Source organism: Aythya fuligula, chromosome 2 (assembly GCF_009819795.1).
Source record: "Aythya fuligula isolate bAytFul2 chromosome 2, bAytFul2.pri, whole genome shotgun sequence".
In the NCBI taxonomy this organism is placed as follows: Eukaryota; Metazoa; Chordata; class Aves; order Anseriformes; family Anatidae; genus Aythya; species Aythya fuligula.
Genome location: NC_045560.1, coordinates 8843038 through 8987216, shown reverse-complemented (window position 1 = coordinate 8987216; position 144179 = coordinate 8843038). Strand labels below are relative to the sequence as shown.

General features: G+C 40.7%; 2 protein-coding genes across 6 annotated transcripts in view; one reads left to right on the top strand and one right to left on the bottom strand.

Annotated features, from left to right (window-relative positions):
- The window catches only part of SHH (sonic hedgehog signaling molecule), a 9594-nt gene extending 1866 nt beyond the window's left edge, over positions 1–7728 (top strand). Inside the window, exons 2-3 of the mRNA XM_032182668.1 lie at positions 3285–3546; positions 6980–7728. Coding sequence (XP_032038559.1) covers positions 3285–3546; positions 6980–7686 — 969 coding nt within the window. The 3' untranslated portion in view covers positions 7687–7728. The remainder of the gene's footprint in view (positions 1–3284; positions 3547–6979) is intronic.
- A 26901-nt stretch (positions 7729–34629) lies between these two features.
- On the bottom strand, positions 34630–134176 carry RBM33 (RNA binding motif protein 33). 5 transcript variants are annotated; one of them, XM_032181036.1, is made up of 19 exons: positions 133980–134176; positions 124476–124554; positions 119287–119335; positions 117167–117243; positions 114806–115097; positions 113576–113683; positions 107068–107239; positions 99980–100188; positions 97982–98288; positions 92748–92806; positions 76545–76704; positions 75345–75676; positions 74157–74405; positions 73066–73353; positions 65116–65754; positions 51548–51757; positions 49956–50144; positions 38351–38439; positions 34630–38164 (listed from the first exon to the last, which is right to left on the bottom strand). In XM_032181036.1, the coding sequence occupies exons 1-19, from the start codon at positions 134005–134007 to the stop codon at positions 38116–38118; spliced, it is 3585 nt and encodes a 1194-aa protein (XP_032036927.1). In that variant the 5' UTR covers positions 134008–134176; the 3' UTR covers positions 34630–38115. The 5 variants fall into 5 exon arrangements, with proteins under 5 accessions (XP_032036927.1, XP_032036928.1, XP_032036930.1 ...); XM_032181037.1 differs by having other exon boundaries at positions 97982–98138; XM_032181039.1 differs by having other exon boundaries at positions 51548–51754; positions 97982–98138.
- Positions 134177–144179: the final 10003 nt, after the last annotated feature.

The following is a 144179-nucleotide window of genomic DNA, read 5'->3' as shown; positions in this document are numbered from 1 at the left end:
CGGCTGCGGAGGAGCGCGGAGCCGGGTGCGCGGTGCTGGGGGCTCGGGGTGCGCGGTGCTGAGGGCTCGGGGTGCTCTGCTGGGAACTGGGAGCACGGCTCTCGGTGCTCGCTGCTCGGCTCTCGGTGCTCTCCGCGCGGATCCCGGTGCTCGCTGCGCGCATGGCGCTGCGCGGAGCATCCCCTCCCCGGCGCTGCGCGCCCCGCTGCGCGCTCCTCCGCCCCCCTGTGCGAGCCGTGCGGGCGCATCTCCCGCATTTTCAGCTCCACTGAACTCCTCTCGCCCATCGATCGCGCCGCCTCGGCTTTTCCCCCTTCCCTCCGCAGGGAGGCTCCGCGGGAGTCGGGCGCCCGCCGGGGCACGGCGCATCCCTGCGCGGCCGCGCCGGTTCGTGTGTGCGGGTGGCGGAGCCGGGTAGGGGCTGTAGGGCCGGGAAAGTGGGCTATAGGGCCGCGAAGGTGGGCTATAGGGCCGGGAAGGTGGGTTATAGGGCCGGGGGGGGGGGGGTGGGCAGCAGGGCTGACCCCGGCCCCGCGGCTCTCCCCGGCTCCGCGGCTGGCCGCTCTCGGCTGCATTAGCTGGCAGCGGCTGAACTCCTGACCTTCTGTCAACTTCCCTCAGACGAACGAAACGAAAACAAATACTTTTTTTTTTTTTTTTTTTTTCCTTCAGTGCCCGTGCCTTAGACACAAAGGGGGAGGCGGGCTGGGGAGGTGAGGCTGGAGGGGGGGAGAAGGGATGGGGGTACCCCGGAAGGGTCGGAGGCGCAGCCGGGCCCCGGGTCCCCAAGACGGTGCTGGCAGGGACGGGGGAGGGGTCTGGGGACAGCCCCCGAGGTGCCGTGTCCCCTTTCCCTCTCGTTAAACCCCAGCCCTGCACCGCCCGCTTGGCCAGCCCTTCAAGCATGGAGAGATCTTCCCCGAATAGAATCGTTAAACTTGGAGAATAGCTGCCGAATGCATTAGCCGCTGGTTAATATTAACTCCGGAGGAGGGGGGGTGGTGGGGAGGGAAGGAAAAAAAAAAAAACGCAAACAGAGCTTGGGAAGTCAGGTTCTCAACTTTGCAGGTGACAACAGCAGTTTGCTGAAGGCTCCCCCTTCCTCCCCCCCACCCCAGCCATTGGCTGGATCCGGCCAAGAGATAAGGAGGCCGGGGCAGTATGATAAAGCTGGAATTTGTATGAAATAAACTCGCAATCTCGCGTAATGCAGGCACACAACCGGTGCGTGATGTGAGGAATTTAGAGATCAACTTGGCATTTAGGAAGCCCACCAGGTTGTTTACACTGACAGGTACCTGTTAAGTGTTTCCTTCAAGCAATTCATTTGTGAAGAGATTAGGAGCTGGCAGGAGAGGGCTTGTTGAACAACTTTGCCTCCACACAAAGCGTTAGTGGAGGCAGCCCTGCTGAGCTTCACGGTGGCTGAACAGAATTGGGCTTGATTTGTGGCACACGACCCAATGAATTAATAAATAGTCTGGGCTTCACGGCTTTTGACTCCGACAATCCAGCTCAGGCTGTATGAAAGGGAGGAAAAGTCCTTTAGGAGCTCCTTTCTGCCTCTTTATCCCTCCCGGCTCCGGGTCCTTCGCCCCTAAATAAACCAGCGGAGGAGCCCAGCCATCCTCCAGGTGTGCGAGGGTGGGGGGTAAAAAAAAAAATAAGGGGGGTAAAAAAAGAAAGTCCAACTCAACTTCCTCGTCCTGTTGGGCTTTGCTGCCGGGAATTGGGTTGAAAATCCCCAAACGCCCGGCTCTTTGCGTCAAGAGCCAGGCCAGAGAGTCCAAAGTGAAGCAGCGATTGCGCTCGGTATCTCGGCGGGAGACGCGTATTGCTGGCATGGCTTTTTTTTTTTTTTTTTTCTTTTTTTTTTTATGGCCGTGATATATACACACGGCAACTTTCTTGTTGAGCAACCTTGTCACGTCCCTAAAAGCAGTGTCGCCGGAATAATGGCCGGGCCCGGCCTCCTTTGTGGTGCTCGGCGGGCCGGGGGGGCTGCGGGAGCCCGGGGGGAGCTGCTGGGGCCAGGCCGGGGACACCCGTGGGTTGTTTTCCTCTCAAATAAAAAGGAGAAGGAGCTGGGGGGAGTTGGCCACGCGTGATATATATTTTTTTCTGATGTTGTACCTGTAGCCGAGCGCTTTTCAGAGCTTTGGGTGCTGATTTCCCGTGTCTTGGGGCTGCCAGCCCCTTCCCCTGCAGAGAGCTGCCCTGTCCCCCCTCTTGGCCAAGACACGAATCCCCCTAACTTTTAGGGTCCCATTTAGAGCTCACCCCCTCCACCTCTGCATCACCTCCCTCCCTTCCCCCTCCCCATCTTCCCCCACCCTTTTCCACCCCCAAACCTCCCGGCCCCCGAGGGTCCCCCACGCACGGTGCAGCCCCGGAAAGGCTCCGGCTCAGAAGGGGCGAAGGAAAAACCCTGCGGTGCTTCCCCACGGGGCCCGAAATCTTTCCCTTCCACACAAAGGCTCTCGCAGCCCTCGTAGCATCCCTGCCTCGCCTAACTTCGCTGCTTGGCCCTCCCTTGCTTTCCATCTTCCCTCTATGAGCTGGTTTCTTTCTGCCGTGGGTTTGCTCGTATTTCGAGGTGAGCTCGGATGTGTGTTAAAGTGGGGTGAAGGCTCCCAGCCCATGCTGCTTTGGGGGCTCTACCAAGTGATGGCAGAAGGGAGAGAAAGAAAAAAATAAAAATAATATATATATATAAATAAAAGCACGTCTCCCTTCAACGCATAATGACTGTTAACGTGTACTGAGACCCCTTTCCACACAGAATTAAGCTGAAAAGACCCGGGGAGACGTTCCGGGGGGACTTCGAGATGGCGAGAGTTTGCTCTCGGCAGAAACTTTGCTCTCGGGAAGGGGACAGGGCACTAGGCGGCAGGAATCTGCTCCCTGCGGGTGGCTCTGAATCCACGCACCCACGGCCCGGAGCCAGCCGTGGGGCGGGGGGAGCCCCCGGCAGGTGCCGGGGAGGGGTCGGCTCCATCCCGGCCCCCGCTCCTGGCTTTTCACCCCCTCTTCCTCCCGTGCCCACAAGTCTCACCCTCCTCTTCCTCACCTGTCTCCCTGGTAGCGGGGGAGGAGATGCTCAGCCCGCCCTGCGGTGTTTTTCTTTTTTGGGGGGGGCTGCAGCCGATTTTGGCTAGGGAGGGAGGGCAGGATGTGGCCTTGGGGTGCAAAGAGGGTTTTTTTTTTGAGGTGGGGTGGGGGGGTTCGGGCTTGGCTGCAGCAGTGCCCCCGCAACCTTTCCCTGTGTGCCCGTGTCCCCGCAGCGCTGCAAGGACAAGCTGAACGCCCTGGCGATCTCGGTGATGAACCAGTGGCCCGGGGTGAAGCTGCGGGTGACCGAGGGCTGGGACGAGGACGGCCACCACTCCGAGGAGTCGCTGCACTACGAGGGGCGCGCCGTGGACATCACCACGTCGGATCGGGACCGCAGCAAGTACGGCATGCTGGCCCGCCTCGCCGTCGAGGCCGGCTTCGACTGGGTGTACTACGAGTCCAAGGCGCACATCCACTGCTCCGTCAAAGCAGGTAAGAGGTGGGGGGGACACCCTCGGACCTTTCTCTGTGCCTCCAGGCCCCCCATTTCCCCGTCCCCATCAGTGCTGCCCTCCCCGTCGAGGTCCTCCGGGGGTGCGGAGCGGAGGCTGAGCGCCGGCACCTGCCTGCTCCCGCCTTCGAGCCCCCCTGGTATAAAAGAAAGGGAAAAAAAAAAAAAAAAAAAAAAAAGCCCAGCCAGCTGCAGCACTTTTTGACAGCGTTTTCTTTCGCTTGTTTGTTTGGCCAGCCTTCCCACGAGCAGCCACACACCCTTCTCCTCCCACCGTGGGATTTTGTGCTTTCCCCATCCAAAGAGCGCGTTCGGCGCAAACACCCGGTGGCCGTCTCCAGCTGCCCCGCTGGCTGCACGCCTTCCTCGCGATCGCTAATCTCGGAGCGAGAGCCGGCCAGGAAAATAAATACATAACGTGGTCCCCTGCCTTCGCCGGTAGCCGCTAGGAAATTCCCAGATGCAGATACAAACACATCTCTTTTTTTTTTTTTTTTTTTTTTTTTTTTTCCTCCCCTGTGCTTACAACGCCACACGCTGTCTCAACCCGGGAACAGCTCGCAAGAAATCCCCAGCTCGCCGAGTTGCATTTTCTCTGCGCAGTTTGGCACCTTTTTATTTATCTATTTATTTACTTTTATTTATTTGGGCGAACCGGTTGGTGAGTGCCAGCCACCGTCGCCACCTCCTGCAGCTGGAGCGCATTGTGACAGCATCCTCTGGCCCAACAGAGTGCTGCGAGTGCCAAGAAACACTTGGGCGCAAATGAATATAATGGGCTTTCTCTAAATATATCCATTTACCTTAAAACCTGCAGCCCCCATGTCAGGGAAACCTGGCTGGCCTCACCATACCTGTCTGTAAGTGGGGCTCATCCTCTCGGTGCAGCCTGAAGCTGCCCAAACCAAAGCGGGACCTTTCCAGGCCCATAAGGGCTTTGTCCCCAGAGCCTGACACTGCTTTTGTTCATCTCCCCACTCCTTTCTAGCCCAAAGGGGTCCCCTCAAAGCTGTCAGGGTTGTGGTGGTATGAAACGTCCCTTTCAATAGCGAGGATGGGCTTTATAGCTCAAGGTGTCTGATTGTGGCGCACAAAATCCTTCTTGCAGGCGGCCACCCTAATCCACCTCCATGTATATTTCATAGGAGAGGAGCAACCCCGAGCTGCTCATTGAGATTCCGCACACGCGGACTTTGGGGTAACATTTAGTGCGTGTCAGGCAGGGTCGTGTGACTGTACCACGCGGGTTGCGAGGGAGCAGGCTTGAATTCCACCCGCTTGGTCTGGTTTCACACTGTGGAAACCTCGTTTCATGACAGAGCATCTTATGAGAAGATTAAACCCCCATAATGGCAGGCAGGAAGATTCTTTATCTAGATCTCTGTTTGCAAAAAGTATGATCCCGGAGACTGGAATGCAAAGAAGAGTTCCCCCAAGGCCTGAATTATTGTCACCAGGACAGAGGAGGGAGAGGCAGGGGTGGTAAAAAGGACATTGATAATGCGCTACAGCAAGTATTTAGAGCAAGCTTCTACATTTAAAATTCAAATACACATCTTGAGTGCCTTGGAAAAGTGGCTCTGCTGTGCAAATAGTGCTTGGAAGGTCCTGGGTTTTTTGGAGAGTATGTGTGTGAATTGGCACATAGGGTTTCTGCACCTGAACAAATAGGGAGGGGGAGAAAAGGGGGGGAAGAAGCTGGGAAAAAAATGGAAGTGTCCTCTCTTCCAAGAGTGTCTGCATTTATTACATGAATCAGAATGACAATGCTGATCCTTTATTGGATTTTAATTAGAGAACCCAAACAAGCGCTGCTCAAAGAAGCAGATTTTCACACCTCTGCCAATTCACTGGCATGTTTGTAGAGCTGCTACACTACTAGATCTATTCATCAAGTCCCTGAATATGCAAACAAAGCTCAAGCCAGACCTTTGCTGCGGGCTTGTACGAAGGTGTAGTTTGCTAGTGGAGGACTCAGCATAAAGCACATAGCTTGTTTGTTGCCATGTCCTCCCTGAAGAGGCCTTGGAGATCTCGCTGCTTCATTTCTGAAGGAGAAGTGATAAAGTCGTTAGCAAATCAATAACATTCTAATTTTCGCCCTTCCTGTCCTTCCTGAGAAAGTCATTAGGAGACACTCCAAGTGTTTATTTAAATCATAATAGCTTCAGCACCAGCCACAGAGGCAAAATATAAAATCTGACTGCCTTTAGGAGATAAATTACCAGGACTCTGAACTGGCGTAGTGAGTAACTGGGAGAAACCAAGGGAAGGCAAGGGAAGGATCAGGAATGTTGATGACTGTAGCAAAGGCACTTGCTGCAGTGACATACCATGGACTACAGCCCAATGTAGAGAAAATGAGACCCCTCAGTCCCTAGGCTAAGTCCGGAAAATGGGAATGGTCCTTTCCAACCATACCACACAAAGCTAAACTTTCATAAGGGAATTTGCGGGAGACACTTTAAACCCTTGTCACTATTTCTGATTTGTTTAAACCTACAGTTATATCTCCTGCTAACGCTCAAAATCAGCAGTGGTGGCTATGACATTTAGTGTCAAAACTAAAACTAGTAGTGTCAAAATTCTACCTCTGAGCAGTTCCAGCAACAACTGAGTACGTGAAGGAGGTGCTTGTGTTGGGCGTAGGCATGGGGATGCCCTGGAACCAATGCTCCAGGACAGGACCTTGCTTTTGGTGGGGTGGGAAGGTGAGGGAGAGGCTTCTGTTTGGGGAGAGGAGTGAACTGAAGTCTTGGGGACTGCAGGGCAGGGGTGTTACCAGGGATGGAGTGTGGACCCCAAAAACTGCTGTGCTGAGGGGGAAGGCAGAGAGAGCTGGGGCAGTGTGGTCTAGTGGCAGAACGATGAGGTGTGCCGGCCATAGGAGGAGGGTTCAGCAAATCTGGGGGGTCTCTCCCTGCTGCTTTCCATGGGAATAAAGCACAAACCAGTCCAAGCCACCTTCCTGCCCCGTGGTGTTCTCTGCCTAGGAGATGGGCTGTTTAGTATGAGCTCCCTGAGGGCACTGAGCATGGGGAACAGCCCCCTGGAGGAGGAGCGACCTCCTTCCAGCAGAGCCGCTCCGCTTTGCAGGCCCATGTGTTACCTGGCAGCAGCTGTCAGGTGCAGGGCAAACAGCACCCACGTGAAAAGCTCCTCCTGGAACAATATTTATTCCGGAACAGCTTTTTCAGCCAAGGTGTTTGGGCCAGTTTGCCCAAGGAGGCGAACGCGACTGACGGGCTCCAAAGGGAGGCCCACCCGGACAGCCATAGCATTGTGCTGGTGGAAGGGGACTTCTGGGGCTGGCTGAGGTTCTGGAGATGTTTGGGGTGGGTGGAACCCATGGGTGGGACCCATGGGTGGGACCCGTGCCCACTCTAACCCCGCTGTGCCTCTCTCCTTGTGCAGAAAACTCGGTGGCGGCCAAATCCGGGGGCTGCTTCCCTGGCTCGGCCACGGTGCACCTGGAGCACGGCGGCACCAAGCTGGTGAAGGACCTGAGCCCCGGGGACCGTGTGCTGGCGGCCGACGCTGATGGCCGGCTGCTCTACAGCGACTTCCTCGCCTTCCTCGACCGCGAGGATGGCTCCCGCAAGATCTTCTACGTCATCGAGACGCGGCAGCCACGGGCCCGGCTGCTGCTGACGGCAGCCCATCTGCTCTTCGTGGCCCCCCAGCACAACCAGTCGCAGATTTTGGGGCCTGCCAGAGGCCATGCCCTCTATGCCAGCCGTGTGAGGCCGGGCCAGCGCGTCTACGTGCTGGGCGAGGGCGGGCGGCAGCTGCTGCCGGCGGCTGTGCACCGCGTCACGCTGAAGGAGGAGGCGTCGGGGGCTTACGCCCCGCTCACCGCCCAGGGCACCATCCTCATCAACCGGGTGCTGGCATCCTGCTACGCCGTCATCGAGGAGCACGGCTGGGCCCACTGGGCCTTCGCGCCTTTCCGCTTGCTCCAGGGGCTGCTGGCCGCCATCTGCCCCGGCGGCGACACCCCCGTCACCGCCACCACCACCACCGGCGTGCACTGGTACTCGCGGCTCCTCTACCGCATCGGCAGCTGGGTGCTGGATGGCGACGCACTGCACCCGCTGGGCATGGTGGCGCCGGCCAGCTGAGAGCGGCCGGAGAGGGACAGAGACGGAGCGGGAGGAAGGAAGAGAGAGAAAATGGGGTGGGGTGTTTTGGTTGGGGGAGGGCGGGAGGGGAAGGAGGAAAAAAAAAAAAAAAAAAAAAAAGAAGAAAAAAAAAGGAAGAAGAAGAAAAAAAAAAAGGAAATAACCCAAACGAAATGGAAAAAAAAAAAAAAAAAAAAGGAAAAAAATGCATATTTTTAAAAAAGAGCACGGATTAAGACTTAAAAATAATAATAATAAAATAATAATAATAAAGTAGGACAGTCCAAAGTAGACTTTAAGGGAAACAAAGACCCCGGGAAGTTCTGTTCCGTTTAGTTTATAAATATATATATATTTTTATTTGTGTTTTTTTGTTGTTGTTTTTGTTTTGTTCATTGTTTTGTTGTTGTTGTTGTTGTTTTTTTCTTCCTCTCCTGGATATTTATTTCTTTGGTATGTTGAATAGATGTTTTAAATGATATGAACCGGACCTTCAAGAGCCTTAAATAGTTTCTTTGATAATTTATTATCATGTGAACTGTACTCACAGGGGAAAAAAATTATTTTGTGAGGCCGAGCAAAACTGCGCAGAGTCTATTTTTCTACATGTCATGTGTGTCCTGACTTTCAGAAAGCAAAATTCTGTACTTTCCCATCTCTCCATTACATTGCTCCTTCATTTCAGTGAGTCTAGAGTAACAAGCAAGCAAAAACAAAAAGAAAAAAAAAAAAAGAAAAAAAAAAAAGAGAAAAACTTCATGGGGGTCCGTAAATTATATTTTTATACACAGAATTGTAAATTAGATTTTTTTGAGAGATCAATACTTAACTGAATCACATTTCATTTTTTTGAAATAGTGTAAAATATGAGAATATATTATTTTAATTTAAATAGTTTCAAATGTAACGTCATTTCCTGTATTGTTTTCCATGTCTCTTAAATATTTTGCTTTGTAAAAAAAACACCATTTGGCCACGTTCATGGAAGTCAAGACTGTTACACAAACTTTTTATTTGCAAAAACCGTAAGAAACTTTGTTATTTTTAACTTCAAGAAAAGTTTATTAGAAAATAATATTTTTTAAAAGCGCACATGGCGGCAATTCTGTGACGATGGAGACGGTAGTTTGTACAGAGGGGAGAAAAGGATGTTTTGCATTAATAAATTGAGAAATAACTGCTGTAAATTTACTAAAATGTATTTTTGAATATTTTGTAATAGTTTTAATAGTTTTATAGAAATAAAATGTGCCATGCACAGTCTGGTTAGTATATAATAACTAAGAGTTCCTGGTGCATCCCATTTTTTTATTTTTTTTAAATTTTTTCTTTCCTTTTTTTTTTTTCTTTTCTTTTCTTTCCTTTTTTTTTTTTTTTTTTTTGGCTTATTGGTTTTGGAAACATAATGCCTACAGGAGTGCCCATTATTTTGTTTAGATATATTGCTTATAACTTTTAATTTTGGTACATTGAATAAGGAAAGAGATCCATCACATCGGCTCGTAACCTGGAACCTGTTGTACTAACAGTAGAACCTCACTCATTCGCACTAACAACTGGGCAGATTTTTCCCTTTTCCCTCACCAGCACCCAGTCTCCCCGTCCTTGCTCAGGCAATGCTGCCCCTCTTCCAGTTTCAGTGCTGGGTCCTCATCCTCCTCCCGGTCTGATCTGGATGCTGTGGGCATCTCTTGATGGATTTCCAAGGGCGCTAAACCCTTTGAAGCAAACTAACCTGAAGGCAGGCAGCTGTATTCACATTGCAGCACCTCCGTGGGTTTGATTAGCTTTAATTTGCATCCCCTGAAGATGCCTACCTGGGGAGCTGGCACTGGTTTTGGTGAATTAACTGGAATTCGTGTTGCTGAAGCTGAAAGAAGGATCTGGCCACCGGATTTCAGTGGCCACCTTGCCTGAGTAAAGATGCAGGGCTTGGGGCCACCAGGAGAAGATCAAAATATCCTTGGTCAAATAAAATTAAAAAAAAAAAAAAAAAGGAATAAAAATTGCTCTTTTATACTGAGAGCCATGCCTTAGCCGTAATGCACCCCTGTCGACCCTCAGCCATGGATTAGCGAATGCATTGGAGACATATTTTAGAAGGAGGGCGAGGAGGCCACCCCTGTGCCCTCCCACTGGAGCACAGCTCCAAGCCCCCCAGGAGCTCAGTTTGGGGGTGCTGATCAGTGAGGTTCTGCTGCACTGTGTGTGACCCTCTCTCCTCCATGGAGGCTTTTCAGGATCCCTTGAAAAATTTTGCAAAACATTTTGTGTGTGCATCTGAGACAAGACCATGCTGGAAGGGAGCTTTCCTTGAATGTCTTCTCACCATTTCTTCAGTTTCCATTACTTGACCGGTTTAGGATGTTCACCCTTCAGGCAGCACTGTGCTCCAGAGACGTGGCCGTGTCCTCCAAAAGGATGGAAGGCAGCTCCGTGGTGTCCAGATGTCCTCCTGGGATGATGCGTGGAGGAGCAGTGTGCTCTTCTGTGCTCAAAGCCTGGGAGTTTCTGGAGCAGTGAAGGGAGGTGGTAGCCAAGCCTGGACGTGCATGCAGCCTCCAACAGATGGATGAAAAGAGGTGGTCTCTCTTGTTCCTGGCAGCCTCCAGCTGAGGGCCACATCCTCCATTGGAGCATCTGGGATGGTTCTTGGTGGTGGCCAGACGTCGGTGTGCATGCTGGTGATGCTCACAGCACAGCAGTGCTGTGCCAGGATGTGGACTGCTGGGATGAGAGCAGAGCTGTGGCCTCAGGCAGGGTACAGAAGCTCTGCACTGGGACGCAGCTCCTGCTGAAGGTCAGAGGAACCTCTTCTCCAACTTTAGAGGGAGCTGGATTTGTCCCTTGGGCAGGAGTGCTTGCAAGTGAGAAGTGATTTGGGAGCCTGAAGACTCTCTGACTGCAGACTGCAGCTGCAATCAGCTACTCCGTCTCAGTAAATGCCATCTTCTGCAGTGCTCCAGCCGTCCCTGGGTCACCACCACAGTGGTGGCAGTGGTGTCACCTCTCACTGGCATGGGGACTGTGCACTGCAGGTACCAGGGCTGGGACTCTGCCACTTCTGGGTCTTCAGGGGCTGCTGGTGTGTTGGGGGCTGCAAGCACAGATGTAAAAATACGGACATGGAACAAATAAGTCTCTGCTTTTTTAAGAGTTTGTCCTTCCTATGGCAGTGTCAGGGCTTCTCAGCTCTCTGACCCCTATCTCTGAACAGCGGCCATCATTTTGTAAGGCCTTTGCTCTCAGAAAATGGCAATGTGGAAGCCTACCTCCTCCAGGGGTTGTGCAGTGGAAGCATTCAGGGATTGAATGTCAGTGGCAGAATGCAGTCCAACCGAGGTGAAAAAGACCTGCCAGAGCAGAGCCCATGTCAGGGTAGGGTACATGCCCCAGTAGAGAAGATATCAGATCCCACCACATTTAATCTCCACCGAAAGGCAGAGCTTTGCAGTGTGAGAGCAGCTTGGATGCCGCCGTATGCCAGGATCAACCCGTTGCAACAAGTAACGAAACGCAGCGCTGTGCTCCATCGCACGCATTTCTGGTGACTGTACGCCTCCCTCTCACCATATATTTATTACATCTCTCCCCAAAACCTTCGGCGTGTCACGTCTGGATCACATCTCCGTGGCACGCGTTAGAAGTGCTTTGTTAGATGGACCAATGCAACCTCTAGCTACAGCTCTCGTATGAAGGATGTACTGTCGTAACCTTGTGCAAAACATCTAGGAGATGTCACCGTCCATTTTCAGGGTCTGAGTATGGCAATAGTTTGTATAAAATGTACACATAGTGGTGGCTACAGAATAGTTTATGACTAAATACATATCTATTACTGTTAAAAATAATGTATCAGAATGTACTTGAAGCTATTATCCTTGTGCTCTGTTGTCTGAATAATTAAAGAAATTACAGAGACTTCCTGAAACGTCTGTTATGTGACATTCAGCTCTCCAGCTCTTCCCCTGGTGACACTGAGATGGGAGCTGGGGCACAGGGTGCCAGTCCCATGGGGCTGCAGGGCTTGGCACGGGAGGAGCTTCCACGGCAGGAATTCTGCTTGGGCCGGTCTGTGTGAAGGTCTGGTTGGTATTCACCTGCCAAATACCGTGTGGGTGTGCAAAGACAGCTCATTTGGCAGGGAGTTTTGGGGAGAAAGGGAATCTCTGAGTGCTAGCCCCAGGAGGATGTGTGAGATTCCCAGCCTCCCCTGTGAAACCAGCATGAGAAGTGACCCTAAAGAGACTGGGGCTATTTTATATTATTTTAATGTGGTCGGTCTTTCACATAGTGCCACACGCTCATATGCCAGGCAAACCAACTGAGGGGAAGCAGGGATGTGGCAGTAAAGGAGGATCATGGCAACTCTGCAATTAAAATCCAAGCTGTGCAAAAAAATAAGCCAGCTCCTGCACATCCAGGTAGCTCTCTGTGTTGTCACACACAAGAGTTTGCTTAGCTGTATCTTTATATATACATATATGCACACACACGCACATATATATAACATTATTACCCACATATTAAGAGCTCAGCATATCCTACTGGGCTATAAATATGTTTACAGTGGCCCTCCTGAGCATTTTGCATCAAGCTGAAGTTGGACGGAAGATTTAAATCAGCTGAGTTTGGTGATAATTGGGCAGCAGCTTTGCAGCTCCAGTATCACATATATTTCAATTACAGGGGGAAGGAAATCAGAATTAGCATTCAGTTTTACTCATTACTGCAAGCCATCAGGGACTACTAGATTTCCTAAGCTTTTGAAATTCTCTCTTCAGCAGTTTCTGCTTTAAAACTAGTGCAAACTTCACCTAAAAAAAAAAAAAAAAAAAAAAAAAAAAAAAAAAAAAAAAAAGGTCTATTTTCCATATACAGAACACTTCATAGCTTTCAATAGAGCTGTGTTAATGTGATCCTTGGCCCATGCAGGTTGAAATGGAAAAAAAAATATAAAAAAATAAATCGTTTTTAAAAAGTGAACCTTTACAGAAGACAGGATTTTCTTATATTTTGGTGGGAGCAGGCACTGTTTGAGCCAAGAACGTTTAATGTCATTTTTAATGCTTTGCCTTTGAGGTGTTTAGTCTTTGCATTTAAATAATTTTGGTTTTCAGGACTGATTGATGAAAAAAGTGAGCAAACGTAGGAAATATGGGTTTAATAATCCTGTCCTGGTTGCAGAAGAATCAAGCGTGACATTCAGAGAAGGTCTGGGAGCACAGGGAGCTGTGCTGTCACCCTAAAGCCCAGTGCAGGGCCCTGTGTAACTTTTTTGTTCCCATTTTTTGCAAGCCAACTCTCTGGCCAAATATTGTTGCAAATCAGGAGTGAAACCACAAGGTCAAGAAATATGTTTGGGGGAAAAAAAAGAAAAAAAAAAAAAAAACATTTGTTTTGATGGACCGTGACCTAAATGTGAAATAAATATTAGATTTGCTCAGTTTGGTGTAAAGAAATGTCTGTTCCTATTACCGAGGAGAAGAGGTGACAAGGGATGCTCCGTGTGGCGTGACCGCGGAGGGTTCCCCGGACGCCAAACTCATGCCTGGCTTTCAGGGAAGATATCACTGTGCTGTTCCAAGTCTGGAGTCTTTTGATGACATTCGCTGCAAGGGAGCGGATGATAAATCTGTATGCAATTACAGCAACATCCTTTTGGTATCATCCACACACAGTCACTGTCACAGACCTGTCACAGGGCTTCGCTGCGTGCAGGAAGCTCATTTTACAAGCAAGGTACAGCTCAAGCTTTGGCCAGTTCGGAACATTAAAATATTTCATGAGTTTTTTTGGAACCGTTTAGGCTGGAAGGGGCCTGTGGTGGTCCCATGTCCAACCCCATCCTGTATGGGGCCAGCTTAGGACAAGCTGCTGGGGGCCATCTCCTGGTGGATCTCCAAGGATGGAGAGCCACCACCCCTCTGGGTAGCAGATATTGTTCTTTATGATAACATTTTGCCTGAATACTCTGTGCCATGTTCTATCTACCAAGAATCTCCCTTTATATTCTCTTCTGGGGGTAAGAAACCCAAGAGTTAAAATGATATCATGTTTAAGAAATGCCAGGTTTAAAATCTGGGACATTCAGAGGTCTGCTGGACTGTACTGTTCCCACAACCCGCACCTAGCAAAGACAGCAGAAGCATTTGCTGGGGAGAGCACAGCATGCCCAGCCAGCCTCCTCTCTGTAAGCCAGTCCTGCTTTCTACAGCAGTAAGCACTGCTTTTAATTATTAGGCTGTGATGAATGCAAATAAATATTAGTCTCAGGATTGCTAATGAACAGTTCTCTTGGAATAGTCACCGGTTTGGTGCAAGCTTTGGTAGCTCTGCCAAATGATGCCCTTTCTACCCTGTAAAGCTTCAAGAAACAGGAGTGTAATAAATGTGCAGTATCAAACAAGTCTGTTCTGGCATAGTATTTGTATGAATAACTATTTTGTGCGAACACCAGTGGAAGCTACGGGGTTCACAGGCATCAGAAAGTCCAACTGACATTCAAATATTTGCAAATAATGAATCATGTGATCCCACAAATAACAACAAACCAGCCTGCTTGCTTTCATTGAGGAAAATGATTATGAATCACTGTGTACCGTGGGACCAATCCAACAACCACCAGCGTCAAAGGGAGTCTTTCCATAACTTCAAACAGGCAGGGAGCTGAGCTGTGTTTGCTCAGCTTTGCTCAGTGTATCCCTTGCTTTCATATCACACAATTAAATAATAGAATTTATCAGGCAAGTCGGAATTTCCTAGAGCAGCCAAGAGTGGGCAAATGTCATCTCCTGACTGCATATATGCAGCTCCCACTGATGTCAGTAGGGTTATGTATGGGCAAAATGAGGTCAGGCTGTGTTGTCCTACTTTACGTGCCCTGTGGTATTACACTCAATTAAGTTTGTCTCCCAGGACGCAGCCTCCCTCCCACTTAAGTCACCAGGAACTTTGTCACTACACAGCAGCTCAGGAGAAGGCATGAAATGCTGGTCTTTCATCCTGAGTGCAATGAGGTTTAACTCGTGGAGCTGCTCTTTGAAAAAGGGGGGTTACATTCTGTAGAAAAAAAGTAGAAAGATCCATGAAATCACAGTGTGGGTCATCTTCTAGAGAACGTAGCAGCATTTAAGGTCTCCCACAGCCTTGCAGAGCATGGTGGCCTCAACAAGACCTTCTTCCCAAGGCATCTTCCCTGCCCAACAGCTGCCCACAGTCCCTTGCAGAAAGAGTCTGAATATCATGGCCAACACCTCTTAGGCAGCGCTGGAGAGTCAGCCACATCTTCTGTGTGGGTGACCACATGCTAGGCTACTTTGGGAATATTAACCACTGGTTATGAAGTGAAACTATAAATAGCCATAGGAATGCCAGCTGAAGGAGAAAGCAGGAAAAATCCCCTGGTGCAGACAAAAGTGTTGCCAAAATGCTGCTGTGCTTTGAGTGAGCTGGGCTTAGTCCTTGACTCCTTGATGGGGTTCCTCCTGATGTTGAGCAAGTGTCTTTTTCTCTCTCTGCCTTCAGCAGAGATGTGCAGAAAAAACACCACTGAGGATAATTTTCTATGGTCTGTATGATGAGAAACACGGTCATTCAGATATCATCTGCTGACTTTGTGTCACTATGAGGGAAGTTCATAGGTACCATGAAACCCAAGGAGATTCAGGTCTGTCCTACACAGACACATACCTTTGTGTAACAGCCTAGTTGAAAGACCACCTATCTATATATTGGTTAGAAAATAGTGTTTGATTTTTAAATCTCTCACAACTGCTGTTTTAAGTCCCTTCTAAATACTTTTGGAAAAAAGGATAGCTGACTTTTTTAAAGATGTTTAACTTTGCACAGTATACTTAATCATGAGGGGGCCACAGAAGGCAGCAGTCGGCTCGAGGCTAAGACAAAATTTTGGCTTCTGGTTGTGTCATTGGGGTACAGAGAGAGCAATTCAGCTCCTCCTGAAGCAGATACTCTCTGGCTGACAGGAGGGTTTTAGGTTATGTCTAAACCCAGTTGTCCTAACTCAGAGCTGGACCCTGCTCTCCCTTTTCCACGAAGGCTCTCCTGTGGGGTGCTGGATTGCATTTAGGGCCTTCTTGCCTCCAGTAGTCCTGGCTGGGTGTTGACAAAGCCACCCCTCCAGCTGCACCCACAGCCGGTGTAGGCCCAAAACCGAGCTTTCTCAGGGGCTGGCCCTGCACTGCGGGACGGGATCAGGACTTCAGAGCGGCCACAAACCTCAGCACCTCTCTTTCCAAGAGCGCGGCACGCTTGTTCAGCCTTGCCTGCGTTGGTATAAACACCGCGCACGTACTGTGTAGTTAATTAAAACTATTCCCACTCAGTTTTCCCCGGGGGGGAAGGAAGGGAGAGGAGATGGAACCACTTGGGAGAGGTGCTCGTCGCACTGCTTAATGCGATCTTCGGGGGGAGGCAGGCAGTGCCGCAGAGAAATAAAGCCGCTGAGGCCTGAGAGCACCGTGGAGAGCAAGGAGGGCTGTCTGCTGGGAGAGATGTCCCTCAGGCCCTATGCTGCCCAAGGGAAGAGGTGGTGTGAGCCTGGCAGAGAAAACAGAGACCATCCTCTCTGCAAGGCTGGGTAGCACGCATGGAGGCCTACCCTGACACCACCTAACTTCATGCTCAGGACCTTCTGGGATCTTTGGAGGCTCCCATCCTCCAGAAGCCCATCTTTTGGGCAACTGATGGAAATGGCAGAAGTCACAAGCGGCTGGGCATGTCCATGACATAACCGGCGCTCGGCCTGGGTGACTCAGCCCCATACCTGGAGTTTTCCCAGGCTTCAGACGGAGAACAAAAGCAGCCTGCAGCTCCCCACAGAGCCAGGTTACTCACCCAGACACCAGGAAGTCATTCAGGCTTTTGTTCTGTGGTGTGTGGATGTGCAAGGGCTCATTCGGGGAAAGTGGCTGCCCTGATCAGTGTTCCCAGAGCTGTGATTTTTTTCCAATGCTGGGCATCCTGGCACTGAGGCAGCGGTGCTGCCATGGGACAGACACAGCTGGTGCCACCCCACTGCCCCACCAGGTCCCCCGCTGCCCTCCAGCAGATGCTGAACAAGATCAGGTGCAGGATAAAAGGTGAAGCCTCATGGGCAAAGCAAAACACGCATAAACCAACTGCACCTAGCAGTGGGCAGGGTGCTGCTGCAGGTGATGATGTCTTGGTCCCTGCTGGTGACTGAGCAACCCATGGTGTGGGTTGCTCACATGGGATTCAGGTGTTTCCACTGTGCACACCAACAAGAGAGCTTGTACGATAGGGCCCAAGGCAGCCCAGATGTCCAACATGAAATAAACGTCACATTTCATGCTATAAGTTCATCCATTTCCAACAAGGAAAGTTGTTGCTTCACAAAATTAAAAGAAGCCAAGCCTGGGCTCCCATTGGACTTGTTCACAGAAATGTGTCACAGGGAAATGTTCTGCATGATCAGAAATTTGGTTTTAGCATTTTTTTCTTTCACAAAGGAAATGACTTTACTTCAGTTATCAATTGTGTCTAGGAAAGAAACACAGAAATGCTATCACACCTTTGAGTGCAACAGAATAGGCAGCAAAATTAGAATATTTTCTTGCAGATTTATACATCAGAGCTATTCTTTTCCTATTTATAGGGATCCTGACAGGACAGAACTATTTACTGAGAGTTAAATAATGACATCTGTTGTGATGAATATCAAATCCAGTGGAAGCTGTTTCATATTAAAAAAGAAACTCGGGGCCAATTTTCCTCTTGATGAATATAGGCACAGCTTTATAAACTTCTTTAAAGTTTCACCCTTTACACCAGAATAAAACCCAGCCCAAGTAGCTTATATAAACAAGCACCGTACACATGTGCAAAGAGAGTTCCCTTTTAAGCAATGTCTCACTGAAAAACAGAAGAAAGCAGAAACCAAGCCCCAAACCTTTTAGGATTCCCTCGTTTAGATGGAATCAAAGTGACCTCTAGTGATTCGCTGCTAACCGTGCAGCCGTGAAGCACCGAGCAGGAGCAGTGTGATGCTGCGGTGGCACTCCTCTGGTATAAACACCATCAAGACCTGATTAAAGATAAATTATAGCAGTTAGTGGCTGTTACAATGACCATCACAAGTATTCAAGTATAAAGTATTTTCCAAAGCCCTACTGGTTCTTTCCATGCAAGTCTCACACTGTTAAAAGAAGAGGATTGTTTTTATTAGGCCATTAAAAATAAGCAACACAATGAATTTATTAGTAACTTATCATCCATGTGTCTTCTGGCACTGCTGACGTGCTGTTCTTTGGGAATAGGCAGGATAGGAAGTGAGCTAGATTTGTGATTTAACTCGTTTGTTCCTACTTTTTGGAACAGTCACAGGCTGATGGCAAAATTATAACCAGTTGTTGTGCAGCGAGTGTGGGGTGCAAGGCTGGGCAACAGAAGGCAGATTTGTACCTTGGCAAGGTCATCCTTCTTCTCCCAAACAATGTTTTTATTTTTATTAATATTTTTAATTAAATAAAAATCATAGAGAAAGAATGTTTCTGTTAATCAGCTGTGCGAGAAACTACATGAGCCACATTGTGTTGGTTTACCGTGAAAATCAATAGAAAAAGGGGTAGAAATGGGATATCGCTGGGGTCACTCCCTGGCAGGAAATCTTCCAGGGACAATTGCAGGGAACTCAGCCAGCAGCGAGATGATGGAGTGCTCTAATATCCCCCAGGGGTGTGTCAGGGCTGGAGTGGGCAGCAGATACAATCGATTCCTTTGGCATGGGAGGCAGGGATGGGCACGAAGGAGATGCTATTACTCAGAATGCAGATTTTTGATAAAATATATCCTCCGCAGGCTGGATGCATCAATCTCAGCACCAGAAACGGGCAAAAACCAGGACACTATTTTTGCTAGGAAATGTTGCCTGACTGCTTTAGTTTCATATGTGTTTGGAAGTTCATCTCCAGCCTCCTCTTCGATTCCTTCTCTCCTCATCCCCATGTTACATTACCATTAAAGACTACATCACTGTACATCTGCAGGAAGATGCACAAGAACAATTCTTCCCCTGTTGGCAGCTCTCCGTGACGGTCATGCATGGAGCAAATTGCATTTTGACTCCTTTCCAGGGCTGCTCTAGCACTCCCTGTAATTTTTGTGGAGGATCCGCCGCAGCCATCATAATGAAACTTGCTCCCTTGTTGTGGTCAGCACTGCTTTCATCACACATTTGCAATGAAGCGCCTTCTTCTTCTTCCTTTTTTTTTTTTTTTTTTTTTTTGGCCTGGATTTGTCAGTGCCTTTCTCTCCTACCAGAAAGCATTAGTTAAGACATTCCTAGGATAGGATGCAGAAGGACTTCTCATGGGAATGAGGCATTTCACAAGGGGTGCTGTTGGACCTGCCAACACCACGAGGGATGCTGGGGACCCTCCTGCCATTCTGGGGTGCCCACGGTGTAAAACTTTCCATGTTTTGGATAACAGCTGCCTGGATAAATGTCCAGACCTAGATGTTAGGCTGCTATTAATGGTCAACCTACAGCTTCTCTTGCTCAGGAACATCTGAGCAAAGCCTCCTCCATCTGGGGACAAGAAGCAACTTGAATGAGTAAAATTACATGTGTGTTTGTCCAGGCCTTGGAAACTAGCCAGAGAGCAAGGATTTGTCATCAAATAATGAATCCAGCTACCGGAGAGACCTAGCCCAGGCTCTGCTCTGCCCCAGAAACCTCTCCTCAGAGCCATGGTGGCAAGTGCCAGGTCTACTCACAGGTCTGTGTTAAATAAAATGTGGCTTGACATGTGTTTGTTTTTAGGGCTTACAGATGGAAATATTATTATTGCTATTATCATTATTTCTATTATTATTATTGTCAGGAGGAGCAAATCCAATAAAAACAGATAGGTAAAAAGAAGCAAGGTGCTCATTGCAGGATGATCTGGTACTAACTCTGGATTGTCTAGATTTCTTTATTGGTGTTATAATCAAAAATTCATGTTTCTGTATTTTGTTTCATTTCTTTCACAAAGAAAGACACTTGCACACTTCATTAAGCTCCTTCTACATTTTACATTCATTGTGTATAAAATGATATCATTTTAACGAAAGGCAATAGCTAGAAAACCACATTTTGTCTCGAAACAGCCCCTTTCTGGTAAAGAAACATTTCCTTATTTTTAGAGCCAGAACTGTGCTAATCTGAAGTACTTGCACAGCCTTTGAGTCCCAAACCTGAAAGCTGTAAAAATATAATTTATTTTATACATGCATGCTGCGGGTTTATTTTTCCAGCTAAGGAATGAGAATACAGAAGCTGGTTTCACTTTTGTGGTCTAATAGGTCAGTGCAGATTTACCATTTTAAACATGTGCAGCCATAAATACACAACAAAACAAATTGCTGCTGTTGCTGTGATCCAAACCCCAAATTAAAAACAAATACAAATTAGAAATCCCCTTTAGAAATCTCATCTGTCTCAAGCTGCTAGAATATCATCTTGATGACAGAACTTCTCAGATAACAATGGCATAATATTTGGACTTTTCAGAGTATTTTAACTAAATCTCTTTGTTGTTTGTTTTGAGTATCCAAATACTTAAAGGCATTTGTACATTTCTGACTCTGTGAACCATGTGATTGCATGAGAATTTCAGATTAAACTGTTGTGTTTTTTTTTTTTCAAGTTAGCTTCCAGCTTTCAGCATTTGCAGAAATAGTATTAAGAAGAACCTGAAATCTAGAAGACCAGGAGGCAAAAATAAAAAAATCCTTGAGCTTGGTCCTGTATTTATTTCCTGGTAAAGTTTGCACAGTTGAAGTTGGCATCGGGAGACAAATGAGAAGTAGCACAGTGGAACATTTACATTCTGCGATGCTGGGAGCTATGGAGAAGTATGAAGCAGTCACCTGGAAACCAGCCAGCCCAGTTTAGTCTATCTACAGGATGGTAGGTCACTCTGGTCCTCTTTTGAAGGAAGTGCAATCCGATGATGTTTCATATTTAAAAAAAATATTCACAGTTGACTGAAAGAAAGTTTTCCTAAGGAAAGTAGGCTTGGTGACCTGTTCCTTAAAAAAAGTCCCACTAGATTTATTGGGAATGAAAGCAACCATGGAATACAGGAAAAGAAACGACTCAAACAGCCTGGAGAAATGAGCAGAGAGCAATATGCTCCTGCAAGCCTGCTGCAATGCTCTGCAGGGCTTCATTTTCCCTGCTCTGAGAGGAGATTTTAAAATGTGGGAACAGGGAGGCTGGGTGCCAGAGGAAGGGCTGATGAAGGTCCCCTGCTTGCTGGGCAGGGGATTCCACATGGATCAAGTCATAATCCAGTACCAGTACATGGCCCCCTAGCTCCAGTGGGCCCATGCAAGCTCAAAACAGATCTGGGGGGACAAAACCAAAAAAAGAGTCTGCAAACAACCCCTTCTACTCTTTGGGATGATGATATCCTCATGTGTTGCCTGAACACATCCTGAAGCCTGGTCAAGGTGTTGAAACTATGGGTTATACCTTTCTGGGATGTGTCTGCATTTTAGCCAATTTTGTGATATTAATTGAATGTTGAAAATATGTTTTTCACCCTTTTCAGGCACACTTGCAAAATTAAAACCAGACACTAAGGTAAGCTGCAGATTGCACTCCCAGAAATAAAATGGCAAGAACTGAGCAGCAAAGAACCCAGTCTTTATGGAGTTTGTGAAAATCTAAAGGACAGTTGCCACAAATCAGGTTTTGTGGCTTTGTTTTGTGTAGGAAAAAAGCTAAAGATTCTCAAAACTTCCTGATAAAGGTGAAGCTGTGCAAGAATAATTTCACTTGTTCTGCAGAGAGGAGGCATATGGCTTCAAAGTAACTACGGCATAGCTTAAAAAGTGCCTTGCTATGGTTTTCAGTAGGATGCTGATGCTGAATGAACAAGAAAAATGGTTAATGATAATAGGGGTATGGGCTGGAAATGACTGCATCCACCATGGAAATGAAGTCTGTTCTTTAAGGCAGTGAAAACATGAAGCATTTCTGTTCTCTATGCAAGAGCAGGAGGGAAACAGCAAGTGAGATGGCACGTCCAGGAAGGAGGAATTTAAACACATCCATCAAATTGGCTGCATTAGCATCTGACTGGCCAACTGCAAAGGCAGAAGCTCAAGTTTTCAATGTGGAGAAAGGGGCCTGAGCTATCACAGAGGTCTCGATCCCAGTATTGCACAAGAAAATAAAACAAGTTTTAGATAAAAGAATGATCAAAGATTAAGAGCCAAAGAGAAAATGAGATATATAGTACCCGATTGATTGGGTCAGGTTAATGCAGAATAGTTCTTTGATACTGTAAGCAATTTTATTTTATTTTTAGACAGAACAATTGATCTAAGAAGTATTTCCAATGATGTCTCATTAGTGTATGCTACCTAAGCCAGAGACGATGGAAACAAGTGCGAGAGCTGCAGGCTGGTTGATGGGGGCTCACAGTGACAATGGGAGGAGGAGGCAAATGGTTTTCCTCAAGCATTGATCCTTTCATGGGTCTATTTTAATACCCCTGAAAGAAATTGAGGTGTGCCCTGTGCTGGGTGACAAGATGAGAGTTGCCATCAGCAATAAAGATGACCAAAATATTGATCAGGAGCAAAGAGGTGACCTTGACTGAAAGAATAGAATTGGTATCAAAATGAATAGCAAGAAGTGTTCTTCGTGCACTTAATGAGTAAAAACAGTTACTCATATTAATTACTGGAGGCAAAAGAGGAGAAAGGAGTCCTGCCTGCCTTAGCCACCCCCGTGTAACAGTCAGGAATGTGACACGACCATGCAAAAAGCTAACACCATGCTGGTTGTAACAGGGGATGTATTTCCAACAGGGTTTGAGGGAACGCTTTGGGCAGCAGGACTTACACATAGGAAGGGAGAGGTTATAAGTTTCTTGGTGCTCTCGCTCAGGATTAGGATGATGTGATGATGACAGGAGGTCGGAAGGGATGCTGCGTGTTGTGAGCTCTGGAAGATGAAGGTTTTCATACACTTTAGCAGGAGTCAGCCACACCAGTAGTGCAAAAATAAGCACTCGGCAATAAATAATATCCCCACAGGAAATCCACCAGGTGTACAGCTATCTCTATAGCTAATTACTTGTTTATTTAAAGCAGAGTTAACTTACACTAATGTGACTGGACAGATTGTCTGACAAGCCGACCCTATGGGTGTAGAAGCAGAGGCATGAGATGGACAGACACCCAGCCCCTGGTGTGGCAGTACCCAGGCAGGTTCCAGCACTGCCAAACTGGGAACCTCAAAACTATTAAAATGCCATGGGGAGGGCTGGGGGGGCTCAGCTCCATCTGCTGGGCCTTGCTACCACCCTCTCTGGTGCAAAACCTGGGACTGGAGCCCCAAAACTCAGCCCCAACCCATGCTCCGCTTATCTGGATGGGCTTCTTTCATGTTAGGAATCTGCTTTTCTTTAATATGCATACAATTATTGAATCAAAAACTTCCCCTTTCAGCTTCACTCCGGGTAAAGAAAATGACAATTAACCTGATTCAGCTGTGAGTTAATTCATTTAATCTCCAGGTGCCCTTAGCCTTGAAATTAATACCCCCTAAAACACTGCTAAATAGCGCTCGAATCTCTTCCTTTAATTAAGTGCGTAATGAAGCTAATTTAAACAGCAGCCAGCCTACTGGAGCCCACGCTGCGGGCTCCGTGCCCCTTTCCACTGACACCAGAGAACTTTTTCCAGGTTAGGCCGGCACCGCACGGGCTGTGGGGCCGCTTGCCCGGCCCCTGAGCACCACCTGCCGACATATCGCCTGCAGACAGCACAGAGGCAGGGCCCTGGAGTCTTCAGTTCTGACAAACAGGAGGAAAAAGTGGTCTCAGTGGGCTTGTTGGGGTCTGGGGTTATTATCTGGGGTTTGTTGTCTGTGTCTGCTGCTTTGCTTCCCACCTGGAGGAGGGCTGGGAGGCGGGTGATGGGTTTTCTCCCACCTCTGCACCTCCAGCAGGCTGAGTTAAGGGGAGATGTTTCTCCTCCCCTCAACTGGTGCCTCTCGGGGCTCATGCAGCCTGGCTCTACCTGTGCCACCACTGAAAACAGTTGGAGTCCTTCCTTTCCCTCTGCTGAAATGTCAGGGCTGACGCTTGACACTGATAAAAACTTGAGATAATATAAAAACAGGAGGGGAGGAGGGCTTTGTTTATAACAGGACTGGGTTCACACTCCCTCCGTCTTCAGAAAACAAGGATGGGGACAGAGAGGGCGACCTGGTGGCCATGCAGCAGGATGGGGAGAGCTGAAGCACCCTGTGAAGGGCCCGAGCTGCCCTGGTCCCCACAGGGAGCTTCATTTGGCCCTGAGGGGCCACCCCGCTGCAGAGACCTGGCTGCACAGAGGTCTTGTCTCAGCTCTGTTTGCTTCCTTGCATGTTCCTTACGCTTCTATCTAAAGGCTTTTTGCTGTGTTGCCTATGCCAGGCTGAAAAAATATATATATATATATTTATATATGTATATACATCTATATACACACGCGCAACCCCCTTGCAATTGGTTCCTGTAATGGATTTCAAGCCCAGCTACACCTCTGGCTCAGGCAGCCCGACCTAAGGATTTTATTGTGCCCTTTCCAAAGCTGCATGTTAAAACCAGTTCCCAGAGAATATTCTGGGCTGCTTGGTATAAACAGCAGCAGCCTAAAGCCTCTGGCAGGGCCGTGCCTGGCTGGCAGCCTCTCCATCCCCTGTCCTCGCCCTGCTCCTGGTGTCTTTTGGTCTGGTGCACAAAGGGGGCAGAAGGCTCAGCAAGGGTGGGTCGGGGCTGTCCCCGGGGCAGAATTTCTCCCCATGGCGGTGGGAATTGCATCATTAGTGGCTGGCCTGGGGATGGGCAAAGGTGTGGCTGAAGGACGTACACTAGACTTAATTATTTAACTTTATGAGGTTCAGGAAGGAGAAAAGCCCTTGTACCATCATGCCCGGCATGAGTCCTTGCAGCCAGGGCCAAAAAATCACCTTTCTGAGTATCTTTCAGAGAGCTGGCAGCATTTATGAGCTCTGCCTCTCACGCAAGCATGTCATCCTTTAAGATACACTCACCAACATAATGTAGTCTACAAAAAAATGAAGACTTCTGTGAAGTTTGGCTTTCATGTTTTGTTTTTTTTTTTTTTTTTATGTCATGGGTAACTTCACGTCTTTGCTCAGAAAGCCAAACCTAAATCTCCTAACGAAACACCACCTTCACAGGGAGCCCACTGGGTCAGGCTGCTGTGCCTCTTGTTGGCAGCTTCATGCTTTGGAAAACCCGTGAGATCTGAATATTGGTGTGTTGGGATGTTATTTTTTTTTTTTTTCATTTGCTTTCAGATCGTTGACATTTCAAAATCCTCGCTTCCAAGGCTTTGGCCCCATGGGCAGGAGCCTGTGGAAGGCTGGGGTCCATGTTGGCTCCTCGAGGGGGGGTTTAGGGATGCTCTGGAGCACAGCAACAACTGGAGCCTGTGGTTCCCCCCAGCTCTGTCTTTTGGGCGCATCATGGTCCAAACCCTGACCATGTGCTCACATGGCACTGGGGATGGATAGAAGGACAGAAGTCCTTCTTTTGTGTGTGTGTGTGTTTTTTTTTTGTTGTTTTGTTTTGTTTTGTTTTGTTTTTTGCTTGCTTTTGTGAGGTTGGGTGTTTTTTTTTGATTGGGGGGGAAGGTTGGTGGTTTTTTTGTGTGTGTTTTTTGGGGGGGGGAGGGGAGTTTTTTGTTTGTTTGTTTTTGTTCTTTTGGGGGTATTTTGGGGGTGTGCTCTTTGGATAAAACAAATATTTCTCTGCCCAAATTACCCCACTTTGCTGAGGCGGAGGACAGGTAAAAGTGAGTGTGTGACAGCTCCCAGCTCTTCCTTAACTCTTCCTTTTCCCAGCAAATAAAAACGAGCAGATCCTTTCTAGTGAAGCCCAGAGATTTGTGGCTGCTCTGAGGATGTGACCAGGCTCTGTGTGGATGTGCCCTGTGCTGAAGCCCTGGAACCTGCCAGTTGCTGGCTGTTGGGTTGCACTTTGGAACAAGTAACGTGCTGTTAGTGTCATCCTATTTTGCTTTTCTGCTCTATTTTCTACTTCAGTTTCACTTCACTTCAGTATAGAGATGGGCTTGGAGAGCCTGGAGGCAGGAGCAGGAGGTCTCAGCTGCTCTTCTCCATGGATAACGGAGGACAGGGGTGTTTGCAGCAGTTCCCTGCTAGAGGTGTAACAGCATTCAAACCCCCATCCTGTTTATTTTTGTGTCACATTTCAGATTTACTGTATGCTCAGAATATGTACGGTTAGTTTTATTTTTTTTTTAATCTTTATTATTTTATTTTTTTAAAGGTATCTGGTTTCTGAGTTGTCTGCAAGAATGGAGGTTTTGCATAAGAACACTGCAAGTCCTTTCCCCCCAGATCCAAGGCGTGTTATTCACCATCTCCAGCCCACAAACACACAAAACTGGTATTTGTTCCTCACAACTGATCAGAAAAGAAGATCTCAGATCCTAAAGCACCTCTTTGCAGCAAGAAAGATGAGGGTTCATGCTTTGAAATAAAAGGGGCTGAGAGACACTCACCAGTTTTAATCAATAAAGCCAGAAATACGCTGGCTCTGAGCTCACCCCTACAAGACCAGGGTTTGAACTCCCTGGGACCAGGCTGAAGATGTGCTGAGTCACCGAAGGACATCACCACGAACAAGAAAAGCCTCAGCACAAGATGCTTGTTAGACCTTTAAGCATTAAAAAAAAAAAAAAAAAAAAAAAACCTGCTGGAAATGATCCTGCCTTCCCCCCGGACAGCCCCCTCATCAGCAGCATTCACAGTGTGAGAACCCATTTCACCTCTCAGAGAGGAGGTAATTATTTCTTGTCAGTTAGGCTCAATCACTGAACTCTAAACAGCTGGTGGTATATCACCATTTAGCCTCATTTACCACCATGATAGCCTTTTAGCTGTTCTACATTTCACGCGTTCTCTGCCATTTTGCCCATAAATTCTCCTCAAAAAAAATCATAAAAATTTATGAGGGGGGAAAAAAAAAGAAAAAGCATAAAATGGAGGTGGCTAAGAGAAAAGGTACTAAAATTTTCAAATGAAGATGAGGTTGCATACCCCCAGCTGTGTGAAGTGCAGTGATTGAGGGTCTGGCTGATGAGGGTTGATTGCCTTCCTCCTGCTCCTTGCCCCCATTAAAGGAGAAGTGCATCCTCCCTCTGGGTGCGGCTGATTAACGGCAGCGCAGGGAAGACCTGGGAACAACTGTGTCTTCCACGTTTCGATGTGATCCATGGATTTTCCTGACCCCCTTCCAATAAACTAGCACCCTTAAACAGCCTGAAAGGTTTATAGGAACAGAAACTGGGAGGCATCACTTTGCAGAGGGACCAGCTTGTGGCAGCGTTTAAGATGGAGAATGTACCAATACATTATCACCTTATTCAGTTAAATGGGATTTGGCTTCCAGGATGGCTTTTGTGACACAAAAGTCCAGGCTGAAGTTGCATTTGGTAGTCACTGTGAAATAGCAAAATCCTGTTTTTATGGTCCAGGAGTTCCTGGGCTCCCCTGACCAAGTCCCAGTTACTTCCCTGGGGCTAAGGTTTTGAATCTAGCCACTGTTTGCAGAAGCCCCAGTTCCAATGTTAATAGTAATAATAAAGACAAGCAAATGATAGGAAGTGACAAAGAATAGGCTGACTTAAGGGCCACTGAATACCTGTGAGGGAACATTAAAACCATCCTAGAGCAAATCCAAAGCAGACCTTCTGTTTTATTGAAGATCCACCCAAGCACAAAGTGGTAAGGATCCAGATGATGCAGGAGTGTTATTTCTGATCTCATTTTCTATCAACTTTTCTTAAGAAATGAGATTTCAGAAAGATGTAAAAACAAACAAAACAAAACAACAACAAAAAATTAGATCATGCAATAAGTAAAATTAATTTTGCCTGTGTGGAGAATACTTGATGCCAGCCACCACTAATATATGTATTACCCAAAGAGCACCATCATATGCTCATAAGTACCTGAGCTGGGACCACTTTTCTCTGTGCAGTGCTAAACAGACACCGCATATTTGAGAGAGTGCCCACACTCCCTGTAACCTATCTTCCATTAGAAAAACAAACAACAAAAAGCCCCCAGCCTCCTCTGGGATGAGGGCTGTAAGGGCAGACAGGAATCCCAACCCCCTGAATACCTTTTGGCCACTATTAAAATACATGGAAGAGCTTTTTTTACATCTTGCTTTTAAACTCTTGGCCATTTCCACAAACCCTCAATCCCTGCAGGGTGGAATCCAGGTTAAGGAGGGATGTGCGAGGCACTGAGCGTGGTGTTGTGCACCTGATTCACCATATAGGTGCATGTAGGAGGGAAAAAAAAATGCAAAAACGCTATCCCTCCTTTCTCGTTAACTTTCCTCCAAGTAAAGATTGTGCGATGCTGTAAGGGAATACCAAAGTTTCCCTTTTTGGAAGACAGACGAATTTGTTTGCAACCCAAGGAAACAGGATTGGAAAGGGCTGATGGGCAGCTCTCGCTCTGTTGTCATAAAATCCTTCTCATGGGAGTACAGTCTTTTTATCAGCAATTTCATGAAAACTGGTTGTTAATTAGCAACTAACGATTACTGGAATAGAGCACTAGAATAAGAAGAATTGGAAACGTTCACTTCGTGTGTCCTCTCCAGAGCCTCCACAATGCAGAGCACATCTCCAGAGAATGACTTTCCCAGGTCAGCACCTCTATTTTTTTTTTTTTTTTTTTTTTTTCTTTTTTTTTTTTTTTTTTTTCAGCTGAAGGCATACCTTTCCTCAGTGATCGTTGCAAAACAGTGAACATGGGTGGATGAAAATACGTAATATACATCCCGCAGTTACCAGAACTGGCATTTGAAACCAAGGAGCAGTGGTGCTGTGTGACCAGTCAATTCTCATTGAAGCAATGTGCGGATGTTTTCTGTAGTTTAAGCCCTGGTATCTGAAAGGCAGAACATGCAGAGCAAAAGCAGAGAAAATCTTTGACAGCTGAACCATTCAAAATAAATAAATAAATAACCAAACAAATAAACACCCCCTGAAATCAATATTCAAAATAAACATCCTCTAAAATCATTATTCACAGGGGGATTCCACTTAGGGAGTTGCTTTGTATTTTGAAGTCCAGCACTAATTCCTCGTACTATACATACACATACTAATACTTCAGTTCTGGAAGTGCCTGACACATTGATCCTGAAAAGGCTTTTTTTTTTTTTTTCCCCCCTCTATGGCTCACCACATCTGTAGATCAGCTATCTGCAATTAATTCACTGCTCTTTCTCTTCCTTTTTCTTGGCAACACTCAGCTTACAGCAAAAATCCTTACTTATTAATACCAGAGTGCATGCTCTTGCACTTTGCAAGATTTAATTTAATCTCATCTTTATTATTCTAATTCTCTAGCTCATCCAATTCCTGTAAGATGCTCCAGTTCTCCTCCTCCTCCTCACTCAAGCCCTCCCTCACGCGTCTCCCAGCACGCTTGGTGAGCGCGCTCCCAACTCTTCATGCCCAAATCGTTACAAATTAATTAAGGTCAATCAAGACCAATTTTTGAAGCACTCCACTCAGCATCTCAAAATTTAATTTTAAAGGCTTACTTATTCCTCCCTTGGTCACTCCTTTTCTATCCCTTCAATAGCTAGTTTTTAGTCCCATTGATTTCCTCTTCAGCTCTGCATTTGCCAGCCTCCAGCTGAAGGTTTAGTTTTCCAGCCTTCAAAACACACTACTGCATGAATACTGCATTCAGGTTCCTAAAAAATAACACGTTCGTTGGTGGGAGATTTTAAATTTGTACTGGGTTTACGTGGTAAGGTTTTGGTAGCAGGGAGCTGCAGGGGTGGCCTCTGTGAGCAGAGCCCAGCAGCTGCCGCATAGCAGATCAGAGCCCACTCCAGCTGGCCCCAAAAGGACCTGCTGCTGGACAGAGCTGAGCCTTGAGTAATACTGGTTGGGCCTCTGGGAGACCAGAGTTAAGGGATAAAAAGGCTGTGCTACAGTAGCTGGGAGAGAGGAATCAGAAATGTAAGAGACCCAGCCCTACAGCCCCAAGGTGAGTGCAGCAGGAGGGCAGGAGGTGCTCCAGGCACACAGCACAAGTTCCCCTGCAGCCTGTGGAGAGGCTCCTGGTGGAGCAGGCTGTCCCCCTGCACCCATGGGTCCCACATGGAGCAGATCTCCACGCTGCAGCCCCCCCATGGGTGGAGGAGCCCCTGGTGGAGCAGGTGGATGTGGCCTGGAGGAGGCTGCAGCCCATGGAGAGCTCCCGCAGGAGCAGGCCCCAGGCCAGAGCTGCAGCCCGTGGACAGGAGCCCACGCAGGAGCAGGGGGTCTGGGGGGAGCTGCTGCCCATGGGGGACCCGTGCTGGAGCAGTTTGCTCCTGGGGGATGGACCCCGTGGGATGGAGCCGTGTGGGAGCAGTACTTGAAGAGCTGCTGCCCATGGAGAGGAGCCCCCGTGGGCTCAGTTCGCGAAGGACGGCATCCATGGGAGGGACCCCGCATGGAGCAGGGGTAGATGGGGGCCGTGAGGGAATGGCGGGGACAAAGCCTCAGGGGCTCACTGCAGCCCCCAGTCCCCAAATCCCCTGTGCTGCTTGGGGGGAGAATGTAGAAAAGGGTAGATGGGGGAAGGTGTTTTTTGTTTTTAGTTTCTCACAGCTCTATCTTGTTGATAATAGTCAATAAATTATATTAAAGTCCCTACATTGGCTGCTTTGCCCATGACAGTAATTGTTGAGGGATCTCCCTCTCCTTATCTCAACCCTTGAGCCCTTTCTATCATATTTTCTCCCCCTCCTCCTTTGAGGAGGGGAGTGAGAGAATGGCTGTGGTGGAGTTCAGCTGCCCAGCTGGGTGAAACCACCACAAACTTTCAGAAATCACATGGACTGCTATGCCTGATCCTAAATGTGATCTTAGAAAGGAAGATTGTTTTTCAGGTCATGATGCTGTCTTGAGATCTACCCCCAGTAACGATGTGACATGCTAGTAATGCTCCAGTGAAAACGTAGATATTGGATCACTGGTAGCCACTTCAAGTGATAGCAGGGTGATAGTGTGATTTATTACATTTTCCTCTGTGAATAATATTAACAGATTGTAAAGCTTCTCCTAAGTGCAAAAAGGCAGATTTTCTGACCTCTTATCTAAATATATAGTACTCCAGTGAAATTAACCTTTACTGATGGTGATAGAATTGTGTTCAGAATATAACTGATGGTGAACAGATTGAGTTTGTTCAGAGCTCCTTTATGTCATAACTATAAGCAGTATTTGAATGCAGAGATCTTTTATTGGACATGTCAGTACAGCTGAAAAAAACAGAAAAGCTTTAAACCCACATGTGTTTCTCCTATACTCATGTTATGAGCTACTTGTTAGCCTCAAGATCTTTTCAGCTGTTCACGCAAGCACAAGCCTCATGTACCATCACCTGTCCTCAGTCATTTGTTTTTCTGTTCAGGATGCCTTTGTACAGCTCTGCAAGAACCCTACACTACAGCACTGATGTAAAAGCAGGGGCCCAGGGATGCTACCACAGTAAAACAATATGGTATGTATGGCTCTTTTCCTGGCAAGTTTGAAGTTCAAGTTGTACATCAAAAGACAACAAAGCAATCATGAGGAAAATAAAATTTTATTCACATATTTTAGGTACAATAAATATATTTGCATGTTGACATTGTAAACATGGAATTACATGTAAAAAAACTTGCATGAGATTATTTTTGTGTTGCCATTTTTACATTCACTTAAAGAGGTATGACAAAGATCTCTTGTGCAAGTGGAGGATTTGGAATAGTTCAGTGTTACATTCACGAAATGAAGTAAACAGCTTGTGCAGATGATGCTGTAGTAAACATGAGGCAGATGAACCCCCAGTGGAGTCAGAATGATACAGTCGGCTGTTGAATTTATATTCTGAACTGCTAATAAACAAACTCTGTCATCCAGATTAGAGCAATACATTTTAAGTGATTCTCAAAACACCTAAATATATATACAGCATTTAAGACTTTATAGGTTAGGAAGGATCACATTCAGTAATAGTAATAGGAGGTAGAATTGTGTCGACAGTGCTTGTATTTCTAAGTGACAATAAAAAAGCGCTATTACTATCACTGAATTCAAGAACAGAACTCCTGAAAAAGTAAAAAGGATAAAAGAGGTGTTAATCCTGTTCCTCCTGGCTTGCCACAAATGCTAGAGCATCTATAAAAATGCTGTAATTCTCCAACACAGGTAAAACTGCAAAGCAAAACTGTTAAGTGGTATTTCTCCAGTGCTCTGGTATGGGCAGCATCTCCTAAGGTGTGACACCTGTAAACGCAACTTCAAATTCAGGTACTATGAAGTCTGCAAAGAAAAATATAGTATGCTAATGCTTCCAGCATGGAAGATTTAGTCTTCAGGTATCAAAAGGGCTGTAAGTGAGAACAGAACAGAAAATACAGCAAAAGATTGCATGCTATGCACTAAGATAGGATGAAGTCTGGAGGGATGAACGTAGAGTCAAAAGATCAAGAACATAACAAGGATACAAATATCCTTGTGGGAATGGAAAAATAGGGGCAAATGAGATGGAAATGAGGTAATGCACAGGGTAGAGGAAAAGGGCACCACAAGAGAAAAGAAAGTTGACTCATTCTAAGGGCAATTTGTGTCAATAAAAACTATACACAGTGGCATAGAAGATCAGCTGCGAATAAATTAGAGTTAGCATCTCATCTTTGGTGTGTCTGTAAGTGAAAATGTGTATAAATTAGAAATTAAACAGTTGAAGAATTTCGCTGCCTGCAAAAGAAATCCTGCAAAAGAAAATATTATTTAAATGGAAATAAAACTATTCAGAAGTCGGCCTGAGGAACACTAGGAAAAAATACAGCGGATATTAAAAACCGTTAGATGTACATAGAGATAATTTTGACCCAGTGAACGAATGCAACATTAACACAGCAGTGCTCTGTTTAAACAGTGATCTTCCAAGTAACTACACATAACATCGCAATACAGCTCCATTTAACCATACGCCTTTACAAAAACATTCTTAATGATTAAAATTATTCAGATGGTAAAAAATGGCTTAACCTGAGCGCTGTTACATGAAACAAGGAGTGCAACGCGTTGAAAAGCTGTATGTATACAAGGCCCATTTCCTGTTAGTTAGAAAAACGTGTATCCAACCAAGAAGTGAGAAAGCAACACAGGCACCTAAAAGACCCAGTGAGATTAACTTTCCCCTTGAGGTTTTGTCTAGTGCAATAGGGACCACACTTTCCACCAAAATAAGCATAGAAATAGAAAAAGAAAAATAAAAAAAATATATAAAATATAAATTAAAAAAAGAAAAAGCAAAAAAACAACCCTGCAAAAAGTAGTGTTATAAAGAACAAAATGATCCTTCCCAACCATATTATACCAGAAGATGGTATACGTAAGGATCCAATATGAATCAGGTTTTGTACACAAGGCCCTGTGCTCATGTAGACAATAAGTCATCTTCGTGATTAAAAATTAGGTTACAAAAAAACCTTACATAAAATCCTTAGGATTTAACACTAATTGAAGATAAAATACTTCCACAATTATGTTTATGAATTAATGGTTAAGGCATGATTTAAGGTAACATTGAAACAAAAGCCCTATGTTACCCTAAATGACCCATACATACCCTTTATAACATAGCTAACTTTATGCAACCTGTTCATTTTCCTTCAAATTTATTTCTCATCCAACATGCTGCTAAAAATTAAAAAGCACAAAAAATAATTTAAAAAAGGTTCATGTCTCAACAAACAAAAATGCCTTTTTAACAGGGAGCACGTGAAAGCCAGATTTCTACCTTCGAGCATCACAACCCACGTAACAAACATGGTACCAGGCGAAGGACAGAACAACACAATGCTATGCCAGAGAACAAATCCAGGAAATCTCCCCAGTACGACAAACAGGCAAAAAAAAAGCCAGCAAATGAAAACCCACACCCTCCCTCCCGCCCTCTCACCCGTAGTATAAGGGCAGCACACCCACACACACATACATACACACAGTTACTTTCTGTAACCATAGAAAGTGCATACAACAATTTCTCAGGTAACTGCACAATATAAAGCTAAACAGAAGATACTATATATAAATATAAAAAATACTATTTAAAAAATATTTAAAAATAAATAAAAAATTGTTTCTGATTCCAAGTAGCTAGATTATGTCGAGAAAAAAAACTATGAAGACCCTCAAGGCACATGTTCTCAAATAACCTACAGTTTTATAAAAAAAAAAAAAAAAAAAATCTCATCTAAACACTTGCAGTGGAAACCTAACATCAAACGAAAATGCTCAGTCTACTTGGCATTTTAGTGGCTGGAAGGCCGTATTTTTTTAAAACAGAAATTTGGAAATCTCAAGTTATTTTTCAGAATTAAACTGGGGAATAAGCTATGTATCCTGAAGATACTTTACAGATGGGATGCCAATATTCTTCTTGAAGTCATACTGGTGATATATAGGTGGACCAAGAACAATTACCCCGTCTAAATTTACTCTTACCACTACTTAGAGGGAAAACATTTGCATGGCAGCTCCTTCAGCTGTGAAAATGCTATGGACCCATCCTCCTCCTACCTAGCAACAATTGTACTGAGCTTTTCAAACACTCCAAATTGTTTCATCGTACATTATGTGCCACATCAATTGCTAACATTGTGATGAGAGCAAGTTTTACAAGACCAACTTGAATTATGTGTAAAACGAAAATAGCCCAAACTTTTGAGAACAGTATTACAAAGCAGACCTATCTGTGCTTGTACAGCAGAACCAAACAGACCTAGAAAACCATGCCTTAGTCTGACAGTGTACTCTGTTTTCCCTTTAACGTTGAGCTTTTTAAAAACCTTTCCTTTTTTTTTTTTTAATGTAGAACATTTTGCTAAAATACCACAGATCATATGGCCAATCCAATCTTTCAGTCAAAGCAAAATATGATTAGTTATGAAGTGAATTCTCCAGAGCTACAGATGAAAACAAAATAATTCCAAAAAAAAAAGATGGCTCAATATAATCACCTACTGGAGTTGCCTATTAAAATCATTATAAAATTATGCTAATAAAAATTGTGAACAAATAATACACAGATCAGGATGTATGTATTGACTTACTAGCATCTTTATAAAAATTTGAAGATATACACAAAAACACATCAACATTTATGGAACTGTATCCATTAAACTTAGATAAGACAACACAAAAAACTAACAGGTAGCTAAGATGTGTTTGACTGTAAGCACTTTGAGTAACATTTTAATTTTAAAAGTTCAATATTTACATACTACATTAAATGTTCCTTTTTTTTTTTTTTTGCATTGTATTTTGAATGCATGATCAAGAAAGAACAAGATAATGGTTGCAACAGATCTTCCAAGAAAGTTAACTTAAGATGTTCAGATTTAACTACGTGCTGAAAGAGAACATGGATGTAACACGTTCATCTAGCTTTACCTCTACTTCCTTTTGTGGTTTTTTGTTGTTTTTTTTGGGGGGGGGAAGGGAGGGAGGAGACAACAAATAGAACTAGAAGAGATGTACCACTCAAACTGATCATTGCCAACAGATCCAGTTTTAAGTTAGAATTTGAGAACTAACAAAACACAAACATTTTCACAAGTGACTCACCTAATTGCTACTTTTGCTACTGAGTTTAAGGTATTAGTAAGATATGGCGACAATACAGGGTGTGCGTATGTATGTATGTGTATACTAAAAGGCATATAGACATACATACATATAGTGAGTACGTTTACACGTGGTTCTGATACCCAGCTACTGCAATAAGCAGCTAAAATAACCAGCAATGCGCTGTACATTGTCTATGCACAAGCAACAATCTACTGCAACCACCTTTAAAGAGGATCCATCTAGTCATTAAACAGGCATTGTTTACGTTGCCTCCTACATTTAAATAGATCTGAGGCAATTTCACGTCTTTGTTCCAAAGCCACCCATTTTTGTCTTTTTTTTTTTTTTTAAACCCCAACTGAATAAAAATTCTTAAAACTTGTTTAAGTTGGCTGAACCTCAGCCTCTTTGGGATAGATTCAAAACCCAAAGCAGGAGCGTTTCTACAAACTTCTTTGACTTTTGAATCAAACCCATATTCTCAGGCTCCAAGAAACCCTCTAACCCCAATAACACATGCTTACGACAGGACAGCTGATCAACTGCAGATGTTCCTACTGCTGAACTCAGCTGCTGGCCTGTCTGGCATTCGCATCTAGCCCAGATTTCCAGACACACACTATTAGTGCTCCATTCCTAGATGTCTTCCCATCCTTCTCGGCACAGAGAAGCTGCTTCCTAACAGTGGGGTGAATAACTGTTTAATGACTCATTTTAAAGATAAGAATTTATTTTTAAAAATAAAAATGACATAACCTGAGGAGGTAGCACAGCAGTCCTAGCACTCATGGAAGTGAGGAACTACACCGCCCTTGGCAGAGCCAGTCACCGCCATCACCTGGCATTGGTCTTCAGAGTCAGCTTCCACCGGGCACTTCCTACCTGAGACTTGTTCTTTGTCCTGGGCTTAGGCCTATCTGAAGCACTAACAGCACTGTATGTGCTGAATGTAATTAAGAAATATGCTTAAATGGGGAACTGTACAGACAGATATAAAACTCACTTCCACATTAATATTCTCTTGATGTTATAGCATCTTGTTACTATGTTGGAAATGGGCTTAGAGCACTCTTTATAATTTTTACCAGTGCAGTTATTTCCAAAGTACCACGTTACTCTGTATCATTTCAGTGAATAAAAGCAGTTTTACCTAGAAGACTCAACAGTATTTATTAATCGTTATAATTTTTTTAAGCAACTTTTACTTAATTGAAAGCCTGGACCAGTCTTTCCGTAAAAAAGCCAAATGGGTCTCTGTTACTTAGTTACCATTAAACCTTTAAAAAAAAATCTATGCTACTATAAACTTGCTTAGTTCATCCTTCTGTTTTGGCCCCCATTCACAGCTGTTCCATTGGTGTTCTTCTGTGATTGCTCAGGTAACAAACCTACAAAGTTTCTTTAAGTCCCCCCATTCAATAGTAGGTGGAAGGCTTAATAGTATTCCTAAAATAAAGGATGAAGCAAAAGCTCACAGTCTAAAAACTAAGGAAATGTTCATAAAAACTTCAATCCAATATAAAGATGACATTTTAATAAGTTTATTCAGAAGTAACTGAAAAAAGTTGTTCCTTTGGCAATACCATCTAAATGGTTCTAACCAAAAGGAAATATTATGAATTTTACTTTGAATAAAATATAAGCTCCTTTATGTTTGCACATAATTTTTGCGAACTGCCACGTTCACCAGCAGATTCACAACGTCCTTATAGTCTTGTTGTATGTATTGGGAACAACACATCAAACTAAATCCTTTCAGTTATGGGTTTCTTATGGTTCAGTCAAAGTAAATCTCAAAGGAAGAAAAAAAATAATCAAAATAAAGCATAAGGCGATTATGAAACACTAGCCCAAAAGAACTATTAGGAATGCACCGCTCTTCCTGTGTAACTTTTTTTAAAGTGAGCCACTAAATATTTCTTTTTCCTTGTATCTGGCAACATCATTTAAAACAACTTAGTTACAACTTGGAGTTAACTACCCCAGGATGCTACTGAAGGGCAAAGATCCTTGTTTTTAAAAACCAAGGGAAAATACAGCAATGTTTTTCCTACACAGTGTTTTATGGAACAAGTGGAGTTGGAAGGAGAAGGTGGAAGTCTGTGTTGGAATAGAAAATGCAAAGACAGACTTAACATATTTACAAAGATAGAAACTACAGTTTTCCAGTGTCACCTCCAAAGCTTCTCAGCTTACTGCTATTCAGTGAAGTAGACCACGTTTAAATCTATGCAAGAATACTTTCTATGCTCTCAGATATACAACGTAACTAACGTGTTTTGTTTAGAAAAGTGAGTTCTCATTCAAATACCTCGCACTGAAGATAAGAGCAACCATTATCAAATATTCTTTGCTATGAAGAAAGTTTTTAGATCTTTCGGTGTAAACGTTCTCTCTCAAGTCACTGTGGTCACACAGTAGTATCTTGAAGAACAGTGTCTGCATGCACTGTAAGCATTTTGAAAAAAATCTGTAGTTCCATGTGGTTACAACAGAACGTGAACAAACTGAACAGAAATTCCACCTTTGCAGATCCCTCTCAAGTTCTGCTCTTCTTGAGGACATCTCGCTGCTTTCTGTAGTTCAACATGGCAATTAAAGACTGTAAGCTGAAAGGTTTCAGAACCTGATGGTTGTGCCACCGTGTCTCGTGTCGCTCCACAATAGGCTTCTGTTAGTGTATGTATTTCTCAGCAGACATCACTCAACTATCAGTGCCACATTTATGTGGGACAGATCTATCATGTGCCTGTTAAAAGAAACGTAAAACTCGTACTCAAGCTTATTCTAGGGATAGAGATCAGACAAGAAGGTTCTATGAAGGTCACCAATAAATAGATGCTTGAATAGATTAAGAGAAACATTGATCAGAGGAGACTAATTTCATCTTTTGAAGGGAGGGAGTGAACCAAAGGTTGCAGCAGTGCTTACTTACCTGTGGAATTTCTGTTGAAATGCTAAAGCATGTGCTGGCTCCTTAAATTTTGCTATGGCTTTCCGTTGTTGAGGAAGCATCTGTAAACTCTGTAGAGACAAAAAAGTCAAAATATATTTTTATTATTCAACTAAAATTACACTTAAAGAAAACTCATTTTGCATCAAACCTATCAAAATTTTGTTTTATTTCTTTTCTCAGAAACACTTACTGGTGTTTATGGAATGGAAAGAGACTTCTGATTGCAGTCAGGGGCCTAGCTGAAAGCTGGTATGTTAAGCAACTGTGCCAAAGGGAAAACCTAGACTATCGCCGGTTAAGCAAAGACCACAATTCTTCAATCTGATCCATACAGATGAAACAAACCCTGCAGCCCGACTTCCACCAACTGACTGCGAAGCATTCAGATGGGCACAGTCTCACTTCACACACAAGCACCTGGATTCGCTCACCTGACCTACATTAATGGATCACAGCATTTCACAGGTCAAACCAGAGCAGAAACGGGGAAAAAGTGGCAAACGGGCAAAAAGTTATAAGTTTTGATCTCTGGACTGTGTATCCTCGTGCTATTTCAATACAAATGGTTAGCTTTTGACAGACACTAATGATCCTGTGACCTTGATGAGATGATTTAGGACACAAATTTAAATATCCAAGTCCCAGTAATGGGAAACGATACAACACATTTGCCTGCAGAAGTCCATGAGATATATGTTTCTCTTACTAAGAAAGCAGTATTTCACAATGCTGTAAGAATCAACAAAAGGTATGTAGTATTGAGGCCTCTAGAACTAGAAAACGCCTCAGCTACGGAGCTGGAGCACTCATGTCCCTGTTCCCCGTTGACCGGTGGCCCTGTGGTCTTTGTAGTCATAGAATCAAAGAATATCCTGAGTTGGAAGGAGCCACCAGGGTCACAGAGACCAACTCTTGCCTCTACAAAGAACCACCAAAAATCAGCCCGTGTCTGAGAGTGGTGTCCAGATCTTCCTTGAACTCCTGCAGCTCGGTGCCGTGCCCACTGCCCTGGGCAGGCTGTCCCAGTGCCCGACCACCTCTGGGTGCAGACCCTTTCCCAAATGCCCAGCCTGACCCTCCCCTGTCCCAGCTCCATGCCGTCCCCTCGGGTCCTGTCGCTGTCCCCAGAGAGCAGAGCTCAGCGCCTGCCCCTCCGCTCCCCTTGTGAGGGAGCTGCAGGCCGCCATGAGGCCTCCCGTCACTCTCACAAACCAAGTGATGAGAAGTTAACAGCCTTACTAAGGTTGAAATTGATACTTCGGGTTAGAACAGTCTAACCACCCCCCCTAAAAAAAAGACACTTCAGAAATACGAGAAAATTAAGTTTTACAAATTAAATATGTGCACTCCCAACAATCCCTGAGAACATGCGAGAGGCATTCATCATGACAGAACATCCAGGATGGAAATATCCTGCTACACCGATGTCTGAACACAGGCCACAGGGATTTTACAGTAACTAGGTTAAAACATCTTCTGAAAGTTTCAATCACAATTTTGAAGCTCAATGTCACAGCGATTCCAGTATCTCACGATAAGTTTCTGAAGTTTAATTGCCTAGGCTGCAGAACACTGAAGACAATTGTTGTCATTCAGCTTCCAGCTCCCCACCATTCTCATGGCTTTGCATACAGAATTATATACCTACCATTCCTGCTTTCCATGCCTAAGTTTCCACATAAAGTCAGTCCAATTTTGCACTGAGCCTAATATGTATTAAGTCACCTCAAAACTTTTCTAGGTTTCCTTGTAATTTCCTGGTTGTCACATATAAATTTAATTCTCTGTTCCTGTGTATCGCCTGCACTTAGCAGCATCCCCACACTTGTCAGTGACTCTAGCCTTCTCTAGGTCAGTCTCCAAAATTTTAAATTCCATCTGCAAAAACTTCATATCATCTATTGAAGAAATACCAAATATCTTCAGACAAGCAACTGTTCCTTGGGAAACCACAAACAACCACACTCAATACATTTTTCAAGGGTAACATGCTTTGAGACGTCTCAGTGAAAGGATTTTTATCCAACTACTGTGTGCAGTGCTTGCTCAATCTCATGCAGCATTTTAAGCAAGATGTCAAACGTCAGGATGAAATTTGCTATTAAAATTGCCTACTTATATCTTTTTTGGAGCAGGCTGAGAACACGTTTATTTAACAAGAGCTGTGGTACCTGACAGTCGCATTTCTTTATTTTTAAGCCTGACAATTCAGCTGTAGGCTCTTTCTGTAGTTTATCCATCTGTGGATTTTGAAGTCATTAATTTTAGCACTGGCTACCTTGCACTACCTTGTAATTGACAGGAAACTTCCCTTTCACTACGAAAATCACAGAAGTTTAATATTTCCATTACTCTGACAATTTTAAAGTGAAAGCAGAGGAAACGATGAGGAAATTATCAGCTTCAAATTTGAAATAACTGAGAAAAAAGTGAGCAAAGTAACCAGCAGAAAAGTTCCAGTTGGTTAATTTGCACTGTACAGTTTTCGGAAGTCTTGCAATAAGGGAAAGATTTAGCTAAGTAACTAGAATTTGTTCTTTTCTGAGCTAGTAGCAATAGGATTTATCTAAAAAAAAAAACAAAAAACAAAAAACAAAAAAACAAGCAAATAGGAATATGTCTATTTTTTAACCAGAAAGATCTTTACAAGGTTAAGCACATTTTACCAACATGAATACTATCTAATTGCACAAAGCACCAAAGAATGAACTTGGAAAAAAGCTCAGTTCTCCTGTATGTATAGAAATCTGCTGGACTGGATGAGGGAGGTACTGAAGTTTGTGTTCTCCTTTACAGATGTCCCTTTATTATAACTTACAGAACTGTATTCTCTTGCCACCACCTTTTCAGTCTAGACTAAAGAATAAGTTTTAAAGACTAAAAACTAATTACAGCCATTAAGTAAAACATTTTTTAAAGAAGACACTTTTAAGAGTTAAAAGGAAGAAATGTAATTTTAAAAAAAAACAAACAAACAAACAAGAGAAGTAAATCTGTTTCCTTGATTACGACCCAAAGAACCTGAAACGATTAATATAAGAAAAACCTGTCTGAATCACTGAAAGGACAAATAGTTCAGAGAGCAGTTGGACAACAGCGAGTACCCTGCAAGTCCTACTGTCACCTCGTTCTCTCCCCTTTCCTGAGCTGCCTTTAGTTCTGCTAACAACTGATACTCACAGGATGTGATCATTTTCAGAAGAGATAAAATGTGCTCTTTTTCCAATAGTTGATCAATTATGACTTTAGTATGCTTGAAACGCAGAAAAGCAAAATTTGATTTTGCAGCTCATACACCCGTAATGATAAATTATTAAGAAGCTGCTCAGTAATTAGCATACAAGATTGACTAAAGAAAGACATTCCGGCGTAGTAGAGGCTTATTAGTGAAATTAGAAAGGCAAAGTATCTAAATCTTACTGTAGACAACATATTTGTGCTTTCACATGAATTAATAAAGCTTACTGGCTGACTAGTTTGGATATGTCACTGCCTGCTCATCTTTGTGTTGTATTATTGTCATATTTTCCAAAGCAAAAAAAATGTAACCAAAACAATTCTGATTTAAGTTTTAATTTTAATACTCAGTTGTTTTGGCAACAAAGCATCTGTTCTTGGATAAGTCTATTGAAAAGCATCTTAATAACATTCAGTTTCACTTGTCAATATGGTGAAACAAAGTAAAAGGTTTTCAGCTGATTTTCAGTGGAAGCAGCAACCATTTATACTCAGCCTGAACTTACTTGAAAGTTCTCAGTTTATTCAATTCCCCCAACAGTATTTTATATTTCAAAGCCTCAACATCAATTCTAACAATCAAAATTTTCCCACAGTCATCTGGCTAATGAATCCAGATGGGAGCCACCGTAGCAGCATGGATCGGTGTGCCACGCTGGATCTCCACTGGCTGCAGTAAGCCAATCCATCTGATCCTTTGCTGAACAGGCTCCATGTAATGCACTCACAGAGCCCAGCAGTAGGACAATCACTTCCAGCATCAATCTTCTCAACTACTGCAGTTACATGCTCTTGTGCTTTTTCAGCAAGAGAGAATTTAGGACTGCACAACAAAAGGATAAACGAACGCTACACAAATGATACTCCTCTAATTGAAAACTGTTCAAAAGCTCCAATTAAACAGCTTTAATACAATTTCTCAACCTTCACTACACTCAAACCATGGTTGTGAAAACGGTGCAGATTTGTGTTTGCCTCATTTAGATATAAAAAAATGTTTTTGGTCTTGTTTTAACACGAAATAATTTATTAATTTACTTTCACTATATGAATACCATAGCCTGAAATGCCATCACAAATACCTTTGCTGACAAAGACTTATAATATCACAACATGAGACATGATCTACATTGTGTTTTCAAACAAATCATTATTGATAACGTGCAAATATGAGCATTTAGCTTGCTATCAGAAGTCTCTTGAAAATGTCTACTGTTATTTTGAGACAACATACATTTACTTGTACTACTATATAAACTCCGAACTTCATGCTTACACTGTTAAGAGAACAACGAGGCTGACTGTCAGGCACCGAACAAGTCAGTACAATTTTGCTGGAGTGTGTAGGTCCTGACCTGCTGCTATCCTGAGCCTGAACAGATGGGCTATCGGCTGGGAATACAAACAAGTGTTCCACTTCAGTGGAAACCTGAAATAAAATAACTGCATATTCATCTTACTGGATTATTTCTGTCTCCTTGAATTCTGGGTGAGATGTAGTTTAGAGTTGATCCTGCACTTAGGTGATGTTAACAGCTTCAGTTAACAGGTGATGTTGTCTGAAGAAACAGATTGGGCATGCAACCTGTGGAATTTTATCACCTCAACATTTTTTTTCAAGGCATTATCTTATGGACTTTACCAGCTTTTCCTACGTGCTAGGAAATTACACACAAAATTAATTCTGCATAACTTAATCACACTACCTCGTTATTTTAAGACCCCTATTTTTGTCACCTTTTAGAATAACTGGGCAGTCATTATTTTCAGTGATAAAATTCAGTATTTTTAGCACCCATAACATTCTTAGGACAGGCCAAGTGCTTGCACATTCACAGGGTCATTTCAAAATAACCTCCTAGAAAGCTGTTACATTTAATCAGCTGGACCAACTGCAAGTCTCTGCAAAAATACCAGTCCTTTGTAAGAAGTGCTAGCCCTCCAGGAACACCACATTTCCAGAAACATCACAGTGATCACAACTATGCCGGTGACTTGCTCCAGGTTCAAGTCTGTAACAGCTATGGCTGAAACCAGACTGCCATAAGATAAATGTGTTGCATGCTATTAGAGATAAGACTTTTTCTTCTTACAAACTCTACATGAGTTTTGGTTTGTTTATACTCTAAATTGTGAGTAACATGATAATAAATGCATAACTGTATGTTGCTTAGACACATTCAAATCTATATTAAATGCTTCCTTCAATAATGTTCAGATACCACACAAGTACCACAGATGAATGACATTTATGGAAGAAAAATGGTTTTAGAGCTGAGGTAGTATCAAAAAGAAGCTAAAACCATCAGACAGGCAGGTCTTCATATACTACTAATGATCTGTTCTCTCATTTTCAAAGAATACATAGCACAAAACAATCCTTAGCTTTATGATCTCCATTACAACAATAAAAATGAGTTTATCTTTGACAAAATATCATGCCGCCCTATGAATTTGATCTGAATTTAGCATTATTCCAGTAGCTACTGATTTTGCAGGATGCCAAAGGAGAGTCAGGAGAGGCTGGGTAAGGACCAGCTACACAGCCTTGCTTTTGGACATGCACTGGTTCTACCAAGAGTTACTTGACTTCTCATATAATGCAGGGACACTGAAGTTTCCTCAACAGGAGATTTCTGCCACACTGCACTTCACAAGAATCTCCTTCTATCAGCAATTCCTAAACTGAAATATCACAATCCTTCCAACCGTCACAGCTCTGAAAAAACAACTTCATTCACATTTCCTCTTTAAGTTGACCTAGTCAGACGTTCACCAGAGGATGAAAACCCCTTCCTGGATCCGCTCAGGTGTAAAGGATTGACAATGCAATAACTTCCAGGGGATTTCATTGACTTGTTACTTTACAGATTAGGGCGTACAGATCTACCTGGAGATCAGCCTGAGATCAGAGGTATTCTATGCATTTCCCCAATCGACTCCGGAGTAACAGAAGAGATTAGATCCTGACACAGTTTTAGCATTAAAAAAAAAAAAAAAAAAGAAAAAAAGAAAAAAAGAACTGTTTTATGCTGGGGAGGAGTTGTTTTTTTTTTTTTATACAGAGGTGATTTTGGAAGCGTAGAGCTCATACTGATCTTCATTATTTCCCTTTTCTGCTTCTTTAGGTGCTGCCATGGGAAGATGTGTACCTTTTGTAGAATGGAAAATGCAACAGTTTCAAACAACCAGGATTTCATGAACACTCATGCTTTGGTTGAGAGCTAGCCTACAACTGTTTTAAATCACTACTTAATTCAACATCTTTAAAAAAAATCAGGTCTGACATTTTCTGCAACTGAACTATTACCAGTGACTAAAGAACGAACATCGTAAAAAGACCATTCCCTCTGCAGAGGCTGAGACCTACACTGGGCTCAAATTTATCCTTTACACATGCTTTGTCCTTACATCTACACTTTTCCAGTATCAATAAAAAATAATTTTGAAATAACCTGCATATCAGCAGCACAATGATCTCTAGTTAAGCTTCACTGAAAAACACTACCTTGACACACGCAACTGGACAACCAAGAGTAGAAAGCAAGAGATCTCTTGTAGAAACCAAGTGTCTTTGACACTAAAGCTCTCAGAAGTTACACAGAGAGAAGGAAGTTAAAAGGGAGGTAGTAAGAGTACTGAGAGATGGAAACTAAGCAGGCAGGGATTGAGACTGGAGCAAGAGCTCGTTTCAATTACAATAGACACATGGGAAATAAAAGTTTCCTCCTCTAAATAATAGACTGTACATTCAGTTCATTGCTGAATTTAGGATTAGGGGGTGACAGTCCATACACGGCTGCTAAAAAGGGTCTGTGCAATAACAAACTGTAAATGGTCATAAATAATAACATTACTAGTGTGTGATTCAATCTGTTCTCCAACAGTATGAACAGCAGCACGGCAGGTACTTTCTGAAAAGGAAAATCAGATTCTATTTGTTCTTCCATCCCTTCAATACATGGGGATACATTTTTATTGTTCTCACAGTTCCCTGACAGCTGAAGCATCTTTCTGTAGGTGACACTTCATAGCCATTGCCAACAGGCACAGAGGCTGGAACAGAATGTATTTATTTTACCCTCAGCTTTTGCATATGACTGCGCCCCTCCTGCCCTTCCTTCCGGCTTTTATGCTTTAAAAGTGCTCAACTTTCAGCTTCTGTATGCAAGATGAGATAAGAAAAAAGGGATAATCACCTATGGTTGAGATGAGCTTCTCTAGCTCAGGCACTGCTCTGTAGTGCAGCTGAACAGGACAGGCTCATTGTAGAGTTGCTCTCCTCTCCCCCAGCCCAAGGACAGGGCAGGACTGACCATGCTTTCTTCCACAGTCTGTGGAGAGACTCTCAGCTGCAAGAGCTGAAAATGTTTTTACAGGCAGGAAGAACAAACAGGTCACCAAAGCGGCGCTGCGCACCCCGTGTGCCATGTCACACGGAGAAGAACCCTGCTGATCCTGGAAGAGCGCTCATGTTCTGGGCGCGCTCATCTACATGTGCTTGTCATTTCCACTGATAAGCCTTTACGCTAAAAATAAAATCATCAACTTTAGGTGTAGTGTTAGTGCAGACACTGTCTTTACCCTAAGTGGGCACTAGGTAGCACTATCACTCTAAGAAAGCAAAGAGAAGCACATCGACAAGGCAATTGTTTTACCTTTCTGAGACTGGAAAATAAATGACTCTTATCAGAGTATAACTTATATTCATAAATGCACTTCAAATACAGTTGCAGCATTCTAATCATCTCTGATATATAACGGTGGCTTGCTCCCCCCCCTCCTTTTTTAACATCAGAATTCATGATCTTAAATCTTTTAAAAGCAACACTGGGAATTTGCACTAATATTTTATGGTTGGAAACATCTAAATATATGGTTTAAGACAATTATGGAACAACTCCACAGGATGATCACGCAGTACTCGCATCACCTGAAGACCTAGAAAATGATTCTCTGTACCTGCCACCAACCGTAAAAAAATATATAAAGGTGGTGGTAACGGCTGAATACAAACCTCTGCAAACAGTACAAGACAGCATGAACATTAAACCTGGATTCAATAGCATACAAAAAAGAGCTAAGTTTTTAATTACTTTTGTAACTTCTTACAAAAGACGTAAAATTATTAGAGTGTCCAAAGGAGGGCTATAAAGATGGCAAAGGGTCTGGAGGGGAAGATGTGTGAGGAGCAGCTGAGGCCCCTTGGTTTGTTCAGCCCCGAGCAGAGCAGGCTGAGGGGAGGCCTCATGGCGGCCTGCAGCTCCCTCACAAGGGGAGCGGAGGGGCAGGCGCTGAGCTCTGCTCTCTGGGGACAGTGACAGGACCCGAGGGGACGGCATGGAGCTGGGACAGGGGAGGGTCAGGATGGGGGTTAGGGAAAGGGTCTGCACCCAGAGGTGGTCGGGCACTGGGACAGGCTGCCCAGGGCAGTGGGCACGGCACCGAGCTCAAGGAGTGTTTGGTCAGCACTCTCAGACACAGAGTCTGGTTTTGGGCTGGTTATGCGTGGAGCCAGGAGTTGGATACAATGATCCCTGTGGGTCCCTCCCAGCTTGGGATACTCTATAATTATTAGTAATCTCCTTCAGGAAGTGGTTCTGGACAGATGTGTACTGAATGTCACTGCTGCAGTGCAGTCCCCAGGAGGCTGTATTTCAGTGGCGTGCTCAGAAAGCTTCTATACTTTCAAATGTATTTTGGACTGCATGATTTTATTTATAGTATATAATTATTTTAGATTCATCACTCAGATTCTACTTCAGGGACATTATTTGTATCTGTATCTTCTCCAGAAGGAGGAGGACAGCAAGCCATATGCTGAAAGGAAGTGGTTTTCCTGGTAATTTAATCATGTTTGAGTTGGAAGGTGCAGCTATGACTAATGGACTGTTCCTGAAGCCTGGAAAATTTTCTTCAGTATCTGAGAATCTTAATAGTGTTTTTTCTCCTGTTCTAGTAACAAAGCAGCTTTAATGAATCAAGGATTAGAAATAAGGAGTCTACAGTGATAGTCAACAGAGCATAATTTTCAAAGTTCATATACAGGAAAAGACAATTTTCTCCATTTTTAGGGGATGGAAAGGAAAAATTGTAAATTTCCCACCTCTGAACTGTAAAAAATCACCATCTTTTGAGTGCCCAGCTGTTCCCACATTACAACTTACAGAACCATCATCTCAATGCAAACTGATTGCAAAGCTAGGAGCACTGAACATCATAAACTGAGGGGATTTTTGAACTTCCCTTCTTAAGACAGTTTTGTGCAAGGTAATGATACCTCAAAGATACGAGAAAAAGGCAAAAGTAAAAATCCAAGCCTTCTGCATCCAGAAAAAGTGTAACCTCCTTTATGCCCAATGCATCTTTCTGTTCTCCTACTGCTTCTGGACTTCCACCTGGCTGAGCTAAAAACCTGAGCTTTCTTGAATTCATTTCTGAAAAAGCAGCTAGAATTTCTGTCTCCGCCCTTTTCTTGGAGGTAATTTTTTCTTTCTGCATTCCTCCTTTTCCAGTTCACCAAGTTTCAACACTTCGATTTCATCTCAAAAGATCAGAACTGCACTACCTAAAGGTGCTCTTCTGCTCAAGTCATTCCCATACCCGATGCATGAAATATGCCAACCCCACATGGCCAGGAGCCCTTCCATTCACTACTCAGATCTCTTCCAGTGGCTCACTTCTGTACTCCTCATTGCAAATTACATACATGAAGTGCATTTTAAAGAATGAAAACATGATGTATAAAAGACCGTTATAAGCAGACTACTTCTCCCCTGGACATGTCACTATCCACACTTCCAAAACATCGCTTAGTTGCAAGCAAGCCAAGAAATGTCTAGCCTTCTATAAGCCTGATTTGAAATTCAAGGGTAGAATTAGCACAAAATGCCTTCTGCATCATTAGCTAAATTCAACTCTCTTTTTCAAGTACTAATTCTAGATATCTGGTGAGGTGAAAGCAGATGATTTACAACTTTCCAAGGGTACAGCTGACACTGTTGAGCTGCAAGAACACAAGGGACATGCATATATCAAATCCCACTGGAAAATTAGTCACAGGTTTCTTCCTATAAGCATACTTTCGAAACTGGTCTGTGACGCTACATTAAGATACTACCGTTTGGAGTCTGCTAAGAAACAGCAAGTACTGAATAAATTTTTTAGCACATTCTCAATATCTTCTCTCAATCATGAATATTTCCTAGCAGGATTTCTGTTAATCTCCTCCTAATATTCTCATGCAAGATTTAACAAGTAAACACTGACTAAATGTGCTCTGGAACTGTATGAATAATTTCCTCGAGTACTACAGAACACGAAGGGAGAAAGTATTTTGTGAGAGTATTTTTGCCTTCACAAACAAATTAAACCTCTCTGAATTGACGACATAAATAATTCAGCGTTATTCCATTTACTAAATTGGGAAAAAGTGAGGCAGAGAGCACATCTTTAGGAAAGCACTGTGTTCTACAACAGAGATAATCCTATTCATAAACAAGTCTCCAAGCCACAAAATAGCTCCAGTTAATGCATTGCATTTGTCTGAAAATGTTGATCCTGTCAAAATCAGCGCCCAAAACTGAAAAATTAAAGGAGAAAAATAATCATAATCTGCATGTTTCATTATCTGCTGACTGATATTTTCAAATATACTAAAAATTCAGACATGGGCTCCTAAGCCCTTGGGTGCTTTGAAAGCCTCCTGTTTTGCTTAAAGCCAGTTTAACTGATACACCAATTCCAGGAGGCAGTTTTAGAACAGAAGCTTTGCAGCAGATATACCAGCACATATGTCATAACCTTGCTCACAGGCCCCTCCTGAAGAGAACCTCCTAAAAAGTAAATTAAAAATCCTTCAAAGCAGAATATGTTTTCATTTGAAAAAGCAGGCAGTGCTACATGGTATAAAACCTCAAATGAATACTGTTCATTAAATAACCCAGGACTGCAATGACAGGAATCAAAAAAGAGTGTAGGTGCAAGCCAACAATAAAAACAGCAAGAAAAATGTATTTGCTTTGATATGATAATTTGGCTTTAACAAAACCTCACAGAACGGACGTGCTTGTATTCTATATGGAAATAATAGAGATCGTACAAGAACACCAAAATGAAGGAGACTCTTTTGCAGCAAGAATGTGACAGTTAGCAAAATTCTCCTGCATTTCCCGTGCCGCAATGTAATCGCGCCTGTCTTTGCTATCAGGTGTGGCGTGTGTGGGTGGGGGTACCTTCAAACATAAATTACCAATAAACACACATTGTATTTAGTGTCAGGGAATTAATTGAGCTTTCCGGAATGAAAGACTTTTGGCACAAAAATTATAAACCAAGGTTGACCTACCTGAATGGGTCCCACTGACATCAGCAGGTTTTTCAGTTGGACATCAGTAGTTGATGAAGAAAGCCCTTCAACTGACACAATACAGGGCTGAGGTTTGCACTCCACCACTCGCAGGTTCTGTTTATTTGGCATCAAGCGTCCTCGGCCCATCTGGCCTGCTACTCCTCTGCCTCTCCCATGCATAATGACCTGCCAACAACAAAAGTAACAGTATTTTGATTTACTTACCTAGTGTTTCTGCTAACTGCATTTGACAGATGATACAAAAGTTAGCAATTTACTTAAAGATTTGATTAAAGCACGTGTTGATTTAAAACAGCTTGTTGCTGTTAGCTTATTTGAAAGGCCACACATTAACATATCTCTCTATTGCTTATATAAACCTATTTTAAAGGGACAGTGAGTTAGAGATCATATTGAGACTAAAGCCTCAGCCTTAGCACAGATCAAGCAGTGGAAGGTCCCAGACGAAAGTGTATAACCTAGTTTTCAACACTGATCACATTATCAAGCATATATTTAGCTCCCATATTTTGAGTCTGGTCAAAAAAATCCAAAGTGATCCCTCTCATTTTTCTTAACCCACAGATATATTTAACGTATGCATAAGATGGGCAAACTGCTCCAAGTGTCTCCAGTCTCTGCTGCTTGCAACCACCAGTCCATTATCTGGATGGAGTGTTTATGCATAGAGAAAAAAAAAAAATAATAATTGTTTTACAGTTCCTTTCCCCCAGATCCTGTAGGATCTGGAACCACAATATTTATTCATATCCCACAATATGTATTCATTCTTGTAAATTAAAGGTCGAACAGTTGGGGAGAGAAAAATCAACAATGAAACAGTAACAAACATCAAACAGTTAACACTTAACATTGAGATAACACTCAACACTTTCTCTTCTTCAGTAGGATTCCTACTTGAGAAGCCTAGGTAATGACTTTTCCTCTCCGCATCAGCAAGGAAATCTTAGCTTGCCATGAAGCTGGAAGGTTACTGCTAACAGTTCGAAACCAACCATTAACTTAAAAGCCAAAATCCCAGTTATTTTCAGGGAGCATCTCGGTTTGAGGATGAACAGAAAGCACACACCAGTGCAACCTGAACGCTCTCCCTGCCTCCTCCCAGTGAATGATCAGTGCGAAAGCCTCATCCTGAGCTCACCGACTGTTCTGAGCAACACCAGCTTTGAGAACCACCCGAGGAGCATCCTGAAACAGCTGCTGCGTGCTCCTACGCGTGCAGCCAACAGCCTGAACACAAGCAGAAGCACAACTTCAAAATAACTCTTGGGTTTTAAGCCAGAAAGCACGTTGGATGCCGTTCCTCTAGTAGCTATCTTGAGACGCACGCATTTCCCATGGGGAATACTGTGCTGGCCAGAAAGTCATCGGATGAAACAACTTGCAGGCATCACCACTCTGTGCTGGATACAAACAGGCCTCTATAGATTAAATGCTTTATATGCAATTATGCATCTCCTGGGTCATGCAGCCCTGTGCTAGTAATTGACAAACAGAATGCTAGTTATTAATATAGCAACACAGCTAGACAGTAAAACTTCTAGCAGCGATATGCATCTAAAAATCACCTTTTTAGGTTGATGGATTCCCTGGATGTTTTTGACTCCTTGAGGAGCTGGTGAATGGATCTGTGCCTGCTGCTGCTGTTGGTGCTGCTGCTGTTGCATTCCCTTTGTCAATGTGACCTTCCGCACTGGCTGCTGTTTCGGCTCCAGAGGTTGTTGAGGCCGCTGGGGCTGGCCCTCTGGGTGAAAAAAGCCAGCATCCTCTCCCCCCTGCTGAAATCAACAACACAACACGCGGCTCAATGTCTACGCAGTGCAAACACTCGCTCTGAGAAACCTCCTGTGACATCCAGCTCGGTTAGAGCACAGCAAACACTCATCGATTTGCCTATTAAAACAAACCAGCGCCTGTTACAGAAGTGTGTAAGGGCTCAGCCTGGAAATTACGCTTTAGTCTAAAACAAACCCACAGTAGCTAAGCACAGCTTATTTCGTTTGAACTTTATTATCGATTGCTGTGTTCAGTGACATCTTTTCAAACCCAAATCAGCGAGGTATTTTCACTTCTCTTTCCAAATTATTCTTCCTTCCAGGTTTACATATGAACTATGCTTATTGCTTTTTGGTGGTGGTGGATTTTTTTCCCCCCATAGAGACGTACACGTTACAGAGAACTGTGAAGGCTGGAAGAACCACACAAGTACTCTGCTCATCTTTCAAAGTTGAATCTCTCTTTAATTAGAAATTAGTATTTATTTTGAAGTGCATATTTACGCTGCCTGCTTCCATACCAACAACCTTTTAAGCTATCTTCATCCCCAAGCACTGTCCACGTTTGGAACAGTTAGAACAGTTCTTCCCCAAGGTTTTTCTTGTTTGGTTTGGTTTATAATGCTCTTACTGTAAATATTTATACTCACAAGCACAAATAAACAATGCCCTTTCCGATCCAATGACCCCTAACTCTTTCTACTACCTCTCACTGAGCACACAGCACAGATGTGAGGTGAAGGCACTAGGAGATGAGTGATTCACTTCCACTGCCTCTACCCAAGCAGTTTGGCTTTGTACAAACAGAGGGGAGATTCTTGAATTTGTGTCTAGCTTTCCAGACTTGATACCGAAAACCAGCATCTATAAAGGGCTTCAAATCATCGCATGCTTTCTGCATGGTTTTTACAGCAAAATTTATATATTAGCTGCACTCCAACGTTCTCCAATCTGCTAATATTAGTCAACATTGTTCGTATTATCTTACATGCTCAAAGAATACTGATGCTTGCTGCCTGAGCACCCAGCACTGACCTGAGCATGCAGCTGCAGGACCAGCAGGAAGCCCCCCATCACCTACTGCCACTGGGGAGCCAGGCCGGGGAAGTTCATTAATCTCCAATCCCACTGGTGCAACACCTGAGAGTCAGGCTGAATAAACACAGGCAGGACTGCAGGCTTTATTTAAGCCCATGACAAACCTCAGGCAACCTTGCAAAAGCCCTATAATAGAAGGTGTGTCTGAATAAAAAGTAGTAATTGTGAAAGCATCTCTATTTACGCAGTTTCTTTCTTTTTGCTTAAATATCGACGAGTCAAAAGTCCTTCTGCATCCGTACCAGAGGTCACTAACCAGAGAGGTTCACATTAACTGGCACATTTCTTGGGGACAAGCAGACAAAACAAGGCTGCAGAAGGAGCAGGTTTATGGTCCAAGAGTGAGATTACCTCGACTGAGAAAGCAAATCATTACGCCTCTACCAGGATTACACAAAAGCAAAAGAAACACCTACTGAAGACCACTTGCTACTAAACCTTTTCACTATTATTCGAAGAGAAGTAGTCCAGAACAGGCAGTATCTACGATATTCTCATATTTTCAAGACCACTAGTGCACAATTCAAATCCCTAAACCACATTCTGTTTTATCCAGTAGATGCAGGCAACGAGTTCTCAAGAACTCGACTACGTAAATCCCAGACAAGTTAAACCCCCCAAAATTGGCTTCATCACTGCCTTGCACCATCTACATTTCAAAAGCACAATCTGTCATAGGGAAAATCTTGAAGCTCTTCCTACTTAAGGGCTTTCTGCCACGGTACCCACAGTGAGAAAGCAAGAGAAAACTGCATCTGTTTTTCCTACTTCTAAACAAATTTGTTTTTTTTCTGTGCTAAACTGAATGGCTCCATGCTGAATGAGGCTTCACAGAAAATTTTGTACATAAACCTTTGAGATCAGTAACTAGAAAGATATTATAAAGTTTTCTCTTCAACTGCTGCTCAAAAAAAAAAAAAAAAAAGGAAAAAAAGCAGCAGCTCTCCTCTTCTGAAAAAACAAACATACACACACAAACAAGTATCTTAGCAAGAACCCAGTATTAAATCCTCTTCATTTTAGTATTAATTCCACTATGAGCATCAGCATAAGCCTTATGCTCTGGTCAGATAATTTCCTTTATTCAACCTTCCAGCAGCTGGAAGATTATGAAACAAAAACGAATAAAAACTCCTAGGAGGAATTTAAATGGAAGAACGGGGAGTTAAAATCTAAACTATGCAACCTGCCTGCTGTGAAAAACAGCCATAAGTATTTGCAACCATTTGTTTCTAAACCAAAAATGATTCCATCCCATACAAAGAGCATGAGAGCAGGGCCCTCATGTACACAATGTGCTCATTACTGAAAGTTCAGAAGCAAACAACCATTTGCCATAAGAGGCAGGGACAGTCAACAACCTAATATTTAACTTGCAAGCCCAATTATCACCAAATAAAACTGTAAAGATTAATGCAGGAAACAAACAATCACACAAAACTCGAACAGAGCCAAATGCAAACACACAGTATTGGTTCAAATTCATGGAAGATCTAATGGGACTTTTTCTCTGCTGGGGTCTATAGCAGGTTGAGACCCAGTCTTAGGTTGAGACTCAGTCTGTGGGTTTCAAGCACTAGCACGATGTTCCTGACAATTCCCTGGGATGCTGATCCAGTCTGAAAAGGTGGAAGCATCCCTGGACTTTTTGTGAGTTAATACATTTTGGAAATACGAAAACCTGTAGGTAACAACAAAGGTAGTCCACGGGGTAAGAAATGGAGGGAACAAAGCCTGCTGGCTCCTGTTAACAAGAAAGGAAAACAGGACAACCTGGATCAAAACTTTATAACACCTCTCTGAATACCTCCTGCCACTGGAGATGACTGGAGCTGGCAAGGGCAGAGGGCTCCCTGCTCACTGACCTTCAGCAGCACGTTGCAGCACTGTACAGCCAGTCCTGCCTTCCCCTTTAGACAATGTTGGTGTTTTTCTTAAGGAAATGAAGAACAAACACAGCTCCTAGGTCAATATGCACTTAACAAGCAAAACAAAGTCTCAGGTAACAAATTTTAACCAGCTGAAAAAAGAATCGGTGCCAAAGTCATGTCAGTGCAAGGACCAGCACTGCTAGAGCCAAAGGGAACTAAATCTGCATAGTGCTATTTAGTGGCAAATTAAAACATGGCACTCACCATCATACCATCTTTTAAACTTCTTACATGCAAGGTAATTGCTGGCTTCTTCAGGAATGCAAATAAAGAACTAAGTCTCAAGCAAAAATAAAGCATGAAGAGCTTTAATGCCTGGCCTTAAAGCTACAAAACCTCACACATTGCTCACGGGCCACACATTCATATGAGAATATTAACACCTCAGAGGAAGAGATGCATGCCTGTAAATAACACTGTTGTATGTTCACTCCTGGCTTTCGCTCCAGAGGCAAACACCCAGCCAGAACCCATTAGGCTAATTAAACACATGGCAAAGCTACAGGTAAGGAGGCAGGCAGAGCACACTGGTAGTGCAGAAGCTACCAATACAACATCTAAGTGATGGAAACTGAACTGCTAGCATCTCCTCTACTTCAAACATCCCACTTCTACCTCATTTGAAATCCACTTTTTCTTAAGGACTTGATTTCTCTAATGGTAAGTTTTCATTAGCTTACATCCTCTCTTCCCCTCAGATTTAAATGTGTAGAAATAGAATGAGATATTGTAATTCTTGATAAAGCATGTTTGTTTTTTTTTGTTTTGTTTTGTTTTTTTAGTACCCTTTTGGGATATACTGGGCAACCCTAAATCCTTCTGCAAGGAATCTATCCATCATCATGGCCTGCTTCATACAGCCTGATGCACTGGAAGTGCTGAAACAAGGTAGAACAATTCTCAGCCCACCACAGTCCTATGCTAAGACCTGAAACCGATTGTTACAATTTCTGATTTTATAATACAAATTTCCTCTAAAGTCCCCTACAGATAGGTGAATTTCATCTTGTGTCTGCAAACCAATAAAGGGAAAATGCTTTTCAGTTATTGCCTACTGCTTAATTCCTGCATTACAAACCATTTTGACCTTCAAGCAATGAATTCCCAACTTTTATACAAGGGCTACCTTCCTAAATTAACATGAAGCTAGGAAAGAGTTCTCTTGAATGAAACTTTATAGTTACTTGCCTAATTCAGGAGTAATAAAAACACCTTTAGTAAGGGACAGGAGTTCTGTTCAGGGGGAATCTCAAAAACTGTCTTTCAAATTGAAAATACTATGAGATTGCTAGCAGTGCCAAAACTAAATTAATTTATAATACTGCATACAATTAAACACTAGTCAAAAGATCTAGATGAAAGGATTTATCTATACGGTGAACATTTTTCAAACGTTACTGTGTAAGAAACTGCAGACTAACAAAAAAGAGAAGTTATGCCATTTGAGGGCCATGAATTTCAGAATCAGTTCCCCGATAGTAATCGGGGCTGGTTTCCAATATTGACACTCGTTCTCTCACTTGTCAGTGCTGTGCATTCAGAAACACAAAGACCATCCTGCCAAATAGGAGATCACGAATCCTAACCCCAGAATTTTCTGATCCTGCCCGAATTTCGCAAGCTGAAGCTCTGCGCTCCATCATAATCATTGTGACAGTTTTGTAATGAAGACGAAGTTTATTTGCCACCAACATTAGCAGGACAAATTTATTTATAACAAACGCCTTAAAATGTACTGATAAAACTGCCTATTGATAGTGTCAGAGCTTCCTGCAATTTGACAGATCAAATCTTATTTTCATTCTTAAACCCCATGAAGGAATGGTATCACCAACCTGCATTCTGTAGTGAGCAAATTGATTAATCCCCCTCTATAGAAATCTCAACTCTTGATTACACCTATCAGACGTTAAGCAGCATTATTCTAGAGTGACAACACTTGACAAATTCCCAAACCATTTTTCTCAGCCTTTGTGGCCCTGCTAGCTTGTATTAACCCTGATGAAAAATTAATTTTCCTTATCTTCTGCTAAACCCCAAAATCCAAATCCGCCAAACTGGCAACTCTTTCTGTAAAGGTATTATGAAAACCTCGAAAAGATTAATTGCATGTCTTCAGGTGACATTAAATTAATTTCTGCACTCGTGACAGACATTTGATACTCCGTACTGAGAGGACAGATAACATTGTCAGGATACACAGAAGGACAGTGGTGCGGTGTCCCAGGGCAGCCTCTTATGAATTCTCCTCTCGATAAGGCCATACTTCACTGTCACCGGCACTGTTAGGGATCTTGCAGCCCATAGACCTCACTGCACAGGTTTCTATTAACTACGACAATGCCGTGTCTATCCGTGTAATCTTTATAAAGCTAATTCAAAAAATCACCCAATAGGAAAGGGATGTGCATGCCGGATAAAGCACTTAAAGGAAATAAACTCCGGGTGATTTGTGTAAAAATAACCCGGAGAAGGAAAATATTTTCATCTTTTCCCAGACGTACTATAAATCAAATTCTCTGTAACACGATGAAGGCTTGAATCTTACAGGAAAATCTCAATCCAGAAATGTCTTGTAATTGATTTCCTCTACGAAAAACTCCTCATCTGCTACCAGTTTGAGTCAATATTTCTAGAAATGAGTACTTCTACAGTATCACAGTCGTTCAGAGGAAAAAGCACCTACCAGGTTACTAAACTCATCTTCACTTCAAGGACAAGAACAAATTACTGTTCTCTTTCATCAGTTATGTGGATTTTCATATGTAAACTTTTTCTTTGTACTGATACTTCAATTGATTGTCAAATAGACAACTACGCAGACAGCTGTGATCACCATGTAACAGAGTTCAAATAAAAATTATAGAAAGAAAGAAAGACCATCATGAAATGTATGTGAATAATCTCTCATTACAATAACCAGAAACCAAAATTAAAGGCAAATTGCTATTAATTAGCTGTGTCTCTTCAATTGGTGTTCCAAATATTTTACCACTGTGATACTGCCAGGGACCTGGGAACAGAAAGCCCAACCATTTGTGAAATACCCCACAAACCAGTACCATGAACAAGCACTCTTTGTGAACAGCTGAAAATCTATTTTCAGTCTGTCAAATGCCAATAAGACACACCTGGAAACCCTTTACTGAAAGGTCTTAGAAGGCTTTTAAAGTCTTTCTTTTTTTATATTCAAGAACAGCAGTAGTAAAAAAACAAAACAAAACAAAAAAAAAACCCTCCTGCTCTCCAGCCAGGCTGCTATACACTCCTCAATTAATAGACTCATTATTAATGACACATTTAAGACACACTAATGGTATGGTTTTGACTTATGAGAACCTGCAGAAATACGCTGCATCAGCCTACAGAGCATGCAGAACTACCAAAGCTTCCCCATTCACACCAGAAAAATGCCACTTTTGGTGCTGTGGTTTATTTTTCCTGGTCAAAAACTTTGGCATGAGGCAAACTTACCTCAAACAAGAGCACTCAGACTAAGTAATAAATAAAATCCAGAAGTGGTTCCCTCCCCATAAAAAAAAAAAAAAAAAGAACAAGACACTGTTAAGCTGCTTCAGTGAAGCATGATTTGATGACAAACTTCTCTTCTAATAGTGCCTAATGGTGTATGGAGAGTCAGAACAGCAGAAGCAAACACCTCATAAAAAAGCAGCTAATTCCATTTAATCCCACGTACTAACAGACTCCTTACCTTTAAGGTATTTCCTCCTATGTCTGAGAGAACTAAGGCATGGAAAAGGACTGGCCAAAAGGCAGAGAAACCTAGCTGTGCTACACTGGTTTCACCAGCAGCAACAGAAACACAGCTGATCAGATGCTGAACCATGGTGTGTTCTTCTAGTACAAACATCCACCCGCCCATTACAAAAATACAAATGCTGTTTCAAAGCTGCAGCAAAGACAACAGAGGTCGTGGATGCCCCATCGCTAAAGGTGTTCAAGGTCAGGTTGGATGAGGCCCTGGGCAACCTGATCTAGCAGGTGGCATCCCTGCCCATGGCAGGGGGTTGGAGCTGGCTGGGCTTTAAGGTCCCTTCCAACCCAAGCTATTCTGTGATTCTAAGATTCTGGACTGGGCCTGTATTCTACTCTAAGTACCACCTTTGTTTTTACATTTCTGTCCACAAATATACATCACCGGAACGTAGATATCAAAAATATGTTTTTGAGCTAAGTTTCCTGTGTCCCTATTCATTTGTCAGTATTCATGTCCAGGGTATTTTTGTACAGAATATTACAATGAAAACTGGACAGGCAGAGAAATTACCAAGAGAAACCACTTCTGTTTGAAAATACCAGCGATTCCAAAGCTCCTCAAAGAGCACTTTTGAGCTGGACACCAGGTATGTTAGAAAACACGAGGACTGGCTATCAGAAATCAGTACAGTGGGAGCTTCCTCATTTCTAGGTTCCTTTCTAGGTTCCCTAGTTCACATTCCCTGTGATCCTCCCAACTCACAGCCACCTCTGTATTAAAGATCTATTCCAAACTGTCAAACCTGAAATGCCATTTAAAAGACATTTGTGACACCTTGAACTATTAAATTTAAACTGGACAAATCTGCGTTTCTCCCCACCAAATTCATTGATTGCATTCAAGTAATTTTAATTTGAAAACTAGCTCTTTGTTACATACTTCAGTGGTGTTAGAGCTGCCTTTAGTCATTTCCCATCAGGAAACGAGATGCTCCATAACACCAACATGGCATCAATACAAATTTCACACTGTAACACAATGGCAGAAAAACTCTCCTTTGAGACTTAACAACAGTGACAAGCAATACCAAGTGCCTTGCTTTCAGGGTATTCAGGAGGACGCTGCTCTTCTTCAACATACAATTTAAAAGTCTCCTGAGGAAAAGGAGAAACTTGTTCTCCAGCCTTCAATAGGAAATACTTTATTGCACTTTGCTTCCAAGTTAAACCACAGCAAAGCTAAATTCAATTTAGTTAGGTATCTCCTTCTCTTTTTTGAGGATTTTATTACGAATCCATAAAAAGTACTGCTTGCATCTGGTTTGGCTGTCACCTCAAATCCCTCTAGTTGCTGAGTGTGTCCACACGTGCCCTTACACTGCCCCCGAGCCACCAGGTATTCTGTCTCTGTAGGGCCCATCCTCGTTGGAGGCCTGGGAGGACAGTTCATTTGTTTTGAAATACTCCATAAAATAGTATGCCTTTTTCGTAACAGGAATAGTACCTGACTTCCTTTTTTTTCACCCTGATATTTGTGGGGAAGAAATCCACGTTCATTTGTGAAATATTTCTACAGCACTGTCTCACGGGCTGCAGCAGGCAGAGTCCTTTTTCAATGACACTTGAATTAGTACTGCTGCAGAGGTCTTGCCCATTCTGACACAATTATCACTCTAAGTGATATCTGGACATTCAGATATGATGGCTTCAGCCTGTTCCGTCTGCTTCCAATATGGACATTATCCACAGCTCCTTCAAATAGTGGGATTGAATGAACTACAATGCCATTCCCTAGTTTCTTAAAAAATTAATCGCCCTGTGTGTGGTGCCGGCTCCTGTGTTCTGTTTCTCACAGCTGGTAGAAGAGCAGAGACCTCTCCAGAACTTGTCATGCAAACATAAAGAAATCTTGGTGTTTGTAATTCCTGACATATTTAGAGGAAAGGCGCTATAGAGCTTTCAAGTCAAATACTTTTAATTGAACTTGAAACATACACATGCATGCAAACACAGGTACAAACAAAGTGAAGTTGGTTGATAAGGTTACATTATTAAACAAGAATCATCTAAATCAGTGTCTTTGTCCATATTTAGAACTCCACATTCCACTATTTCACTTCTCAGTTACTTGAAATAAGAATGAAGTCGTCTATCTTCCATTCCCATTTTCTTTTTACAATCCAAGGACAATTTTGTAACAGACTTTTCAAACAAGACTTGCCAATACTTTCTTCAAGCTTTTCAGATGAAGCATCTCAGGTTTTCATGATTAAGATCACTAATAAGATAATGTTGCTTTTAATCCAATAGGGAACACTGAGATTTTTGTGTAGTTTACAGATATATGAAACAAGCTCATTGTGCGGCTTTCCACAGAGACAAAGATTGGTGTGTTCTTGTTGCAGCGTAAGAAATCAGCATTTTCAGGCCTTTGGGACAGACATATATCACTTTAACCATGGCAGACCATTTTCTGGCTAGAGAAAAATCATCCAACAACAACATAAGGTGACTGAAAGATACAGAGATTTTAAGACTTTATTACCGTTTCCCAAAGAACCTCAAACAAAACGAAAACTAAATTCAGCACCCACTCCATAAAACCTTCAGATATTTAAGGATGTATTTGGTACAAACCTGTTCTTCTAGGACTAAAGACACTCCTAATATACTGACTATGGGAATTCAGCTGAGCTTCGTACTGAACTATTTGCCGACAGACTGGTTGCAAAGCCCAAAGGAGAGCGCCACAACAGCCAAGGTGTCACAAAACCTGACCTGTCCAGAGTTAGTGATGGGAATGACTGATCAAAAACGGTTAAGAGATCTTCAAAATGAGAGACAGCCACAAAGAGGGACATATTTTTTCCCCATGTCTCTTGAGGTAAAATACAAATAGTGGAATTCAAATTGCAGCAAAAAATATGGTTTGGTCACTAAGAAAAAATCTCCTAAATGTACACATTAACCATTGAAGTAGATGGCCCAAGAAGTCTCCATAAATGAGATCTCAGAAAAAAAAGCTGGACAGATCCATCAGGAGTGCTATAAAGTTCACCTCTCTTCAAGGTGGAACAAATGGTCCTTTCACCCATTTTCTGTAAGAGATTTATTAGGGTATCTCTGCCTGACAAATAACGCCCTACAACCTCTCTGAGTTTATTCTTATGCAGATCCTTAGGACTGAGTTCAGGCTCCTTTCCAAGGAATCAAGTGTATCTCAAGACTTCTTCTTAGCAGAACACGTTAGTATGAATACCCAACATGTACGCTGAGCGATTTCTGGAAAAGCTGAATTGGAAGACACAGCAACCATAAAGCAGATTGGATCTGTCAAAAGACTTTTGGTCCTCCATGAAAAAAAAAATAAAGTCAGAATTCATTTGCTAAACTCTTAGTACTATCTCATTTTTCCAAGAGTATAACATTTAAAGGAGTAATTAATATGGAAAACTATTCACTGTACTGCCATTCCTGCATAAATTAAAGAAGTATTAGAAAGGGATGGGCATATCTGGTGGTGGGTTTTTGTTTTTCCTGGAGAAAAAAGGCAATCTGTTAAAAAAAAAAAAACAAAAAAAAAAACACATTACGTATGGTACCTAACACGTATCACCTTTGTATGAGGACTTTGTTTGACATAAAGAAAAGGGAAGTAGAAAATGACCTTAATTTCCTTTAAGAAGCCATAAATAAAGGCATCTTACGCATCAGATAAACTGGAGTAACTAACATATTTCTTAGGATTTAATTAGTAACTCTTACAATTAGGTAAAAATACTTAAAAAGTAAAAACCTCTCAAGAGAGAATATCATAGGAAGAGATTAGAAGCTCTTTTACCTTAAATAACAAGGATTACTTTTATCTGGAGGTCAGAGAGCCTCAATAGTACTGCAGTGTCCAGCAATACAAGTATATAAGTATAATTAGAAGCTTAGACTGGGAAAGTTACTTACTGTCCTCAAGAAAATAAACCATTTCACCACATAATAAACCTTTCTCTTCTGGTGTACGGCATTTGTACACCATAAATGACACCGGTGTACTCAGTACATCTCCCTAACTTAAATAACAAGGCGCCAGCAACAAATCCTCATTTGATCCTGTTCTACTGATGGCCCTACTGAATCCTGGGGAAATCTCCTTGCCACCAGCTGCTGTTTTAGGTTAATTTGGTCTAGGGCAGTTTGTATGGGTCTGGCATCGAACTGATCAGCTCTTCTGCTGACAGCTCTGCTACCATGCTGTACCATGGCCAGCAGGCTGAAAGAGAAGGGACCTTCTAAGTCTGTACCTGCCTGAATGAAGAGCTTCAGAAAGGGACCCTCATTGTGTCTAATCACAAACCATCTCACTTGGACACGGGTCTTAAAAACTGTGCTGCACAAAAGAGCTCTAGAAAGGAAAAAGGGTACAAGCGATTAGACTCGAGAGCAACAGCAGGGCTGCTAACTGCAGGATGAAGTCAATGCATATAGATAAGAGATACCAAGCATCCCTTTGGCCAAAGGAAGGGAATTACAGGAAACACAAATACTAAGGAGAACAGCTAGGAAAAAGAGATTTGGCTTTTCCTTTACATTTAGGGTTGAGGGAAGAGGAAGCAGGTGGCAGAGCTAAACATGAGAGAACAAAACTAAATGTGATGTGATCTTTATGGCAGAGCCCACACCTTTTAATTCTTCTTTAAAATCCTGTCAAAATAGACAAGATTGCACACCCTCTCCATTTTTGTTTTTTTTTATCTTGCATGGTTCAGAAATGAAGTCATATGGATTCAGCCTGTCACTAAATGATTAAAAATTAACTATCTTGATCAATGTTAAGCAGCTAATTGCAATGCTTGCTCTTATTCTTCCATAGTTGGAACGAAAATTTTCATGACTATATGAAAAAAAGCAGAAAAAGCTACATGTAAAGAACCTGCTTTACCTTGGTAATAACACCTCAGTAGCTGGAAGTTACAGACAGAACAAATCTGCTTGAATATACACCAAAAGAGAGGTTCCAGGTGCATTTAACAAAGCTAATTGCTCTTGCTTACCAAGAGACTCATCTGAAACAAACCATCTCTGGTTTCCCGAAACAGAGTTACAATAAGAACTATTGCATTACAAATGCCAGTTTGGGCACTGATAACCTTTGTTATGAAGAGCTGTATACAGTGGTGACTGGCACTGTTTTATTTCACCACATAATAAAAGAAGTTGTGCATGATTGCTTTATTTAATTGCTCAGGAATAACAAACCTGCTGTACCTTTCACAGACCACTGGGATTCCTGCAGACATATTTGTATGCAACTATTTTCAGCCCAAGAAAAAAAAAATTCTTTCAACCTTTTGAACTTTCTTCTACACTTGTTACCGTGTCAGAGGATTTAGACATCCTCCAAGCAAGGTTGTTGTCAGCTCTATTTAGTCAACAAGGTCCTTTATGTTAGTATTTTGAAAGATCACGTGGTCATTATGCAATTCAAAATTTTAAGCATATTTGTTTTATGAGCTGTAGAAAAGTATTTATAAAAAGTAATTCAGGCTTTGGCATTTCGATTTCTCCCTTATTTCTACAGATTAAAGCTTACCCACTGAGGCTTCCTTGAGCCCATTAACACAGTATGTTCACTTCATTACAGACTTAGAGCAGTTCTGCAAGTTCCCCTAATTAACATTCTTAAATAATTAAGAAATTTTCTTCAACCCCCTCCCCGACATCTCCAATGTATCACAGTTTTTAACAGATCACATCCTTCTTTCCTCCTCAGCACAGAACCCAAGGACAGATTGCACACTGGCAACCATCACCTCACTGCATCTTTTCGTGTCACTTTCTTCAGAGCCCTACCAAATTAACCTGTCTTTTTCATTAAGACAGAAGAAATCTGGTCTAGATACTTCCTAACCAACCCCCCAGATCTTAAGTATGCATGCTGCCATCGAGGCCAGCATTGAGAGTCATCCACAACGCTGGAGCTCAGGGGACGCCCTACAAATAATAGACCCCTCATCAAAAGATAAGGAAATCTCATTTAGATGCAGAAGGGAAATGGTAATGTTTTAAACCCAGCCTCTAACAGAAAACATCCCTCTCCAATATACTGCTTTAGTTAGTTTCGCAACACACTTCCCAAGAAAATAAAGCCAATCTTCCCTTGGGTACAGAAACCACGCCAATGCCAGTGCTGGCACACAACTAAATTATGTGGCTTCAACTAATGAGTAAGTAGAGCCTAGATTTTTAACTGAGCCTAGAAAACAGGTCTACAAGTCCTTTTCTCCGACCCATTATTTGACCTATCAACCTTAAGCAAAATGAGCAGAGTTGAGGAGTCCCTGAGACTCAAGTTACAAAGAATTTAAAGGAAAGGAGTGTTATTTTAGATAACAATGTGATAACAGTAACTGCCTGGCAGTAAAGCAGTAAAGAAAACATACACTTCTGAATAGCTAATAACTTACAGTTCTGAAAATCTAAAATATGGATTGTGAAGTCTGCTAAATCTGCTACTTCCCTCTTCACCTTGGGCCCATTTTTTATTTTGGGATTGCACGGAATGAAACACACACAAACAAACCATGACAAGAGACACACACAAGACGAGCCTCGGAAACTTACCCCTCCTGACAACTTAATCACCCTGACTTTGCTGCCGACATGGGGCCCATCTCCACTACCACTGTTTGTCCGCTGCATGACAGTCCTTTTCACGCCAGGTTTCAGTTCCTGGGGCCTTGCTTGTACCGAAGCCACTCGAGCAGTCTGTGGTGAGGGCAGCGGTGCTGCAGCAGGTTTTGTCTGCGATATTTTCTGCGCTGCCTGAGGCTGACTTGGAGGTACTGTCCTGGGCTGCCTCAGCTGTTTCACTGGTTTCAGCTGCTGTCCTTGATACTGCATATTGCCCCCAACCTGTGGGTAATCTGTGTGTTTGGGCTGGGTATTTGGGACTACCATATCTTGCTTTTTAACAAGGAGTCTGTTTTTCACATTTTGCCTGGTCTGTAAGCCAGAGTGGGGTATGTAAGGGTTGCCGTTGGTGGGGAACTCGGAAGAGTCGTCCTCCTGCTGCATGTAGGATTGCTGCGTAGAAGGCTGCTGCTGCTGCTGCTGCGCCAGTCTTTCAAGCAGTTCTCTCTTCCTAGCACCAGCCTGCTGCTGCCGTCTCAACTCCTTTTGTTTCAGAATTTCTTCTCTTAAACGCTTCTGCTCTTCTATCTTCAAACGGTACAATCTAGTTTCTTCATCTTCATCTGGATACTACAAAGGGAAACACAAATTAATTTATAAAATACTCTATCTGCCCGGTTTGGTCAAAATAACATTATTTTGTTGTTTTAGATGTGATAATGACCTAACTCTCTGTAGAGCTTCTGAAATTATCCATGACACAAAGGAAAGGCTATTAGTAGTAGAGCATATCCACAAATATGGTTTATTTGCTATTCATTAGAGACAAACAGCTCAAATCAGGTTTAGGACTTAGAAATACTACTTCCTAAGACAGTTAAAAAAAAAAAAAAAAAAAAGCTTTAATACCAGTTAAGAAATCTTATCATAATACTAAAAATGAAGTCTTACAAATTGGAACTCATTTAGAAGTTTCTAAAACCAATTAAACTATTAATATAATTTGAGATATCAAAATATGTTTCAAATGGAAAGTAACAATACGAAGGCAACCCACTGTCACACAGGTTTTATCTTGCTCTTTTCTGACAAACTAACAAAAGGTAGGGTGGTAAATGACCTGAAAGGCCCTGATTAGAACTATTGATTTTTCTCACAGAATTTTCAGCCTGATCTCAAACTCATTTGTCACACAATAATTGGTTATAATGAACAGCACAAGTCAATCTCTCTGACCTTGAACTCATGCACTCTCTTCAGAATCAAAATGTTGCCAAATGCAGCGTTGGAATATTAATGGTATATAGAGAATGCCTTTAATATTCCGTCCCTAGGCCCTTCTGAAAGTCTTATACACTATCAAATAACCTTTCTAAAGATTATTCAACTTTGGCGCAACGGGTTCTTATGAAAAGCTATAAAAATAGACAAGAGCTGGGAAAACAGTAATTCTCACCATCCTGGAAAAGAAATCAAGCAGCTTATGATACAAATATATGCATTTTTTTTTAAAAGTTACAAAGCATACCTTTTATGTGTTTTGTTTTCAACAGTTTGAAACATTAGAGACTTACAGAGACTGCTTACAAATGCTAATGAGCACAAAATTCTCTTGATAAGATCCATTAATCACCCCTAACAGGCTCTCAGAGTAATAATACTCTACATTTTGGTAAGTTACAGCATAAACAATGTTAGAACACTTCTCAAAAACTGAATCTGCAATTAATAGTTATTTATGTTGCTCTAAACTGGGGTGCAAGAGCTTGTAAGTATAAATGTCTTTTTTTTTAAGATTATTTTTAAACGCATGCATACCCAAGTGTGCAATAATAAATTTTGGTGTTTGAGGGCTTTTATCTCTGGTACATCACAGAATCTCCAACACAAAAGAAAAAAAAAAAAAGCAGAAGAGATCCAACCATAAAGTTGATTTGCAGATAAAAAAGCCCATTAGTATTTGTGTTCATAGAATCCAGATGCACAAATCCTGAATGCTCGTCTCCTCCGGATATAACTGCTCCTTTCCTAAGTAGCCGCATGTCTCAGAGTACAAGTCTAGCCTAAACAACGACTAAAATAAGATTTCAACAAAAACAGATTTATTTATTTATAAATATGGGCTACGGTTTTGGGAGGAATCCGACCACCATCCTTTTTAGGACAACACTTCATAAACCACAAGGTTCTGATCTTCCCCAATCCTTTTCAGAGGACGACTGTAGTGATAAATGACTGATCACTGTAATGACTAGGTTACAGGTCTTTGTTGACAGATGGCAACAGGAACACACTTCTACAAATTAAAACATGGAGGGAAGTCAAGGAGTTAATCTTGGACTGAAAGCTGGAGGTGCTGGATTATAGTTTTAAACACCAAAACTACAATAAAAAAAAAACACATGATCCTTAAGAAACAGAGCAAAAAGATAAGACTCAAGTATATCTTGCATAGGATGAGAAAAATAAGATAAGCTCCAGATAGGAGGATGACATGCTGTTATGCAGAACCTGATGTTATGAATGAAGCTTTCAGTCGGTTTCCGAGACAGTAAATATGTTGTTCAAATCGTCCAAACAGAAAACCTGTTCCACTTAATGAATTAATTCACTTGCTTTGCTTTAGATCAGAGCATGCTGTATTTTATCTAAATGGGTCTGACAGATGCCAGTGAGCCAGTACCAAGTCTACCTCTAGAGGTAGCACTTTTTTTTTTTTTTCTTTTTATGATCAACTGAGGGTGTCAATACTAGCAGAAGCCTGCATAAGACTGGGCTTTTCTATCAGCTGTGCTGTATCATCAGGGAACTGTCTGCTTGTATTACCATCTAACAAGTTCTGAAAGCCTCGGAAGATACAAATCCCAATCTGTTAAGTACAAAACACCAACTCAAAGGCTACATGTAAGCAGCACAGAGATGTATTTTATGGTGCATTTAAATGGGTCTTGCCAGCAGGCAAGAACGGACATCCTGAGGGGCTCTGATCAACACGTCCATGCAGAACCCCGTGGGCAGACTTCAACTGCACTAGCATTAAACACAGAAGACAAGTGGATGAATGCTTAGTAGAATCTGCGGGCTACTCCATCTCAAATATAATCTGGAATTTTCCTTTCAGGAACTCAACTCAATATATGCTAAGTTAGTAAGGTTCCTACAAAGTCAATACAAAGTCAATTTCTTCTGAAAAGGCGAGCTGTGAAATGAAGGGCCAAAAGCTCTGAGGTTATATGACAATTGCAAATCAGATCATTAATAGGCTACAGACAGGCCTAAATCCTTCATCTCCATAAATGAGTTACTATTACTGTTCAGTTCTCAGTAAAATACCCTTGCAGCTAGAAGACAACCACACAATATAAAGACGCTGTGATCAATAGCTAAGTATTTGCATTAGGAAGCACTTCTAATTGTTATTAGCCAGACCCAGTACAGAATGACCCAACAGCACGGAATCAGAATGGGTAGCAAACTCCTCACCAGGATGAAAACAGGGGCAGTTAAATCCTCTGCCTCTTGGCTCTAAAACCATCTCTTCCCCTACATTGTAAGTAGCTTCATCAGAAAGAACAAGCAAGACAGTATGCTGGATCAAAATGGAAATGGTATGCAATGACTGCTGCTAATGCTTTTCATCCTATTAGCTTAATAACCGCAGCACAGACTTCTTCACAAGCAGTTGCACTGCCAAAAGAAAAAAAAATAAAAATTTTGCCAAAAAAAGCAACTGGGAGAAAGTAGACATCCGTCAAAGATACCGTGAATTTCACAGCTCATATTTGGAGGTTTAATACCAAAAGCAACATTATCTGCAGGTGAAGCAGCAGAAAAACTTGGAGCAGCCTTTTCACTAGATAAACCAGATGTGTCACCCTTTTTCTGCAGAAAATTCTACAACATGAAGAAATAGTGTACATAAAAGGAGAAGCCAGGTGGAATACAAAGTAAAAGAACAAAAAAATACAAGCACAAAGCCAGAGAGACAAAGCAGTTCCCTTAGTGTCATTTTTATTGTTATTTATTTTTTTCCCCGTTCATTTGTTTTTGCTGTTCTTAAATGCAGATTCTCATCTGCCTGAAAAGTTCTTGAGCACAATATATTTAATTGTGGTTTGGAGGGAAGACCAAGCCTTAGCTACAGGTTTTCCTTCTGCCTTAAAGGTTCATAGATTTTAATGGAAAGTGCCAAAAGAAGAAGTTACAGGCTGCCATTCTGAATCTAACTCAAGAGCAGCAGTAAGAGAAGCAGCAGACTTTTGTAGGGTAACCCAGAAATGCTCTAAAACAAATTACAACATAAAGTATAACGTCTCTAGTCCTCGTACCAATAGCTTGCTTCTCATATAGTGAATTCAAAACAATCACTTTTGTGGCTGTGGGTCGGTTTCTTTTCTTTTTTTTTTTTTTTTTTTTTTTTTTTTAAGAGTTAAATGCAAAGCCCTGAGAGCTGGATACTGAAGTTCTCTGGCTTGCAACGAAGGATAAAGGAACAAAAAAAATAATCATGCAGCCAGGCTCACTTGTTTCCCTCAGTAAAACTGGCACAATCAAAACAGTTTGAACTGCAGCATATACACAAATCAGTTTATTCAAGAGGTTATTTTTTCCCCATCAGTTATAATATTAGAAACAAAATAGACTAGAAGCACTTGTCCAAAAATTCATAATAATTCTTCATAAAAGGTAAGGACAGATCCAAATTACATCATTTGGCTGCTGGGGTTCAATAAGGACAGTTAAATAAACGTCACACATTACTAATGACAGGGGCTCCTAAACCCTATGAAGGTATGAATCATCCTACAAAACACAGGCAGAGTACATATCAGAGAAACAGAAAATTAAGAATGAGATTATATATTAATTTGAAAAGCACACTGCCCTCTTATGATCTTCTATCTAGAAAAATATCGCTGGAAAGAATTTAAGCACAAAGACAGGAGGCATTATTTTTAAAATTTGGAAGTCAAACCTACTCAAGCTGGAGAAAAATTAAAACGTACATTTTTTTCATGTAATTAACTTCTAAAAATGCAGATTTAGAAACATTTTCTTAATAATCACCTGAACTTCCTCAATATTGAATATTTTCTATACTCTGAGTCTTATAGAAAAGAACATTAAGACCCAACAAAAATCCAACTCCAAAGTTTACTGGATTTGGAAGAACAGAAAGGTTGCCTTCAAGGATACCAGGGATGTTATCTGCAATATAAGTGGTGATATCAGTAAACCTCTGATTATGCAATGGTTTACCAATATCTCTCCTGTTCTGAGATCCAGTATTTCATTTCTTCTAAAAAGCTTCACATCACCTTTCTACATTTTTCTGCCCCATTTTGAAACTCAAAAATGCTTAATGTTTCCCTAATTCCTCCCTCCCTAAACTGACCTCAACATGAGCAGAATGAGACCCGCAGTCACTACCCATTTCTCTCAATTTCATTGTCTCTTTGTTACTCTCCCAGATGTAAACTTCCATGTCCTCGGTCTGAAAAATCATTCTGACAGAGGCACTTAAAGGTCGATATTTTCCAGCTGCATAGGAACAAGTGTACCATTCAGAAAGTTTAAACAGTTTTCAGTCTTCTAGTCACTCAGGTTGCAATCCTTTATATATCTATTTGGAAGATGAGGGAAAACCTTTAACAGTCAACATTGCTATTTTTTGTGCTTCCTGAGTGATAGGGCATTCATAAATATGGCCGTTGGCTCTTAAGGAAGATGGATACAGAAAAAGAGTCTTAATTTTCCAGTTGAAGACACTTGCAAAATAACCTGCCCAATTCAGTTATGAGCCAGACAGCTAGAAAAGATGGCAGAATTTAACTCTTTCATCTTCACAGAAAGCCTAAAACAGCATAAAGTTTGGTAATTAGAAGAAAAATACACAAAAGACTGGAAAATATTACAATCTGCCTTAAGGAGGGGATGTAATAACCTACATTACAAAAATAGCAGAGAAAATAATTAAGTACTTGGAAATGAGATTGCTAGTACAGCAATCCTCAGTTTGTAAACTGAGGATGAGTGGCACCAGTGAATATGACTACCAAAGTGGCACAGCTGAAAAGGGACAGCTGTTACTGCACTGTGGTGCAAGGCTCTCTTTTGGGTCTACTTTGAAAAAAGAAGTGTTCTATTCTGTGCATGCACGTTCATAGAAATCTTTGACAAGCGTACCTATGAAAGCTTTACTTTTATGGTTATCAATAGGAAACAGTATAGAGACATCGATTTTTCAAGGGCAACTTTTTTTTCCCTCCCGTTTCACAAAGAAAGTGACATATGTGAAATAGGTATCACAAACTCCTTTCGAAGACAGCTGTTTTACCATGGAAATGAAAAGAAAGCTTGACTTACAGGACCAAGAAATCACATGAGTTGAATTAGATGGTCTTAAAGTTACAGGTTTGTTAGGATACGTATAATATTCAAGATGGAGAGAACAAGATATCTGTACTGGTTATTTTATTCCATTTGATTAACAGGAGTGAAAACTAGTAGTTTATTTTTCCTGACACTGACAGAGATATTTCAGGACTAATGTCCTAAGTTCCATATGGCTGAAACATGAAAAAACTATAAAATGCTTTAGATGGGGAGGCCTGTAACTGCTTTGCATAGGTCTTCAAAACTTACCTGTACTATTGGCCTGAAAGACAGATTGACTTGGATTATTCCAAGAAACTGAACTGAGGTGAAAGAGATTACTTAAGCAATTTTTTCAGAAAAGATCACAATTAAAAGGGTTTTTTATATTCCCACTGAGAAGCAAGTCCAGAAGAGGTCAAGCACTGCCAGCTACGGGTTTCTTTTGTGCCACATTTCCGAAAATTAGGGATGGTCATAGTAATTCATGAACGAGATGAGAAGCTAATCACCAGCAGCTTAAGAGGAAGACAGTATTACCACAATTAAAGCTTTCAACAGTTGTTGAAGGAAACCTGGTCCTTGAGACAAGTTTCACGGGCAACCGAACTATAAAGATTTACAGTTTTGTTCCGAATAACCTGACATTCAGGAATTGTACAGGGTGCGTTTAACCATCATGTTCCTCTGGCACTTCCTGACATTCAGTATTAACAATATCATCTGTGCAATCCTACCTACTCTCTCACACAGTGCTCATGGCAAGTCTTCTCTAGCTTCCAGGAGAATCTGTGCAGGAAAATGTCCCCTGTTCACAATGCATAACCCAGTGGAATCCAAAAACCTGTATTTCATTTTTTGATTGTGCAGAGTACTAGCAGAGCAAACAGCATCTTTTTGTCCAAAATGGAAAACTTGAGAGCATCTCCTATTTTCCTTCATCCAAAAAGGGTATATGAGAGAAAGATTTTCTTCCTCAAGAAGAAGAAATTCCGTGGACAATACAGCTGCAATTTCCTGCAGGAACGCTCAAGACCCTAGAGTAGAGTGGGCAGTCTAAGGACAAACAGCACGAAGAAGAAAAATGGCTATTTAGGGCATATAAGGCATATAGCAACACAAAATGGAAGAGAAGAGGTTTTCTAACCAAGGAAGAAGTACTTACCTGGAAGGGGAAGAAAAAAACAAATGACAAAAAAAAACACAACACAAGGCAACTGATCGTAAACCTGCAAGATACAAAATGGGCACAGTGGATCAGAGGACTATCAGAGGACTATCTCAGACTTGTATCATTGATGAAGTTCACGCCACCTCTGCCTTGTCACGGTAGGAATGATTCCTACACCTGCAAAACAAGATCACCAGGGCCCTGACAACTTTTCAGACTTCCCTTTTTTCTTTTTTATTTTGGTCAATGGAAACTGACTGAAAGCACAACTCAGAAGGGAGGCCTCTAGTGGCAGCAAAAAATATTGGACGAATAGTATGGTAGATATGCTTACAGTCAGACAAGAAGTTTCCAATGGGCTTTCTTTTTAAAAACAGCAAAAAAAAAACCCTTACCTCTGTTTCAGACTTTGCTTCTGGTTTTGCTTGGGCCACTGGTGTGATCGCTTTAGCTTTCACCTCAGGCCGTCCCTGTGAGTTTCCAACACCAGCTACAGTCTTGGTGGCAGACACTGTGCTGGTAATGGGTTTGACCTGAGCAGCTGGGGTAGAGGTTCGCCTGTTGTTGCTCACTTCCAGAGCATGTGACGGTGCTATTGGCAACTCCCGCAAGTTACTATTTCTTGGAGCAGTTGGCTGTAGCTGCTGATTTGGACGCTTGACAATATTTTGTGAGGGTGTGTTCTGAAAAGCAGAAAGAAAAAAAAATGCAGATATTGCTACTCCAAGACAGACTGAAGTGATCCCTGTTTTAGATTTTCATGACTTGCTTGCCAACACAAAAAGAACTTTTCAAAGAGGTAGTGAAAACACAGTAGTGTTTTCAATGTAAGTATTAAAACCAAAAACATTAACTTTTTAATCTACAGCAAACAATCTCAGTGGTTTAATATATTTCTCAGAAATTGGCCTCACTGTGATTTATTTTGCTAATTAAAGTGATTCTTCCGAACTACAGTCACATCAACTTGAGCACTGCCATGGACTGTTGTGTTACCCCAACCTACCTAGTAGCAGAACATGCTGGATTGGAGCAAACTCACAAGACATGAGTGATACCATCTGAACCAGAACACTTATCCACAGTGCTACTGAGAGGCCTTCAAATTGAAGGATGGTGTCACAGAAATGGGCTCCTACACAGTCACAGACTACCAGCAGTTTTAAATATGATCATGCAAATTTTCCCCCCAAACCCTTTACTGTCAGGTTTTGGGCAACTCTATCATCTCTTTTTGGAATCAGATCACAAAAACCACAGAAAATTAGACTAGAAATAAAAAGTAAAGACATGTACTATTTGTGGATGTAGATTATAAAATGATCAAAGTAGAAAAGGGAGCAAAAAATGGGAACAGAACAGAAAGGGACAAAACAGAAAAGGAATACGCGATACTGAAAAACTGCGGTGGCATTTTGAAATGTGTTTATATGCTTATTATCCACGCAGAGCTAAGAGAGACAACGCTGATGGAGGTGGTACTCACATGTCTTGGCTTCATCGGACCCTGCCGCTGCTGACACTGCATCCTGTTGTTATTTGGCTGCTGCTGCGTGGCCTGCATGTGAGGCCTGAACTGTGGCTGGTTCATGGGCATCAAGGGCTGTGGTGGTCCTTGGAGATGATGGTGGTGTTGCTGCTGCTGCTGCTGGTGATGGTGCTGTTGCTGCTGCTGGTGATGGTGCTGCTGAGGCTGAGGCTGGGGCTGAGGTTGCAATGGTGGATGCAAAGGACCCTTTGTATCAAGAAAGATTATTTGTTTTTAGTTTCAAGGTAGTAATCTTTGGAAAAGTAGCTCCAGCCTCACAAGTCCTCAAAACATTTGTGTCCTCAAAACATTTGTGAGCAGCTACTGCCCAGGCTAAACCAAAACCACACTGATTAAAAAACAGATTAACAGAAGCTGTGCAACGTAGTTCTATGCTTAAGCCTGAGTAAGACAACAGATGAATTGGGAAAAAGGCAAACGAAAGGCCTTCTGCTCTCCTTTTTCTTTTCTGTTTTATGACTTAAACACTGTTCTTTCTCTTCCTCCCCCCAAACACAGAAGTCCATAGAAGTCTTCATGACTTCCCCACATTCGAAACCCAGACACCATGAAAAGACCCCGAACACCCAAGCATGCAGGCAGGGCCCTCTCCATCACTCGGCGTAACCCCAGAACATTTACCCACTTCAAGCAAGCAGCTCAGCTTCCCCTCGGGCAGCAGGAGGCCCCAGCTCCCCGCTGAGCTGTGCGGCTGAGCAGCAGAGGGCGCTCCGGCCCTGCCGGTGGCCCGGACCAGTGGGGCAGCGGGACAGCTCTCCCTGCCTCCGCGGAGCTAAGGCAACTTAAGGAGCTGCATGGCACTGGATCAAACGTGGCATTAAAACTTCTCAGACTACATTAGCTGTAAAGTGTTAAACAAATCACGGTGTTTTTTGTAACTTTACTGTAGAGATAGGACTGGGCTGCAGACTGCTGTTGGAAATGAGTTAGTGCTGGCAACCGAAGGAAAAAAATAATCACTTTTTCTGACAGAGTAATAAGCACTATATGCAAATCTGCCTCATACCTGTAATCTTGAATAACTCCATTTTATTCACATTACTCCTATAAGCCAACAGGGCTACAGTGCAGTATTGGGACACTGCAAACACCTCTTGTACGACTGCTCCTACTGTAAATCTGTACCTGCATGTTAGGCTGCGTATGTGCGGCAAGGAAGGGCTGTCCCGGGGCTTGTAGGAATTGCTGTCTCGGAGGAATGAAGGGCCGTGGATTTGCTGCACCCGGCTGGTTGAAATGGAGAATTCCCACCGGGCCTTGAGGCTGTATGTTTGGCCTCACCGGCCTCTCTCTGGGAAATACCGGCTGTTGCCCCTGCTGGCTGAAGGCTGGCCCGGGCTGACTGAACGGCATGGGGCTTTGCGTAGGGACAGGATGCGCGCTGTTCAGAAGCGGGGGAGGTGGTGGCGGAGGGGGGCTCCGCTGCTCAAACAAGTGATGGCTTGGAAATCTTGGATCTACAGGAACCAGAAAAAGTCATTAAATGACAGACTCCTTGGGAAACAAACATGCTTTTCAAACACAAAGTTGTTTTGATTTAGAAAAAAGTAACTTGAAATTTGTAGAAAGCAAAAATATGAGGCATTTTAATCTTAAAGAGCTATCCTCAACATCCATTTCCCTCGCTTGTGCCACCTGTGTTTAAAAGTAATTGATGCTTAAAAGACCAACAGAACTGACCATTACCTAGAATTATGAATAGCTTTCAGAAATTCTACTCTACTGAAATCAGCAAAGGATTACAGGGATTAGTGCTTGAAGTACACAACTCACAAAACCCTGATACCGTTTGCTAACCAGATACTCAGCAACTTTACATATGCCTTTTATCTGTATATATACATATGTATTTCATACATTTGGTATAAACATATCTATACATACACACAAACTACCCATTTTGTTTGCTATGCTGCAACAGTTCAGCTAATGTTAACAGATATCTTATAGAACATAGTCCAGACAGTTTATAGTGTTAATAATGGAAACCAAAATGTACAGAGAGTGCATTATGTAAAACGTAACAAGATACAACAATTTTATTGCATTTACTTTTACTTACAATTATTTGCATACTAATTTTATTTTGCATTTGTATAAATTCACAGATTTATGGTAGCTAAACGTGTAGACAGAAGACTACATCAGAACAGGAGAAAAGATACCAGACCACTGCAATTTCTGGCACTGTAACTCATCAGGTTACATCAATCTTCTGGTCTTCAGGTTCTTCTCAACATTTCATGTTACAAGATACATACTTAAACTGCATACTGATTTTACAAAATGTACATCTTGTACATTAATTGAAATGAAAATGCTTACCTCCTATAAAAAAGGGATCTCTCTCCTGAGGAGGTGGAGGAGGGAGTGGTGGTGGCGGTGGTGGTGGCCCCCTCCACTGGTCCTGGATTGGCAGCCTTGGGGCCTGTGAGAAGTTGGTAGGAACGGGTCCAGGCGCATGCTGCTGAAAGTCTGGAGGAACCTATTTAATAAGACAAAACTAAGATTAAGACTATCAGCCAGAAAATTATCTATTGTCTGCTATAACTTTTTTTTCTTTTAAAAATGTAATTGATTTATGGAGTTACCTCCTATAATCTCTACAAATTGGCAGCTCTTACTGAGTCATCCTTTCACAATGGAAGAGATATTAAACCTGAGCACAGCATTTTGAAATGAATTCACAATGTTTTAATAATCACTAGCACTACAGGAATGCCATTTATTCTCAAAGCTTATTGAAATCCATACAATTATTGACCTTCTTTCCCATTAATCCCCCCAAAATCTGAATGTCTACTTTAGAAAATATTCCTGACATTTATCTTCTTAAACCATGCTATTCTGTGCCATCAATTCAGTACAACGTAGCACACTGAAGAGAAGCAGCTCTGCTTGGGGGAGGAATGGGGGACAGGACACGACAATGCAACAATTTGTGGCATTTGAAAATTAAATAAACCATCTTTCAAAAAATAAAAAGGTAATATTTCTGTCTATTCAGAATGCAAGCATCTGAAGCATTGTAAGGCAGACTACAAAGTTATATTTCCTCCATTAAGTTTTTAAAATGTAAACTGAGCCCTTACACGTTGCAGAAAGTGGAACATCAATACAAAAGCAGAATTTTGCAGAAGACACACTTAAGTCAGTAATTCACATTATTACCATTTCTTTTATATCAGAAGTTAACAAAGTATGTTGGCAACCTCTGATAACTAACCGAGAGAAGCTATACCTAAAATAAATTACTATATTCACAAACATTTCCTTATTATATATGAGTAGATCAAATAAGTAATGAAAATAAACTAGGAACATTCTTGTTTTCCACTTCAGAGAAATTCTGAAATTAGTGGTGGCATCTTTTTCATCTACATCTGCTGTTCACCTAAAAGCTTAAAGCTTGCCATTGCTGAAGACAAGTTTTTCAAAACAGATTTCAGAACATACACACTCCCTGCTAAACTGAATTATGGCCATCAGCAAAGGATTATCATTTATCTATGGGGCTGCCCTAACCAACAACATATGCAGTCTCACCCTATCCTATGTGTATTGAAAAAAAAATCATAGTTTTTTCATTAAAAAAAAATCTCACACAGCAAAACCAGGTATTTGCTCTGCAACTGAAGTCTGCTTGGTATCAAAGCAGCACAAGACAAAGCTGCTTCACACCCTTCTACAAGCTACAGATGGGATTTGCAAGAACCAAAAAAGGTAGATGAGAGCAAATCACTGAGGTTCAAAGCCATTACTAAATCTGTGGCCTTCTCGGAAACACCTAAATGGGCTATCTGAGAAACTAGGAGCTCTCATTTGGAAGTGAGACTGCGACTATGTATTTCATGTCATTATATAGCCATCAACTGCAAATACTTTATCATCAGAGATTAAAGGTTCTCTATCCTGTTTCCAGTGCTCCTTCCTAGCCAGCCAGTCTCCTGTGGGTATTTCATTTAGAGAAAAGACATCATTTTACACTCAAGCATGACAGTCTACATAATGTACATACTATTTACAGGAGGAGCTGCTATACTTCTTTAAGCTAACAGTTACCAACACAAAATATTCTTGCCACCTCAGAAGACACCAAGACCTTTGAATTTCAATGCTGTCTGCAACCAGTGGCACTGAGAGGAATAGGGAGGTATTCAGGGTGGAGAAAATGACATTGATTCGTCCCATCAAAATCCATTCAGGTTTAGCTGAACCAGGCGGTTCAACCGCGTTGCCCTTCCCCGGTGTGGAACAGGACAGCACTGGCTGCCTGCCAAAGCAGAACTGAACACAAACCTTGAGGATCCTGACCCTTCGTTCCCCAAATGCACCTGTACCATCACCACGCGTAGAAGCTGCCAGAGGTACTTTCAAACTAAGGTTAAAAGCATCCCTTCATCCTGGGGGATAAAAGCGTATTAAAGAGCAGCTCTCACAGCCATCAGTCACCCTAGGGAACACACAGGGCTTCCGCAAGCCACGCAGCCTCAAGGGACGCACCCAGCAAACCACCCCACATTTAGCTACTTCGTTATTTAGGCAGTCACATTTAGTTTGTCACTGGATAATGCATGAGGTCACTGCCAATGGAGGCAGGGGAAAAACCAGTTCATCGGGGCAGTTTTCACACAAGGTGGTTATCTTACATCTTACTCACAGCACATCCTCACATGAGCATATGTCACCTGGGGAGAGGAGGAAGCCCAGGCAGGTAACCTGCTTTTTGTTTATTTTTTATTTTTTTGAGGATTTAACTTTGAAATTCTGAAGTTCTCCTAATTCTCACGATATGCCTACATAAAACTTCTTTATTTCTAAAGTGGTCACTGAAAAACATGACGTGGAAGTATACTGACACATAGGTAGAGAAATGGTGAGTACCACATATTTGCCGCCTGAGCTGAAGAACTGGCAGCAGTAATAACGTGGCTGGGCTTGTTTCCAAGCACCAAATGGTGTCACAGTGATGATAATCTGTACTTCCTTCTTCCAAACTCAACATATTCTGCCCTAGTGAAGGTCACAGAGCCTTTTCAGTCTCTCCCCCTCACTCCCAAGCTCTAGATAGACACAGGTTATGGAACAAGCAGGTGTCTCCACTCCTACTCCTGGAATCTGCAACCAAATCTCAAGCATTTTCCTCAATATTAATTCATTTCTCAGTCTTGTTTTTTCTCCTGAAGGAGAAGCATGAGGTGTGCATGTGTTTCTATACCTGTATTTAAATAAAGAGCTTTCCCTGTCCTGCCACCCCACACCCTCATTATTACACCTGGATCTACTACATCCCAAAGCAGCCCTGAATTGCAAACGCACGGGAAGTCCTGCTGAATCTCACACAAATCTTAATGCAATGAAACATCCCCCATTCAGCCAAACTTTTTTTTTTTTCTTGAAAAAATGAGCAACAATAAAATGTGAATTTCTGAATAGCTCACTCAGGCAAAATGATGTTCTTCAATGCTTTAATCTCTGAATTCTGTATTCAGAGTTTTTCAACCAAAATGATTTAAATTGAGGCAGGCAACCAGCAGAATATATTGGCTCAAATCACAGAAATCTGGTTTGAGACCACACACACATTGAGAACAGATTTCTACTTGCCATCATAGGGAAACTTTAAACCTTTATGAAATAAGCTTTGGTAAGTTCCAGAACTGAGCCAAGTTACTTTAAGTCCCACTTTCAAAAACAAACAAAAAACAATCAGCAAGGTATTTTACTGCTATAAATATACACAATACTGATATCAAGCTCCCTTCAGTTCCAAAGATCTGTCCATCTTCATTTTAGAATCAAATATTTAGTCTCCTCCAAATAGTTTCACCAATTTTAAGCCATTACCCAGTTACAGAAAAAAAATTTCCACTAAGGTGCACTGAGGCTCGTTTCTGCTCTAGTTTTGTTAATAGTGTATTTCAGAAAGGATATCCTACAGCACAAGTTTGGGTCAAAATAAACAGTCCAACAAAATGAGAGCAAGAAGGAAATAATTTCACCTCTTCCTAAAAGGCTCTTTTTCATCCCTCATGGGTAAAAAAAATTGCTCCCCCCACCTTTTACTTTTTTTTTTTTTTTTTTTTTTAATATTCTAGTTAAACTTTGAAGCTATTAAGTTTTGTAAAGACAAGAAACATTTCTGAATCCTAAATCCAACTCATCCTTTTTACATTTAAAACAACATGAGGAGCCTTTTCATATTCTTTAGCGAATAGGGGTTGTTTCTGACAGAATTCATTAGTGCTGAATTGTCGCATACACGGTTACTAAAACAATGAGACCCTTCCCTGCCTGAGCACTTATCCCATGCACAATGGAACTGAGGGTTGTGGGGTTTTGATTTTTATTAAATCTGGAAGTTTTGAAAGTGGGAAAGTTACAGAAGTATGGCTGATATAACACACACCACAGTAAAGCAACAAACTGCACAGACAACTGAGTGTCATTAACAAATATCCACTTATTTGATCACTAACAGATCTTAACTTATGTATATGGCATTTTGAAGAGCCAGTAAAAAATTATGACTAATCACATTTCTTGGCTGATAACCAAAGGCCAATCATGCAAAGTTAATTGCAAAGTCATTTGCTATTTGCAGAAAAATGAATTACCAATATTTGCTTCTAAAAAAAACAAATGAGTTTGATTCTCTTCCTTCTCACATCAGTAAAAGAAAGACTGACCTCTAATTTTTTTCCAAACCAGCTTTGCTTCTGCTCCCCCCAAAAGTGAAATAAAACCCTACCCATAAATTACTGTAATACGGAAGGGAAGAAACTTGCATATTCAGGTTTTACATTGCTGAAACTTTCCTTCTGAAAAAGCTTTCAGGAAAACTCCAACATAAATTTGATTATTTTATTAATGATTTAATAATTAAAATGATTAATTTAACATAGTATACGTGCAACTAAGTTTCAACCAGAGTTATTACTTCTAGGCACAAATGAACTTGCTTTTTAATAAAACATGCACAATACGGTGGATGTTTTTCTGAGTTATGAGATACTCATCTATGATTCTGAAATACACCCACCCCATCCCCAGAAACACACTAATACCACAGCTTTTTCTTATGCCAAATGCTAATTGCCCTAAAAATAGTACAAAGCAATATAACAGTTTTCTATTACTTAAGGTTTAATTCCTTCCTCTCCCCCTTCTTAACTGCAGTCAAACTAATTCCAGGAGTGGATTATTTTATCATTATTGCTAAACTCTACATTCAGCAAGTATTTGCTACCGATAACTGCCAGGTGCCTTCTGGTATTTAGTAGGAAAGACCACGCAGAGCTATTTAACTTCAAAAATTAATGAAGAGCAGGTGCAAAAGCCAGTTTTCATAATGGTCTATTTTGATAAAAATAAGCATACTGTAACGTAGATGCATAATAAATCTTTATATGCACAGTAGTTACTTCCATTTTTCATGGTTTTGCTAACCGGACAGTTTCGAATTACAAGCAACTATTCAGTTCACACATCAACCGAGACTCCCTACAGAAAGGGATTTTAACTATTCCTTCATCATTTTTAAACCTTTCAGGAAACTTCTCTACTTAATAAATCTCACGCTCTCCAAAACACCTATTTTCAAATTAATGAGTTTCAAGTGAACAAAAAGGAGAACTAAAAATTCATAGTCAACCAAGGCTTTAAGTTTCTAACTTTTAGTCCCAGATTGGGGCCAACTGTGCTGCTGGGGGGGAAGGGATAAAATTATTTATGTGCCTTTCCAGCAAGACCCCACAAAGCTGGCTCAGATTCATACAGACAGTAGTTTGGAAGATTGAGTTACCAAGTGTCTGTATGAGAAAGTGTATGAGAAAGACCCAGAAGAGCACATAATGCAACTTTCTGGAAGAGTCTACTCTATTCTTCATCACTATCAGATTAAATTATCGATAATAATGATGCTAAATCAATGATAGTGTCATTTACTAAATAATCAATTTGATAAAGTGCACCAAGCTGCAAGGAAAGACTCCTAAGATGGATCTTTTAGCTATATTTAAAACTAGTTGCAAAAAGAGGTCAGAATCAGAAAAAAGCACCTGACCTAGAGCAGACTTACCCATCACATCACACTATGTATGGCCTGGAAGCCATAAACCGACCTACACTTACCCCTTACAAAACTGCTCCCAATACTCAGCGCTGTGCAGTTCCTTCTAAACCACGAGCTGCAGCCCTGGCATTAATGAGAATTTCAAAGAGCTGAGAGAGCAATTGTTATTTTTGAAAACTTGAGGGCTCACATCTAGTGCAGGAAGGCCTTCGAGCCTCTCAGTAGGAATCTGCAGGCTGTGAAAACTTAGCCTGGGCCATTCTTTCTTATCTTGTGTGCAAACTAAAACATATGTCAAGCCCCAAATAACGATAGCGAGGTCAAGACTTTACTCAAACTACCAAAGATGTGCTGCATTTTTTTCTGTATTTTTAAGGAATGCAAGTGTTGATTTCTAGCATTTAGTTTATCCTAGTGTGATTTTACTTTGAAAATTTTGATTTATCATCTTTCTGAATACACTTAGGTCTAGACAGAAATTACACTGGAAGGGGGGTTCTGGGTGGATTTCCGAAGAGACTACAACCACAGGCATCCTACAAATACTTCAAAGGAGAAGATAAACACACACTGAAGTGCTACTGACAAGATATTTTACTGTCTTAAATATTCATTTTTAACAAGTTTACCCCGACAAAAAAAAAGTCAATCCACACTTTCTCCCCCACATGCTATAATTTACAGCACCACAGACTGACATTTTTATACAATTCCACGTGTATGCAGCTTATACAATTTCCCCTTTTGCTAACTTCCATTATTCAATTAACTTACATGTTATCAATCACTTTTGCAAAAAAAATGCATTGCAAACTTGTGTCTACAATTCATTAGAGTTGTGAATAGCTCATTGAACACGACTTTCACACACTCAGGCAATCCTACCTTCTGAAAGAACACGAGATAAGGTTACTTTAATCCTTTCAAAGAACTGCACTATTTTGCCTTCCTTTTATCCCTTTAAATATCCTTCCTAGTTAAGAAATTAACATTCTCTCATACAATTCTTACACAAATTGTACTTTTACTTTTCTGCATCTCTTGTTAATTACATGATGTTATCTCCAATAATCTATTCATGAAGCATAGATAACTTTGGTTACCAATAAAAGGGAAAACTTAGCATAAATTGCTTAGCACACAGTTAATCTTATAAAGCAAGGAATAAAGAGGATCTAACAGCTATTATATGACTTATCAGCTTCTCTAAAAGGGTCACTCCACTTTTTTTTTCCATGAGACTAATTAAATACCTTAACAATGTCATTGAAACTTCATGAATCTTTCAATAAATTACACCCTGCCTCCACAACATGTTTTCATTTATTAATCTCACTTAAAATGCAAAGAGCTAGGAGAACCCCATTGACAGTTAAGCAGGGCCACTCAGTTAATTCTTCTTATATGGTTTAAATGCAAAGAATAATGACCACTGTAACCTATGACAATTAAAACTATAGCCATCTGTCACAAGATGTTAATCCTCTTATTTCAGTAGCTACTAGACTTTTCGAAAAGCTTTCCTAAAATGCCAACCTTCCAGTGCAAGGAAGTGACTTTTCATCCTTTTGTGCAAGAAGCCCTTTTTCATATAAATTAAATATGGTTTAAAATATTTCAAGAAGAAACGTATATATCTCACAAAACAAGCCAGTTTCACAGTATTCTTGTGCACAGCATACAGAAAGCAAATGATCCTCTGAAATTTCAGAATAAAACATACTTGGTATTTTCTCAAATGCAGTCTAAATGAACCTGTAGGCTCCCTGCGATGTCCCTTGACAAGCATAATTCCATCAAGGTCAGCTAAAACTTAACAGATACCAAAATATTCCCTATGGATTCAATGTTATAAAAAGGCCCTATATAAAAGTTTATGCCTTTAATACATTTCAGTCAAGAGGAACAAAAATTGAAGTTCAGAGAGATCATGAAACTTGAGAGAGTGAATGTATTCTACCCCTTCACGTGTCTTCAACGTTTCTGGAATACGTTTTTTAAGGGGAAAATGCAAGTAGATAGTAACTGCTAGTTCATGTATGTAGATCCTAGCATTAAGGCAGATTCAATTTGAAAAAGAAAAGGTTGCTATTTCCCTAAACCAAGCCAAAAATAATTTGTAATATTGAAATGTACCAGGTAACTTGGACAAGCTTCTCTTTGACACTGCACAGCTCCAGGAGGTAAACCACACTGGGATATTTAAGCACAAGTCCTGTGATCTGAGCAGAACGTGTACATAAAAGATTTGTATAAAAAATAACTAATGCCCAGCGTCACTGTTTAAGGTCCCAAAATGGAATTCATCCATCACAGAAAACTAGTACAAGAACGGTGCAAGGAGGGAGACAGAGGAATCCCTTGTTACTTAAGCTAACTGACTGATGCTACCCAGAAGGATCACGTTATAGAAGAAAATTTTACTTTTAATTTCAAGACACTAAAAATCATCCTACATATTTTTGTGTTGAAAGCAAATAGTTTACTAGGAATAGGTATATTACAAAATGTGCCATGCTTTTGGGTCCCTAGTATCTCTTCTGCTTTCACAACTATTGACATAAAACACCTATAAAATATATTATAACAATAGTCTCACCTTATCCTGAGGCTAGAGACCATTATATGGAAATATTATTAGAATGTTTATTGACCTAGCACACTCTGGTGACCCGCATGTCACCTGCGATTAGAAGCAAAAATCAAATGAGTATCAAATAGAATATCAAATTCAGGATTTCTACATTACACTCCAAGTTTGACAGTGAACTTACAGTTAATTTCAAAACAATGTGAGAACCTCAAAAGATGTGACTTGGGGACGATGCTTCTCCCTTCAACTAAAAATGCTCAGATGGCAACAAAAAAAAAGAGAACGAAAAGACAGCTTTACAGAAGACAAATATTAAAATTGCTGCTAAACTGAACTTTGATCTGTGACATTTCAGATCTATTTAGTAGTTAAATTACAAGACTCCTTACTTATAATTCTGTACAGAAATTTCATTTTGGAGGTGTTCTGTACCTCTGACTTTGCAAACACTTTGATGCAAGAACTTTACACACCCAGGGCTACCAATGTGCTTGCAGGTTCTACTCGCATGTCTGAAGGCCTGAATATATTTGTCATTTGTTGTATTCCATATTCAACACTTAATATTACTCTAATTCAGTTTACCGTAATCAGTAGTACAATTTAGTATTTTACAATGAAGCTTACAATGAAGCGTGTTTTTTTTTTATTTCACATACTAAACAGCAAGAACTCAAGGTACAGAAGGTGAATAAATACCCATTTATTGATAAGATCTTTTTTTCCTACTGTGATGATAAATATACTGTTTTTCAGAAGTATGTTTCACAGCTCAGTGAAAACAGCTTGAGAACTATACTACCGTCAAAGCCTGGGTTATAACAAGTATATTTTAGCTCTGCATTCAGCATTTAAGCACTAGATTAGTCTTACTGCATTGTAGTAAGAAGTCAATTGTACACTGTAATTGAATTTCTTTGTAAGAGGAGTCTTGACATCAGCAAAATATCTCTAACTGCCTAATTAATGGCCATAGAGCCATACACTTAATACATGTTTGCGTGTGCTTAATAAAAAATTATCGTTTGCTCATACAGCTTAAGAAGTTCAACCTTCATTCATACAAATATATCTGAATCAATCTATTTTATATCTAATCATTTATATATACATATACATCATTACATGTAATATATAATAGATATAAATATTATTACACATAGAAATATGTAAATGCAGTATTTTTATGTGTATAAATACACGTGTTTACATGTGTATAGGTGCATGTGTGCATGCATATAAAATATACACATACAAAAACACACCCAGACCTAAACTTTGTAACTGTGCAGGTGATGGAGCACTGGCACAAGTTGCTTAGAGAGGTTGTGGAGTCTCCTCCTCGGAGATCTTCAAAAGCCATCTGCACATGTTCCTGCACACGCAGCTCGAGGTGGTCCTGCTTGAGCAGAGGGGTTGAAAGACAACCTCCAGCGGTGCCTTCCAACCTCTCACCGTTCTGTGACTCTATGCTTAGCAGGTACTAAACCAGAGACTGAACTGTAGAAATTTTTAGTGTCAACAAGACAAAAAAAAAAATTCTTCAACTCTGTTTTTTTTTTCTTAGCAGTCTTAAATAACAATTACTTAAAGTTAAATGGCAAAAACTATGGAATATAAGTGCACAAGTTTTCTGTTTGATTTTAATTTCTACAGAGCATGTGCACACTGGAGCTAGAAGGACAAGTTAAAGGGTTACTACGTTTAGAAACCATCTATTTCTCTCTTATTTAATAGCTGTTACCATCATGTTTTGCTGCTGCTGCTCCTCCTGCAAATGGGAATTCATTGATATGATTAAATTTGATGGTATGATAATGTATGGTAATCGTGATTAATCAGAAGCCCACTAGCAAATGGAGGATGTTGGGTATTATGTCACCTGCATTTTAAACTGCACTCCCTCTATGCCAGCCTGACAATATTTGACAGCTGGAGGGATCTCACGCTGCATCTGCTTGCAACTACTTATAGATCTGATAAGAGAAAGTGCCCATCATTCCTTCACTATCTTAAGTGCTGTAATTACAGGGCTTTGCAGTCAAGTTGTGAAAACAGTAAGTGTTCAAAACGAAAGCTTTTTGCTAGCTGCGGAACAAGCTCCGTCTCACATCTGCAAGGGCTATAATCTGAAAGAAATGTAATTTGATGCAGCAGTCTCATTCAAACATGATTTGCATGAAATGCTGTATAAAGCACTATCCAAGAAATGTCAATCAACACCACCTGATACCATGTATCCTGTTAAATGAAAACAAAATGCTTTCTACACTACCTGTGATCTGCTACCGCGACACAGTAATAGAGTGAAAATTTCATTTACTGTTACTCATTATAGTAAAGCCATAGCTAAAGCAGAGTAATTGTGAGGAAGTAGGAGAATCATTTTCACAAGTGACTTTCTATTTCCATTAACAGTTTGTCTCCTACATGAACACTGCTGCAAACATGTACTAGTTACTATCTATCATTTTTTGCTAAGTATCACTTTAAAAGGACTGAATATTCTCAGATGCAGAACTGTTTAAAATCATCCATACTGTAGGCACCGGAAAATAGGAGCCAAGACCTTAGGAAGGGTTTCAGAACCCCTTACTTATTCATAGCAATTCCTAATGGAATTAGAAATTTTGGAAAAAAAATAACCCCTTATTTACATTTTCCACAACGATCACGAAGCACTACTGCAATGAGCTTTATTTACAAAAGCACTGCAAATTTCTGCTTTCACAGACTGCAAGAGGCATTTATGTAAAGACACACCCCCAGGCCCAAGTACATCCTAAAATCCATTAAACTTACCCAAGTTTGCTAAAACAGTGCTACAGGCTGATTCAAGTCAGCCCAAGGACCACTTCAGGGGAAAAAAAAAAAAAGGCAAATCATATTTTAATACACCTTTAATAATTTAATACAGCATTAATACTCTTTTTTTATCTAAAGGAAATGTTTCAAGCCAGTGGCAAATATGAAGGACAGCAACCTATGATCTGAGCAATAATTGAGCACTTATTCAAAAACCTCACGCAGTTTAAAACATAAAGCAGTGATTTTGAAGTGTCTGAATTTCAAACAATACTTCAAAGCTCAAAGTTTGTCTAACTAGGTATTTCAGAAATGGTAGAAAACCAGAATCAAAACTCATCAGCTCCCCCTCACAGCATCCATTTACAACAGCTGACATCCTGGAGATGAAGTTGAAGCATGTCGCATGACACTAAAGAAAGCTCAGTAAGGTTTTTGTAGTTTAAGAAAAAAAAAAAATCTTCAAGTATTCTTTTGGGATAAGGACCATTCTGAAAAGAAATTTTAAGGTAAGTTCCAAAGACAAATTATGTAAAAAAAAAAAAAAAAAAAAAAACACTCCTGAGAATTGAAAAGACACGATGTAGAATATTCAGAAGAATATTCTCAGTTGCCTGAGGACAAGTTGCTCGACTAAGGTCTTATTTTTATACTGAATAAAACAATTTATATGTCATGCAATTCAACTTTTTTAGATTTGAATTCAACAGTTACCTGAAAGGCACCCAGTGCACTAGCAGTTGTCCTATCAAAGGAGGAAAGCTTTGTGCATCTCAAAGCCTTCCTGGTTGGTCAGGCAGACACCAGCGCTGCTGCCATTTTTGCTTCATACCACGTCAGACTATTCTTAGTTTCAGCTCTGAAACTCAAGTGGAGCAAAATTAAGAAAATTTGTCTGTGGGACACCAAGGGCGTTAAGTTAAGGATAACAAATGAACAGATTTTCATCCAACTTCCCTGAAAATCCTGGCAAAAGGAATCGAGATACACTGCCAGCCTCCACTCTCTATGAAGCATTTTCAGAGGACAAACCCAAACAGAGATATAAGGGGAACGGATGGCCCCAAGTCAGAGGAAGCTATTCCTCTCTTCTGCCTCAGGCAGTGTAAGGAAAGTTTTCTGCAACTCCCTCTTCACACAAAACATCTTATTCCAGACTTGGGCTGGCATATGCCAGGGATTCCCTCACAATTTCTGTCTGAAGAGTTTTGACAATGAAAATGCTGGGGCACTCTCTCAAAACGGACATGACAACACTTGCTCCACTTTCATATGTCCTTAAAAAATCCCAAACAAATGTGCCACATGTGGAAACTGCCTTGATGTTAAATGAAATTAAGTAATGTTTAAAGTAAAAGGTCTTCACCTTTCCTTCAGGCAAATGCTGAAATATTTCAAACACAGAACGTGCTGGTGAAACCACATAAGGAATGAAAGGATTTGGACCATCAACCTCAGCTCATGAAAATTGCCATTTGAAAGCAAATGTTTCACATTAAAGGTCTGGCCCCTACAGTAGTAAGTTAGTAGCAACCTAAATATAGTGTTTAGAAGCACCTCTTCTGTTTCCTTTTTATTTTTTATAGGAGACATTAGCCTAATCACAACAGTTCCTCTTGTAAAAATTCAGATCCATGCAACTAGCCTGTAAATAAATCTCCAATCACTTTCCTTCAAACAGATCAGTCGTCCCCCCAAAATCTTGTTTGTGAAACACTGGGACAGTAACTCAGAGAAAGGCTTTACCTGGAAGGCAGGTGATACGTAAAGCTAGACCTCCAGAAGGACCCAAAGATGTTAGCCAAATCTCCTCTTTAAACAGTTTAGGAAAACACACTCAGTTGGCACGTGCACAGTTCCAGGTTAATTCCAGTACCTTGAAAAACGCTAGCACCAACTGCAGTTGAAAACTGAATTATTATTAAATGTAACCACCTGAAGAATACTCACTTAGATGAGCCTTTACACAACTTGAGGCTTTAACTTCCAGTTAGCACCACTTTACCATGTTTCTCAACTACTAACAACCCTCAGATTCACCATTAATTCAGTCCTTATTAGCTGACCACACCTCTCAAATATTATCCCCACTAAGTCACCTCGAATAATTACAGAGTAAGAAATAGACAACTTCCTTGTTTGCTTCAAAATTACCCTAAATGTTCACATAACTTCAAATAGGGAATGCAAATGGATAAATTCTACTAGACCCTTTCTAGTACTTCTCTAAACGCTTAAGGGGTTAAGCTTTAAGTAGGAAATAATTCAGAAATAAGCCCTACCCTGAAACATTATCATTTACATCCAGGGCTGTTAAGTGAATTTAATCAGTCCCAAATCCAAGCAGACTGGATTCTGATCAACATTACCCTGATTTAATACCACATTATTTCTTATAATTTAGAACTGAAACCAATATGCTAACATGCTCATTACAACTTTGTTCAACTCTTCAATTACATCCTTCTGCAAAAGGTTGTAAGAATTAACCATTACATGGTTACAAGTCACTTCATTAGTCCTAAATTAATAACACCTGGTTTCCAATGGATTTATGACTTGCAATTGATTAGCTCTGATTGAAGCTCTTCTCACAATTGTAACACACAGGAGCTCTCTATGCTGAGAAGTCTCTGCTAGATGAGACAGGAACTCGGAAGTGGTTTTTCTTTAGTTAGGTCACTAGCCACACATAGGGTTCTCACAAGGGAATTCGAATGTCATTACCTTTAATGTTTGTGCACCTCTGCCACATTCAAGCAAAATAAGCCATCCAGTTCAAAGACACAGGGGAAAGCAACCTAAATATATTAACCTCAGATTTATTTATTATTTTTTTTTAAGAAACAAAGCAAACAGAAGACTGACTACTATGCTAAGATCAGGTGATCCTAAAACCAGAAATCAAGTTTTCACATATCTACGGATTCCTTTTATAATGAGAAAAAGGAAGAATGTACCATGATCAGGAATACTTCTTTGACCTTTTTCAAATGGCTCGTCAGCAAAGTTGTCCAACCATTGCTATACTGCTATAAGTCAACATTTATACATAAACAAGTGAATTCTAACAGCACAGAGGCATTTGACATGTAACAAAGCAAGAAAAGGTAGCTCCGCAGGATAGAAGGTTCAAGTCAGAAAGTAAATTTGTCTTCAGCTCAAGAGCTAACATACTACATTTAATAAAACAAACACGCGATATGTACACAGTGACACTTAATTCCTAATCCTAATATATCTGATAACCTATGCAAAATTTATAAAGTGCTTCATGGAGGGAAGACCACATTATACCCATTTTACAAATTATTGAGTCATGGAAAGATTAAGCACCTTTCTCAGGGTCATAGAGCAGGTTACTAGCTGAAGTGGAAAAAACACTCAGGGCAGCCAAATCACAGTACTGCATCCTCTTAGTTAAGACAGCCTTCCTTCTCTTAATGGAAAAAAAAAAAAAAAAAAAAAAAAGGACACTGACTCTTTGCTAGTACATTGCTTACATAAAAAGTCAGCAAGCACTCTGTGTCTTCCTTCAGGCAAAAGGAGCAGTCCTAACAAAAGTGTTCAATCCATTTTATTCCATTTAAAAAACTGTTGCATACAAGATTAGTCAGGTTTGCAGTACTTCTTGACTTGCAAAAACAAAAGTGAACAGAATTAAAATCTAATTTCACAGTCAATTTAAAAAAATTAATTTCCAATTTTTCTACACTGATGTAAACACACTTCAAAGATGTCAATTACAATGCCTTTACAGATATTCCGTGTCCTTCTATTTCTTTTCAATCCCAAATTGGGTTTATTGGCACAAGCAAGTTCATGTCAAAGGAAACCATACATGAGATACCTGTGCTTTTTAAATAGTTACTTTTAAAATGTTAACACTGTTTTTACTTAATACTAAAGGCCGTTGAAAAGAACTCTTTCCCTTAACCCACAATAATTTTAAACAGAAAAATATTTCCTGTTTAAACATTGACACAAATTACGTGACAAATTTAGTTATGAAACTGCAGTTATATTGTTTAAACTTTTTATACTTCACAGAAGAAATGTGGAGATTTAAGAACTCAGCTACTGTACCAAACATGCACATAAATTTCTTAGCTAGATATCTAGAACAAATATTCTGCATCAAAAGCAGCCAGGTATGCACATGGCAATCAAAAGTCACAGCAGGTTTCCAAAATCTGCTTTTTTCAAACACATCTGACCTCTATGCAAATAATTTACTGTGTGATATCACACAGATGTTCACAAACACCTACTTTCCCCCTTCAACACTGCAAGCATTAACAGAGGATAATTTTTGTCATTTATGTATTTGGGAAATAATATGCGGGTTGTTACTTAAAAATACTTCAAATAATATTGCACAAATAAATATATTTTTTGCTTATTTTGATGATCTGCAAACCACCTGAATTAAAAATTCAGGACAACAGAATTGTGAAAGTTTGAAAAAAATATCTAGAAAGGTGCTTCTCTAAATTATTAGAATTAAAAAGTGTTTTTTTCTTGTGAAGCAGTTAGATGTCCTGTTTGTTTTGCAAGTTAGGAACATTGAAAAAAACAAGGTCATACAATGCCATTCTCATTTTTTGATATAAAAATACGAAGGCATTTAAATGCCTGAAGTAACAATAAAAATACAATTTTGCTGATTTTTACCATGAAAATGTATGTTACTTTTTAAGCTTAGGGATTTTTTTTCAAATAGCCTTTATTATATCAAATAAAGTAAGGATTCTATTTATACAGAAAGACTCAAGTAATAAAATGGAGCCCATATTCCTTAAGACAAGATGCATTCACACCTCTCCCACCGGAGAGATTGGTTCAACAATTTTACAGTTAAACAGAATTAATTCTACTCTCAAAAATCCATTGACCTTAAGCTTTTAACAAACATTTTCAACTGCAGAGTGTATTGTCAATATTTACAAATTCTTAAAATTATATTTCACTAGAACAGCCTTTATTTGCTGTATTAATATTTCCTTGCAAATGTATGCTTATCCATATCAAAGAAGAAGAAACAGCTGCTACTCACAGGAAATCTCTGGGGTCCTACGGCAGGTCTTGGCTGGGCTGGAACTGGCAGCAAGGGCACTGAAACAAGAAGCACCTTTTAACACCATTTGTTTTACCTAACAGTTGTTGCTGTTATTTCCAAAAGTGGTTGCAGTAAGAAGCCACGATTAAAATCCGCTACATTTACCCTCGCATGTCACAGCTCCTACGATTAACTTTAAGCAACCATTCCCTCCCCCACAACATGCAACAGGGCAATTAGGATTCTCCTAGTTCATTTACATAATTTGATTCTGCATTCTCCAGAACGAGATTGCTTCGTGTTTCAGGAAGGAAAAAAAACAGTATGTATTCAGCCAAAGGTATGTCTCAGACAAAGCTGACACGGACTCTTAACAATAATCTCATGTTTCAAACAGGAGGACACGTAATTAACTCACCTTCTCAACTTAGTGCCCCTCGTTTCCTAAGTATCTCCCAGTCTCACCACCTACTTCCCATAGCAAACACTGGCATCAGAAAAGCTATCTGGCATAAATCACTGTTCACGGAAGGGTAAAAGGAGGCAGGTAGCAGCAATTAAGAGCAAGCGAGATCCTCTTAATGTGGCTTTGTCACTATAATGGTGCATGCAACCGCAGTCATAGTTTGTGTAATTGCAACTGCTGATCTCAGAAGGTAGACTTCTATTTCGTAAAGATGAAAAATAACAACACTCTTCCTGAAAAATAACTTCTCCAAAATTAGGAGTTCGGAGACTAACATGGATGACATGTTCACATAACTTTTTTCTGTCTGTTTTCTTGAAATGCAATGTCCCAAAACAACCACTTAAAATGATGGCATAATGCACAAATTAACCACAGCCAGATCACCCTGGGAACTCAATCTTTATGAGAATCCCCAACACTAAATCTAATAACAGATTTTCCATTTTTCCTTTTTTTTTTTTTTTAATCTTTGGATTGTCTAAATGGTTAGAAGTACAAATATGTCCATTTTAGACAAAAGGTCTGCAGAAGTTAAATAAAGCATTTCAGTTAAACAGCACCGAATGAGTTCGTTCATTTATCAAAAACTTTAAGGCTATTTTTCTTCAATCTGTGCTTAGCATTTGAAAACAATAGGGAAAATGTTTCCCACACAGGGTTAAACACTGACTTTGTAGACAACTGCATGACACTTGAGAGCAGGAAAGGTGTTAAGAGATGTACCCTTCTCCCTTAACTAGCTCTATTTCACAACACAATTTTCTAATATACCTCAAAAAAATTCCTTTTTCTTCAGTAACACAGGCACAAGAGCTAATGCATTAGCAACTATTTTTAGCTCATGTCCATGTCTGCCTTCTATCCACTGTTAATTACCTGCAGTTTACTGCTTCATGGGCTGAAGTGGTAAACTACGTGCACCAATCTTTCAGCTCTGAAGGACTGTGTGCAAACTTCTGATCAGGTTACATGAGAAAATTAGTCAGTCTCATTGTGGTTTCTAACAAACATCTGTCAGTGTTGCACAGCCATGACCACTTAAAAAAATTGACAGCATGCTCTTGACAGACCAAGGACTAAAATAGCTCAGGTCAGAGAGCCAAGTCTGAGAAAAATCACATAAGGTGGGAAATGCAGAGAAACTTCATCCATACAGTGCAGTCGTGTCTATTTCAGTATCCTGCCTGTGGCAGGAGCATATAGAGAGTTATATATTTTTAAACAAACTAATTTAATACCCATGAAAGATAGTTCAAACTCAGCACCCTTTCAGTCCTTGGACACCTGCTGAAGCAGCAAAGAATTCTCAGATAAGCATTCGTTACTTCAACATGAAATCTTCCACAGGTTTGAAAGGTATATTTCAAACATAACATGTTGTTCAATGCTATTTTAAGAGGATTAATTTGATTTTAGCTGTAAATTTCAAGGCTATACCTGAAAAGATGGAGCAGCAATTCCCACATTAATGATTTAGAAGAATTATAATTTTTCCCAGGATGCGAGTTTTTAAAAAGGTATGGCACACTAATCCACTGAGCTGCCACAAACTGCTCATCAGTAATTCCTGTCAATTTTGGCAGCACCACAGTATCCTTGAAATAGTTATTTGTGGTGTAAACATCAAGGGGAAAAAACATTCAATACCTATATCACAGCCTGTACTAGTATTTCATAGTGTGTCTACTTGCACTTTGTTGTCCTCCCATATTCAACTCAAATTTGGACGTGCACTCAGCCAAAAATCTCCTCTTACAACTCAAAACTAATTTACAAAATGGGACGCACAGAAAAGAGAAAATTTTGACAGGTAATCAACAGAAAGACATGGGATTCAAATGCCACAAAAGGCACAACTGAAGACTAACTGAACACTATCTGCGGCAGGTGTGAACAGACGCTCATATAACCATTAAGGTTTCTGACAGACTGAGTCCTTCTTAATCATTTATGAAGCTTCAAAGACTAAAAAAATATTAGAAATTTGTTTGAAAAAATGACTTGACAGAAAGCAACTACTGGGTGGGTTTTTTTGAACCTAGATACAAGGAGATTTGCCACTGAGACAAAGAAATAAGCCAATAAAAGGATTCTTCAAGAGTGTTTCAACTCACTTTCAGGCTGAAGTAGCTGGCTACAGAAGACCTCATATATGCTATTTTATTCGAATGAAAATTTCATGAAAATTTACAGGTTTTAGTCTATTTTAGAAAATACTGATATACTGAACGCATTTCAAGATGAACTCAGGCCAAAAGGATGTTGAGAAGGAATATTTCTATGATTCGCAAGTTAGAACAAATGCCCTTAGTGCAGACAATTGAAATTATGTGGACTTATTCCTGCCATAAAATTAGAGAGGTAAAAAATGCCAGTCTACCTGAAAATACGACAGCACACCATTAAAAATAAGGGAATGTACGTGTCTGTATCATGCACTTCCAGACACAGCATTTTGACTTCCAGGCATCACATTCTAAACAACAGAATCCAAATAAACTTTGTATCTGACTCTATTCTCTGATATGTAAAAAAGCCTTGTATCTGGAAATAGATTTGGTTGAGAAGGGGCAGGATATCATCAAGAACATGAAATTACTCTCATCTCCTTCATAGTTCCCGTTACCCTTAAATAAATGCTGCTGCATGACAAACATGCTGGTGTTGTGAGCTACCAATTAAACTCAGCAAGATTTTTTAAGAGGAAGTTTAGAACTGTTATCTCTACTCTGGAATTTCTGTCTACCATTTGCATGCCTACACTGAAAATGCTTAAAAATTCATCTGAAAATGCTTAAAAATTCAGCTGTTATGATTTTAGAATTATGCTCATCTTCCCTGAAGAATATAACCTGATGCCCTACATATTTTCCTTCAGTGTGTAAATGTATACTTTCATTTAACATAACTCTACTACTGTTTGATGAGATAGCCACTTCTAACAGCCACTGCAGAAGACTGACTGCTCACTAATTAAGAAGCTAGATTTAAATCAGTAGAATTTTAACAATTGCACTGAACAGTATGCTGCACACCTAGCAGCAGAAATATTCTGTAGTCTTGCAGAGGATCCTTTCAGTAAAACAGATGGCACTAAGTTATTTCATATGAAAAACATTTCATATGAACCCTTTGCCAAGACCTTTCTCACTGCCACACAGGTCTTCTGCCATTTTAAAACAGATCACTTTGGGGCTGTTCGTTCCGAGAGGATGACTACTAGTCAAGGAATGTGCACACAAAGTCAGCAAGTGTAAATTATAAAAATAAAAGGAAAAAAAAACCATACAGCAGCCTACAAATCCAATATTGAAGATCTATTAACATGCAGGTATGCAATTTGGTTAAAATTAGGTTCAAATTAGGCAAATTAATAGAGAAAGAAAAGACTATGTCCAAGATAAAGCAAGGTCTCTAGCATGCCAAACATACTTATCACTGACACTGTGGTAAGACTGAGACAAGACTGAAGCACCTTAATTACACGACAAAGCAACTCAAACGAAAGAAAGAAGACGCACTGCTGTACTTCTGGCATTGGGCAAAAACAAAAATCCCAGTAGCCATTACTAGCATTAGGAAGAAATCTGTTCACGTAGATGGAGATGCATCAATTGTTTCACAGGGATAGAACAGGCATCTAGAATAGTATAAAAACTATTTTTGCTTTTCACAAAGCAAGAACTGTTGCTTTGGAAATGTTAGTCAAATGCACAGAAGGCATACATCCAAGACTAAAGGATCTTTTGGACTGCTTCCAGATAATCTGTCCTGATGCATAATTTGATGGGAAGCACTGATTTTATTAGACAGGAAAAAGTGAAATAATCTCTACGAAGCAGCTACTGTGAACCCATCTGTGAGAAGCCTAACAGATTTCTATCAACTGGCAATATCCTACCCTGCCAAATTCCTACCTTTCAGTGGGCAAATAAATGAAGCAAAGATAACACTGGCTCGGAGTTCTGCTGATTCAAAGGAGGGAAAAAATACAGAAAACCTAATGGTAAATACACATCCGCTTGTTTTGCTTCGTCTAGTTCCAACTGAATCACGAGTCAGAGATATATAGGTGCTTTTTCTTTGTCCTCTTGGGAATTAAACACTTCCCAAATAAGTAGTAATATTAACAGCTCTGTTTGCTGAGAGCTGCTCTAAGAACTGTAGCCCAAAGGGTGCTTGTATTGAGTTACAGAAAGAGCGTGTACTTGCAGGCTCTGAATCAAATAATCATACATGTGGAACTGAAAGGAGAACTGAAAGCATGTATCTTGTCAAGTGAGGACTGCAGCTTGTACCTTTCACACAGCATTTACAGTTCAAGGACTGTCTTTGTGTATTCTCACTGAACTAGGTGGGCGGTCATTCTGTGACTGCTTGGCTGAACCTAGAATGATGTGGGAAATTCTGAACTGCAGCATCGATTCTAAACCTAGTATTAAAAACCATCATCCCGCTACTTTTAAAAACATTCTCTTTTCAGTTTTATTGTTCTTTAAAGGCTTTCAAGCAGTAATGATAAAAAAGTGGAAAAGACTTTACTACTTCTGTTGTTGGATTGCACTCAGCTGAAGTGTATCACTGTCTTTTTTTTTTGTACAAGTTTCTTTTTCACATCTTATTTCTGGCAAAATATTTAAGGAAAAAAATATTAGCCCAAAGCACATTTCCATCAAGAGATAAACAAGGAAACTGTTGCTTCCCAGGCAAAGAGCAAGATGCCTCATACGCTAATGACTGAGAATGTGTTCAGAAAGCTCACCTTGTACAGGCGTCACTACCGTCCCCTTGAAATGTGGGTTTATGTGTATGTTCTTCGGTTGCTGAGGTGTCACTGGTGGTGGAGTCATCATTATTCTAGGTGTTTCTATCTGAGGGGGCATATGTAGCCCTGGAGGAGGAGAAGAATGATGCTGATGCTGTAAAGGAAGCAGAGATTGTAACTGTTGCTGCTGCTGCTGCTGTTGTTGTTGCTGCTGTTGCTGCTGCTGTTGTTGCTGCTGCTGCTGGTGCTGGAACAGACTCCTAACAGGTTGCTGGTGTGTTGGAATTAACCTCTGTGAATGAGTCTAAAGTCAGACAAAAGAATAAAGTCAATAGGCTTTAAAGTTCAAATAACCTGACATAAACCAGAACAAAATTAAGACACCTTTGGAGAACTGAGGCCAAGCATGAATGGAAAAAAACTTTCCTATAACATTAAATCAAGTGGAACTGTTAAGATCCATCAGCACAGGAAAGCAAAGGAACAATCAGTCCAGAACAATAATGTGAAGAAGATGGCAAAGTGCAAGAAAAAGATAAAATTTGCAACTGAGTATGAGTAGTGCACAGGGTGCACATAGAGAACGTTACCAGAACACATTCATTTTTTCATGTACTTCTAACAGTGAAACTACCTAATCTCATAGGTTAAGGTTCTGTATATGCCAATGGAAACTGCCATCAACCACAATACGATGCACTGAAATATGAGGCCCAGTATCATCAAGCTGCTTTACAGATACCTTGAAAGGTACTTTTCATAACAAAAAAAAGTCTCTTGTTCAGCACTCTCAAACATAAATAGCCAATATCTTTTAAATAAAATAAATCAAGATTTTCTTCAGACATGTTCATTTTTCTGGTTCTGAACTCATTGATACTATGGGTCAGCCCTAGGCCAGTAACTTTCAAATCGTAGTGCACGAAGAGTCCCAAGCACACAACCTTTTAGTAACAAGGATGTGACATCTGTTTTTTTTTCCCCAGCAGCCACATACATCAAGCAAAGCAGCTACAAAGCATGCACAAGATATTATGAGTACAGAAATGTTTACAACATTTAAGATCAAAATAAGTAGCAAAGACTCCAGCAGTATAGAAAAAATGATTCCACCTTCACTGTTTTAAAACATTCCACTGCAGGGCTCTCAATCACGGAGCCAGCCACCAACTCCCGCTAGCGATCAGCACCTAGAGTTACTGCTGTCAGAAAAAGTCCCCACTATTTAATACAGATGACCTTGTCCTGCAAAGGCATTCACAAGCTTTGTTCTATTATCTCAGCTTCCAGTACACTGTAAGACAGTTAAAACAAGTAAATCTGGGATACCTCTGGATCCTAAACCCACTTTGTTTTGGGACAGAAAAAGTAAAGTCTTCTATTCTGAGATACAGAACACAGGCACAAAAACAACAAAAAAAGTGAAGTTGAATTTAATTTGAAAACCTAAGAAACTGATTTATCTAGCAGTGATTACTTTCCTTCATTTCTATTTGCCTCCACAGTAGTATGGTAGGAATAAACAGATTTTAAAAATAAAAACTAAAATTAAGTGTCAGCAAAAAAAATAGTTTAATAGAAACCCAAGAATTATTTCACAGAACTGTTTTTTTTTTTTTTTTTTTTTTAAAAGAAATAGTAATGGGAACATATTCAGTCCCACATGTTGCACGTAGAGGACTTCTCAAAGGAATTATCTTACTCCTCCACGTGTATGCAAGGCAATAGAAAGCCTGATTATATGCACAAGTCAAAATCTGCTTTTCATTTGGAGGCCTTGAGCTTCCTCAAATTGAAGCTGGTAGCAGGACTAATCCCATACTTTTATCATCATCACCTTACACAAAGCCCACCTTGCCTAACAGTGCCCTGAAAGAGTAAAATGGGAATGTTGGAATACCCATATTCCACCTTCATAATGATTCACGACTTGGAATGCCTTTCATCATAATTCCTTGCAAGTACAATCAAAGAATACTAAGGGTTAAAAGGTACCATTGTCGATGGCTGGTTTGGCAGCAGTGCAGGCCTATGATCCTTCATTCTTCCCCTATCATTATTGTCTCTCCTTTGTTCTCCCATTCCATGGCACATGACTGAGCCTCCTCTTCGCCCTCCTCTCCTTGAGCCATACCGTCCTTGTTTAAGCTGCCTTTCCCTTTCTTCAAATTCAAGTAATGCTGCTTTGGCTTCTGCAGAAAGTTCTGTTAAAAAAGAAAAAAAATATTTTAGTTTCAAGCTGAAAACACAGGAAATACCATGAAAAACACTAAAACTACACAAGCATCCCTGCAACTTAACAAAATTTGCAGGCACTTTGATCTCCTTTAGGTGGCATGTTAACATTTCATTAAAGACACCTTCAACAGCAAAAACCACGCAGATACTTGTGTCTGGTGCACAGGCAAAAACTGGCAGGTGAATGAAACAAACACGAACAAAAAGGTTTGTTTTTCCTCTCACTTAGCCGCAGAAATGTCAGGCAGCAAAATGAAAGCCCAGGCAAACTCTACTGTCAAGGATATGTTGAGTCTTCCATAAAAACAGATTTTACCCACCAGAATGTTTTGCACATGGGCGTATTCCAAAGAAGGACTTGCTGGTCGATGAGGTGTTTTTTGCAGTAACTGCTTGTTATTTTCTCTCATGTATGCGGCTGAAGAACCAACTGTGCTTCACAAGTGATAATGCTACTTGGAGCACACTTTAAATTGTGTGCTCAGCTCAAGTCAAATACATAACCACTAACACCCACCCAATCCACACGACAGGCAGACACCAGAGAACAGATGGCACCCCACAAAAACTGCCAAGTTTGTTTGAAATCTGGTAAAATGCTGATAAAATTAAGAGGAAACTATATAGTTACAGACCCAGGTAATCGAGTTACTTGTAAAGAAAATCCAAAGCAGAATTCAGCAAGCACACTGTGGCACTAGCAGCAGTGCCACTCACCAGGTTTTGGTTATTTAAGGGGGTAAACTTGAACCCAGACTTGCAGCTGAGCGTTTTGCCATGTGCCAGCCACATCCCTTGTTACCTCTGAACTGACTTATGCAGTTAACAGTAAAAAATTAAACTAGTCTACAAGAAACACGTTCCTGACCTATAAAAACATATTTTGAATTCATATGAATAACAATTAGTGCAAGAATTCTGTTTTTCCATTAAAATGAAGTCTGCTCATAAAGGAATCCAGATACAGAGACTAATTTTTCAGGACAGATTGGTTACCTGCTAATACTACAAGTAAAAGCTACAACATTTGAAGATCAATAAAATACTTCTCATTTCACAGCACTCCTAAGGCAGCTACAAGACACTATGAAACCTCTGTGCAGCTACACATCCTCCATCAGGAATATATAATTACAAAAATAGAAAATTATTAACATTTCTTGCCAGTGCAATAGCCAAAGCTACTGAAAAACCACCTTAAATATCTTTATAAGTAATCTCAGTCAGTCTTTGAAGCTGAGGATTGACAAAAGGGCACAGAAGGGTAAGAACAGCATAGTCCTGATGCCGCAATTGTTCTTACCTGGCTACCTGCAGGTACTACCTGCACAATGGAGCTGCAAGCTGTCAATTTGCATGTCCCACTTTTCAGGTGTTCAACACCTGCAGAAAACTGGTGCTTCTCGGTTCTTGAAAGAGAAGCTTAGAACTTGCTGACAATCCAAGAACACAGCAAACACGACAGACTGCCTAAAATCCCAGTATCTGTCCTACAGTTTACTATTCCATTTCTGCATGTTGGTGCTATGTTTCTCTGCCTCCCTTCATCTCCCCTCTCTGACACTGGAATTAAGTGACATAAAAGCTCAAGTTACAATTGCATCAGACGTTCTTACAAGATGCTACTTCTGCCCTATTACTGCCTCAGGAGATCAGCAGAGCCCCAGATGATCAGGAAAACCTCTTACTTGGCATACTTTCCTAACATTCCCTGAAGTCTTTGTATGGTATTAAATGTGCACACTGTGTATTAGCAAGGAAAATTAAGATAACCATCCTCTCATCCAATGCAATCTAAAGCATTGGATGTGCCTAAAACAGTCACCCTATCCATCCTTTGCTGTCAGGGATGGAAAAAGCTGGGTTAATGGAAAAAACAGAGCTCTTATTCCAAGCCTCCTTTCCATCCATGCCTGAAGCAACTTCACAGGTTTACAAGCGTGAAAGGGCTGACACTGGCTGTTAGTTGGTCTGCAGGAATGAACGTTCACTGACTACCATATACGTAGTCAGAAATAATGCCACTGCACTGCAAAGCAACAGCTCTCCTTCCTTTAACCAGAGGGGATCCAAATCCTGCAGAACCATCCTGGGCATGTTGCCAGTTGGAAAGTTTTCTCTTATTTCACCAAGAACAGGACAAGCAGGATTTTTTTTTCCTGCTATTTTCCACACTACAATCCTGAATTCATGTTAGTTTGGAAAGCAATGTTCAGTCATTGCAGCAAGTACCTATCACTATTCATTCAAAACACTGTTAAACAGCTTAAAAGTCACACGTGAGGAAAGCAAACACCCAGGAACACTGCTAGGCTTCCTACAAGACCGTGTCTGAGTCTCTCAACCTCTTTAGCACACACTGGAGGACACTGAGTAGAAACAATGTTAGAAGGAAGAATGGGTTGCCCCAAACAAAACTGCTTCAGAGAGTGATGCTGATTACGCTCTGGGAAGGGATGAGAGCATCCTGGTCAAAGTCAGCCTCAATGACCTTACACACATATGTACATTTCACTCTTCAAAATGAAGACTAAAATTATTTTCCTTCTCATTTTACACAAAAGTTCTCAAACTTTTAATGGCAGTGTCTTCAAATCAGAGCCACTGTATACAGTTTTGCACACTGTTCCACTGTACCAAATGAAAACTTTGAACTTGGAAAAAAACATCCAACCCAAAACATAATCCCCATGAATTCATGACAGTAAGCACCATTACATAGACAGCACATATCTGACCACAGAAGTACATTATAAACACTTGGTTGGAAGACAAAGGAATATGCTTGATGTGTTAATGTAATTTTATATTTCGCCCCACAACATGCTGCTAAACAAAACTGTGTACCTGTCAACAATTTTGCTCACACACAAAATTGAAGGTTTAGAACCTCGGAGACAGGCTACAAAAGTGAAGACTCCTGCAGGGAACCAAACTCATTCTCCATGAAAACCCCAAGCTCTTTACATTGCTATCCATCACCATGCAGCAAAGCACAGACAGCTCAGTTATGAGGTGGGCTGTTTATCCCATTGCAGAGCATTGTGCCACACATGCAAAGACCTAGGAGAAAAAAATAGCATGGAAGAGGGTTCTGGAGGGAGGAGAGCAAGGAAATGTCTTCATTGAAAACATCAGATGTTTGACTAGAAAGGAAGTTAGAGAAAGAGGAAGAGATCATCGTTCCCTCTCTAGTCTCTTCCAAAGCACACCCAGGGATTCCCATGATAAGGGATTATCCCTGCTTCTCCCTGGTTGTGAGCTTGTGTGCATTGTCACCAACACACGTTGGGCCAGGCTGGATGCAGCCCTGTCCCCCCTTGGCCACCAGCTCCTGCCTGAGCCAGCCCTGAACAAAGGTCTCTGCTGCTACACCTGCCTTGGGCAGCTCCTTGTGAGCACAGCAGTTCAGGTGCTTCAGAACCCCGGAATCCCTGTTGTTCTGGGTAACGCACAGATTTACAACATGAATCACATCCCACAACAGCCATAAAAAAATACACATTCACATATATATGCACATGTGCCATCTGAATTGGGAGGGGTAGTAACTCTTCTCCCAATTTATTTTTTCTCCCCATTATCCAGACTTATAACGTGGTTACATCTTGGTCTTTTGCACATAGCGCAACAGGGTAACAGTGAAACCACCCACCTTAATTTCCTAGTCCTGCCTGAAATCTCAGCCACTAGGTATCAGCAAACGTAAACTAAGCGGAACATAACAGGAAATAATTGCACATACATGAACCATTGTTATCAGCTTGCAAGGGAGTCTGCCTAAGTGTAGGGTTTTGTTTGCTTTTTTGTTTTTAATTAGCTACAGAGAGAACAATTCAGTTTGGCAATGCCAAAGTCTTTTCTTTTTCTTCGTATTTCTTTATGAGCAGATCCACAGCCTAATTACAACACCAACTCGACAACAATTCAATCACCTCCACTGAAAGTTACACGTTTCTCGTCAAAAATGATAAACTCAGCACCTCTAGAAAAATCAATTGCATGGATGTCCTACAACCCCTCTCCTTTAAATTCCTTATAGCACTGCTGTATCTTGGATAACAGAATATTTAGGAAAAATCTCAGCTACATTTATGCGAATACACTGTATTTTTGCATGGTTTTACCAGCACACACTCGCTCTAATCTTGACTGTACAGTTCTCTCACATGCACACATTTAATGCAGTGAATCAGCAATTATTTTTCTAGTGTCTCTAAGTGTCAAGATTAATTTCACTATCCCTGGTAATAAAATGGTTTCAAATGACATCTTTAATCAGCAAGTAAGAATGCACTCCTCCAATAGAGACAAGCTGTCACAAAAGGTCACCAAAATGTGACAGGATGGAAATTACGTTTGTAACTTCAACTGAAATGTTAATTTCTCTATAAGTGTTTTCCCAACTATGTTCAGATTTTAAAGTAAGGAGATGTAGCTCTCCAATGAAGTTTCATTTTTAAACCAGTAGTGTCTAAAAACCTATTCTGTAATCTCAAAAGCTGATATTTATAGGCAAGGTATTTTTGCTGTTTAACTTTCCACCAGGCAATAGGTCATCTGGTCTCTTATCAAGAAAATAACATAGGAAACTAGGCTAAATAGAAATCTTTTCACGACAGCAAGGTTTTTGCAAGGACCAGCTAGAAAAGCTGTTTACAGATTCACCTACATTTGCATCACCTTTTACATCAAAGCAACATCCCTGATCACCCTCAGAAGTCAGTCTTGTTCTGATCACTGTTCTAATAACATCCGAGCTCTGTGGTACAGTTTCTCATTGCCTAGTCTCGTTTTTACGTTACGCTGCTGAGTAAACCCATAGATATATGAAAATGCGTGGAACTGTCATTTACCTTGTAATTACATGCTGAGATTTAGCTATTCCAACACGTTTTTAAATGATCCTGTTTTGTAAGACCACCAGCACCTTTTGTATAAACAGGATAAAGTCTGTACGTGGCATGTACAAACAGTTTTATGGTTGATAACACATTTTGAATGCATCTCCACTAAAATATCCCTTGCCCATATAGATTATTTTTGTGTCTGAACCGTTCTAGATGGTTCCCTTCAGGCTTATTTTAGTCAGTATCAATACCTGCTTATAAAAAAAAAAAAAGTCAACTGAAGGCCTACAATACACACTTTGCCTGAAACTGCAAGAACTATACAATAAATATAAAAACGAGATTTAAAAGACCTTGATTCAAAGTAATGCGCTGATGTGTCTCAGAGCACAACAGGAATACTGCTGTGAAAGGCTGGTTCAGCCTTTGCAGCTGACTCCTTGCTGCTCATGAATAAGTCCTCATAGCCACACCACCTTTATTCTAGAGGTAAGGCTCCTCATTTTTCACATGTACAGTAAAAGCCCAAACTGTGCAAGCAAATTAGAGGAGGAGGAAGAGAAGCAACTCAGAGAAAAATCCTTAGAAATGATGCCCATTTTAAGGCAAACCTTTTCAGGGAAAGGGAAAATTTGATCAGGACAGGTCCTGGCAATCTAGATAGGTGCTCCAGGAATGTAATTTCAAAATGCCCTGTTGCCCCCAAAGGCACTGTCTCACCGGGAAAGAAAGCAGAAGCACCCAGCTACCAAGTATGGGCTGCATGGGACCCATCTTACAGAAATCACGTGTGAGGAACTCACGCCTACAGCCAGGCAAAGCTTAAAAATATCATCAAAAGCTATCTTCTCCCAGTGATATCTGGCAATTAGCCAAAACTAAGTGACAATGTGCCTTCATTACCAGTTCATACCTTGCATACCTTGATTCTCTTCAAAAGATCTGACCTTTTAATTTGATACTTCGGCTCAACACCGAAACTATGAGAATAGCACACCCTTCTAAAAGCAAATCTTAACTTCTATTCATCTCACTATCACCATTTTAACTTGATTTTTTTTTTTTTTTGAGCATTACCACACCACTGTAAGCACATCATGAAGGGCAACATGGGTATCCTCAGTAGGACAAGTACATGTCAGAGAGTTTTAAAAACTCCAGGATCAAGTAAATACTCAAGTACCCAAGACACACAACCGGTCTTGAACTCTCAGATGGTCTTGAGCTCTCAAAAAAACAAACCAGTACTGTGCTATTTACAAACTAAAACAGGGCAGTTGCAAGATAGTTCAATATCTACTGCGTCTTCTGGAAATAAGTGTCAAATTCATTAGTCACAGAGCTTATGTTACACTACTCCCATATGAAGTAAACCTACTCTTTTAGATGCTACCTAATAGAATCAAGTCAGTAGGAGACACTCCCACAGTTCCACGTTAGAAAACCTGAAAGGAGAACACAGGGTTCTATATTTTTCTAACACCATAAGCACATTTGCAGATCAGCAAGTTGCAACTTCTCTAGGCCAATCCAACAGGGGGAACACGATAGGTTTGTAACACACTCACATTCCTAAGTGGAAAAATTGAAAAAATACAGGTATTTTACAGTGGAACAAAAGTAACAAGATCTGTGTTACAAAGTGAAAATCTTCCAGGCAATAAAGTCTAAAGGAATTCCTTAAATTGCATTCCACCACAATAAGCAGTGAAACAAAGATCAGACAGCTGCTGTTTCAAAACATGAAAGCTTTTAAAGACACCACACAACCGCCAGTGAACAAACACTGTGCTAGTTTTCAAAATACTGTAAGCTTTAACATTACCACCAAGGAGACAGACACTACAAATGACTTTGGACAATTTGTGTATAGGCCAGTCTAAGTTATAAAAAGGGTATTCTATCTTTTGCCATCGAACTCATTCCTAGAAGTTCTAGAAAGCCTCTTTTAGCTTATTTTATTATAGCTCTTCACCATAGTCCACAGAATCTCACCTAAAGTTTCTGGAATGTTTCTCCTTTCTCTTGTCACATCTGAGAGCCTAATTATCGTTCCTTCTTTCCGTTCAGTTTTGAAACGTAATCGTCCAGACTCTTCATCATCATCCTCCTCTTCATCAGATTCCTCTTTTGTCTGGTCTTGAAGTTCCAGAGATTCAATAGCTGCCTGAATCACAAAATACAGAGGATATGCAAACTGAAAAATCTACTTTCTTGTGATCAGTGAGATTCAGAAGACAATGCATTTTTAAATGCCCCTTTGTACAAATTTTACTGGTATTATGTATTATAGAAACTCAATGAATATTAAAGCTTTAGCAACTTAAATATACATATACAATTTATTATATGTTCTGCATCTGTGTAACATCTACTAGAAAAGCTTACTTTGACACAACAGTCTAGGGCAGGGGTAATCTGCAATCAGGACCGCCACCTGATTAGCAGCTGCTTTTGCACACAGAGTGACATTCCACCACTGAATTGACTAAGATGCAAGCCTGGGACACAACCCAATTCACGTAATCCAAACACTAAATCATTTTTTTTTTAATTTGCTAAAAACTGCCAGTAGTATGTTGTAGAAAAAAATACAGATCCTCACATTTCTCAATTTTATTCCTCCAGGTACACATAATTGTACTTGTCTTCACTTTTTCCACTCCTTGACTATTTCCCAGTTTTAATTCAGCAAATGATGAAGAGGAAAGGATTGCATAAAATTTGAATATACTAAACTTGTATATTGGAATGCTATTCCCTTGTCCTCATTTACTTTCCAATTCTCTCTGTAACAGAGAACATTTATTCAAATGAAAATTCCCAAATGAAAATGGATTCCTCACCTTCAAATTAAAATATATAAATAAATGTCATTGCCCTGTGCTGGCAAGATAAAATTAATGCTCCGAATGTTACACAAGTTATATTTGATTTCTAGAATTGAAAATTAGAAATGTTCTAATACAGTATGATTTTCCATAAAATATTTGGTTACTGTAGATTTGGCTTTTTTTTTGTAGAAGCCTACTTGCTCATTTCTTAGAGCCTGCACATGCAATCTAATTCTTCGTAAAGCTGCTAAATAGATCAGAACTTCTATGTTGCTTGAGGACAGTTAAAAAGTGAGTGAAATGTAACACGCAAGAAATGGTTTAATCTTCTAATTAACCAGATCAGTGCAGTAATTTATATGAAAAAGGCAAAGCGTGTCAGTCATGTAGACAGATACTAAGTCAAACACCAAGAAAGAGAATAAATAGTAGAATAATAGAAGAGACTGCAGATTTCCTCACAAAAACACAGGAAACAAGATATAGGAAGAGAGAGGATCTGGCAAGACAGTTTCAGCTTTAGAAGACAGCAAACTAAGAACTCAAGCTCAAAGCTTCGGCAGCTTCTACCTGGTAAAGACATAATCTGTGTGCTTAGTTACTGGGTTTAATGGGCTACTGATTCCACCTTGTTTTCAACCTGCCATCTCTTTATCTCAGATTGTATTGTATCCATTCTAAGCACATATCCAAGCATTGTACTTCCTGACTGTAAAAACGTTTAAAGATATAGCTAACATAATAGCCTAAGTTTACACAAAGCTTTAAGCATTATATCTGTTAGAGATATTTTATAAACACACTTTACCATCAAATAGCACAGTTAAAAACAACAGATAGGATCGCAGGCAAAGAAAATCCTTCAAGACTGAAAGAAATGCAAGCCTCAAAAGCAAACCCAAATTGAGAACAACTGGTCTGATTAACATATCCATGGAAAATCAAAGCACCTCAGAGGAAAGGCAGTTGAAACTTGTGGAACAAAGGAATCATGTTAGAAAGGGAAGATATGTTAACTTTGTTTAATAAAAACAAACAACAATTAAAAAGGGGGATAGAGTGTGTTAGAATTTTACTTTCAAAAGAGAGACTCCCAGAAGGGAAAGGAGTAGCAAAACCTCCATCAAATCTGTTTTATGATATTTTAAAACACAATTTTACTGTTCTGATGCTCATCTTTAAGGATTCTCCCTTTAGGATCTCAATTTGGGAGTCTGAATCGAAGCAGCTGTTTCATGACACAAGCTCTCACTGCTCTGAGCCTCTTGCTTTTACTTTAGAACATAAACCCCAGACACATCCATTTCCTACCTTTGTGCCTCTTTAAAGCTGTGCTGGGATTACACTTTTTACTCATCAAAGCCAGGTCTCAGTTACATAATTTCATCGATGAGTGCAAAACATACTCATGCAAGGCTCTATGTGCAGCTCAGACTACCGAATGGTCAATGTGGTCTGCACTGTCCTGAGAAATCTTGACGTGGTCTAATGAAATGCTACAGAAAATACCTGTGGAAACTGCTGCCTTTCACTATTTATTTATTCTGGAGGAAAAAAAAACATTCTGAAAAAAAAATGCAAGTTGTTACAGAGTACATGGTAACTTCTTTCCTGTTCAACATTAAGAAAATCTTGATTCAACTTCTCTACACCAGTGTAATTTTATTCTTCTTAGCCACTTATATCAATTCTGTAGTCTTTTGGGTGTTATCTGACATTATTCACCAGCATAATGCTCATACCACCTATAACCAAACAACAGCCACGCAGGCGTTAAATATCAAAGACAAAAAAATCAAAGGAGCTAACAAAAAAACAAGCACCAAGGAAAGGCAACGTTGAGAATGCTAACTGACCCATGTCCAAGTCTGATTATACGTATTATTGAGGGATTTATATTAGCTACGATGGAGACACAAACATGTCTGACAGCCAACCATATGTTCTCTACATATAGCTACAGGAAAGGTTATCTGAGCTGTGTAGGAGCATACACCCTTCCCCTGTGATTTGTACAATAGTTGTAGCATGCAAGACTTCTTTTGATCATCTTTTCTATCCTTCAGCAAAACAGGATGAGTTATTTTCCCAATATTACAGTATATAGATATATAGAAATACAGACAAAATTCATTCAGGAAAGGACACGAGCACAGGCACAGAATTAATAGTACTTAAAGGATTCTATTTAATACTAGCTAATCATGAATATCTCTGCATATACATCAACAGTCCTTGAACAGCCACTTGAGGTCACTGGACTAGTCAGCCAAGGCTTCTTAGCAGCTCTTCTCAAAGGGAGCTTAACATTTCCCATTATGGCACCTTGTACTAAGCTATCAAAGAGCTTTACTGATTTTTCATTATGAGGAAAAAACAATGACCTTTCCCCTATCACAAGGTCAAAGTTTTCTGCCACACTCATTAGATAATTATGCCATAAATCCCAGTTATTCACCAGAACTCCCCATGCTGGGTTACGATCTGCTACAGAGCAAGAATGAGTGCTCCTGCCCAAACAGTTTACTATGCAGCTGCAGGACTGATAACAGACATAGAAAGCCCAAGGAAAGCAGGAGAAAATGCTAATCAGTGTGATAAATGCTGATCTTAGCACAGGATCCTAAGCATGGGATTGGAAAGCTTTTGCCAGAGTGCTAAAATGCACAAACCAGGCTGAGTGTCATAAGGTTAAACCAGATCCCTTCCACATGGAACATCACAAATGAGAAACAAAGAACTTCTATGAAATCGTTGGCCTATGGTAGCCTCCGATTTTTTGCTAACACCGAGGCAGCAGCAGTTGTTCAGTCCTAAAAGATCAAGAGATAACAGAGCAGGTAAGATAACGTTACATCTATTCCAAGGAAAAGTCCATTTCACAGATGCAAAATGGGAATAAAAAACAAATCAAAGAGTTCCTAAATATTTTTCTGAATGTTTAAAATTGGACTGTTCTGTTTTAAGCTGTTTCATCATTTACTTCCAGGCTGAAAGATCTTCAAACTTGAACAAAAGAACTAAAATGCATGAGTTTTGGTTAAACATAGATGGAATAATCTTATGACAAATGCACACATTGGCTTTTTTTGTCTACATTTTATCAAAAAAAAAAAAAAAAAACAAAAACCAAGTGTGCAGGATTTCTTCATGAAATATGTTCCTGATCAAAGTCCTCGTCATTTCTTACCAGCACAAGCCAAGACATGGTTTAAATTTATACAATGAGAACCCCCCCACCATCATAGACTTCACAGAAGATTAGATCCAATATTAAAATGACAAAGAAATCGCGAATTTGATTTTAGGTGGTCACATTTTTTTGAATATATCATAGAAATAATTAGTGATATCATTCTCCTGAAAGTATTTTGGACATAACTCATGTAACTGACAGGTTTACCAAATCTATTTGCTGCTGAAACATCTTGATATTGAGATTTTCTTTGTACCTTATAAAGGCAAAAACATTTTCTAAAGCACTACTAGGGTTTTCAAGGAAGCTCCACGAAGACTGTTATTAATACATAATCCAAGTTCTAAGCACCTTTTCAAATGAAATATCAAGTGAAAAACGATGCCCTGAAACCGATCTAGACAAGGATAAACTTTTCCTGTCCCTCCCTCCCACCTGAGTACCCCTAATAGGTCTCTCTCCCTTTCCTGCTTCATCAGTTTCCCCCATCAAGTTCCAATCCTGTGGCCAGTCAGCTTTTCCCTTGACTTAAAAAAAAATTTCTTCATGCAGTATAGTCAGATGCTCTATTTTTGTAATGTGGAAACTGCTTAAAATACAACACTGCAGAACACTTTTCTCTATCAGCTCTCTCTCCATTATTCAGATGCCAAATCTGCATCCAAAAAGTACCAATGCTGTCTATTTGTACCTCATCTACTACAGCTTTATTCTTGCCCGTATTTTCTGCAGGAGAATGCCAACGATTACCCTTGTTTACAAGCTGTGAATGTTATGAGATTTAATGAAGAGTCCGTGTTATGTAACATTCAAATAAAAGCAATTGGCATTGGAGGCCTAAGGGTCACATACAAGAGTGCATGCTTTGCAAAGGTTCTCTTTGTGGTATCCTCATCGGAAGATTCCAACTGAGAGCCTAAAGACAAGGGTAAATACGATACATCTGGAATAACAGAGGCATTAAAAGATAGTACTATTTTGGAAATAAAACAACTGTGGAAATCTGCAAACCGTAAGAATGAAGTCAGAATGGAGATCAACGGAATAAAGATGCAGCCAGCACCTTGACATTATATAATGAACAAGTTCTCTAAAAGTTCTATTAACTAAGTCAATTAAAAATGTGTTAGTGGTGCATTTCAAATGAAAGGAATTTAACTCTGAATTAGACAAATTTAGACAACATTTATTACAGAACTGACTAGTTTATAGTCTAAAAATGAAGCTGTGTTTTTTTGAAGCAGTCAGTTTGACAGAACAGCTATGTACTTAATTTTACATAATGTACCATGCTCCCAGCATCTCATACAGCCTGTGGCTGCAGACAGAACAAGTGCATCAGACTGCTTATAAAACACCAGGAAGAAACCATTTACCAGTGAATGGACAAAAAAAAATAGATCTCTAAATGCTGTAAAGTTTTTTGGAAGGGTAATTTAATTTTTAAAAAATAAACTACATTTAAGGTATATTTGGTATATAGACTGTCATGACTGCACAGAAGAGTGAACAATATAGCTGGGTTCCTTTCAAGGTGTCTCTGTTCCTCTACCAAAAGATGCTGGTTTATTATCATTTTGATGCAACTAAAGAATCTCACAGCACACCCATCTGTTAGAACCTTACAGAAAAATGCTGCTTTGTCTTTGAGGAATTAATTTTCTGATGAGCTCAGGCTCCAAAGAGGGAACACACTCTGACTACACTTCTCAGCAGGTATTACACTCAATCCTATTTAATTAAGAACTGGATAAAAGTAATATGAAAACAGATTCCTGGTGGGGAAAGGAAAAAAAATCCCTTTGCAATCCACACCAAAAGCCTGCTGCAAATTACTAACAGGTATGATACCATTGTTTCAGACTATACCGAGTGAACATATACCTGACAGCTTTTGGCATAAGCTTTCTTCTTGCAAATGATGGAACTCATCTTCTTTCCCAATCAAAGAACTAAAATTAACTTCATAAGAAATTCTGTCCCAATACAACTTCTTTCAAAACAATCTGATCTTTGCCTTTCTGACATACAGAACGTTTTATGTTCACACTCCTCAAAATGGGATACCTGAGAGCTATACACACTTAACAGAAGTGAATTATCTGTCTGGAAAATGATGCACCGTAACCACCTGAGATTTTAACAGACAACCTAAATATGACGCAGTGTTACTATCATTCTCCTACTAAAAAGCATCCCTGAAGTTTCTAATGCTGAAGCCAAGATGAAATATTGTCACTATGAGCTCTCCCTTACAATTTTCAGCCCAAGGGGCACTTTTTTTTTTTTTCCCAAATATTTAAATACCTAACAATACACATGCTATCACCACTCATCCTACATAAAGAGTAATGCCACTAATAATCCAACATTGGCAAAGCTGCATCAGCTCTTACCCACCAATATTCACAATTCCAGAAATTCAAGTTCTGAAAAATCATTAATTTGATTGTCCATTAAATTCACCACATACCTCTTCTGATTCATTTGTCATTGTCTGGGGTTCTTCCAGCTCCTCATCAGCTGTATATTCTTGTTCTTCCATTGCTTGTTCATTATATGACTGCATGTAATCTTCATCCTAAAAGAATAATGCAGGAAGATGAAAAGACATAGGCAAACTTTACAGAAACACAAACCTGTCAAGAAAAGGTGTCTGTAAGCATTGGTATTGTTACCAGAACTGGAGAGAAGTATTGTATCTATCAACATTCTCAGTTGTAAGTGACAGATCATATAAAGTATAATTACCAGGGCTTTTAACTAGACCATTGCAATATTACCAAAATTATAACCAAAACATTTTCATATCCCAGCAATGTCATCATAAAGATCCTGTCTATTACTGCTTACCCCATCTACTTCTGTATTTCATATCCTTTGATTACAAATTCATATACCAAAAACTGCAGTAATTTCTTTCCAAAGGAAATATGAACCTATAGCACATCTATATTAATATCAGGTTTTAGCTCATCAAAAATGTAAATATTCTTACAAAATTCTGCAATTATTTGTGTTACATGCTGTACAATTCTGAGCAACTCTGTAAAATTCTCAACAATAAAGTAGAGAAAAAGTTTGCTGAGATTTTAAGGCATCTCACTGATCACATACAGTTTTAATTAAAATTGAATAATTTAGCTAGCAATTAAAGGCACCATGTGTTCACTAATACACAGTTTAAATTATACCAAATTATGCAGGTGACATTTTCTGAACTAACCTCCAATCTCTTTATTCAGGTTTAGACAGTTCTCACTTACAAAAAGGATGAACAAGCAGGACATCAATCACTTTGGGATATTAGCACCTTAAAGATGTCTTTAGCAGGTCAATAATCTTTTCACCTTCGAAGGACTTTATCAGATCTTGTCTAAAGCCTGGATAAAAGCTTTTGCATTAAGTACTTCTAACAATTGGCAGTGTATCTCCACCACACAAAGCTGTTTTCTTCCTTAAGGATACAATCCTCAAGGTCATGATTCTCAACTGCCTTCCAGCATGACAAAGGAGCATTACCTACCGCCAAACAAGCTGTCAACACAAACTTTGTCACAGCCTAGATAAAGAAACTGGCAGACAGTGATAATAGGTCTAATTTCCCCTACTCCCTAGGGATGTAAACAGATTTCAAATCAGTCTGAAACCCTATGCACATGAAGCAACGTTATCTTTGAAGATACAATAGAAAGAAACTCACTGGAAATTCATCTAGGGGTTCATTGATTTCAAGGTCTAGCACTTCATCATCTTCTCCAGGCTCTTCCCCATATTCTATTTGGTCTTCTGTCAGTTCAGGATCATTGCCTTCATAATGTCCTTCCTCTGCATACTCTGAAGCATACTCTTCAGGTGCTTCAGATTTGTAACCAATTTCATCTTCCCCTTGGTCGTACTCATGTTCTATTGATTCGTCATTGATGGTCTCAGAGAGTTCGTAGGATGTAAGTAAGCCAGACGTAGCATCGAGGCTAACTGTGACACCTTGGGAACTGTAGTATAGGGGAAAAAGATTCAAAGTTTGAAATATAACAGTCAAGTGCACTCACAAAGACTTCGCAAAACAAAGCCATCAGACATATTCTCTAAGTTGGTAGACAAAATTATACCTCACACACTATTTGACTCCATGCCATACTTTCATAATGCACACCGTCTTGCAGCTTATCACGAACTGCAGGCTATTTGACCAGGGGAATCAAACCAACCAGATGGTTTAACAGGTCAAACTGGCAAAAGTCCTGCTCAGTAACCAAAGCAGGCTGGATTTAATTTTAATTCCAAGACTAACAAAAAATCCACAAAATTACTGTAACTGCATCTGTTTTCCCAATCTCTCAAAATAAACTGGTAAATTAGTTTCTTATTAAATGCATTAATATTGCTCCTTCTTCATTACCTTGAATCCAAACTTATATTTTACGACAGATTTTATGTTCTACATAATGTAAAATATATAGTCAAATTTACAAATATATATGTATGCCTAAGACTTAAAATTAGTAACAGCACTGGCACAGACAATGAAAATAGCAATCAAAATGAAAAACAGAAAGGTTATTATCTGGAGAAAAAGCAGAACTCAGAATTTACTGTTTACAATAGCTACTGTCATCAACACATAAAAGGGCGAGTCACCAACTGCAGACTAGTTATAAAAGAAGGGAGAAAAAGCTCTTATTGATTTGAGAGTTCTGGGTACAAGGAAAACAACGATTTTTTTTTTTTTAAATTGCATTCCTATTATTTACTATTTTCATAAGTCTGGGGGCACGAGATCCAGGCAGCTTTGAGCAATGTGCATCTATCAGATGGAGAAGATGTAATACAATAACCAAAACATTATGCAGGATTATCATTATCCTCCCAACTGCAGAGGAATTGATGAGTTTCAATGGAAACAAAGGGAGAGGAGTGGACCAAGGCTTTCATATCCTGGCAATAAAGCTGCTAAAAATGCAGAGATCTGCCCGCACTGGGTACCACACTCCTAGTACTTCCTCAGCATTAGTGCAGTCATATGGCTATCCCTGCAGCCCACGGCCCAACAAGGAGGAAATCCAGAGGAGAAACAGCAAGGACTAACTGAACTCCCCACATTGAAGGGAATACTCCAACTCTCACTGCTCCAGGGAGGAAAAGAGCAGCTAGTGGAGAGACTGATTGTCTCAATGGTGAGGTATTTCACCCCGCCTTCATCAGTCCAATACAGGGAGATGTCCCTCGTCCTAATCCACACCAAGGATAAAAAGGAGATCTGAAGCAGTACATTCATGTCACTCTGAGAACATACACCTGCACAGCATGACACATCAAGGAAAAGCAGCCAGGAAAGAAAGACCATTAAAAGCAGCAGTGATACTACATCACTTCTCCATCACAAGCATCTTCTAATCCCTTTCAGTCCAGCTTGAAATGTGAAACAATCAGAACTTTTATTTTGATTTGTAATGCCCATAATTAAGTGCTGGATCCGTATCAAAACAGAGTATTCACAGGGCAGGTTCCTCACTTAACTCCCATGGAAGTAAAACCCTGCTCAACCCTACAGACCCCGTACAAATTTCCTGCTGTGTATTGTACACAAATATTTAAGCCACAGTTCATGCTTTAGAAACTATGGAGAGCCCCTCCTCAAGGTCTCAGGTGGTAAGATACATTTCTAAATGCAGGATGGCAGGAAAAGAACAAGAGATGAAAGCCTACGACAGTAGAAAAAGCACACAACAAGAGCTCTTTAAGTACGTACAAACAGTTCTAAATAGCATAGGAAATGATACGGTTTCTTCTTGAAGCTTTCTGGGTATTTTTTTTTTTTTTATAGATTTGGGCTATGTTAATTTTATTAGATTCAAATAAATAAGCATCATTTTACTGACACATTAACAATGCCACTGAACACATATATACATATAGTAAGTAGTCGATTGAATAAGAAGCAAAACTAGAAGTATATAACTAGTAACTACTACAGAGTTATTATCAGTACTAGTAGTCAAAAACTTACAGGTTATACAAATTGCATAATAGTTATTCAAAACACAGGATTTAGAAAAGGTACCCAAATTCGTGCTCCTCTTCATTGTCACTTTGCAGAAGATCATCGTTCAGCTCCTCATCTGACAAGTCTGACTGATTCTAGGTTTTGGAAAAAGTCAATCATGAGCATAAAATATGGATACAAACTATACAAACTACTTAATGTTCAGAAGTTTTTGTTAGTTTGTTTTTTAAATGAGGATCCTCAACGAAATTGACTAATTCAACAAGAAAAATACACCACTCGAGATAACAAATCTGTAAATAAATGTTTGATGGTTGAACATAAATTTCCAAAACTCAGATCTGCCCAGCTATCAAGTCTATTCACTGAGGTTTTTCCAAATACAGCCAAAGATGACAATTCACTTGAAGAAATACCAGGATGAGAGAACAGTTAACATTATTTAACTGCCCTGTGACCCTGATACATTAGGCAAGTCAGGAAAAAACAATTTGAATTGCTCTTCTTTTTAATGAGCAGATACTTAGCCTGGAGAAATGATATAATGATATTAAGAACACTGACAAAGTGTTTATATAATGGTATTAAGAACACTGATAAAGTAGTTTTCAAGCGAATTAAGGAAAGAAGAAAATATTGTGCCTTTTTCTGAACTCCTAATTTGTCAAACCATATTTTCAGTTGCTTCATATATTTATTCTGTTTTATTTTGTTTTAAATAATTACACTGTAGGAAGAGATAACTACAGTTTTGCTCAGCAACATTATTTCCATCCCCCTGAAGTAATGGGGGCAGAAAGGTTACACAAGGGTAGACTTATCTAAAAGTACTTGGATGAGATTAAGTAAAAGCAAGTTTAGCCTAAATAGCTCAGGGAAAACTTCCTGAGAAACCTATTATTACTCCACCATTTAAGTCCATACCCAGAGATACTGCTGAGAGCTCTGGAAAACTGAAAATAAGACTAAGAAAAGCAAAAGAACATGTAATACATTGGAGAAATCTAGTATCGCTTTATATTCATACAGTCAAATTTTAGTAAGTAGCTTTATCAACTTTGTTTCAACTACAAAGATTTAATGTTAAGTGCTTACATTTTTGATAACCAGTAAACTAGTCAACAGGATTTCCTATCTTTTACGGGGATTACTTACAGAATAATTTCACAAAGCTAGCTTCTAACATTTGGAGTGTGAAGCTACATCAATTAAAACTCAACTTTCACCAGATCCATGCTTCTTAAACCTATTAATCTCCAGCTACAACTTTAAGAACTACTTTCTAATTGAACTCATTTAGCAGATAAAGAAGGGAAAGAAGTGACCAGCCAGTTTTGATTTCCCTGTCTCTTCCTGCAGGTATCAGGCAAATACAAACAGACCCAAATCCAAACAAATCCAATCTTTCATGCAGTTCCATTTTGGAAACACGTATCACAGAGTGGAGAGTCTAAAGCAGTCGTAAGCAAACTCATTTATGTTCTCCAACACTAGCTCTTCCCACATCCTTCCTTTACTGTAGGAAGGAAAATCCTCTGCCTACTTGTTATGTAAAGAAGTAGCAAATGAAGTGCAGTGGGTGGATCTTTAATAGACACCACTGACTGCTTTTTTCATTCACTCACCACCCAGAATGTACCAGAGCACCTCAAACAGATCTCGGTATAACACTGCTGGGAGTGAGCGGCACAACAGTACTGATATTTTGACAAATAGCCTTTAATAGCCAGCAAACTGGCAGTTGAAATGAATTATCAGGAATCCTGACCAGCTGCAGGAAGCATATATATAAACACACACGCTTTTTATATCGATGTATTATTATTATTATTTTTAATTAAGTCAATCTGAGATTCAGATAAATTGATTTCGAGAGCCATCTTTTTGGTTTTTTTTTGGATCTGTGTGGTACAAGGAGAAATGCCACCTCAGGAAAAAAAGTACTAAAATTTTATTAAAATCACCACACTTGGAGGTATTTCACAAAAGCAGCAGAGCCTTGGGTTGAAAGTGTCTGGCAAGACAGCAGATCAGATACCTGAGCAAGGTGGCGCTCAGGCTTCAGGGAGGTGACCATATGATACATAAAAGGCCGTATCAAATAACTGGAGTGGATGAGCTTAACAAGATTCACACTTCAATATCTGTAACAGTTCACTTCAATGCATCTCTCTTACCTTTTTGCCAGCGAGCAAATCCTCTCCAAGCAAATCATCATCAAGTTCACTGGAATATAATAACAAATTTTGAAAAGTTGAACTTAGAAAACAGAAATAAGCACCACACATGACTTAAAAAACTAACTTGAGATTTGTCACTGATTCCACACAAAGCTTTCCTTTTAACAAAGCATTTAGCAAGCAGGAAAGGATGTTAAATGCATCAGACGAAACACATTAATACTGTTGTTGTGCAAAAACTTCATTTTCAGACCATCTCCTTTCCATATCCCTCTAATTATAACACAGTAAATATACCTAGACAAAGTGCAGACATTTAAGACACAGCTAGATCCTCCTATTCAGAGCCATTTGGGTATACTGTCCAAATTGTTTCCTACTTCCCTACAGAAGCAGCAGGTAAAACAGTCACATGCTGTAGGCATAACTCAGCCTACAGGCCACTAAGTGGTCCCAGCTTCATTTCAGGAAGGAGGCATCAAGAGGCCACCTGGCTTGGGAGGTGGTAAGGCCTACATCTTTTATAAATGCCCCCAAATTCAGGAGGAGGAAAGGTCAGACGTTTGCTGGACCACAGAAACCAAATACATGGCTCACTACCTCTTTGAGAGTGGCTAAGAATTCAGGAAATGAAAATACCTGGCTTACTAAACTTCTTCCAACACACACAGTCTCCTACATAAAGAGGATCCAACATGAAGAACTAGTCTCACTATTTAAGATATTAACTACTTAATTTCATTTTGCCTTTAGTCCAGTGCCAGGAATAAAGAGATTCCCCCTTCTATAGAAAATATTTATTACTGACAAATGCTCATATCAGAGCACACACATCCTAACTCTAAAATCAGATGGCAGTGATTTGAAATATGAGCTGTAATTCAAGAACAGGAACCTATTTTAACCTGCATACGTTGGCAGACCTTAAAGAAGAAAAACAACACAGGCCTTGGATATTACATAAAAATTAAATACCTCAAAGTGAGAATGGGAACTAAAGATAGGTTTCACTATACTTGAGTCCACAAGAAAAAGCATATTTGCTACTCTTTTAAAGCAGCTAAGAGGAAATTCATACTGCTGTAATTATGTGTAAGAGTTCTTTAGGATGACACAGAATAGCTGGAATGACACAGGAGCAACTGAGGAAGCCAATCTCAAAACATAAATTAGTACTAGACATTGATAGGCACATGTCTTTAAGACCTAGCTAATGCACAGATAATGCACAAAAAAAAAAAAAAAAAACTCTGAGAGAACTGACTGCATTCCACATCATCACTGAATAGGATATTATCAGCAGCACACAGTATTTCTCCATACTGATCTCAAACAATTCCAGGAATGTCTGAACATTAACAACCAGCAACTGCTCTGTGTTCACTGCAATATTAAACAAAAATTGGGACATATGACACATACATCCCAAAGAGTAAAATGGCTAGCATTTAAGTCCTTTATTTCAGAGACAGAAAACTGTACGTAACAGAATGGTTCTGGAAGAGTTTTTAGCCAAACCTGAGGTAGCAAAAAGGCACACTAATCTCTTCAGCACAGAATCAGTAATCTGACAAAAAAAAAAAAACTGACAAAAGCACAAAGATTTGAGAAAATTTCCCAGCACTATGGTCCACCGCTGGCAGCTTTTAATAAAGCTGCACAAACGAAATTCAAATAGACAGCAAGAGTGTGGGTTAGGCATTGGAATGGGCTGCCTACGAAAGTTGTTGAGTCACCATCCCTGGAGGTCTTTAAAAGACATCTTTTTAAAGATGTAGAGCTCAGTGGTATGGTTTAGTGGAGGACTTGTTAGTGCTGGTCAGAGGTTGGACTCTGTGATCTTGGAGGTCTCTTCCAACCTAGATGATTCTGTGGTTCTGTTGTAGCAACATTCAAAGACAAAATGCAAATTCAGCTAGGAAGAAGGTCAGGTCAGAAGGAATGATAAAGATAATGAAAGACTAAATTCATTATCTAAATATAGTTATGGCTATTCAGCATATCACTAAAAAAATCTTTGATGCTTTTTTTTTTTTTTTTTTTTTTTTTTAAGACATTTGGTCAATAGAAGTAACTGCATACATACTCTAGATTTTTTAAAAATCTTTGGCTTGCTACATGGCAGACCAAAAAGTTTGTATGATCACATAAACGAAGCCCATGACAACATGCCAACAGGTTTTCCATACAATGGTATTCACCATTTGCACTGATGATTTAAAAGAAAAATCAATGTTGGTAACCGCTTGAATTAAAGTAACAGTGAAAAGCCTGAACAGTAAAGCAGACATCATCTCAAACTTCTAACATAACTAAATCTGAAGTTATATATCAGAAAAGAGGGACCAGAACTACCAGATCTATTTAAAGAAACAAACAAACAAAAAAAAACACCACAGCTACTAAGAGATCTTCAGTTAGCAGAGAAAACCAGATGGTTGGAAGCCAATACCACGCAAAGCCATACAAGAAAAATTAAATTGGAATAAAAGTACACATCTGTGACAGTTCCAAAGGCAACCAATCCTCACTATCATCAGGACACAAAGGTCTTTCCAATACTGCAGTTCTAGGAAAATGGGACAAAAATAATCTAGTTCACTGCTCTCAGAAGAGACAGACCCATTGCCTGCCCTTCCTCACCTCCAATATTCAATGTTCCCATCACTGAATAAATTCAGCTCATCAAATCAGGATGAGAAAATAACATGAAAAATGAAACAACAAAAAGGGAGAAGTTGTCTTTTTCTTCCAAACAGAGAAATGAACTATCTCAGAGGAGGGTCTGAACAAAGAAATTTCTACAAAAATCAACTACTAAATCATTCCTGTCATCTCACAAAATAGCACCAGAACAGCACATTTTTCCCAAACCCAAGCTTTGGGCTACTTAAGAGAGAGAAATGTTTAAGTTAACAGCCCGTGATAAACACATCAGACTATATGGCCCTTTCTGGCCTCTGATTTCATGAGCATGCCTCATTAAACGTGAGCAGTAGCAAGAACAAGTGTTTTGGAAAAGAATTTGTAATAAAAAAGGGTAATGGGAAAAATTCTCCAAGAACAATGTTACATTTGTACTCCAAAATAACATGGGCCTTCCAACTCTCAGCTATCACCCTCTGGTGTTTGGGAACAAAAGAGAGCCGGAAATCCAAAATGGTTTAAGTGTCTGGGAGACAGGACTCAGTTAAAAAGCAACACATCAGTGATCAACTCTTTTCTAACTACCTAACTCCCTCAGCCTCATCCCCCCCCCAAAAAAAAAAAAAAAAAAAAAATTAGGTTGCAAAACAAAGCATGAGAGACCAAAAAAAACAAAAAGGTCTACTGTGTTTATTCAGCTTTTTTCCCATGCCATATTCAGTAAGGTGTGCCCTATACTGAACCAGGCCAGTAGTTAGAAAAATTCAATTACATTAGGGCAACAACATACCCAGGGGTAAGGCATTTACATGTGCCCAGACAACCACAGAACTTAACACGTTCAGAAGAAAGCCTCGCAATCTAGCGAGAACTATCATTAGAATAATAATAATCCCAACACATTTGCAAATGAAATGATATTCTATCAGATAAAGCTGTAAAAAAAAATATTCTCTCAAATGATCAGCAAGATGAAACTCTGGAATCTCTAGCACTGCCCCTAAAACCATTTCCCTTACAACTGCACTCAAGAATAAACAAAACATGATTATTCATCGTTTCTAATTACACGTAGCTAATAATAGCAACAAAAACAAGCACATAAATGAAAGAACTTTCTTCTAAAACTGCGTGCTTCAGTCTCAACTTAGTGAAAATGCCCTACAGCCTTCCTCAAGTCCCATAAAAATAGCTTTGTCACAGGGCATTCACCTCCAGCAACAAGTTTACAGCTTCTTCCAAAAGAACTGTTGTTTGACTCGCCCACATTTTCCATGGCAGTAAGAGTAAGGCAGCTGAAAAAAATGGGACCAACCAACATTTAAAAGCCCACCTATTCACACCATGAAGTCAGTTGTACAGGCAAAAAGTTCAGAAAATCATATTTTAATATAAAAGCATTTGCCTGTGATACAGGCTTTAGTATTCTGGGGTTTACTGTGCTACCTCAAGCATGACGCCACAGCTCTGGGGCTGGGAGGCATCGCAGTACAGTGACCTAGCTTTAACACATTATTTTAATTGCATTCTCAAAGCAGATCAGTTCCTTGATGCAGTTTTCACCATCCAACTCGCAAACAACTGTGCTGGCATGACAGTGCAGCAGATATCCCCCAGAGCAGCAGAACAAACTGTACATTCAAGATATTGTCTGAGTTCCTTAGTCATTCTTCCTCACCTCCTACAGCAGCGAAAACTATTTAACCTAGCAGGAAAGCATGGAAGAGGAAACTAATCCCTCCGGAATGACAATAAGCGTACAGTAGCTGGTTCACTCCCAGGGCTCAGCTCAGTGGAAAACTACTTACAGTACAATTTGTTTACCAGAGTCACAGGAACGATTATTAGATAAGACAAGTTCAATTCAATTTTTTTTTCCCCCTTTTTACAGTGAAACACACTGACCACTGGCAAAGTTTGAACAAGCTTCTCTGCTACTAAAAAGGACTAATAATAAAGCAGTTTAACAAGAAGTGAAAAGCTTCCTACCAGAAAGAACAGACAAGTTTAGCCAGCAGCTAGACTCGTCTTTCGCAGTCAGAGTGCCTTCACATAAAAGGACATGCATTTATTCTCCCCGAAAATAACCAAGTTAGTGCATACTTCTAAATCTTTATAGCAGTTGTATTTTTCAATAGCAGCCTGTATGTAAGCTCAATTACCCTTCAGATTTTGAGAATAAGAATTTAAACATTAAAACCTCTCAAATTCAAGTACCAGACAAAAATCTATTTAAGCTAATCATTAAGACCCTACTAAAGACTTCGAGGAAAAACAAGGCTTTTATTGTAAATTTAATTACACACCACAAATGCTTTATATTTATCTAATTTTAAATGGCATCTCTTCATAGTGCTCTCTAAATTCCTCAAGACAAATATACATTTGGCACAGTCTAGCATCTGCTGACACATGCATAACAACCAACATCTTCATTAGTATCTGAAAGTGCACTACTGTAAATATTAGAATACAAAACGCCAGAACAGCGAAACACAGCGATGTAATACAGAAGCCAAACATGAAAATATTCTACCCACCTGTCCCACTCATCATCTCCAGCTCTTCTTCTCCAAGACCTCTCTGCACCAGGCTTATCAAATTGATCAAAGTCGTCATCTGTAGGGGAAAAAAAAATAAAAGGCAACTACATGAAATAATCCTTATTGAAATTCAAGGAGGTTTCTGAAGCAACCACTTCAGTCTGGTTTTGTTTGATTTTTAAGATGATGCAATGATAATTTTTTCACTTTGTTTTAACGTGAGAGAACCAGATAAATACTGACTTGTTTCAATAATTTAAAAAAAATTGTGTAAAAGCTCATAAAGTTCAAGTACGTTGGAGATGAAGGGAATTATGTCTGCCAGTCCTCTGTTCATCTTGGGTGCAACAAGCCTATTTGCCCACACTGAGCTCTTGCAAAAGTACTTAGAAAAAGGCAGCAGCCACCAGGTTGGCACAAGGCAGGGTGGTACCAGCACCCCCCAAAAAAAAAGAAGAGGGAAGTCAGGTGTAAAACACCACCAATACCTCAGCTAGGGCATTAAGAAACCTGGAAGCAGGTCACCCTGTACACCTAAGTTTGTACACGCCTTCCAAAATGAGACTGCTGCTCCAAATATTTTTCTCACCAAATAACCTCAGTTTACTTTGTCAGGTCACAAGTTATTCTTATGCAGCTTAGTTTTTAAATGACAATTTCACTACTTAAAAAGATGAAATCTTCCATTTATCTGCAAAAGAAATGCCAAGTTCATCTGCTCTGTGCAGATATGCAGCTGACTCATCACCTGCACATTGGCAACACAACCTTCACTCTCCCATTCTCTGGCTACAGCCCAACAGAGAAAGCAGACAATAAATAGAGTTTTTTTTACCTATTTTAATGACTTGTGAAAGTCAAATAAATAGACTAATAAAAGTTATGCTCAAGACAAAGGGAAACTGTCTGCAGTTTAATGATCTCCAAAATACAGGAAGCCAAACTACCCAGCCCTTCCAGCCTTACAGTCTGAACTGATGAACACTTAGATGCCATACATCCAGTCATTCTCCTGGCTCAATTTGCACTTAAATCTTTGACTAAATACAACACCAATGATAGACTGATCTTTGTGTTTTGAAGAGCTTTCAAAAAAAAAAAAGTCTTCAGTTCTTTAAACTCAGCTGCAGCATCCTTTGCTGAATATTCCTCACATGCAATGACAAACCTATTCGCTTCATATAAGCAAAAAGCAGGTGTTAAGTGACAACAGAAAATTAAAAGGAGGAAAAGACATTAAAATTTCTGTTTTGAAAGCTGTTGGTTTAATGATGTTGCCAGAGCTGATTTTTTTTTTTAATTTTTTTATCATACACATATTAAAATAAGACTGCTCAATATGAATGATAATGCCATACAAATCGTGTATGGCAACTCACTTCTTCTGGAACAGGAGATAAAAACAATTCCCCTCAATCAGGTTCCCCCTTACTCCCTGTAGATACTTCTGTATTTTAACAAAGCTTCTATATATTGGTTGATCTACATGGACTAACACCACTGAAACAAAACATAATCTTACATTTCTCTGCTCAAACATCTACATACATGTATTCTGACCTCCTTCAATTCCTATTCCTTTTCCAACCACAGGGAGAAGCCAGACAGATATGCAACCACTTACTATCTTCTCTTGAACACCAAATTATCCAGTCTTGTGGCCTATAAAAAATGCCACGTTGCTCTCCTTACACTCAGAAACATGCTGCAGGGACTGTATTTGGCTATTGCTGTTTTAAGGGCACAAATCCTGCAGTGTTGTTGTTCTTACAGCTGAATTGCAGCAACAACTGACTTGATGTAACCACCTCTAAAGGTGGTTTAAGGTAACGTGACTGGGTTTGCAGCAACTCAAAGCAGGAGTGTTTGCACACTAACATACCTCAAGACGACAACCACCACACCTGGAAGGCGGTATCTTAAGCTCTGCCTGCTCCTTGGAAAGAAATTGCAATTTTGCATCCCAGGCATCACTCTTAGGAGTACAGAGCAGTGAATTAGAAACCAATACAACTCGAGGATGGTATCTTAGCTCTGTCGTGACTCAATTCAGCGCTAAACTCTTACACAGATGGACCTTCTGCCAGATTTAAACCCAGACAAAGCTACACACCAAAATCTCCTTTTCTGCTGACATGCCTTTACAGCAAAAAAAAACGCTCTTCAATACAATTCACGCAACTCTTCCAGGCCTGATAGTTGAGTTTCACTGCTATAAACGTGCTTCAGCTTACGAGCAGTTAAGAATACCAAAAGAGGAACCAAATTCCTGGCATAGACTCCTACTCAGTCAGCACACAAACCTCTACCCTCCCTCCATCTCTTATAACTTGTCCAAAACTCTCCCATTCTGCCCTTTATTTAAGAGCAACTCCTACCAAAATCCAAAGCTGCATTACATTCCTTCAAAGCCTTTCTCACAAGGCCCCTTGGGCAGGATGCATACAAAGGCTTCCAAAATAACTGGTTGACCTGCATGCAGTGAGTGGGGCTCCTAAGAACCACTCCACATACGTCCCCACCACCTCCTTGCTGCCTTCTCTGTCTCATCACCCACTTACAACACAAAGATTTTGGGGTCAAAGGGAGACAGCTTTTCTTTTGGGGCTTTATACTTGTTTGTTCTGTGACAGCTGACGCAGACAACAAGCATTACAAATTACGCCATTAAGCCCTTGCATATTGTCAAAGCCCAAAGCAGGCCGTACCTGTCCTTCAGAGAAGCAGGTTACAATAGTCATGCGCCTACAAAGAGCATTCAGTTCCAGCGTCGTGGTTGGTGAGATAGCAAGCACTAAAACAGCTACACAGGTGTAAGGCCTTGCTGTCCGCGTGATACCTATAAAACCTCACAGAGGCACCATTTTGTTTTTGTTTTTTTTTTTCCATTTCTGAAGCTGCATTTTTGTTCTGTGTAGGAAATAACATTGGAAAATACCAGTGATCAACAATCAGCATAACATGTATGGATGTTTCTCCTTGAAGAAGTCAATGTTTATGTCACACGCGGTTAAGTGCTCAGAAAATTCATCATCAGTCAGAGCACAAAACCACTGAGAGCAACAGCCAAACACTTTTTTTTTTTTTTTTTTTTTTTTAATTCTCAGTTCTACTGTGTTGGAGGTGAGAAAAGGGGAAGGGGGGAAATCCATGCACGTAAGTCTTTTAAGCAGGAAAATGTCCATCACAGGGCATTAAATGTTTTGTACTTCTTCCAGTGGTATCACTACAGCTAGGAAGGTAGCTGTACATCACAGCTCATTGATGAGATTTGCAATGCAATGGCTATGGCTCCTTGTTTCAATGCAACATGGTCACCAAGATGCGCATGGATTAGCAGAGTATCAGCAGCAGGATTCAAACAGGAGCACTAAATACACTGGCGTCCCCCCAGGCAACTTCCAGGCAACGTTGTAAGGAAAAAATCAAGGCCTATCACATACCAAAAAAGCACTGAACGAGGAAGCAGGAAAAACCAGTTATGCAGGAAAAAAAAAAAAAAAAAAAAAAGAAAAAAGAAATGATCCAACACTTGGTTCTCCCTCACTGCAGCACTAAGAAAAACACTGTTTTAGAAGCTTCAGAGAAGTTGGAACAGAGACTGCCCAATGCTGCCCGCTTTGTTAGACCCGCCTGCCTCCCCAGGCTCTGGGCAGCTGCAAACCTAAGTACAAAGAGTGCCAAACACACTCGGTTCCCTACACTAAGAAGGTTTCTGTTTGCTTTGTACTTACCCTACTGCAGCAACAGCAGTGCTGTAAGCTGTTCTACAGCTTATTTTCTGTTATGATGTATGACCAGAACTGCTTTTTGTTGGTTCTGTTTTATTATTTTTTCCCTGCTTCATAAGAACAGCTCATCCACACTAGAAATCCACAGAATTATTTCTTCTTTGGTTACACGGATGGCAGTTTCCTGCTCTCTGGTCTCCCTTTCAATAAAATTTACGCTAATAATTTTCCATGTAAAATGGAAGCCTTAGCTACACAGTCAAGTCTCACAAGCGTAGGAGGTGAATCAGCAAGAACACTGCAGAGCAGAGCTCTTACACATCTTAAAATGGTACCAGCGTAGCCTAAAAAGGTAGTCCCACATAGCAACTGTTGCTAAGATGGAGTATTTTACTGCAATGAGATGGCCAAAACTTCTCGACTAGGAAAAACAGTTGATGACTGCACTGCTCTTGCTACAAATACACCTGCACGCTTTCCGGAACACTAACTACACCTCGTAAACCTCCTTAGCAGCTCAAAATTTTGTATCTTGGCCCACTTCAGTATTTCACTACCACGAATACCAAACTTACTATTGCTTATAGGCACTGAGAAAGCATCAAAGATGTCTCCTTAACCTAAGCAAGATGGAGAAAAGCTATTTCTTGCGACAGTGATCCAATAGTTCAATGGAAAAAAAGCATCACGCTGCTTACCCAACAGGTCTTTTAAAGTAACTATGCTGGACTGCTTCTGGGCAGAACAGAAGGGGTTATTAAAAAAAAAAAAAAAAAAGGGGGGGGGGGAAATGAAATGAAAAAAGGAAAAGTCATTTACCACATGGTAAAACACTTTTCTATGCCTAGATATAACACTGAATGCAATCATTTCATCTTGATCTGTCCCATTTCCCAGCATCGTATTTAAAACACTCAACAGCATTACAGGCACGAGTCCCCAGGTTAAGAACAGCTTACCAGCCTTTCTTTATGCAGCAGTTTATTTGTTCAGAGTGTTTTTCTTCATATTTCACTGCAAGATGTTACCCAATACACAGGTATTGTGAAGCCCAGATTTCCAGGAACTGAGTACACCACTTAAATGCAAAGCCTAACAGCCAACATCAGTATCTTGCCGTGTCATACGGAGAAATGTCTACAGCACAGGACAGAGATGTAACAGTTCTATTGACACTGACAGAACAAAAACTTCTGGTAACTAATCACAACATCTAGCAGTAAAAACTCAAGGTCAACACTAACTCCTGAACTGAAGCGTGTGATGTAAGCTAAACATTTTGAAGCAAGCTATGAGTCCAGATCACTACCCCATCATGAAAATCATATTCACTTGGACTGCCTCGTGCACAAGAAAACACATGCAGAAATACACCAGACAAACACCAACACTTTGGTTTGTGTGTTCGGGGACAGCCATCATGTAGTCTTTATATTGGTAAACAATTACTCATTCAAGCCTTAAGAATTCAGTGACTAAGTGTTTGTAACAATATAGTAGTTGCACAACACGGCCCTCCACTACTGTATTTCAGGAGTTCTTTCCAAATTATTCGTATAGAATAGTGGTTTGGTTTCTCAAACAAATAAAGTAGAAAAATGAATTTCTACAGGAGACAAGTTATTTTTACCTTCTTAAATATCTTTTTCAGTGTTTGTAATGATGGAAAACAAGTCACTAACTATAAGCAAGAACAGAACTAATAACAATGTGCCACCGGGAACTTAAGTTCTGTCATCAGTGCTTGAAAAAAATATCTTAAACGGAAAGTAAGAAATAAAAAAGAACTTCATCTAAACACAAAAAATGTTTCCAAAGCCCTCTTGGATTTGAAAATATATTTGCTTTGGAAATACATTTTAAAAGTGTCATGGTTCCTTCCCTCATGAGCACACTGAACAGCAAATGAAGGCCAAGAGTTTAAATGAAATCCACATGAGCTTGATTCCCAAATGGCTTTGGACACTGATGAGAAACGTCTACTCTCCAGCATCTCTCATAGCCACCAAATGTTACAGTTGGAACTGAGGCTGCATAACAGCAGCGCATAATAAACGCAACACAGGACCAAATCCACTACTTATCTGGAGGTTTTTTGGGTTGAGCCTGTGACAATCACCACCTTCAGTATTCTAGACAATAAGTTGCATCAGACCTAAAATCTGAGGTTTAGTATTTGATGCAATAAAGCACGGTTCAGCTTCGTCTTTCATTAAAAACAAGTGATGCTATGGTTATGCTCAATTTAGATGACCTTTGGTGAGATAATATTCAGAAAAAATGTAGCTCTTAGTGAAAACTTTTCAAAGAAGCACTAAAATGCTTTAAATTGCCATGTTTAAAGAAAGTCTGCTGTCACAAGCTCACTCAAGTAATGTTTTTTTGGCACTAGTCCTTAGCTAATACAGAAGTCCATGTATTTGTATCTCGCAAACTGTGGAGGCCTTTGTCACTTTGGAGTCTGTGTGTGTACATTCCAATACAAAAGCAAGTTATAGCGCCCAGTTGCATCAGTCCACCTAGCGAGCGCAATACCCAGAAACTCAACCATGGCCAACGCTCTACCCACTTCCATCCAGGCATAAATGTAGAATCTGTTTCCAGTCCCTGCGTGCTGCTGTCAAGTAGCCTGAAGTACAACAAATTCAATTTCATTCAGACTGCAGGATATTTACTGTCTTTAAATTGGATAGTGACCCCACAATGCAGGGGAAGGTGCTTGCTGTGCTAGCAGTATTAGCTTTTTAACCATCTTTATTAACAGCAGCACAAGAGTTTTTTATAGCCGCTACATTGCTAAGAATGCAACAGCAGCCTTCAGATTAGTTGAGTGACAATCAACTAATCAAAGTTAATCAACAATCAAAGTTAAACCAATGACAGCTTGAGTTCCAACTGGAGAAATAACAGGCCCAGATGTAGAGAAGCACCCATTCGGCTCCTCTTGGTATAGGACTTCTGAGGAACATGGGAAAGACACGTACGGATTGGACTCTCTTCAGCTGTTTTGCTGTCTCCCACATTCCATCACAGCCCATCATGATTTACTCTAAAGATATGTGCACTCAAAGTAGTCTAGAGGAAAGTTCATCAGAAGCAAATTAACCAGAAAATAAGTTACAATAGCTTCCCTTTGCCTCAGTAAGGGAGGGTTGATGCTTCCCCTGCTTCATGCTGGAAGGGTTCCAGTGGTATCAGATGGCAGACAACCAAGAAGTGTTCCTTGCTTTGTTTTACTGCGGGTTTGCTGTTTAGTTTTGCTGTAAGCACCTCTCACTGAGTAAGATTACTACCATCAATTTACAGCTACATTTTAAATATCACAAAAATCCAGCAGCTACACGACACAGCTGGTGTATTATAAGCAGATGTTGGACTCAACACTCAACATGTTTGCTCTGGTCCTGGTTTTACACGCAAGTTTGCATCAAGCTTGGGAATCGCTGCCTTAACCATATCAATGGACTAATGAGCAACTATCAGCCCTCAGAGTCTCGCGTCATCACTACCAGAGGCATCCTGAACGTACATGTTTCGATACGGGCACTCCAGAATAAGCAGCAGGTTGAATCAGGCCGCACGGCAAAGGAACTTGCAAGTTCATATGAAGTTGTGAATCACTCCCAGAGACCTCACAGGCCACCACGTGAAAGCTTTCCAGTTTATGTTTGTGAAATCTATCGCTGCAATAGCCTTAATCATCGTCCTTAGTATCTGGTTACAGAGGTACGTACGAGTACTCTGTTATTAAGAATCAAGCCAGTTCTTCCCAAGAACTTAAAAAAAAAAAAAATACATCAATGGCCAGTGAGCCTACACACTCTGTCCAATAGACAATCCTTCCATCGCATCAAATGTACTTGAGATGTTCAGCAGACAAAGCCATTTCATTTTTCAGTCCTGCATCATCTCTTTACAGAAGACTTTAAATTTAATCTGTATCTTCAACCACAAAACTCTTACTTTGACAACTATTACCTTGAAATTATGTCAAATTAACACTCCATTTATTCTGCACTTCTTTTCTAATTGCTTGTAAGCCCATTTTTTAAAAGAAAGCTCTATTGCTATTACGTTAATAATTAAAAGTCTTTGCCCATCCCAAAACCAAAAAAAAAAAACCAAACAGAAATGAGAAACCCTGAGGACTAAATGGAAAACATAAGCTCTGAAAGCCAGAACTTCAACTAACCAAAACCACTTCAGCCAAGTAACCACAAATTCCTGGATTCCTTTTTTCCCCCACTTACTACTGCTATTGACTTTAGATATCAGCCTCTTTCCAAATAGAGCTGTACGTACCATTGTAGTGTAACTGCCATTTTTTAGGGGGGTTTTGAAGTGTATTTAACAAGTTCCACCAGAAATTTTACTTGACTACTCAGATTAACATGAAGTGACACCTCTGTATTCTTCATTTAGATACGTGTTGCACAGTGATCGTGCAGGTTAAAACCGCCACTATTTACATGGAGCAAGGATCATATTTAATTGACTGCTATTTTATTGATGAGCTCAGCGTTAATTCTGAACAAACAACTGCCTGCACCCATGTAGTGCAAAAGGCTCCTAATTCAGTTAGACATGAGCAATATTCCATCACAAAACAAAATAAACTAGAAACTGCAACTGCACCCCTTGGTTGAAGGCTGTCTGTTGCATGCACATTTACACAAGTAAACACTCTCACTCAACTTGCAGCAATTATAAGCACAAAAATTCAAGTGCTTAGAAAGTGATGTTTCCTTTAAAATACCCATTCCTTGTAGTACTAGCAAAAAAAACTTCTAGATATAGAACATATATGCAAAGTTTACTTCCATAGCAAAAGTAACTGAACCACAGATAATAGCACAAATACTTTTGCAAACTAACTTAAACACTACAATGTAATTAGCACCATTAAACCAATGCTCAACATCCTCAAAATATTACCAATTACTGCTGTCCTTTCTAGCCTTCTTCCCAAAGTTTTCCATTATGAAATTTGGGGATTTCCTCGCAACATTTACCTTCAGCAGCTGCATTTACACACTTTGTTCACCACTGTTAGCTTAACTGGTAGCGGATTGACCACTTTGGCAAGTGATCCTGAGGACCAGCCACACTGTTCTCTGTAATAGCTGCTGACAAGAAAAATTAACTAAAATTATCAGAAGCTTTAGCACAGACAAGGACAGATGCTGTTAACCCTAACAAGCGTTTAACTAACCTGTTAGTCCTTGTGAAAGGAGGGCTCAAAGCACCTGAAATAGATGCGTTCTCTAAACTACATCCCTCTTGAAGATGGGTCGCATGGGCGATCTAAGTCTTTTTTTCTTTAAAATCACTCAATCAAGTGTTTTAATTTTAAAGTCTACCTACTGCACTACCCAGAACAGCTCTGGCTTTTGCCTGTCGCTTAAATACTGCGAGCAGGAGCCCAACGGGAGAGCAGTGGCGCGCCCAAGAACCCTAGGACCGAGCACTGATTTCACCTTACGCCTTCCAACCGAGATGCTCTGCTTCGGGATCGTCTGCGAAACAAAATTTTCGTTACTTCTTAGCTTAGACATCAATTATTCGATGGGGACACACTCACGGTGAGCATGAAACCACGATACGTTGCACATCTAAATAAACACGAGCCTAAAACACACCCCACACACCCACCCGGCGCTCCCGAGCCCAAAAAGGCGGCTGAAAAGCCTTCGTGAGGGGAAAGGAGCCGAGGGGGCCCCGCACCCCCTCAACCCTCCGTGAGGCGAGGCCCGGCCCCGCCGCCACCCACCTGCGCCTCCTCCCAGGGCGGCAGCCATGGCTCGTCGCCTCACCCCGGCCAGCTCCCCACACCTCCTCCGAGCCCCGAGCCGCGCTCCGGGGAGCGTTGGGACGGGGGCAAGGCCCCGGGGAAGGGCCCGGCTTCAGCGCCCGGCGGCCGCCCCTCGGCGCGGCCCGGCCGCAGGAGAACAACAAACTACCACAACATGGCGGCCGCCGCCGCTGTCGCCGCCGCCGCGTTGCATGCCGGGACGGCGGCGGACCGGCCCTGCCCCCTCGAGGGAGGACACGGAGGGCGGTGGGCGCCGCCGGTTGGTCAGCCCCGCGCCTAGTGCGCATGCGCCTCGCTCCCTCCCCTCGGCTCAGCCGGCCGGGTGGAGGGGGCGGGAGTGCGCATGTGCAGAGGGGAGGGAGGGAGGAGAGGGGAGGGGGAGGATCAGGGAGGGGACGGGCGCGCATGCGCAGTGCGAGTGGTGGGGCTGGGTGGGGGGGGGTGTCATGGCGGCCGCGAGGCGCGCAGGGAGCTTGGGGCGTGGGGAGGGCTGAGGGGACGCGGCTGGGCGGGTGCTGCTCCTCGCCTCCCACACGGCTCTGTGGCACAAGGGCCTGCTCAGGCTGTGTGGGGTATCGCTGAAGTGCCATATTTGTGTTAGGTTACACCACTGCTTCACTAGGCTGGAGGTTCTGCCTGACACCCCGTCTGCAGCTGCCCGTTACATGAGGAGGAAAAATAATTAGCAACAGGGTTGAAGTACACCCCAAAAGGGTTGATTCCTGTTACAAGTGGTTCTCTGTCCTTCAGGGTTTGAGTGTGTGGGGAAGCTAGGCTTGGTTAAAGAGTGATCACTCATGTAGGTCCTGCTTGCATCTCCACTCACGCCTCACCTCTGTGCGTGTTCTTACTTTGCACGTTCAATGTCATAACACGCTAAATCCAATTTAATCGCAGGCTAAACATCCTTTTCTGCCACCCTTTCTGTTGAGTGCTCCCCTCTTGGCTTAACCGTGCTCTCCCTTGTTCCGAAGGCCTAGCGCTCCTGTGCTTACAGGGCGGATCAGTTCCCTAATCCCAAAGGAAAGTAAGCCACCAAAAGGAGCCGTTCGTTTTCTTCCCAATGGGGCAACAGAACTCGCAGCATTACCCACACACCACACTAAACACAGTATAAAAATGTGCCTCAATACACAACAAACTTAGTTTATACTCCTTGTGAAGAAGCCCGATCTGCACTAAAGCAATTTAATGGAGCCTCATATAACAAGACTAGTTCAAGTAACCGGCAAAACTTTCCCAGGTGGATAAGTCCTCATGGAAATAATTAACAATGTTAGTATTTAAATTATCGACATTATCTGATTAAACCCACGCTATGAGAATAGAGAAGTTCTCATGTCACTTTGTTCCAGGCTCCCTGCGGACTCATCTCTGCATTGCATTTGGTCTCATTTTTTAGCTTTGCTTCACAACTGTATGGCTAGAGATTTATTCTTTATATATTACTGCAAACTCACAGCCAAATTCTGACTTTAATTTAGGAAACAGACCATCAGTTGTTGCTGGTAATTTAATACATAGTCCATCTGTCCAGTTCTGATTGCCTTACATAGAGGTAGTAAGTGAAATGTGAACACTACTGTCAGTGGTAAAAACTAGGGTGATTTCAGTGGGACTGGGATTTCAGCCATCACGTCTTGGTATCCATTTTTCTTTTGGGTATCTGTTTTGCAAAACAAAAGGATTCCCTGGCATGGGAGGGAGTTTTGTAGTCTCTTTAAAGGCTACATGGCAAGAATCAGCCAGTCTCAGAAGTAGATTTGTTGCAATTCACAACTCTCTTGTCATAATTCTCTGTATTCTCTCTGGCTGAGGCTAGGAAATGAAATATTAACTGTAAGCAGTATGCACAGTGAGCATCTGAGTGACATTCAGATATGTAAAAGTATATTTGATAGGTATTCAATGCTCTATATTTATGCTTATTTTAATAGCTGATTTGACTTTTTGTGACTATCAATCCAAATGCAAATCAAGTTACCATACATTTCCTTGCATATGCTTAACACAGCTATTAAAGAGGAATAACAGGATAGTTCACTATAGCTATTTGATAGTATATGGGTCCTTAAATAATTTTGTACATCTCTGGTACAAAAAACAGTGGTCATTTCCAGATGTTTGATCAGCAGATGTGGAACGGGGACCCAACTTACAATGACAGAAACAAGTATAGTGGCTGTACTCCTCTTCACTCAGGACTTTCCTCTCTGTGAATTTTCAAATTCCAGGTGCCATAATTGCTCTGAATTGTGCTTAAAAAACTCCAACTCAGTACTATCTAACCTGTGCTATAAAATGCCAGAGCCCTTTCTGTTAGGGGGGTTGACATTCTTGCCCCCTTCTGGAAGTTTTAAATCCATGAATTAAAGTGACTTCATGTGAACTGATCATCAGTTTATTAAATACTTCTGAAGAAGATTTATTACAAAAAAAAAAAAAAAATGATTTATTTGTCAGCATGTCTTCCAAAGCAATTCCAGCTATGATTGGGAATCCTACAGATTGTCTTGCAAGAGGATTAAGTAAACAACTGAGCCAGAACTCAAGAAACCTGTAAACCCAGCTTTGCACTAACATGCTGCATTACTGGGGCAGGTTACCTTGCATCTGCTGCAAGAGATTTTCCTCTGAAAAATGGGGAGAGTAATGCCAAACTATTCTTTTTTTCTGATTGAAATCTTCCAAATTATTATTTTTGTGTGCATGTCCTAACTTCTCTATATTAAACTGCTGTTTCGATTGCAGTACATGCTAACAGTTTTATTTACAGTAGTTTGAGATTTCTTTTTTTTTTTTCCAAAACACTCAATAACTTATTTTTGGAGCAGATGGTTTATTTTAGATCTGTTTGTTTTTCATTTAAATTATTTACTTATTTTTACACACATACTCAAGTGGTTAAAAAGCCATCAGTCAGTAATCTAGTAAAGCACAATTCCAAGTTTAATTCTATTAAACACTTAATATAAAGAAAGTGAGAACAGTGTTATCGGCAGCAAACAGCTCCTAATTCCTTAGAGAAAATATCTTTCTGGCTTATCTTTTACCACAGTGATCTCTTCATGAGCTTTTATTCTAGTTCCACTTGTTGTGGCAAAACCAGGCTGCACATCGTGGTTTCCATAGTGTGGGAGGATGGGTTTGTAGCGTTGGGTAGTGGTGTTCTTGTGCTGAGCCTCTCCTGCCTCCCAAAGGGGTGTCTAATTCTGAGGCACCTCTCTCTGTGTGAAGTTAAGCCTGTTTTCAGACTCGCTCTTCCAAATCAGACATTGAGCTGGTGTTTGGTTATTTCAGCCTGTAACGAAACAAATGTTCTGTTGCACCTGACAGGAAATTCTGCATTTAAAGTGTTCAAATGAGAGATATGAAAGCATATTTGCTCTCTTATAGGTGCATTCCTTGTGTAAGACCTTTTGGCAAAGGCAGCAGCCCTCAGAGCCTGCAGTACCTCCTCAAAGATATATGCAGATGAAATAAATCTTTTCTTTGAACATACTCCAGAGAAGGGCAAAAGCAGAGATAGAAATAGAAAGGACGTTGAAAACAAATAGATGTCTTCATGAAGGAGAATAGTATGAGGATTAAAATGAAAATATAAGAAAAAAAAAGGTGATAAATTGTGAACAGAAACTTTTAGAGTGTAAAGCAGATGTGGTTTCAGAACTGCAGCCAGTGTTCACATAGATCAGCTTTTATTATAGCTGTAATTTTCACTGTTCTCTTTCCCCCTCCTTGTTACTTATTTACCCACTTGTTGCAGCTTATCTACCTTGTTGACTGTGATCTGCTTGACGCATCTTATTTTGGTTATGATTTCTTCAGAGCAACATGACCCAAGGACTGCTGAAACAGCTGCTAGGGAGGAGAATAGGAGACCTTCTGTGCTGAGAAATGGTCTAAACAAGCGATGTGTCTGTCAAATGTATTATTAATGTGTATTGTGTGGAGTCCCTGGAAAGCTGGTCAGCCACCGAAGATCCAAATCTCAACAGAATGAACGCACTGTTGAAGTAGGCTGTAAAATATATAAATTATTACCAGCACCAGCCCAGGCAGAAGGATATAAATTACAGTCTGGGCTTGATAGCAGCAGCCAGCGAGCAAGGCGAAGGGGAGTGAAGTAATACTGGCCTCCAGATATCCAAGAAGCACAGCCACAAATTTAACTCAGCGTGACATTTGTCTCATATGCATCCCTTGGCTGATTCCCTGTGCACCAAAGGGGAAGGTGCAGCAGGACATCTGCGTACACAGGGAGCTTTAGGCTGTAGCTCTGGGTTCTGGTATTGCTTTGAGCATCAGTTTTTGCAATATTTAGTGATCTGGACAAAAGAAGTCAAGAAACTACAGAAGATCCTAGGTGTGAAACGTATTATAAATTGTATTTGTATATATATATATTTATATTTTCAGTTTGGACCCTGTAAGTCTTACTGATGAAGCCTTTGCTATGTTTTATCAGAAGCCATCTGGTGTCAGGGGCAGCAGGTGAATCAGAGTGAAGCTGACACATATAAGGCAGTCCTGCCTCACAAGCATGACTCAGAATAAAGTGTAAAATGTCTAAAATGTCCCATTCTTAGGCAAGAGAGCTGTACCCCACCCCATGATAAACGCGTCAGAATAAGTGATGGTTAGAAGTGTTTCTTGAGGTTTCCTGACAAGGTGTCAATGTAAGTCATCATTGGCCCTGCCCAAATGCTGAGTTTTGGAAGGACTTTCTTCCTCTGGACCCAGGCTGGCCTACATCACTCTGTAAGGACTGAAAAGAAAAATGACGACTCCAGGCAAACCTCAAAGCATCATAAGCAGCGTTAGTGGCCCAGGATCTTGTGGCCCATACCTGTGAGAAAAGCCCTGTGCTCTCTGGAGCCCCTTTGAACTTAGAGACATTCTGCACAGGTACCAAATGTTAGCTCTAATACGTGAACTTCCAGATCACAGCTTATGTTCCTAAAAACTCCTCATACCAGAAGGCTATAATCCTGTTAAGGGCCTCCGGGAGCTACTGCAATGCAAATAATAGTAGCAATAATTAGCTCTGCTTTAATTGATACTGTGTATTCCTCAAATGTCAATGAAAATTTACTTTGCTAAGCCAACAATTTCTCCCCTGGAACTTTACTGGCTTTTCTAGAATTACACAAGGGGTGAATTTGGATCATTGTTGGTTCCTGGCATAAATTATCAGCTGTTGATTCTTTGCCCTTTAAAACTTGGCAAGCATACAGGAAGAGTTTGCCAGACATGCAAGAACTGGGTCTATGCGTTTATGGGGAAATCCTTAGGGACTACACATAGAAAGGAGTACAATTTGCTAAAAGTACCCAGCTGTGAAATCCAAGCACTCCTGAATACGACTCTAGCAACTCACAGTGTATTTAGACTGCCCTTGATACCTGTGGTTCCTGGAAGCAGGTTTGTTGCCCTCAGATTTAAAAAAGGCTATTCTGAGTTTACAGAATAGCCCTAGCAGGTTTGACTGGCATAATCTGGAGTAGTTTTATGGTTACTCCTGTTTATCCAAGTAGCAAGTTACTCCCATGGCCAGGGGTTGTCTCTGCTTAACATTGAGAGTGTAGTTCTGAGCATATCATTGGCAGAAATAAGTAAAGATAACACACTTCAAAGCTATTGTCATCTTCGGTATGAACAAGATCCAAGTCTTGATCTTTGTCTTGCTGAACAACCAAGAATTTCATGTCCCATCCTTTATGGACAGACTTCAGTGTCATAGCACTGCTTCAACTGCGTGCTCAGGCACTCCTCGGGGATTCTTCCCAAGGGAAGGATAAATGTTCTCCAGCTCTACCTGTCTAAACATTAGATGCCTCATTTTACTTTAAATGGGCTAAATGGTGAATCTTAGCTACGGGAGATTTGTTGTGATGAAAGAGAAGGGAAAAAAATCCCAGTCATATAGTCTGTATTTTGATAGGGATGAGCAAAGCTGAACGCAGTAGCAGATCTCAGGTCTGAAATTTGCCAAATTTACCAGGAAAAGACTCCTGATTTGCAGATCTTCATATTGCAGGGCCAAAACATTTTGTGTTGCTGTGCCTAATGGGTAATGGTTTTAGGATATAACGGAATATTTCTCTTCTTCAGAGAAATGAGGTACAATATACCTCATTTTATGGATTATCCATATGTACAAAATTGTTGTTGCCAATGAAGCTCAGGAACAGATCATTCTAGCAAGTTACCAATAAGCCAATTAGTGAAATGAAGCATTGCATGTATTAGACTTCTTTATGCAAATGTTTGTCTGTGTGGAAATTTGAACTGTGTTTAGTATTCAGGAAGACCTTGCCAGTACAAACTCTGGTGATAGCTGCTATAGCTGTTATTGACCAGTTTCTTTTTTTCACCCCCATATGTGTGGATGTAAATGCATTGAGTGACGTGAACCTTAATGAGTAAAGGGATGGTCAGGATTTAGGTCTTATCATGTGTTTTCCTGCTAGTTGAGTTTGTTCCACAGGTTTCACAAGATCTCTTAACATTAAATTTGGTTATACCTTATTTCTGTTTTAGTGATCTACACTATCAGTATTTTATTTGGGCTAAAATCCACAAATCTTTCACATTCAACTCATTTCCTTACAAGGAAATTACACGGACAGAATTAGGCCCTACATATCAAATCAGTTTCGTCCTGGGACCTCAGTTTATCTAGCTGATCCAAGAGATTTATTTATCACAGCCTGTCCGAACTAAGCTGGGCACCTTTTCTGTAATGAGTTCCTTGCTGCCAGGAGCAGGTTATGGAACATGACCCATTTCAGCATGCTGTGGTACAGGGAACCGATAGAGATGCATTAGCCAATGCAGGCACAGTTGGAAGTGCTATCTTGTATAACAAATTATTGACTTCATTGTACATAGTACTAGGATTTAATTAAGCGATAAGGCCCATCATAGCGGTCCTTTATCTAGCAGATAAGGATTTACCAAGCTTACCCAAGAGGTCTTTATCTGAAAGATAAGAAAAAGGTACATAAGGTTCCTTCCCCTGTTTCTAAATCGTTAATTGAAAAGACCTTATTTTTAAGTTCTAGGTTGTTGTATTTTCTTCGTAGCTTAGTATTAAAGATTCAAATGTACTTTTACAAGGGATGCTGGAGCAGGAAAGAATATTACCTGTGGCCTTCACAGGGTGAAATTAATAGGATTTATATAGTTTTTTTATTCACAGTGTACCAGCTCAAAGCTCAATTGGAAATTTAGCCTCTGATCTGCAGGAGATTTTCCAGTGACTTCGTGATGTCATGGACACAAAAGAAATTCATTCATCGCTGATTTCAGAGCACTACAATTATGCTTACGTTGTAAAGTTTAGAAAAAATGAGGGTTGCACGAGAGAAGAAAATGGGGAAGAGAGTCTTTCAATTTCAAGACAGTTCTTTCAATGATCATGTTGTCAGCTCAGCTGAATGATGCCAAGATTTCTGGTCTTTTACTTCTGTGACTTGAAGACATAATAAGCAGGAAACAAAGAAATTAATGCTAATAAAAAGACCGGACACTTTTAAATAAGAAAAATGCAGTGGAAAACACAGTCATATTAGTGCTGATGCTCGGTGGGTAAGAACACAGAGGAAATACCAGACAAAAAAGAGAAGATAAGGTTTACATGACAGAAACACCTAAGGACTACTGCATGGGTGAAAACAGAACAGGATCTTTGGACTTATCAGATTTAACGCCTAATGTCACAGACACTTTTTTATAATCCTTTCATAAACATTCAAGCTTTTTTTTTTTTTCTTTTTTTTTTTTTTTTTCTTTTTCCTTTTTAGAACTAGCAAGGCTGTTACCTCCCCCTCCCTTCCAGGAATGCTATGGTGCAACATCCCTATACTCAAAGATATGTGAGATCTTCCAGTGTGCAGCCTGACTGTATCCCTTGCCAATCCGTCCTTGTTAGCTGTTACGTGCTGACATTATCTCTTAGCGTAAGTGGCATTTCTTCCTTCCCATCCCAAGAAGAGCATGGAGGGCAGTCAGCCTTTACTCTGTGTCAGAATCTAAGCTGCCCTTGTATGGTTTTGTGGGTCCAGAAGTGACAAACACAACTCTGTACCACTTCAGGGAGCTGGGAGGTGTCAGGCTCACTGTTTATTCCATGGCAAGTTGCTTTGTGAGTGCTCTGTGAAATTCTCCTGAATTTCCAAGTGTCCAAAAACCAGAGCTGCCAGATACTGGAAATCCAGTAGGTTGCTGCCCAAAGCAGTTGTCTACCACATAAATTGATAGTGTTGGCAGCTCTGCTTGTGAAAGACTCCCTGTTCCCAGATTGTATTAATCATCCTGCCCTGCACCTGTTCCAGCCTGAATTCTTCATGCTTGAACAAGGGCAGTAAAGCAGGGTCTGAAGGGATCAGATTGTATTAGAAGTGCTTGGAGCAATTCAAGCCAGGACCAAGTACCAGTTATAATGAGACCCTCCAGGTTACACGAGAGGGAAATTGCCTGGGCGGTGAGTGGGAGTTTGTGGGGCTGCTCCGAGTCTGTTTGTTCAGTAAGCAGGGGATTTCATTTCCATTGTTGACAATCTGACACCGTTTATGGGCAATTGATTCACTTTTTTAAAAGTATCTAGCACAGAAGCAATAAGTGAGTGGAAAGGTGTGAATTAAAATGTGTACACAGCTAAAGACGATTACTCAGATATTTGCTTAGACTCGAAATCCCAGCTGCGAAGCTGGGATTATTCTCTCTTGCTCCAACTACTCTTCGGTAATTGCTTTGTGAGCAATTTTTCTACCGTGTCTTTTTATTTATTTAGTTACAACTTTGAAAACTGATTGAGCTTTCTGCCTCAGAGAAAGTGATAAGCACGGTCCCTCACCTTTCTGTACCCCATACAGAGTTGCCTCACCTTCGTGTAGCATCTCATGCCTGCTGGCCTCCGAACAGGGTCTCCGATGGCTCGTAGTGCAGAGCAGCCAACAGAACTGCATCAACTGGCTTCAGCAGAATAACTTTCCCACCACATACTTCATGCTTATTTCACTCAGAAGAGATTTTATCTGAGTGCTGCTCGCGGGCACTCTGCTGTCCTGTTCCTTTCAAACACCAGGTGAACAGAACCAACCCCCTTTATTTATATGTATTTTGACACAGAAATATTTTCCTTCATGCATTGGAATGGTATATTCAGATAAACAGGGATTTTTATTCCTTCAAATCGCACTCCAGTGGGAGCTGCCCCAGCCAGAAATGTTTGTGCTCTCTCTCTCTGTGTAGTTGTTCCATTAGAGTAGTGTGAAAGCTACAACTGTGTGTCCACTGTCATTCTGTATTAGAATTCTGAGGTAAGGTAATGATATGCAAGCTTGATCCTTCTGTAATACTTTCCTTGGAAGTACAGTTCTGCCTTTTCTGCTGTCAGCCTGCATTTAGAGTGCAGAGAGTGCTGCATGACTTGAAAGCAGCAGTAGGCAATTCCCAGTCTAAGCCTTAGACATTTACATATTTATGCTCACTTCAGTGGAGTAAATATGCTATGAATAAATCCTATTATGTTTGAAACTGTACTTACAGTATAATAAAAACACACAGTACGGTTGTGCAATCTCAAGTTTTCTTTCAGTGTCAATTTGGGAATATATTTACTAAATTATGTATTGTTAACATGGTATTCAACTTCCAGCAGCTGTTAGAATTTCTTGTATAATATAAGGAAATAATGAGGGAAAAAATCCTTTACTCTTTAAACAAGAATTGAAGGAAAAACACTGGCTGCAATTACTTGTAAAAATGGTTCTGCAGAAAATGGCCAGTCCATAAGGGCTGACTCCATAGCTGTTAGTTTTGTCATTACTGCTTCCAAAGCTCTGTGCATCTGAATGCGCCATCTAATGCAAGGGAATTTTTCAAAGACCATTGACAGGCATTGCAGATACAATGCCATGAGGTTCAAAGTGACACAACTGTATGTTGGTGCTGTGTTCCAGGGAGAAAAATCATTTGACTCCATACCTGCCAAATTTTCTAGGAGTTTGCTTCCTGGAAAAGATATCTATATGATGCTTGGGTGTACACTGTCCCCTCAGTGGTTACTTCAGCAGTATGCTAAGATGAGTGAGTGAACTGTATTAGAAGAGAGGTCCTGATTTTTGCCCAGAGAAGCTGTGGCTGCCCCAC

Excerpts from the sequence above, each read along its gene's own strand:
- RBM33 (XM_032181036.1), bottom strand. The coding sequence starts at position 134,007 with ATGGCTGCCGCCCTGGGAGGAGGCGCAG. Across the intron at positions 100,189-107,067 it reads AAACATTCCAGAAACTTTAG|AACTTTCTGCAGAAGCCAAA; the intron begins GTGAGATTCTGT and ends CTTTTTTAACAG. Across the intron at positions 65,755-73,065 it reads AAGCAAAGTCTGAAACAGAG|TATCCAGATGAAGATGAAGA; the intron begins GTAAGGGTTTTT and ends TTCCCTTTGTAG.